Raw genomic sequence first — 110,991 nt, forward strand, 5'->3', positions numbered from 1 at the left:
GGCAAGAGCTGAGCAAACCGCGATTTACCTTTTCAATCCCTGCCACCTTTTTTGCACGTGCCTGCGCTTTTCCCCTCCAGCTCACCTGCTCCGAGCCGAAGGGTCTCCGCTCAGGGGCCAGAGCTCTCCTCTTTGCACAACAAGGGTGGCAGACCTAGAAACGCCCCTTCCCTTCCCCGGGAGCTGGGGGGGGGGGCGGAGGAAAGAAGCCAATGATGGGGAGTCCAAACCCACCGTGCCCATCCGCCCCAGGGGCCTGACGCCGAAGAGAGTCTGTGCATTTCAAACACTTCTGCCTGGTTAGCGCCTGAGGGGGCGTCACGTCCAGGGCAGTTAGCTGTGCCCAGACCACAGCCAGGGGCTGCAAGAATCTATTTAAAACCCCGCCCCTCCCAAGCACCCCCTGGCCAGCTGTGAGCCGCTTGGAGCAGTGGGAGGTGAGGGCGCCGCTCTCATGGAGGAGGCGGCGGCTGTGCTGCGGCTCCCGGACATCTGCTTTACTACGCTCATCACCAGAGCAGGTTCAGTTACAGCGATTTCTCTTCCTTCCCCCCCCCCCCCCCAGCTTAACGCAGTAGCGGAGGCTGAGTCCGCATGGGAAGTGCATTAAGAACCCAGCACGGGTGGGAGGAAGGAAGCAGAATTAGGGCAGGAACAGCAGGTTCGTGCCAAGGTATTCGGCTGCTTTCTTCCCTCTCTCTACTCCCTCCCATCCTCCCCCCTCTTCTCTCGGGCTAGTGGCGTTGGCCGAGTCCCCGCCAGCCCTGGCGCTGCAGAGGTTTACAAGCCTCTACTGCTGCCTCGCCTGCAGTCCTCTGTCCCCAGTGAGGGCAGTAGGTGGCAACCAACGCACATGTTCAGAGCCAGCAGCCACGGACGATCTTAGTGGATCTGACCCCCCCCCGGCAGTGTGTTTCCTCTGCCTATGCCGAGAGGTCTCCCCTGGGGGTAGCGTTGGTGTAGGGAGTGGCTCATCCTAATGCCTGGTGCTGGCGGCCCGGTAGCACACATGTAGCTCCTCTGGCTGGCTGCTACCTCGACAGCTGCGTGTAGCTCCAATAATTCGCCTGTCATGTCAGTGCTCGTTAGAGGAGAGGAAAACACTCCTGTGACAGATCCTACGAGTCCTCCTCTGTGTGATTGCTAAGCGAGAGTCAGGGCATTAATTGAGGTCTCTTACCTCTCTGGAATCAGTCCCCTCTGCTATACTCCAGTGGGAGCTGTCCCCCCACCCCACGGATCTATGTCAGCTCATTCGAGGAGTCTCAGATGAAGCTAAACTCTTTTCCCCCTCCCAGCAGCAGAGAATCTCCAAATGGCCATTGGACTTTTAAACTCCTCTCCCCATACCCCAAGGGTAACTAAACTGCGGCAATGCAACCCCCCCCCTCCCTAAAGTGAGCCGGTGTGGCACTCCAAGTACCCCCCCACACACACACACCCAATACGGTGAATTGAGAGGCGGCTGGGGGAAGCTATTCCCTCAGTAGAAAAGGGCACTGGAGGCTCAAACGAAGCTATTCCTCTCTCCCACCCCTGGTGAGCTCAGCAGCTGGGGCTCAGAGGAAGCTCTGTCTCTTTCCCTCCCCGCCGAACATCCTCCTTTCCCCCGCAGCCGCACAAGGTTAACTCAGCAGAGGAGTTTCAATCCAAATGGCAACTGGGATTGCATTAAAAAAACTGGAAGAAGGGGGGAGAGAAAAAAATCAGAAATAGGGAAAGAAAAGAGAAAAAGCAGCAGGCTGATTACGAGGTGTCAAAACTGCCAGGAGCAAGAAGGTGATAGCAATCAGGGGTGAGAAGAGTGCGCCATTCGTGCGGGGCAGCTAATTATCCGTCTCATTTGAGAAGAGCAGCATTCGAGGCAGCAGCGTTCGCCTGCTGAACGGTGACAGATTGGCGCGGAGGAGAGGGGAGGTGTTAAAACAATGGAGCCGGGCTTGCGAGCGCTTCTGCATGCTAATCAGCCCGGCCTCCTTCCTCCCTCCGCCTGCCTGCCTGCCTGCGGCGAGCCCTCCTTCCCGCCCTCCAACCGCACAACGCGCGCGCCGTGTGCACGGACTGGAACCGGGCCCGGCCCCACCCGGGGGGGGGGCACCCCGCTCCCGCTGGCCCGGCCGTCATCAGACACACCCGCGTGGGGCAGTGCCCGGGCGCGCCCCGAGGGGAGGGGGCCCGGGCAGCGGGCACAACCCCTGGGGGTTCCTCACGCGGCAGTGCCCGCTCCCCGCCCAGCCCCGGGCTAGGCCGGGCTGCCCAGTTCCTGCCAGTGCAGCGGGCCAAGGAGCCAGAGAAGAGGTACCCAGGCGCACGGCCGCGCCCTGTTACTAGGGCTCCAGCCTCTGCCGCTGCCTACCCGGGGGTTCCCTGCTGGCTTTGTGTCTCGCGCTGGTAGGCCCCGGCTCTCCTCCAGCCCAGCCTCGTGCCTTGCAAGCCCGAAGCGCGGCACGTGCTGGTCCAGCGTGCTGGCTGCGAGGAGGCACAAAGGGAGCTGGCCTTCGAGTGCGAGAAAAGGTGCTCCGGAAGGTGCTAGCTTCTACATTGCTTTACATGCGCGCACCGCGTCCCTGCGCGGAGAGCGGCCCACCCCACTCCAGGCGGCGAGGGAAGACTCGCTGTCTGCCCAAGCCCTGCTCGGCCCTTGCTCACTGCCCCCCACTTCCAACACCCCGGAGTTCACCAAGGCAGCTCCTAGTGCGATAGCATCTGCAGCACTAGTACAGCGAAGTGCGCCATATTCCTAGTGTGAGGCAGAAGAATGAGCGTTGGATTGTTTACTGTCAAATGTTTCTCAGTTTCTATTCCATCCTGCCCCTAAAGATTTTGATTACTATACACTTCTCCTTAACATTAAAATATTATTTATTACAGATTTACACAAACTGGATGTTTTTATGTTAAGGGAATAACATATTGATGTTGTATTACTTGCAAGAGTTTATATGAACAATGTAATTTCTACATTAAGAGGGAGACGGTGGTTCCTAATAATACACACCCTTGTTCTCTGGAATAGACAGGAGAAATTCGTACAGGAGGATTTTGTTCAGAATACTAGTTAATCCCAAAGTCAGCCCACCACCCCTTTCGTAAGCATATAGTGGTTTACCGAAATCCACTAGCCACGCGTCTCAGTTTAGTTTAAACCTCTCGTTTACAAGCGATATTTAAAATCATTTTGGTGTGCCTTACCAGGAGAGTTGGAGGTTAAGCAAACAAAGAAAAGTGCTAGTTTTAGGCCTGCGATGAAGACCCTGCTAATCCAGGTTGAACACTACTTTCGATAGCTTTTTGTTTTCAAATATGCATATAGCTAGTTATTGTTTTTTTTTAAATGATGCTAAGCCTTTATTTTAGACTATTTGATGAGAATTTCCATGCGCATACAGATGGTGAGATTTTCATGCGTCTGTGGCTTTCTGACATCCCAGGCTGCAAAAAACAATTCCCCAGATCGCTACAATACCCAGGGTGCGTAGAAGTCTAGTACTTCGCGATGCTCGGCATTGGATTTCTTTACATTTTTTGAAATGTTAAAAACGCTAGGTACACAGTTTTGTAAATGTAAATAGTACTGACCTCTTGGATACACAAATAGGGGGAGACATTCATGTTAACCTTTGTGCCCTTTGCTAAATAGGAGATTGTTCATCTCTACTTCTTAATTTAGAGGTGGGGGGATGAAATGTCGACTCTCTTTATATTTTATCTACATTAGATTTTTTTTTAAATATTTGCACATAAGGAGACAAAGATGAACTGATATTTGATCCCTAGTGGAAACCGGTTACGTTCCCTGAACATATGGCTTATTGGGCTGTTGCTTCCTTTGACATAATTTTCCAAGATTGTTTAACATATACATCATCATATGATGCACATATTGGCCGTGAGCAGGAATGCTGAGACTGTGGGTTCCACCCTGGCTATCATATTAATCACTTCTTTCATAAGAATGTTCAGTGGGGACTAGCCTGTACCTACAGAAGTGCATTGCATCTCCCTCGCTATTTCACTGGGAAAGAAAACCAACGAGCAGTGATTACACTTGTTTGGTTAATATCTGCCCAGAAAATAAAGGCGAGGAGTACTCTGATTTAGAAGGGAATCTGAAAACGGACCGAATTACAGATGTATACAACAGGGTGATATGGTGAAAGTGAACTAAAACGGAAACATTTTGCAGAGACAAGTATATACTTTCATAAAGGTTATAAATGTTCAATTGGTGAAAAGAACCACGTACTTGTAAAAACGTGTGTGTTTCCGTTATGCTTAATTTGCCATTCCGAACAAGTTTTTCTTAATAAGCTCTATTGTTTCTTTCTGTTTTGTGAAATTTAGTATGTGTGAGACAGAAGGCAGACGCCGAATGCGAATGAAGGCTTTTTGTTGGTTTTGGTTTTTTTTTACCACTTTCTTTATAAAGATCTATAGGTAAAGGGGATGTATAGAAGAAAAGTGGCGTGACATTTCTGAGGTCAAGAGCTGAAAACGTTGAATGTGAATCTCACCTGCTAGCTTTTTCTCTGTATCTGATTGCAATACAAAAATCTCGCTAAGCAAAACAGTAGCTGGCTAGCAATTAGGCTTTACTCTTAGCAGGGACACGGAGGCTTTGTTAGGGTTTCATTGTTTTAATGTAGTTCATTAAAATACTTTACTAAAGCTCTCGTTGTTTTAAAATCCCCGCACTATCACCTATATACAAACATCTATATCATTCCATGTCCTGCCGTGTCGAATGAACAGTCTGTTAGGGCAAAAGGTTATGGAACCTTTGTAAAGGCTCCCTATTTGTTAGCAAGCACCACACCAAACTCTCCAGGTGCTGTGAAAGTGATTTTCTCCCGTACACGCCAGCCCAAGATGCCATCCTCTTAATTACAAGCACTAGAGATCAGGAACGCTCTTGTATTCCCTGAGGATTCACAGAAGATACGCAAAAAGAGTCTCTTCCCCTGCTAACTCCGTTTGCCTGCCAGCTGGGACGTGATTCGGTACCTGCCCACAAACTGGAAGAGATGGATGCACCAGGGCAGCCTGTGCTGTTGCACCGCTACCCTTCGGACAGCACTAATGCATTGTCAATACAAGCATCTTTTTTATATTTGAGCATGAACACTGGTACGACAAACCATGTTGTAGTTATTTTGTAACTGATCAAATGCCCTTGTCGCCACCACTAGGCGCATGTCCATCGGCTATTAAAAACAATTACTAATTGGAGAGTGGAATTAAACAAGGCATTGAGATCCTGGACTTAGAAGCTGTCTGTAAAATATGTTGTGTTTACAGCAGGTGCCCTAAAAACCATTTAAAGCTATTTCTAGGGTCAATACACGTGCAATAGGAATGCACATGCAGATTGCGTGTGAGAAGTCGAGTCTGTGAGTGACAATACAGTGCCTCCATAGCATAAACTGAACCGTAGGTAGGATGGGAATCCAATCTAGAAATGTAGTGCATTAGCACTTGTTTCAGAGGTGGCAACCAACTGAAAGGGCATCCGAACCATCAACTTGTGAACAGCACGTTATTTGTGGTGGGTCAAAGGAAACGGCAATATCCACGTCTTCCTTTGGGAATTACCCTAGTCATAGGAGGTCTATAACGATAAAGGAGCAGAAAAACATAATCCCAGTTTTATGCACATTATCAACCAGTACAGCACTAGATCAGTCGAACTAGCTTTTTGGAGAGCTGTGTTTCAGAGCACAAATAGATCTGGTGTATATGCGCCTCAAGAGCCTTTTGTTAGCCTTGCCAGTCTCAGCAGTGCAGACTACATTTTCAGTATGTGGAAATACTGTACATAACTGTGGACATAAGGGTGGGGGCGTAAAAAGCCACGTCCAAGCTCAATAGGAGCACTGAAAAGAAACCTCGGGCTCCATGCCATTCAAGATGTGAAAGCCCACGGAGACTCAGCAGCCAAAAACCACAGAAACTGAATTTCTAATAAAGTTCTCAACCATGTGTCCATTTAACTGCAGTTTATATAGAGTCTACCAAGCACACTTGTTACTTATAGATTCGCAATTGTTTCAAGTGACAACAAAAGAGACTGTGGCAAAAGGAATGTCATCCCCAATTTACTTAATCTGACTTTCTTGATCATGGAGTGTAGTGCCCAGAGGCATCCAAGAAATGGTAAATATTCTTAGAACATTACAGTTCTTGACAGCTTAGTCTGCCAGGTCTAGTAATTTTACAGCACCAGGAATAGGCACAGCAAGTTTTCTTAGTAATCAAAGTGGCTTTGCATTCCTTTGTGCAAATTTTACCCAACACACTAATATCAACATGTTTTCCGAGGCGGTTCCGATTAATGTTTTACTAATATTCTTTCAATCAAAATGAATGTAAAAAGAAAACGGGATGGGAAAGTAATATGAAAATTGCTTCTATTTTGGCCTGAAATATCCTGCAATAATATATTAAGATTTTAAGGATCGAGCATTTTAATGGAACTTGTTTGATTACAACTTTAAAAAAATCACAAATGTTAGGCAGTATAATTTCACTGCAATAATTTATTAGTCCTAGAAACTCATTTATGTAATCACCGCCCCAACCAAGAGCAGTATGGCCCAAATTCAATCAATGGTGAACTTCTTGGACTGTAGAAACATAATTGTTTTACTCTTTAAATATGTATATACGGTTTCTAGAGAAGCCTTGGCAAAACTCCCGTTGATGTCATGGAAGTCACCTGGCCACTAAGCGTGTAGGGGGCATACACGTTACACACACACAGGGCCACGTGTGTATACACTCACCTGGCCCCATTCTGCAGCCCTTGTGCACCCAACATGCCCATTGGAATGAATGGCCTGGATCCTGTTTATTATCCCTGGGAGCTGGAGGTGCATAAAGAACGCTGAGGTTCTTCAGCTGATACTTAAAAAGAGCCTGCAGCCCTTTCTCAAGCGCACAGGCCCAAACGCAAATTTATTTTATTTGTACCACAATAGAGTCCAGAGGCAGCAACCACGCTGGCACTCCGTTGGGCCCGGCCCTCTGCAAACACACAAATGAGCCAATCCTTTCGGCTTTTCTTTGCAGATCTAGAAGAGTAAAGGCCGCGGCACAGGTGCAGTTTTTTCAAAACTCCCATGGGCTTCATAGAAGTCATGTGGCCGCCACCCAGACGGGGGGACATTCTGTGTTTAGCAAAAGCACACAAATCTCGGACAAATGTTTCTTTAACTTGATTTTAAGCTATCTGTTAGGAGAGAAGAGAGTGCTGGAACGGCAGAACAGCAATCCCCCGACTCTTTACCTGAGTGTAAGGGGACCAGAAGGCGGTTAAGACTGCCACAACATTTCAAAAAGGTCCATATTCCTCACTGTGCCTCCCTGGCTTTCCCATGTAAAGTTGAGGAAATGTTACTAACCAAGCGGCTGCGTACACCCTTCCTCTAATGGGTTAGCAGGCACGTGGTTGACTTACTGGGTCGTCTATCTTGAAAATGGTTCACTTTCTGTTTTATTGTTCCAAACAAATATCAGTCCGACTTTTCCCCAAAGGAAGTTAATCTATTGTTGGCTTCCTTTAAAAAGTGGAGGACATTTGTTCCACTTTAAATAATCACGTGGAAAGTTGAGTGGAGTTTGATTTGTAACGTGGGAATCTTAATTAAAGATTAAGGAACGACCTTTCTATTCTTGCGGAGGACGTGGCACGATGTTTGGATCTGATCACTCACAAAGGTAAATATAGTGGTTGCGATTATTCGTATAAGGCCCCAAAACACTGACCAGCTGCATTCAGATCACACTCTACATAAATCTCCCATGCCATGAAGGATTTCAAAACGCTTTTGAAAGAATAAACTCATTTTGCCTTTTACAGCCAGAGTTGCAGTTTCAGAGTTGCAGACCATTGGCACACCCTGGTCAGTGAGTGGGAAAGGCAGGCTAGTTTACTTTCTTAAAGTTGACTTCAGTGGCATTTTCTTAGCTTAACTCTGTTCCCTATGATGAGATGCTGTGAGCAATATTGCAATTCTCAGGGGAAACTGTCCCTCAGAGAGCTGGTCGTTACCTTAGCTGCCATCCCTGGTATATCAGCGGCTGGGATGTACAGTGGACTGACTTTACTATCTTATTTAAATGTGATGATTTTCCCATTTGTTGCATTGTTTGTATTAATAAGAATATCTTGTTCTGTTTGTTTTGTCTCCTGGGAGCCAATAAAGCTGTGAAGTTTTTCTTTACACCAAATGCAGCTCTACGGGCGATCAATCAATGGGTCGTTTTTGGATAATCTGTGAGAGTGAGAAATCTAATAAAGCAAGCAACTAAAAAAGGAAAACAGAGTCTATTTTCTGTTAGGTTAGCTACGTCAGGCCTCGTGCTTTCCAGAGGGCATTTCAATATTTAAAAAAATAAATATATTTAAGTATCTGAAAGATTTAAGGCATCTTGCTGAATTCACTTCCTTGCATAAAAAGGAAAGTTTAGACTGTGACCTCAGAAGCAATGCGGGTGACTTAGTCTTACAATTAAATTTGCTTTGACACTTCCATTTGCCCCCTCTCCTTCTCACAGCTGATTTTCAAAGGAAGCCAACAGGAAATAGGGACCAATCATAAAGTGAGAGAAAAAATAAGTGACTTTTTAAAATTACTATTCCTCTGACACATACCAAACCTTATTTTTTTTAAATGGTCACCCAAAGGTAGACACTGCTGGCTGGTAGGTTCTAGCAGAGTACGAGGATCCTGCCTATTAATTTCAAGGCAGCAGTTCTCTTACCACAGCAAAATGATTTATAAATAGATCAAAATAACAATCCGAATGATCTAACATTAGCAGCTGAACCGAAGAGCCCCAGATTATGCGATGAATTGTTAAATTGCAGTAGCATTGTTTTGGAATTGCTAATTAAAAATAAGTAAACCCCCATGACTCTGGATATGACAACTGAAAATACCCACAAATTATTTAATAAATGAAGCGTCTAACAACTATAACACTTCCTAGTCGCCTTGTTAATAAATGTAATTTGAGGTAGATTTAAAATTTTTCCCATCTAAACAGTGAATTCATTACGCGGCATTCAGATCTCCAGATGCCTATGGACTCCTCCGAATTAGGTGTTAAATAGACAAAAGTGAACCAAACTGCCTTTAAAAGCACAGCATGACCATGTAATTCTTTTTCCAGTTTGTGGTAAAAAATGATGAAACTTCTTTCCAAGTAGCTATCACCCAGATTTAGTGTGAAAAGTAGTGTAATTGTAATTCACGCCATCAGGGTCTATCACTGATAGACTATCAGCTGTTCTGTAGTTAGGGAGGCTTTCTTTTCAAATAGGAAAGCTGCCAAGTGCTCTGTGATACCTCCAGCAAGCTTATCGGATGGGAGATCGGAGCCAAAACAGCAGCTGCACACATATGCAAATTGGCAATTAATAGTATAACATTCTGCTAAAAAAAAATTGAAAAAAGAGAAATCGAGCGGAGCTACCTGAACATTAGCCTTAACAGTGACAGGGGGCTTCTATTCTGAATGGTCAGGAATTAATTACCCTCTGGAGAGGACTTTCACTCTATTACCTTCCCTTCTCATACAAAGATCAAATCTTTGTTGTCCTGCCGAGTTTGGCTGTATCATGAAAGATAACAATAGGATACCAAAGGGGAAAAATACACAAGGCGCCTCGCTTCCAGCGAGTAGGGAATCGCTTCTACCGGTGATCCTGTCCTTTGTTTTTCGGAAATAACTGCTTACCATCTTTCTACAAAGCAGATTAAATGCTTGGGATTGTGCCGTTACAGCCTTCGTACCAGCGCCTTAGGGCGACTTTTCCAATGCTAAAGCAATAGACAAGGATATGGTTTACAAATTTCACCCAGCCTGCCTCAGCAATCCAGGCTAAATTCACTTAGCCAAGCGAATTGGCGCCCAGTTGATGAAGCCTGATTGTTTTATTCAGCGCGTTTCATTTCTCAGCATTCTCACTTGATCCTTTTCTTGTGCTAGGGGGATGAATTTGGAAAGCCCTTCGCAGGACTATTGCATTTCACACCAGACTGTCCCCAGTGCTTTCCCAACGTCTCTCTCTTCCAGCACGGGGATGGGGTGATTAGCTAATGTTTTCCATAATCTGTGAATTCGTAATAGTCATATTTTCACGTTTAAAGCGCTCAGCGTCTCTGGAATTGGGAGCAAAAGGCAGATTATAAAATGCTGCAGCGTGAATGCAGCTCAGAAAATCGCCATTTCTGCTTTCTTTTCTCTGTGCTATCTACGCTCCCACACTTATTAATTGCCATTGCATTGCTAATTAACTGTGTCTTTAGTTGAAAACCCTTCCTGTTCTTACACCCCAAGGATACCTGACTTGCAAGCTGAGACAATTTGGGAACGTGGTGCAGATGAGATGTCACCATCAAGAAGTCTATTTAATCTATCACCAATGCACAAGCAGATCTGTAAAGAGAAACTTCATGCCCAATAGAGGGAAGGCTTTACAAACTATCCACGCTTTCTAATAACAACATCAAATCCCCCTCCAACGCTCACCCAAGTGCCCAAAGTAACTTCCCACTTGTCTTCAAAACAGGGCTTTCCCTTCAGAGCTTCAGACTTCCAGACAGCTCTTTAACTAGACTCAGAGAAGAAAAATAAAGTTAGAAGGAATAACTATCCATTGCTGCATACATTTTTTGAAGAGGCTTTTTCCCAATAGCCCCCAAAGGATAGGTGGAAGCCCCATTACAACAAGTAAAGAAAATATTAATGTAAAGAATGTGAGTCATACATTTTGATTTTCATTTGGAATATGCACTCATTTGGCTTCCACTAATCAGCTCCTTAAAACAATAAGTTCTTTGGGGAATTTTAACAATTAAGGAAACATTTGAGCTACCAGAGTGCGAATTGTGGAATCCTTATATAAATGGAAAATACCAGCTTGGTTTGACTTCTTTAAATATTAATTTAACCAGGGACACATACAGAAATCCATACACTGAAAATTCAATAAACAATAATTCCATACAGATGAGTTTGTCACCTCTGCGCTTGCCTGTGTATTGACGACGCCTGCCAATTCTCCATAAAGTTATGAGTCTTACTGGGGTGTCCATCCAATGTACATACACACACATACACAAGGTGGATTTAATGGCTTTGTCTCCTACATGAAAAATCTATTATTAAACCACTGCCTGCTAGTGCCACTACAGTTAATAGTCTTCTGTCTGCATTTCCATTACAAACCTAATTTTCCAAGTGTGTGTATACCACCTCTTAGCCCAAAGAATTTTTAAGCCTGTATTACAAAGTCTCCACCTCAATATTTTTGTACATTTTTTGTAAAAGTTATTTAAGAGTCTGATTAAGAAGTGAAAAAATAAAACTGTAAATAAGTGAAGTAGTTTAGGCTGCATTTTTGTACTCTATACCAGTGGTTCTCAAACTGTGGGTCTTGACTCCATTTTAATGGGGTCACTGGGGCTGGCTTGGACTTGCTGGGACCCAGGGCTGAAACCTGAGCCCCATCACCCAAGGCCAAAGCCTGAGAGCTTCAGCCCTCTGTGCTGGGACTCAGGTTACAGGACACCCTGCCTGGGTCAGTGGGGCTCAGGTGGGCTCAGGCTTCAGTCTCCCCTCCTGGGGTTGTGTAGTAATTTATATTGTCAGAAGCGGGTTGCAGTGCAATGAAGTTTGAGAACCCCTGCTCTATACTAAAAAATGAAATGTTATGGAATATGAGGGACATTACATAAAAACATTAGAAAGACTAAAATTACTAACATGTGAAGAATAATCTGTTTTTGTCCATATTAAAACCCTGATAGTTTTATAGTCTGTAAGTGCTCTCTCAAGGATTCATAACTATTAAAGGGCCTGATAACTTTCCAATTGAAGGTTTTGTCATTGGCTTCTGTTGGATGGAGCAGGACTGGACCTACCTAATAAATATATATCCTTATGTATTTCAAGTCATATTAATACCAGACAGGATGAGCAAAGGAGCCATTTTAGTCTCTTTAATCAACACACTTCCAGAAAAGCATGTTAATAATACTATTTAAAAAAAACCCTAAAACCTAACTCTACCAAAAAAAAAACAGCTTCAAGAATGTTTAGGATTCATCTTTAACCAACCAAAGAAATTAGGAGTGAAGTTATGGGACCAAAAGCCTGATTAAGGGGAGCAGAATTTGGCCCTCTGCCATTAATTCACTCCAGTATGTGATGATTTTGCAGAACATATTGCATGTTCTGTAACAGGGCATGCCTTCCCTCCTCTCTTCTTGCCCTGCAGAAATTGCACAGATTACTCATTGTTAAGGCTGCAAGTCTGTCATGGAAGTGATGGATGCTATGACTTTCCAGGACCTCTGTGACTTCTGCAGCCGGCAGGTGTGACTGACCCCAGGGCTGCACCAGCAGCCCCGGTGGTCTCCCCAGCATCAGCAGTGCCTACAGAGTCTGCCAAAACACCCAAGATTTAGTTGGGGTATATAGTATAAGTCAGGGACAGGTCATGGGGCTGTAATTTTTTGTTTATTACCCATGACCTGTCCATGACTTTTACTAAAAATACCCGTCACTAAAACGTAGCCTTACTCATTGTGTATTCACAGCACCATTTGGTGAGTTCCCTCCACCAACACTACAGTCCCCATGCAGCAGTATATTTACAATACCCTCTGTGCTTTCGGCCCTCTCCTCAGGAATTGAAAAGAGCAGAGGTTACCTTTCCCTGAAGCCTCTATGAGTATGTCTGTTAGACAGCCATGGCTGGCCCATGCCCTGAATCTGACTGGCGGGGCTCAGGCTAAGCCGCTGTTTAATTGCAATGTAGATGTTCAGAGGGTCCTAGAACTTTGGTTTCAGTGGGAGCCCAAATGTCTACACTGCAATTAAACAGCCGTTAAGCCTAAGCCCCACAAGCCCAAGTCAGCTGGCGCAGGCCAGCCACAGGTTTTTAATTGTAGTGTGGACACACCTTATGAGACTGGGCTCAGCTAGCCCTAGCTCTGATCTCCCCAGCACTTCCTTTCTGTGTCTCTTTATCCTTCTGTGCTGATGGGCTAATTGGCTCTTTATCTTACCCAGCCCACCAGGGATGTCCTATTTTCCTCCTGGCTTGTGTCTTTAGGTCTCAGGTTTTTTGATTTTAGTATGCCAAGCTCCCTTCCCCTATTTCTGATTAGCCCCGCTTCCTGTCACAGGGGACTCCAGACTTCCATTTTTCTCTTATAAGGGAAGGGGTTCCAGTCTGTCCCGATAACAATTGTACAAGCAGTTTATCTCTCTCACCCCTACCTGCTTCCACTTAAATGCCCCCTTGACCTCTAGGGAAATCTCTGACATTAGACAGAGTCTCCTCTCACCTAAAATGGATGTATTCTAGTTTTAAGCTCTCACCTGGCAGCATCCAATGGGGCTTCAATAAATCTCTTTGGATCAGTGAACATCTGAAACAGTGTCCACCAGTCCTCTCTGATACCTTGTTCCCATCTTTACAGGGATGCTATGAGTTTTTCTTTTCTGCCTGTCTCTGCTAGCTACAGTCCACCCAAAAAACTCTCTGAGCTCACATTCCATAACCACTTTATATGTTCCAGGCATCCATATTGGTAGCAAACCATGCCCCAGCTCCCTGAACAAGGTCTCCTCATCACCTCCTTTTTCTTCTTGATTGTCATTGGTGTAGCAAAATTGCCCCCCTTCTTCCCTGAATTTGGTCCCTGAAACAGCTGTAATTCCTTCTTGGGAAAGTCCATGTCCACAAACTCTTTTGCAAGCTTCACTGCTTCTTTTATGGCTGTTGGCTGCTGCCTCCAGGCCCAGATGCATGTGCTTTCAGGGAGGCTCTGGAAAAATTGCTCCAATATTATTTTGTCTATTATTTCCCCTTCACTTTGGGTGTCTGGCTTTAGCCAGTGAGTTGCCCAGTCTGTTAATTTTTATGCAAATGTCCTGGGCTGTCCACCTCCAGTCCATCTAGCAGCGTGAAATTTCAGTGGAGAGGCCTACCCTGTTCAGGATGGCCTCCATTACTCCATAGTAGTCCCAGGCCTGTTCTTTACTCAGGGTCATATAAGCCACATGGGCTTCCTCTGACAAATAGAGTGCCTCTCAGAGAGCCCATGATCTCGTATCCCATCCGGCTTCCATCGCTACCTCCTCAAAAGTTGGTAAAAATGCATCAAGGTCAAATGCTGAACACATCTTACACAGGATAACCCTGTGTCTTACTGCTTTTCCCCATTGTGGGACTCACCACACTCTGTATCCGTTTCTGTTGCACCTGCACCAATTCCTTTATGAACTCTTGCAGGCTCATTTGCTGCTCGGTCTGCCAGGCAAGGAGGGACTGGCGTTCCATCCAGTGGGACTGCTGGAACAAATGCATGGTCCTGTGCATCTTTTATTGTTGTTCCACCAACCATTGTAGAGTCTATTCCATTGCCTGAACACCAACTCCTCGCACCAGCTTCCTACTTCTGGTCCTCTGTCACCACAGATGGGGAAAATCATGATCCTGGACAAGACCCCACATCTAGTCCTGTTTTCTTGCTCCACAGAAACTGCACAGACTCTACAGGAGGTGCATTCACAGTACCATTTATTTAAGTTCCCTCCACCAATACCACTACAGTCCCCATTCAGCATTCTGTTTATAATATCCCCAGTGTTCCATGTTTTCAGTTTTTACTTGTAAAAAAAATACAAGAATTTTTCAGTGTTTATTTTCCAGACATTAAAACTGGGATGAATTTGGGTTAAAAATTAAAAAAGCAGAGAAAAAAAAACAAACAAAAAAAACCCTTTTGTAATATACACATTTTAATATAATATAATTGAAACTTTTTTTAATGTACAAAGTTATATTTTCTCTTTCTCAGAACCAGTAGTTTTTCCAGAAATTCTGGCGTGTGTATGCTCACATAATTTTCTTCAAAGTATCCTCACTCATGTTGAGCCTCTTGCTGTCTTGGAGGTAGTCCAATTTTGAAAATATGCAATCCGCATCAATAGATCTAGTGGCTACACTCAAAGCTCACTGTGCCACTTTGCTGAAGTTGGGAAATACATTTTGATGACTGTTCCAAAAAGCCAAGACATCTAGTTTCACATTGTCAGGATTAGGCAAGTTCATGTAAATAGTAAATTCCCCTTTCAGATTTGAAAATTCATTTTTAGTGGTAAATGGTTGAAACACTCTGGCATAACAGTCATAGTCTGCTGCAAAATTCCCATTTAGGAAGGGCTGCATAACCTGGATGACATTTCAAAAAGAACACTTTGGGGTTGAGATTATGGACAATAGTCATCTCCCATTTCTTGCTGAGCATTGTGTTGAAGGTTTTGGGTTCTCTCGTGTTCCGGGGTGAGAAGAATTTCCATAAACAGCTGGGGGTGGGGGTTGGCTGTTTGTTTCTCCTGTGGCTTTTGTGCTCAGTTCAGCTAAGATTTTGGTTGTCAGGATCTGGTAAACATCTGTACTGGCAAATGTGTTGGCAGTAGTTGGAGAAAACTCCAATATTTTCTGAGTGTCACACAGCAATTCCAAGTTTTCAACAATGAACATTACCTAACTGCACCGAATCTGGTGGTCATTTTGGTTATTTGCCAGTCTCTTCAGAGTTTCTCCTTTAGGACCAACAAACTGAGGATGATCAAGAGACACATTAGCACAGTCCACTCATTATTTACGGTGAAATACAAGCTCATCTACCAATGTGGCACAACAGAGGTAGGTAATCAGCAGTTGGCCCTGCACTCGTCTTGCACTGTGTAAAACAAAGCCTTCAACTTGTTTGCATGCTTGAAAATGGCCACTGAATCCAGTGATGCAAGATTTCATTTTTCATTTTTTCTAAAGCAGTAGCTTCTGACAGTGCAACATTAATCAGATGAGCAGGACAGATAATACATAGCAGCTCCGGTTTCTGATTGAGTTTAATCTCCTGTGTAAACTTAGCCATATAGGAAACAGAATCAGTGTTAGTTGTGACCACGTTTTCCCAAGTTAGTTGGTACATCTCAAACATGTCAAGTTATTGATGCATCGACAAAACAGCTGTCAGCAGACGAGATGAACGTCACATCAGCACAAAACAATGTGGGTTTATTTTCTTTGAAATAAAAATAACCCCAAAAATAAAAGGCCAAGAATCAGATGGTCCAATGCATTGGAAGACTCATCAAAAATCAGATGAGACACCACATTTTCATCAATTTGTTCCACCAGTTTAGATACTAAAGCATTGTCATTGTCTTTCAGGTACTTACAAGTGAGGTTGTCTGCATTAGGAAGGGGTTTTTGCTGCTGGACAGTACTGTCGCACAGTCGCCAGTAGGTCCTTCCACTATTAATAGTGTTTGTCTGGCGAAACAAAAGAGCATGATGCACAAATTCACTGACACAATCGTGCTGTGTCCTCTCTTCCATTAAAGTCCTGCTGAAAGCTTCTGATATTGACTGCTAATCCCAAAGCTCACTGTCTTTTTGACGCTTTTTGTGTCACTTGCTTTCAATATGCTCCTTTATTCTGTCAGCGCGAGCGCTGACCTCAATGCTGCAGTATTTGCAGCGCAATGCATCCTCTTTACTCCTGTCTTCACTTCTCTTGAAAATTTCTAAGCACTGATTTTCTTGTTGGTATTCAGGCACAGATTTGCATTTTTGCCCCGGGTTTACTTTTTACCTTATCTCTATATGTAACCCCAAGGAGTTTACCTAGGTTCCTGGGGCTCTGTGTGCTAGTAGTTCAGGGAGAAGCACACTGTCCCCGGTAGGAAGCGGGAGCCAAGGGAAGACTCAGTCTGCTAGGCAACCCAGAGAGAGAGAGACAGGAGAGACACTATGTAGAACAACAGGGGCCCCGCTGGTTTTGGGAAGAATTGCGGGCGGGCCTGCTCAGAGGGAGGGGCAGAGTCAAATGATTACAAGGGAAAGCCTGGGAAGAAGAGCTAGCCTGGTCAACAGGGAGTGAGATGCCCTCCCTAGGAGCCCTGGAAGAGGGAGAAGCCATTTTGGGGGGTGGTCTGGAGCTAGCCATAGAAAAGGCAGGACTGGCTGTGTGGGGATCCAGAAGAACCCAGGCCAGTCCATCCAAATCTGTAAGGAGACAGGCACTAAAGCAAGTAACCAGGTGGATAGGTGGCATTACATATATTTATCTATGGAAGACTGATTGCTTAAATTCAATGCCACACTACATGGATGCAAAGAAACAGAAAGGCAGTATCTTCTCATGAGCTAATCATAGCGAGATATTAACGTTTTTGATTTTCTGACCTCCACCAGGTGTGTGTTCTGTGTTTTACACTGTGGAACTGCTTCAGTCTCAGAGGTGCAGGACACAACAATCACGTAAAGCTTTAGTGTTTAACAAAAAGTAGTACAGACAAAATACTGAGTGGACTGGTAAGCAGGTGTAAATCAGTAAAAACGGAACTCCTTTAATAAAAAAACCTGGTAATTTATCAGTAAAATGGGTAAAAACAGAAAATGTGGAACAGTAAATATCCCCTGTACTTTAGGCCTTCTCCTCAGGACCTGAGGTCTCCCTTCTCTGAGGACTCTGTGAGACTGGGCTCAGACTGCTAGCTGGCTGGGTTGGACTGCCCATCTTTTCTTGTCTTTTCCCTCTCTCCTTCCTCCACTGGCACTTCCTTCCTGTGTATCTTTATCCTTCTGGGCTGATGGGCTAATAGGCTCTTTATCTCACCCACCCAGCCTGATTATCTGATGACCTCAATCAGCTCTTGGGGTAGGAGGAGGAAGTGAAGGGAATGGGAACTAATGGATCTTGGAGTGATCAGAGTGCAGGCTCACGTGTTCACTCCTTGCACTCTGTCACATGCAGAGGTGAAAATAAGCTGGTAAGATCTGGTACGGCGTATCGGCAAGCCGACCGTACTGGCGGGGGCAGCTTCCCCAGAACGGCAATTTAAAGGGCCTGGGCATCCCAGCAGTGGCTGGAGCCCCGGGCCCAGGGCGGTCCTTACCCATACACAAAGCACGCAGCTGCGTAGGGCACCAGGAAATTTGGGGCACCAAATTTATGGTGCTCAGTGCAGCTGCGTGCTGCTCCAGCTCTGCTGCAGCTCTTCCCTATGGCCCCTGCCCCTGCTCCGCCCCGCTCCTTCCCCGCCCCAGCCCTGCCTCTTCCCGCCCTCACTCCCCTGAGCACTGCAGCAGCCAGCATGGCCGGGCCTGCACTCCCGGCGGTGGGAAGTGCAGACAGTGCTGGGGGGTGGTTCCCCTGTCCCCCAATCCCACCCACCCCTCTGCTCTTCCCCTGCGGCAGCCTGGGGCTTGCTCCTCCCCCTGTTCCCCCGCGTGGAGGCCTCAGGCCTGTTCCTCGCCTGCCCTCCCCGCATGGAGGCCTGGCCCCCCCATGGGGGTGCTGTGTAGGGCCCCAGAATAGCTAGGGATGGTCCTGATGGGGCCCTTTAAATTGCTGCCAGAGCCCTGGGGGTAGCGGTGGCAGCTGGTAGCTCTGGGGCTCAGGCGGCAATTTAAAGGGGCCGAGACTCTGGCTGCCACTACTGTAGCAGAGACCCAGGGCTCCCGGCCGCCACCACAGCTACTGCTACTATGGGGCTCCGGCGGTGATTTAAAGGGCCCGGGGCTCCCAGCCGCCACTACTGTAGCTGGAGCTTTAAAGGTTTAAAGGGCCCGGGGATTTAAAGGCCCTGCCTCTCCCGGTTGAGGCCCCACCCCCTGCTCAGGACTCCAGCATACCGGTAAATCCTTTAAATTACTTTCACCCCTGGTTACATGCCTCATTGCATTCATTGTTTGGAGAGTACTGAAGTACCTAGGGACCAAGGACAGAATGTGCCTGTGACCTTTAGCTGTAGCTTTCTTCTAATTGTGATATATACAGTGATGTTAACTTTTGTGACATACATATGTTTGAATGTACTTTTGCCAATGGTATAAATATCCCATTTTAAAAAATGCTAGATGACATAATCTAACCAAAGACATTTTAAATCAACTTTGCAAAATACATTTTGCTTCTTAGGAACAGGAATGATAATTTTTTGATCTTTTTTTACTTTTGGGTCACCTGATGCTAGACTGTTTATTTTACATGTTTGACTAAGTATCATAGAATCATAGGACTGGAAGGGACCTCAAGAGGTCATCTAGTCCAGTCCCCTGCACTCATGGCAGGACTAAGTATTATCTAGACCATTCCTGACAGGTGTTTGTCTAACCTGCTCTTAAAAATCTCCGATGATGGACACTCCACAACCTCTCTAGGCAATTTATTCCAGTGCTTAACCACCTTGACAGTTAGGAATTTTTTCTTAATGTCCACCCTAAACCTTTCTTGCTGAAATTTAAGCCCATCGCTTTGTGTCCTATCCTCAGAGGTTAAGAAGAACAATTTCCCCCCCTCCTCCTTGTAATTGGCCAACAGCTAAGAACTAAAGTGGTCAGAGGGAAATTATGCTCCTTACTACTGTCCAGGCTTCATGAGCCATGGGAGCAAGGGGTAGGCTGGGGTAGGTGCAACTGAGTGGTGCTGCCGGCTGGGAGAGCAGCCTGACGCAGAAGCCTCCAGCTCGCATGATATTCCAGGCAGGACTGAATCTCCATGAGATGAAACTTAAAGAAGAGAATGACCTGGAGTCTCTGGCTCCCATTCGGTGCTCTAGGAGGAGGATAGCTATATCTGTCCAGGTGCCCCTGATTGACCTCACCGAGGTTTGCCATGAGCACCCAGGAGACATACGACAGCTATCAGTCCTGCTGCACCATCTGCCGTGAAGGCAAGGAGCTGCTGCTGTGTAGCAATGCTGTACCGTGTCTGCCAACAGCACCCAGGACATGTACGGTGACGGTGAACTGAGCGGGCTCCATGCTTGCCATGGTATGGCATCTGCACGGGTAACCCAGGAAAAAAGGCGTGAAACAATTGTCTGCCGTTGCTTTCACAGGGGGGGCGGAGCTGACCACATGTACCCAGAACCACCCGTGACAATGTTTTTGCCCCATCAGGCATTGGGAGCTTAACCCAGAATTCTAATGGGCAGTGGAGACTGCGGGAACTGTGGGATAGCTACCCACAGCGCACCGCTCTGTAAGTCGATGCTAGCCACAGTAGTGAGGACGCACTCTGCTGACTTAATGCGCTTAGTGTGGACGTACACAATCGACTGTATAAAATCGGTTTCTAAAAATCAACTTCTATAAAATTGACCTAATTTCATAGTGTAGACATACCCTAAGTCACAGTTAAATAGCATAGTAACTAGAGAAAAGTCATGGTCTCTGAACACCGTAAGTGAAAAGCTTATTTCCATCCCCTTCCATTTTGAGGAAAAGGAAAAGAGAACAAAAACAGACTTTTCCTCTCCCTCCTTTCATCATCTGTAGGGTATTTCATAATTTTTGTGGATGAGGAGTATAGTATTGGTGTTCCTATCCACCTGCCATGAATGGGTTGGGGTTTTAATCCATATTGTCCATTCTACTATGAGACCATTCAGACATCAGGAGATTTGAGTACGCTCCATTCTGTGGGCCAGATTGTGCCCTCTTAAGCTCCCTATTGCAGGTACTGGGATAAGTAGGGCTAAATCCACCCAAAACTAAAGACTCACCCCCTCAATTAAGGGGGGAATAGCCACTGAAGCCTAATAGCAACTGATTATTGGGGACAACAAATGAACAAACTAGGACAGAAGTAAGGGTCAGAGGGCCAAAACAAGGTATCCAGAGGGGAATTAATTAACTTTTTCAGGGAAGGTCTGCAGGGCCAGAGGATGTACAAATGTGCATCCTCTCTGCTCCTGTCCCACCCAATCTTCCTCCTCTTCATCCATTGTGAACCCCAGACTGCAGGGAGAGGGTGTTGTTGGGGTAGGGTGGAGGGAACTAATGGTGTCACAAAGGTGGTTTAGCCAAAGGTGGAGAGATCACATGTGGAGGAACCTTCTATGTCTGAATCTTGGAGGAAACAATGTGGCCAAATGTACTGGTTAGTACTATCCAAATACTGCTACAAAAACTTCCCTTGCATATTAATTTGGAATTTTAAATTAATTTGCTCTAGCTCTGTTCACACTCCTTTTGGGTTAGCTTGAAGGAATATTCACTGATGCAGCAAATTCTAAGCAAATATTGTAGAATATTCACTGAAAGAGAATTCTGAATGTGTAATCATGAGTATACACACTGGCAACCTGATCCATCCTATCAAGGAATAGAAACATAACACATGGTCTTTTTGTCCGTGGGAATGTGCCATCTCCTCAGGAATAATAAAAGGAAAATGAGGGGAAAAACATAGCAGGAGTTCACAGTATTTACCAGCTGAAAGAGAGAAAAAGGCAGCAGCCAGCTGCAAAAGAACCATTTTAGCATTACAACTGGCTGTCTCTGCCAGATTTAAAGGGCCAGTTCCCAGGATGGCATGCTGGGAAAATAGTCCTTATAAGGAACTACTTAGAGGAAGTTGGTCATCATCAAGGAAGAAGCTTCTGAGGATGAGAGAACTACTGTGTTGTGTGTATCATTATTGTATCTCTGTGCCCGGTTAAGACAGAACACCTTTGAATAACAGATATTCACAGTATACTGTTCGTGAACAAACTGAGACCAATAATTATTCACAGTAATTATTTGGTGAATAATTATAAATAATGAATCCATTTGAGAAAATCACATTCTGTTCACAAACAGTTCCTGGAAAGAAAGAGGTGAATTAATCATGATCAATTATTTGATCAGCTCTAGCAATGGGATTGTAAACCCACCTTCTTACAGATAGACAGATTCATTTGTACCATGGTACCAAGTAAGTCCCTGACCATACCAAGGAATCCTTCTTGGAAGACACTTATACCTATGCAGAGTCCCACTGACCTCAGTTAATAATTCTTAGAAACAGCTCTTCATTTTGAATCTTCCTTGAGCATGTTAAGATGATGTGAACACTGTTAGCATATATTTAATGTAAACTGAGTTTGTTTTGTTTTTGTAAATAATTTTGCAATAAACTAGCTATTATATTCCCAATGTATTGTCTGCTATTTCTGAAATGTTAGAGATCTTGAAACAATGAATGCCCTAGCAAGATCTATTTGCATTGACGAGAACCAGATATACTTTATAGATCTAAAATCTTTAAAATCTGCTAAAGTCTACTTAAATTCTGCATAGAGAGTTGAGTGATCAATCTCTGATAAGGTGCTGGCATGTGAGACTCCTGAGAAATTAGAGAATGTGTCTAATCCTGCTTCTTTTCATGGACTTCAGTGGGAACGTGAGTAGGGCCCTAAGTTTTATATTATAACAATATTTAATAATTAATAATACCTTTTTTCTTACTATTGTCTAACTTATTACAAACTGTTCTAGTGTCCCATCTTACAACAATACTCAGATTACTTACTTAACTCATTACAATAGTATTTGTTTTTAAACACACATTGATATCATTTTATTTTACAAATTACATGTATCAAGCTGACATTATTTTAAATTACAAAAACTTGTTTTAACAAATGAAGAGCACAAAGTAACCCAAGTTCATTGCCTAAGATTCACTGTAATAACACCTATCTCTGAAGGAAAAAATGGGCACAAAACCAAGAGGAACCAAACAAATGAATTACAGTCATTACAACGTCACTAATAGTAATGTATTTCACCAAACATGTCTGTAGCCACTTGACATACTATATGTGTAAGGGTGGGTCTTTTCATTTACTTCAGTGGGGGTTAGATTGGGTCCTAAATCAGTATAAGATGTGAAACATAAAATCTTGTATTTGGAAAAAGGTTTAAAAATCTAATTGTAAATGTAATGGTTTGCATTTTAAAAGGTGCTCATCTGTTGCTTCAATGCTTACAAACACCACATCAGAGTTTTGCTGTTGTAGAAACAACCCCTACTGCCAATCCCACCGCTGAGGTGGCAGCCTATCCACCTTAGGCTGGATGGCCTGACTGTTTGCTGTCTGCCCCAGCCAGAGAGCTGGTATAGACTGCCAGTTGACCTGACTTGACCTAAGGTGCCGGAGGCCTAGACTTTGTGCTGACATTTACTGCGCTAATCCCCTATCAATTGGCTCCCTCTGAGGCTGACAGGGCGGAACCACTCTAAACCACTACAATGGATAATAGTCTATTTAGAAAGGATTCCACCACACTATCTAATATTTTCTGATTTTTGGCTTTTTATTAGTAAGAATATTCCCATAAAACTGGGATCTGTGCTTTTTATGGATTGATCTATTTTTACTGCTTATTTTTAGCCTGAAGTCATAATCCTCTGTGTGATATCACAATCATGTCCACAGTAGTGATGTCACTAAACAGAGGTTTATGGCTTCCAGTGGATAATAGAAGAACTCATGGAAACATCAAATAATAAAACAACACAGCATCATCACTACTGCTAATAATAATATGGAAATGGGAGAAATATAACCAGAACTCACCATCTGTTGTGAAGCTAGAGGCTGTTGAGTAGTTCTCCACTCTCTCCCAGCTCCTGTTAGCTGCTTTTCTGACTGGATCAGAGAGGATTGTTGAGTAGGTCTCAGTTCCTCCTCTTCCCCACAGCCACTTCCCTGACTAGAAGTGAGGGATTTTTGGGTGCCTGTCCGCTGCCCTCCTATCACTCCTCCTCTTCAGAAGTTGTCTTATCTCTGGGACTAGGGAATTCCCTCAGTTTCTCCCACTCTTTTTGCCCCTTTGTGGGTTTCTTTTTCTATACCCTGGAACATGAACAGGGAGTACTGAAAGAGGAGGAGAGGCCCACAAAGCCAGGCAGCAGGCCTAGAAAGAGCAGGTCTCCGCATCCTACCCCCATTGAGGGACCTTGTGCTGCTTACCACACTGGGAGCAGAGGGGAGTTTAGGCACAGAGAGGACTGAGGAAAGAGGCAGGACACAAACCAAAGAGTGGCAACCACAACTCCCGATTGGAATGAGAATTGGGAATGGGCTTTTCATGCCAGCACACCCCACTGGAATTCTTGTACGTCGAGCTTTTAGCAGTGTTGACAACTTTCATAATTTTATTGAGAATCTCACAACACTGATTTGTTCTTAAAGCCCCTGCTCCTGGAATGATGGGATTACATGAGAAACTCAGCTTTCATTTTTTAAACAGTAAGTTTTTGGCTGCATGTTTGTAGAGAAAAGCTTTAAAACATGAATCTAAAGGCTCAAAACCCAGAAAGCAAAGAGCCCCATAAATTTCATTATTTTTAAAATCCCATGACTTTTAAGTTAATTGATTCTGGGGGCCTGACTCATTATAAATGAATGCTTGGTTTGGCAATACTGTCTCAGATTTACTTACAGAAATAGATTCTTTTGATCTCTATTACAATTCCAGAACTGATAATAAGAATAAACAATAGTATGTGGCACTTACAATACATAGTATCTTTCATCCAATAAGCCCAAAGAAACATTAATGTATTAAGCTTCACAGCTCCTGTGAGACAGGCAAATATTAAACTCCTAAAAATGAGTATACAGAGGTACAGGATGTTATATGACTAGCTCTAGGCCACACAGAGTTCATGACCTAGATTCTGGGGGATTCTGGCATTCCTCTTCTTGACATACATCTTTATTCTTGTTTTTTAGGGCCCCTAGCCTATTTCTGCATCATATCGCTGCTCTCTCCGAAAGGAGGAATAGGTCACCTGCAATATTTTGCTTTTGAGAAGTAAAGGGAAATAGGCCACCAATGGCCTCTGCATAAGATCCTGTCATCTTGAAATGGCGGGAAAATGGGCTTTGTTGTGCAGGATCAGTTTTGCATACAAATCAGTGGCAAGATTTGTATGCAAAATCTTCTTACCGAGGCTGTCAAATTTTTGCTTTCTCTAGATAAAATTTAGCCCTGTGCAGTGCATGCACTATCCTCTGTTAAGCTCTTTTTAAAATGTATTTAATATAAACTTAAAATAACAATATTTTATGTGTGAATAAGATAACTTTTTGTTTTACTTTCATTTTAGAATTCAGGGTTTGAGTAATGTTGACATGACTGCTACTTTTATTTAGCAGAAATTACTCCTTACAGAATTTGGAAAAACACTGGTATGGAAAGGAGTCCTTGGATATCATCACAAATAAGTAGCTCTTCTGAGATCATTTCAAAGGCTTGGGCTATGTCTACACTAGAGATCTTACTGCGGCACAGCTGTACTGATGCAGCTGCACCTCTGTAAGATCTCTCATGTAGCCACTCTATGCTGATGGGAAAGAGTTCTCCTGTCAACATAATTAAACCACCCCCAGTGAGTGGCGGTAGCTATGTCGGCGGAAGAAGCTCTTCTGCTGACATAGTGCTGTGCACATTACCACTTATACTGGCAAAATGTATGTTGCTCAGGGCTGTGTCATTTCACACTTCTGAGTGACATAAGTTTTGCCAACATAAGTGGTAGTGTAGACATGGCCTTATATTGTATTATATGATAGAGGAGAGACAATGAGATTTATATACATACTCTCCATGCACCATTGTGAAAATATTGCCCCAATGGGTCCTTAGACCTAAACCTACAGTTTTTGTATTACAGCATTTTGTTTTTATGTACCCATGTATAAGATGTATGCATTGCTTCAGTGACATATATTTAGCTCATCTGATAGGAAACATTACCATTACTCATGATTTTGCTACTCTTTAATTGTCCTTCTCATTAGTAGGTTAAAGTATGCCTGATCACTTCTGAGTGAATAATGCTATTCTATTACAATATTAATTAAATGGAGTGAAAAAACAAATAGAAAGCTTCTTACTCATGCCTGGGTAATGCAACTATAGTTAAATATTTCTCAGCTGTTCAGTTTACCAACCAAGAGGTTTATACCTTGATAGTTTACATTTGCATACAAATCTTAGCCTAGATTTAAATAGTTTGATCAGAGTTTTAAATGTGACAATCCCTTTCTCCAAAATCATAATTTTTAATGCTCTTATTATATTTCCCTTAATTTCGAACAATCAAATTTGTCAGACAGTTGGTCTATCATAGAAGCTAGAAATGGAAAAGACATGTGAGGTCATCCAGTCCATCCCTCTCCCAGTGCAGAATAGCTCCCTATCGTATATTCTACATTACTTTGTGAAAGGCTAGCTTTAAATATTTTAAGTGGTGAGGTTTCCATCAATTTTCTTGGAAGTCTAGATCTCCAATCTAAAATCTAATCTAGGCTTTAAAGCAGATTAATTTTTCAGTTTGAAAAGCAGCTACTGTGTAAGCAGCCTGACTTAAACTGTAAAAAGCAAGGAAATTCTGAATCCATAATTCACCTTCCACCTTCTGACCCCACCAACCGCCATATTAGTGTGCTCCCACCAAAATACCAGCTTGTGTTTACAGTTTCATTTCTCCTGATGGCGTATGGGCGCGTGCACATGAGCACTCGCTCTACGTGCACTCAAAAGGTTCATGATCTGGAGAGCTGAAAATATAAACACAAGCTGGTATTATGGTGTGACTAGCGGTTTGTGGTTCTTTGTTTGAATACTTCAAAAATGGGCACACTGGCCAGAACAAAAGGCAAAAAACAGTGCTGCTACTGTCAATATGGAACTTTAGTGGCTCCTGTAATTCCCACATACACACTTCAGGTAGATCAAAAGTCACCCTACCCAACTGAGACCTGCCCTTCAACCATTTAGTTTGACTTAGTTCACTTTAATGGAAGTTTTGTTTTCAAGTATAGAACATGAATATTTTGCTTTTTGTTTCACGTTTGCAAGCACCATGCTCATCTAGGCCCACATCCCGCAATCACTTAAGCAGAAGAATAATAAGTCTATTGGGACCTTACTCATGCGAATATGATTGTTCATGTGTTTAAGTGTTTGCAGGATTAGACCACTAGTGAGAATTAATTGTCTTCATAACACATATTTAACCTACTGTTCCATGGAACTGGATCTTCTGCTTGCTTTGGATTCCCTTTTATGTTCCCTTGAATCAACTCCTGCCCAGACAGAGCCCCACTGAGCAGAGCTCCGAAGTGGCACGAGGCTGCCTATGGGGATACAATTGATGATTGTGAAATTAAACTGGTGCATGTTTTAGACCAAGTTTTTCCTCTCTCTTTATTACTGGAGATGGCTCCACTTTTCTGAACACTGTTGGAGAAAAAAAGTAAAAGAATTAAATTGAAATACCGTGTTCTATGTGCAGGATCACATCAGGTTATGTTGTCATATTACATATACGAAACAAACTTTTTTTCACAAGCAGGTCTACTGCTGAAATCCAATATCCAATCCAATACTCTGAAATCTTCAGAGTAAAAGTGGGCATTATCTTTTATCAAATCAAGTTGTTGTTTTTTAAACAGAAGTTACAAATTTGTTCTACGACCTACTAAAGCTCCAGTCACCCCTGAAAACTTAATTTAGGCAATAGTTGCCTTTAGAATCTAAAGAAACATCTGACAAAAACAAAGTGATCTTCTCAAAGCAGCAACAACCCCAGCTAATCTAAAGGTACTAACACAACCACTTGACATATTCAAGAGATATGGACAGTTCTATTATTAACGACAATTCTTACCGTAGAGAACATTTGTGCTGTAATTATTGTAATAACCCCCTGATCATGAAAAGAGCAGTTGGTTTACAAATATTATTGGTCACTTTTGATTGAAGGGAATCCATCCTACAAACAGAAGGACATTTTTTTCTTAAAACATTGAATATCTTACACAAAAAATATATCACACAATAACAACATTCTCTCTTTCAGGTCAAAAACTTTCCTTATGTATTTGAGACACGTTTGATCACTTTATACAAACTGCACAACTGCAACTGCCATCATAAGGTAGAACATCTTGCTTCTTTTTAATACATTATTCTATATAAGAATCCTCACAAAGACAGCTTGTGAGCATTTCACAAATTATAATAATGGAACCACCTACATGTATATCAGTGCTGACAGATCTGGATCATCTTATTTTCACCTGCAGTAAGTTCACTCAGCTGAAAACTAAATTATACAATGAACAGCTTTGTTGTAGGAATATGCATGGCCTTATTTTCCACCACCATTTTCAGAACAAATGCATGCAACTTGCACAGATATTTAATATCAATCGTAATAAGTGGTAATGATCTTTTAACTGTAAAGGGCTTTTCATCCAGATGGATTCCAAAGAGCAGAGCTTTATATGCTTTGCAAACGCTATTAATAATACAGATTATATGGGATCATTTTGACTACCATTGAAGTGCATCTGTTCATTAGCCACTCTACACAATAGTTTAGCACAGGAGAAGAAGTATATTGTATCCCATTGAAACTACCAACCTGATTCTTCTCCCATTGAAATTAGTGGCAAAAAACTCCCATTGACTTCTATGGTGCAAAATCTGGACCTAGATGGGGAACGTAGGTAGACAGAATTTGGCCAACATACTGGGGCTAGCACTCCTACTTTTAGAGAGTTGTGGGAATTTTGATGACCATGTCAAATCAGAACCTCTGTTTTAATGTCTTACCTTAAAGACAAACATATTGGGCAATTGGTTCTGTGCAAAAGAAAAAGGGCTATCTACTGATGCAGCAGTGTCACTCTGGAACTCTTGGGCTTATTCACTTAAAGTATTAGTTTGCACAAACTACTTTGTGCATTTTGGCAAGATTGCAATTTATTATGGGATGTCTTCAAGTTTATAAAAATAAGCTATAATGCCCATTCTTCATTACAATGAAAGGACAATACCACTTATGCCATTCATTTGCTCTTGAAGCCTTGTCTTGGCCATAAACATGAAGATAATTAATGTATACACAATGACAGATTAAATACATTTGTATGCAATACCAGTGCTGATAATGCATGCCTTCCCTTTTTTTCAGACATCAATCAATGTAAAAACAAATTAAAAACAGCATTCTTCAATGAGCCTTTTGAATACTCTTGTACCTAGTGGGATCCTTAGCATTCATACAAAGAACTGCTTGTTACACTGGTTAAAATGTCAGAGACTTCCAAACATGAGAGTTTCTGCATGCCTAACATCAAATACAGCAACTTCTTTACCCTTATTTCCTCATTCAAAATACATAAAGATTGCCTGGTCACTTGGCCAAATAAAAGACGACTTCTTATTCAGATTTTCTTCTCATGGTGTAGCAGTTCACAAAGGTAGAGTCAAAGAACAAATTATACATATACATTATTATTCTAACCAAGTATAAACAAGTAAAAACCTATTCTACTTCATTTTCAAAAGTAATATTACATCTGAAGTGTTATCTTAATTAATTTGAAAGTAGCCATGGAAGTATCAAAGCTAGGTAAACTTTTCAGTAGAAAAAAGTATGAATAAAATGTAACAAATGATCCTCAAATGAATATAAAGGAGGAATTGAAATAAATGATATATGAAAATGAAAAGGTCTTAATAGTGCCAAGTTTACTATCTAGATAAACAGCCGATACATTAGAAATCTAAATTCTATCCAAGGAACATTCAAAATAATCAGAATACTATGTGTATATCAAATAGTAAGCAATGTGTTCTGTGTTGCAAAACAAAAATTATATAGTTTTATATTTTCAAAGAGGCTTCAATCTTACTTCTAAAATTGGTCCTACTATCTTTCAAGGCAGTTTTTGTGTGTATAAGGTAATAATTCTTGAGTCATGTAGTGCAAAAGGAGGAAGTATAGAGGCAAGTTGGCTACCATTTGAATTTTACTCCAGATGTAGCACCCTGCTTACTTGAAATAACTTTTACTAAAGTACAAAATTTTACTAAAGTAGAAAACTTGATTTCCTAGGCATTGTGGTCCAGTTGAGAGAGTACAAGACTGGGAATCTAGAAACCTGGATTCTATTACCAGTTGTGCCACTGACTTGCCAAAGCTACTTGCTACTCCACATGCGACTACAGCTATTGGGAATATTCCTTCTTCCACTCTTGCTTAGTTTAAAAACTAACAATGCACTACCATGACTGAGGACAATTTAAATAGACTGGCTTTGATGTTTCTACAGTGACTACTTTGCTAGATGGGGATCTTGAAGATTATTCCTTTTGTAAAGCATTAGTTATCCTACAATTCACTATATTTCACAAAGCCAAACCAAACCACATAGCTAGTTTACTGAAAACTCATTTGTATAATATTATGTTCATATTGCTACCACTGCAAAAACATAGATCCATTACTGAGTGCAAATAAATTAAATGAGTGTAGCTGAGTACAGAATTTGACCTTTAAAAAGATTCCTAAAGTTTTATGTTTTTACAGAAATAGCCATAATAGAAGTAATTTTGCTGAGTGGATAATTAATTCAGAAAGTGAACATTTGACCTGGATTAGCATCTTAAATTGCCTGAAAGATGAGGTAAGGAGGTAAGGTGAGCAAGTAGTTCTACATCAGCACTTTTACAGTTAACAATAATGTTGTTTACAACCAGGCATTAAGAATCATAAGCACCTGTAGCAACAAAAAAACATGCAACAAAGGACTGCAGAACTGGAGATTTAGTTGGTTAGGGACTACCTGCAATTGGTCAATACAATAATAGAAAATATTGAATACAAAATGTAATTGATAAGCAAGGTTAGCAATCTTGGTCATACCTAATTTTCAAATAAATTGTAAATATGGAAAAAAATCTACTTCTGTATTCAAGTCTTGTGGACAAGAAGGCTGCACAATAAATTTTTTTCCAATTCATGAATATATAACAAAATGCAAATGGGCAAGGAAGTATATGAGCTTAGTAGGGTAAGTGATGATAAAAAGGATATTTAAAAAAAGGCTGAAGTTTAAAAAAAGAAAAGAAAAAGAAAAGGAAGATTGTTATGGAAAATTTAACATACTAATTACATACCCAGTAAAATCAACAGAGTACAAATAGAAGCTTAACTATATGGGGACCATTATTATATTCAGACTAAGTGCATTCACCTGTAAAAACACAAGCATACCTGTCCAATTTTTTTGAATATTAACATTTGATAGTTTGCTTTGTTAAATGTGTAATCTGACATGTCGCTCAATTTAATAATTATGAGAATTGACATGTCATGGCATAGTGTAAAGACACTCTTTTATATGGCAGCACCTTGTTAAATAGAGAGATTTGATGATTAAATTACTGCATAACATTTCTCCAAACAAAAGCTCACTGTTGTCATGATTATTGTTTTATCTCTGATTTACATATGGCAAGATTTTGGAAATCTGTTAAAACTTTACAATTTCTTTAAACGGGGCAAGAGACTTTTCTTTAAACGGGGCCAACCGCCATGTGCTGCTCCTGTCCTCTGCCTTGGAGCTGCTCCCAGAGACTCCTGCTTGCTGTGCAGGGGTGTGGGGAAATGGGGCTAATGTCAGTGTGTCCCCCTCCCCCCTGCTCCTGCACCCCACTTACCCCTTCTCCATATAGAGTAGGGAGGGGACACAGACGGAGAGAGACAGAAAGAGCTTGGGGTAGCAGCTGCTGTCTCAACTTCCTGATCCACTTAAAAAGACAATGCACCTAAGAGTGGGTCAGCTTACTTAAAGGGGCAGTGTACATCTCTCTCTCTCTCTCTCTCTCCCACAAACAAGGTGTGCATCTGTCTCTGTCTGCTATGCTGTCTCCCCTCCTTTCATGCTGCCTTGTGTGAGAGGCTACATTAACAACAATGTGTTAACCCTTGAGGGTTCAGTTGACTGCTAGTTCATCATTTAGCAGCAAGGCATTCCCTGAGAAATATCCCTCCCTCTACCACCCTCTCTAACTTCACCACCTCAACCAAGCTTCACAATCATCATAGCTGTGAACAGTATTAAATTGTTTGTTTAAAACATATACTGTGTGTATATCTATATAATGTATATATATATTTTGTCTGGTGAAAAAAATGTCCCTGGAATCTACTCCCCACCCCATTTACATTAATTCTTATGGGGAAATTGGATTCACTTAATATCGTTTCGCTTAAAGTTGCATTTCAGGAACATAACTACAACATTAAGCGAGGAGTTACTGTATTGCTCAAGGACCTGGTTCACTTGTGACCAGAGGAGCTGTTGCTAGTTAAGGTTATGAGCAGTTCAAAGATACTCCAGATTCTTATAGTCAGTATGGACCTAGATCGGGACCTGAGCCAGGGCAATGAAAAGTCCCTAAAAGTAGGGGGCCACCAGCACCCAAACTGTGGCCCCACCCCTGTGCCACCCATTCCCCCCAAGTCCCTTCCCTCACACTGCCCCTTCCCCCACGGTCTCACTTCCACACCTCCTCTTCCCCCAAGGCCCTGCCCCTCGGTTGCTCCTCTCTACCCCATCCCAAATCACTCACCCTTACAGCTGGTAAAAAGTGGGAGGTCTTTTTAAAGTGATGGGGCCACATGGCCCCCTGGTCCCTGCTGTTCTGGTGCCCCTGACCTGAGCTCCTTCTAGGTGTCACCATCCTTCAAAACCTGTCTTTATCACAAGTATCTCTTTGTTCCAGATATAATAATTCTTCTCAGTGCGGGGCTAGTTTTTATGAATAAAAGGCACAGGGCTGGAGTTGGTTATGAGAGCCAGTATGTTGTGACAGAACAGCTCTATTGGCAAAGTTCAAAGCATCTGCCTCTATGGTGAAGAGCTTGGCAGGATCCAGAAGCATGAGAATGGGACCTGAGGTAAAGGATCTTTTGAGCTGATCAAATGCGAACTATGTCTCTGGTGACCAGACGAAATGGACTCCCTTTCAAAGAAGCACAGGTATGGGAGCAACTAGGGGAGAGAATCCTTTGATAAAATGCCTGTAGAAATTGGCAAACTTGAGAAACTGCTATATGCCTCTTATGTCCTTCAGAGCATTCCACCCAGAGATGGGAGATACCTTTCATGAGTCCATTGTTAGCCCTTTGGGGAGGCGCGCAATTGTGTCTTTATAAACTCAAATTACTTCAGTTTGGTGTAAAGATGGTTTTGGCAGAGTCTGTTGAGAATGTGGCACACATATTCCTCGTGCAGTACCTGATTTTCAGAAAAACCAAGAACAACATCAAAAAACAAACAAACTCACAAACTAGTCCAATATGTTCTGGAAGATATTATTGACAAAATGCTAAAACATCACTGGCGAGTTACATAACCCAAAAGGCATAACTAAATATTTAAAATGTCCATATTGGGTGTAAAACAGTCTTCCATTCATCACCTCCCCTAATTTGGACCACGTTATAGACTCTATGAAGATCTAACATAGTAAAATCTCGGATGAGTGGAGCCTCTCAAAGAGTTCATTAATAAATGGCAGGAAGTATGGGGTTCAGACCATCAGTTTGTTCAGAACTCGACAGTCAACACAAGGGCAGAAAGAGCCATCATTCTTTGCCACAAAGAAGATTGAAGCCCCTGCCAGAGAAGTGGATGGGACAAATGAACTCCTTCTCCAGGTTCTCGCAGAGGTACTCCTGCAGCATTTGGAGTTCAGGTTCCAAGAGGGACTATTGTGGCCAAAGGGGAACTCACCTCCACATTGCAGGTGAACTGGACAATCATAAATGTGATGGGTGACTAAGTAGCTGCCCTCTTTTTACTGAAAACATCAGAGTAATCCTGATATTTCACTTGGATTCCTGAAGCTATCAAGGGGATCGCAGGGATGGGAGAAGTCAACTTCAGTGTACCTCCTTTGGTTTCTGAATTCTCAAGTAGGTGGCAAAGATCGCACAAGAACATGTTTTTGGGAGACAAAATTGATGGCAGAGTCTTGATGTGAAGTGTACTGTGCCTGCCCCCCAGCAGATGAGCTGCTCATGGGTGATGAGAAAGGGAATGCTGAGGATGACAGGGAAGTGAGGTGCATGGATCATACCAAACTGTTGAACCTCCCAGTGACCCTGGAGAGTGGTAAGCATCAAGGGTACCATTTGATGAGTAACTGAGCTGGAGGAGAAGAAGGATCCACCAATAGACTCCATCAAATCGGTGATGCTCCTTGGCTGAGTTGGAATGTTGTGACTCCAGGCAAAGACTAAATCCACGAAATTGTCAGAGGCCCATGAGTGCCCTCAGCTTCACCTCTGATACGGGGGGATATTGTAGACGGAGGGAGAGTTGGATAGTGCTGGCACAGTGTCCATTCATAGCTAAGGTGCTGGTTGACAAGAAGCGGTGTAAGGTCCTGGAGTGAAGTGGGGGATACAGGATCAGCCTAGACACCCTTTTGGGGGGTGAGACGAAGCATCTTTCTGGTCAAGACACAGCTTGATTCTTAGCAGGGCATCGCACACTGTAGTCACTACAGTGTAGTATCCAAATTCCCCACAATACAACTTAGGCCCAAAACACCCGCCCTTCTCTGCATCAGAGAGGCAAGGCTGAACTTGGCTGATCTGTGTAGGCCCTTGTGATGAGAATGTGGAAGGGGATTGGGAATTCAACTCTCTCTCCAGCCAGCATTCGGTCAGGATGATCATCAATACTGATATACAACTTGGCCAAGACGCCATGGTCAGGCAGCAGCTCCACCAATGCCAGCTTGTTCTCGATTTCCTCGCTTAGGGCATGCTGGAATGGTAGTGCTGCACCACCTCATTCTATTTAGTGTCTGCTGCCAGACCAACCTGTTTTCCTGATGCAGCTCCTGAAGCATGTTCTCAGCAGATTGTGTGCAATTCGGATCAAATACAATGGCCATAGCATGTACAAACTCTTTGCCCCCAACAAGGGGCTAGAAGTGTCCACAACAGGAGTTTCCCAGGTGAGGTCCTTCTAAGTTAGCAGACTAATAATAAGTCCTACTTGAGTCTGGTCAGTGGAGAACAAGTAGGTACTGAAGCATGAACAGGAGCCGGCACTGGGTCATGAAACCATGGAACTTGTTACCATCCCCATCAGGCAGTTGACTCTCCGGCTCCTTAGAAGCTGGGCTAGCAGCTATGCGTGGGATGGCTTGAGCCTATTGGGCTGCAATTTGTGCCTGCAAGGCCACAATTTGGGCCTATAGAGCCCATAGGGTCTGGCAGGGGCATGGCTGCCTCTGCAGAATCCATCTGAAGGGCAGTCCAGCCACTTACCCATGCTTGTTCAAACTTTTCAGCTGCTCTAACTGTCAGCAACCAAACTGTGGGTGGCCTGGCCTAGTGGTTGAAGCAAGGGTCTGGCCTACTAGTTAGTGCTGAATCCATATGGGGCAGGTCAAGGAGTGAATCCAAGAGTCAGAGACCATAGCCTAAACCAAAGGATTAGCTGGAGTTGCAGTGAGAAGGCGTAGCAGAGGAGGGAATCAGAAGTCAGGAAGGAGCTAGGGGCTGGAGCAGGGTCAGGGCTAGAGACAGCGGAGGCAGGGATAGGATCAAGAACAGTTGCAGGCTAGGAATGCACTGGACTGCTGCTGCTGCTGAGCCTAAGCATCAGCCTGGAGACTCTTGCAGCCAATCAGGTGGTACAGTCAATCAGAGAGCTTCTGTCAGGGCAAGCTGTGCTCACTGGATTGCCAGGGGACTGGCTCTGCCACAGGCTGGCCTCTGACAAAAGGCACTGGGAGTCTGCAAATCAAAATTTCTCCAAGGGCCTGTCTAGATGGCAAAAAAAAGGTGCTTTCTTCAGTCAGGTTAGCTTAATCATGTGAGCTAACATTATTGGAAAAAACCTTTAAACATTCCTGTAGACATAATTGAACATCTTTACAATCATGTTAGCTGGTTTTGTTGTAGCCTAGATTGTAAAGGTGTTTTGTTTATTAGGTTCATCAGACACACAAATTAGGCACCAGCAATATGACTATAAAGCTAATTCATGTACGTTTAAAATTACCTGGTTTCAGCATTTTCATTTGAAGCTGAGAAAGCTTTTTACATTTAATTTCAATTAAGTAAATGATACTTAACTCATCTGGATTTAGCCCTCATTTTTGTAAATGGGACCAGGTTCTCTATAATAGGCTAGAAGATGCTGTGACCACTCACTAATCTTCAATATGTTTCATTTATGCAAAAGGACTAAACAAGGGAGCCCATTTTTTCTCCATTGGTCAGTATAATTGGTCACGACAATAAAATAAAATGTACTTTTAACACAAATTATGCAAGAAATGGAGTAATGGTACTTAAACTATATGACAATGAAGGTTATATTATCACATCATGAGCAAACTAAATTTGCAAATCTTTTATCAAAAATAAATTTACACAAGCATAATATTTGCATCTACATTCCAGGAAGATTAATAAACATGTTTTGTTATTTGATTATCCTAGCAATAAAAATCTGTAGCTGATCAAATTTCTGACAGCCTGCAGTTACAGAGAGAGAGTGGCCTTCCTGAGCCACTCACTTAGTCCATAGACCACACCTTGGACTCCATGGAAGAGTGACCATAAAGTAATGTACTTAGACAGTAACAAACACACACAAAAAGAGAGCTCCTTAAATGCAGAGAGAAATTTGGAGGCATATCAATTTATAAAACTGGTTGAAATTCGAAATCTAGCTAATGTTAAGAGGGTTTCTTTAGCTCTTTCATACAATGGAGTTTCAAACTATCACCACATGGTCCCAAATATTTAGGTCTCCAAATACCAACTGTTACTACATATAATTAAAATCCGTTTGCAAGCATTAATCAACTAAATCAAGCTAACTCGTGAGATGGAATAAATTGCTGCTGTCTTTATTTATGGCAGATAGCCAATATTATTAAAATACCTCACTTGACCAGTGCACTCTATCTACATGCCCAATATTTCCCATTAACATTAATAGATTAATTATTTGTATAGTGAGGACCCACTCCTGAAGCATTAAAATTATATTTTAAGAAAGTTTTTATGAGAAAAATCTTGTGGGTGTAATCAAGAAAATGAAATAATCGTGTTTTAAACATTTACTACAGCTTTTATTGTGATCAACATGGAAAAATGAAACCAAATATGTCAGACAACAATTATACAAACAGGTATAGATATATATAAGTAAAATGTGTCTCATTAAGAAACAATTTTTTTTTTATTCATAGGCAGGTACATTTTACTTGCATATTTCTTCTAGGAGTCTCAGTTCACAACTGACTTTATTAAAGTACAAAGTATTTGTTTATATTACTATGTTAAATAGCTATTTTCAAAGACAGTGGACCTCCCTAGTTGGGTTCTTGAGGAAAAGAAATGTCTACCTTTATCTAGCAAACTGTTCACTATTTGTACTATAGGAGCACCTAGAGAGCCCAACCAAGATTCCATCATGCAAGGACTGTACAAATACATAGTTAAGAGACTCTCCCTTCTTCAGAGAGTTTACAATTGAAATATATAAACCACTAAGGATCTGAAATAGAGGGATGGAGAGATTAATTGACTTGTCCAAAGTCACACAGTAGTCAGGAGCAGAGCAAGGAAGAGGATCATTATCCACTGGACTGCACTGCCTCGCTAATCTAGCCTAGCAATTTAGTAGAAGCAAAAGGTGTCAGAAGCACATAGGGATCAAGCTTCAGATCCCAAGCTCACCCACTAGCTTCATGGAATTGCAGAGGTTAGACAGGGTCAGTAGGATCACATTCAACCTCTCTGCAGTTGGCTTTCTGAATGGTGCTGACAAGTTCTGTGAGGGACCCTGTAACAGAACCTATTTGAATCATTGCATATTGAACTCTGACACACAACTTTGAATCAGTTAACATTTTAGGCCCTTGCTTAATCTCAAAATAGTTCATTATAGGCATTTCTGTGACAAATTCTTTTAAATTCCCCAAAGCTTTTCTCTTGCCAGTGCCTTTCTATACTATCCTCAAGTATCATTCTGAGTGGAGCATAGTCCACATTGGCACTTATGTCAGTGTAACTTATGTTTCTCGGGGGGTTGTTTTTTTGCACCACTGAGTGACATAAGTTTTGCCTATATAGTGGTAGTGTAGACATAGCCTCAGATACACTTCAGAACATTAATCAGTCTCTCATTGTGTTCTTGATAATTTTTACTCCAAATCAGCAGATCATAAACTTCTATTCCATCTAGACCCTCAAAGATCCTCAAATGATCTGATTGTTACACATCAGGTGCTGAGGCCATACTGAAGATAAGTTGATTAAACATATTATTTGAATCAAATCAGAATTGCCATAACCCTTGTCAAAATTGAAAATAGTTTTGGAGTATAGACATATGCTCCTTAACTATTCTCATGGGGTAGTACAACTCTTCTGTGATATCTGTGCTCATGCAGATATGCTGCTGTGGCTTTGCCCATTAGTTTCATTTTGTGCTCACTACATGAAAGAACCTTAGCTTTTGGTTTTAACATTAGGCAGTCATTAATTTTTTTGTATAAGCTGACTGAATTTTGTTGCACATTAGCTCCAGTATCTATTTTAAAATGGAATGTTTATTCATTTATTTCTGAAGTCACGACTAATCTGTTGTAGAACCTTATTTTGTAAATTTATTACAAGACTCTTCGAGAACCTCTTTCTCTGCATCATTTCATCATTTTCATCATTATTGCTTTGTCTTTCAGTATGCTCATGAATATATTACGCTTTTGTATATCTTTTCAATTAGTGCTGAGAACAGAGCCAACACACTTCTGCAGAATGGTTGCTTTTATTGTGCACATAACATTGCGCTCCTTGTGTTCGACCTTTTTGCCATGGGTGATTGCATCTATGCTTATTGAAAACAAATCTAGTCTCTGCCCTTTGTTTACACTTGTATTTTATCTTTATGCCTTGGTATGCATTTTTAATTAGATAGACTTCAGTTCTTTCACTGCTTGCTAACACTTTCAGTTGGGAAGCAGTTTTCATTAGTTCTGCAAATATCCACTATTCTTTTCTCGCCATAACCTTGTTTTGACTTGGTTATCACTTATATCTCAAATAATTTGTCCATCTGTTAACTGGTCAAATTCATATGACTTGGCTTTATTTCTGAAGATCTGTAACAATGGTCTCCTCTGGCAGCTGGTTTATTGTAAAAATGTGCCTTTCCCACAAGTGACATTCTTGTGTGGATCAAAATAGTCTTAAAAGTTTTGAATGACTTCATCTAGCAGTTTGCAGTCCTTCTCATGGAATGTATGTATATCACCAGTGCCTTTGGTCCTGCAGTGTAGAGGACTTTGTCCTCTCCAATTCCACTTTCCTCTCCAGTTTTTGGATAGGTTCCTTTTCAGATTCATTCAGATGGCTTCAATGGCTCAATTTTTGCCATTTTCAGACCCTATGTAAAAATACCCTCATAACACACAGAATGCTGGTAACCATCCAGTCAGGTCTTTATTTCCTAGCCCCAATCAAATGACATGGGTAAGGAGTACAAAAACTTATACCCAGTGACCTAGCAGGAGACAGTATTCAGTGATTCCAGGAAACAACGACCAGAACTTGTTTGTCATCTGTTCAATATCTTCATCAACGACTTAGATATTGGCATAGAAAGTACGCTTATTAAGTTTGCAGATGATACCAAACTGGGAGGGATTGCTACTGCTTTGGAGGATAGGGTCAAAATTCAAAATGATCTGGACAAATTGGAGAAATGGTCTGAGATAAACAGAATGAAGTTTAATAAAGACAAATGCAAAGTGCTCCACTTAGGAAGGAACAATCAGTTTCACACATACAGAATGGGAAGAGACTGTCTAGGAAGGAGTATGGCAGAAAGGGATCTAGGGGTTATAGTGGACCACAAGCTAAATATGAGTCAACAGTGTGATGCTGTTGCAAAAAAAGCAAACGTGAATCTGGGATGCATTAACAGGTGTGTTGTGAGCAAGACACAAGAAGTCATTCTTCCGCTCTACTCTGCGCTGGTCAGGCCTCAGCTGGAGTATTGTGTCCAGTTCTGGGCACCGCATTTCAAGAAAGATGTGGAGAAATTGGAGAGGGTCCAGAGAAGAGCAACAAGAATGATTAAAGGTCTAGAGAACATGACCTATGAAGGAAGGCTAAAAGAATTGGGTTTGTTTAGTTTGGAAAAGAGAAGACTGAGAGGGGACATGATAGCAGTTTTCAGGTATCTAAAAGGGTGTCATAAGGAGGAGGGAGAAAACTTTTTCATCTTAGCCTCTAAGGATAGAACAAGAAGCAATGGGCTTAAACTGCAGCAAGGGCGGTTTAGGTTGGACATTAGGAAAAAGTTCCTAACTGTCAGGGTGATTAAACATTGGAATAAACTGCCTAGGGAGGTTGTGGAATCTCCATCTCTGGAGATATTTAAGAGTAGGTTAGATAAATGTCTATCAGGGATGGTCTAGACAGTATTTGGTCTTGCCATGAGGGCAGGGGACTGGACTTGATGACCTCTCGAGGTCCCTTCCAGTCCTAGAGTCTATGAATCTATGAATCCCTTTAGTACAGGCCACACCTCTCTTCAGTTAGAAGATGAATTACTGCAAAGAAGGGTCTGAAAGAGCTGGGGAATCTAGGGAATCTAGCAGGCCCTTCCAGAAAAGTTTATATAATCAACCATGTTGTACAACCTGCTGATTAACATTTCTTCCGGGGTAAAATTCATATTACAAACATTATTTTGAGCATTTTTACTCCAAGCTGCAGTGAAAGCCTAAACAATAGGTATATTATGATGGAAATCTTCTCCTATGTACTTATGCTAGTTGGATCACAACAGTGAGGGATTTGGTGGCACTACAGAGAGTGCCCTTCATATTAAATGACAATTTGGAAGTGTTTAACAGCATATGGTCTCTTCTCCTTGACATATATGATTAAGAATATATCTTTTGTATATCAAAATATAAAATACCATCTGTCATAAGTAACAACTATGATATTGGCTTTATATAGCCAATTAATTCACTGTACTTTCTAATGTAAATATTTCTCCTATTTTCTCTTTTTTCTTGTTCTGTATCTATATTTATTTATAAAATTTCAATAAATGTATATCTAAAAAAGTCAACACTATGTCTTGAAATGTAATTAAGAATAACAATGAAAGTCTGTTTTCACTTTGTATTTTAAAGATGAAGGGCCAAATCCTGAGCTGGCATAAATCGGCATAGTTCCATGGGCATCAGTGGATTTATATGGATTTACATCAATTAAGGATATAACCCAGCATGTTACTCTTCCCTTTAAAAAAACAGCTATACCCATTAACTCTGATGGCCTTTTTCCTTTCATGAAATGCAGAGTTTCACAGGTCTTTCTCCAAAAATTTGATATTCCTTTGAGATATGAGTTGAAGAGAAGTGAGAGTTTACATATGACATTCATGGCTTGTTAGGGATGGTCGATGCTTGAATTTGAATAGGCTCATGGAGATATAAGAGTTAATATCAAGAACTCAATAAAAATCAAGAAAAAGTATATAAGATTCCAGTTTCACTAATTCAAAGCATACCTGACTCTTGTAATTTTATAGGCAAAAAATAAACCTTTTATCTTTTATTTTAAATGGGCTTTTGACCATGTCAAAACTTGGAAGATTCTCAAGATTCTCATGGCAGGAGCATAGTGATCAACCTTTGCCAGGTTAAATGAGTGAGATTTTAATAGTCTAATTGAAACATGGTGCAAATTCTCTTATTGTCTGAATGTGATACTTAGACATACCTCTGAAATGTATCTCATTATGAGATACAGTGAAGACAGCTAAAATGTGTTAAAATGTCATGCAAGTCCTGTAAAAACCTGCAGGGTGGAGACAATGCATTTTAATGGAGATTTCTGTAGAGATAAGATACTCATATTAGGCACAAATTTACCTCTGTCACATGCACCTGCTGTTATCTGGCTGTTTATTAGTGCAAATTGACATTAGAAATGCTGAACGTTATAGAGGAAGGTCATATATATATATATATAGCATGTTAAATTCCTTCATGATGCTTCTAATTTTGGGTGTGCCCTTATTTTCGGGGCTAGTTATATATTTTAAAGTGCCTGGGAGATTGAAATACGGATGCTGTAGGTATTTAGAAACTACTTGAAAAAACCTAAAATAACATGAGAGAACTAGTTCTGATTAAGTAACAAATTATTTCAACTTTTGCTCAAAATTCAAATCAATCCCTTTTTAGAGTTTGGAAAAAATCATTTTTTTAAAGTATTTTTTTCATATCTCTATGCTTCCTGAATTTGGCTGGGTTTGGAGGTGGAAATACCAAGCAAATGTGAAAAACTAGTTTTGCAATATTTCTGACCCAAATGAAACCAGTCCAGTTTCTTACAGATCATTTGAGGTTTAGGATGCTTATTTGATGCTCCTTCTCCTGTTTGTCTGAAGATAAGGAACTGTGAGAGATAAAAATAAAAGCAACCTTGAAGTCTTAAAGTGCAGTGAGACTTGAATAGCTCTAGCTTGAAGTTCAGAAGAATATATAAGCACACTTCCTCCTTTTTGTTAAAATAGCTACATCAGCTTTAAAACTGTTTCCCCCCCAACTTCCTTGTGCTTGTTTACAGTGATAAATTAATAGAACTGGCCTTAGACACAAGAAATATAAGTGAAACTCACTCAGTCCCCGGAAAAATCATGGAACACGTCCTCAAGGAATCCATTTTGAAACACGTGGAGGAGAGGAAGGTGATCAGGAACAGTCAACATGGATTTACCAAGGGCAAGTCATACTTGACCAACCTGATTGCCTTCTATGATGAGATAACTGGCTCTGTGGATATGCGGAAAGGAGTGGACACGATATACCTTGACTTTAGCAAAGATTTTGATACAGTCTCCCACAGTATTCTTGCCAGCAAGTTAAAGAAGTATGGATTGGATGAATGGACTGTAAGGTGACCAGAAAGCAGGCTAGATCGTTGGGCTTAATGGGTAGTGATCAATGGCTCGATGTCTAGCTGGCAGCCAGTATCAAGCAGAGTGCCCCAGGTTGGTCCTGGGGCTGGTTTTGTTCAACATCTTCATTAATGATCTGGATGATGGGATGGACTGCATCCTCAGCAAGTTTGCAGATGACACTAAGCTAGGGTGACCAGACAGCAAATGTGAAAAATCGGGATGGGAGTGGGGCGGGGGTAATAGGAGCCTATATAAGAAAAAGACCCAAAAATCGGGACTGTCCCTACGAAATCGGGACATCTGGTCACCCTACACTAAGCTGGGGGAGAGGGGAGAGGTAGATATGCTGGAGGATACACATAGGGTCTAGAGTGACTTAGACCAATTGGAGGATTGGGCCAAACGAAATCTGATGACGTTTGACAAGGACAAGTACAGAGTCATGCACTTAGGATGGAAGAATTCCATGCACTGCTACAGGCTGGGGACTGACTGGCTAAGCAGCAGTTCTGCAGAATGGGACCTGGGAATTACAGTGTATGAGAAGTTGGATATGAGTCAACAGTGTGCCCTTGTTGCCAAGAAGGCTAACGGCAAATTGGGCTGCATTAGTAGGAGCATTGCCAGCAGATCGAGGGAAGTGATTATTCCCCTCTATTCAGCACACTGGTGAGGCCACATCTGGAATATTGCATCCAGTTTTTCCCCCCTCCCTCCCCACTACAGAAAAGATGTGGACAAATTGGAGAGAGTCCAGCAGAGGGCAACAAATATGATTAGGGGGCTGGGGCACATGACTTATGAGAAGAGGCTGAGGGAACTGGGTTTATTTAGTCTGGAGAAGACAAGAGTGAGTGGGGATTTGATAGCAGCCTTCAGCCTGAAGGCGGTGAGGGAGGTTCCGAAGAGGATGGAGCTAGGCTATTCTCAGTGGTGGCAGATGACAGAACAAGGAGCAATGGTCTCAAGTTGCAGTGGGGGTGGTCTATGTTGGATATTAGGAAAAACTATTTCACTAAGATGGTGGTGAAGCACTGGAATGAGTTACCTAGGGAGGTGCTGGAATCTCCATCCTTAGAGGTTTTAAAGACCCGGCTTGATAAAGCCCTGGATGAGATGATTTAGTTGGGGTTAGTCCTGCTTTGAGTAAGGGGTTGGACTAGATGACCTCCTGAGGTCTCTTCCAACCCTAATCTTCTATGATTCAGTGATCACTTCAGGATATCAACCAACATTTGAAATCTATATATGAGGACATTTGGAAAAATAAGGACACATTTTAACTCACTGAAATCCTTTGGAGTGGGAAAGATCTGGACAAGCATAGAGTGGAAAACTATAAGAATATTGCTTTAAAATAATTATTATCTCACTAATTAGCATGTGTCTATCTAATTCATGTCTCTTTTCATTTATACCATGCTCATCGCCATACTTTGAGCACTTAGTATCAGAGCTACTGTATCCGCATGGCAGTATAAGATTTCAGATAAGGTTGTTACAAGGCCTTAAAAGGAGAGAATCAGAATGTGTGTTGCTGAGGCTACTTAAGTACAGTTTATAGCATGACTCCTCTTCTCCTGCTTCCCTTTAGTATCCCATCTTGTGAGTTGCTGAACATCCTCAACTACTGTTGCTTCAGGATCTGAAATAGCCTGGGACTCCACAAATCATAATACTAGCCTTGTATGTAAGCACTGCAGAGATCACAGGGACAGCTGTAGGAAAATAGAAACTGCCATACTGGATCAGGCTCAAAATCTGTCTAGTCCAGTATCTGGTCTCTGTCACTGGCCAGTACCAGATGCTTCAGGGGAAGGTGTAAGGTTTAATATCTCTTTCAAAATTTGTTGTAATTAATTATAACTCCGGATATTCTTGATATCTGTGTAAATATCCAATGCCTTTTTGAATCTCGTTAAGTTCTTGGCCTCAACCGCTTTCTGTTGCAGCAAGTTCCAGGTTAATTAGATGTTGTGTGAAAAAAATCCTTTTATCAGTTCTGAATTTCCCACCTTTTAATATCATTGAATGTCCCCTTGTTCTTGTGTTATGAGATACGGAGAACAGAAGTTGCCAATTTACCTTCTCTAGCCTATTCATTATTTTATATAATTTATCATGTCCCCTCTTATTTGTCTCCTTTTAAAGGTAAACAATCTCCATCTCTTCATTATCTCTTCATATGAGAGTTTTTCCAAGCATTTTATCATTTCCATGCTCTTCTCTGAACCCCTGCCAGTTCTGCAATATTCTTTCTGAGATGAAGTGACCAGTACTGTATGCAGTATTTCAGATGAACCTGCACCATTGATTTATATAAAGGCATTAAAATATTATTTGTATTATTTACCATCCCCTTATGCTTCCTAATATCTTGTTAGTTTTTTTTAACTGCAGCTGCATATTAAGCAGATGTTTTCATTGAATTGTTTACAGTAATGCCCACATCTCTTTCTTGTGCTGATACAAAAAAATTATTTAGAACACCACAAAGTGTTTGAGTAGCTTAAATTTTTCCCTCTACCATGCATCACTTTTCATCGATTGACATGGAATTTCACTTTTAATGTGTTGCCCATTCGCCTAGTTTGTGAAGTTCCTTGTGGTTCTGACTAATCTGAATAACTTGGTGCCATGTACACATTTTTACCAGGTGAATTAGGTACTTGTGAAATGCGCCTCTCACTGAGTTTTGGAACTGATTGCTTCCTTTTGCTGTCAGGTGTTTCTAGATGCCCAACAGGACTATGGTTGGCGGGCCTTTTGCTGTGGAGGGCCAACTAACATCTAGGGGAAGGTCATGAAGGGAATGATCAGTGGCCTCCACCCAGAGGTGAAAGTAAGCCGCTACGGCCCGGTATGGTGTACTGGTAAGAAAGTGGCTGCTAGTACACAGCTAACAGGTACCAGCAGGGCCCGGGGCAGGAGGGGAGCCAGGGGATGGACAAAAGCAGAAGCTGCCCTGGGGCTTGATCTAAAAGAGGCCAGAGCCTCAGGCAGCACTGAAGGGCTGGCTGGTGAAGTCTGGCCCCAGCTCAGGGGCGGCTCCAGACCCCAACACGCCAAGCGCGTGCTTGGGGCGGCATGCCGCGGGGGGTGCTCTGCCGGTCCCGGGAGGGCGGCATGCGGCTCCAGTGGAGCATCCGCAGGCACGTCCGCGGGACTGGCGACCGACAGAGCGCCCCCTGCGGCGTGCTGCCGTGCTTGGGGGGGCGAAATGGCTAGAGCCGTCCCCTGCCCCAGCTCCGCCCCTTCTGCCCAAGCCCCACCCCTTCCAGGTGCCCAAAGTCCCCTGCCTTGCCCAAGACCCTGGCCCAGCCACCCTGCATACGGGTAAGTCCTTTAAGTGACTTTCACGGCTGCCCCCAGAACAGAACAGCAGGGAGCCTGCAAAACATCATTACACGGTGCCAGCCACCGCCTGCCCCCATCGAGCGGGAACCAGCGCTGCCTGGACGAGCTCCCTCGCGCCACCTTACGGCAGAGGGAGGAGAAGGCCCCTCCACGGGCAGGGCGCGAGCGGGGCTTGCACTGCGAGCCAGCCGCCTAGCCCCGCCCGCGCCTCAGCTTCTTCCAGGGGCGCGTGGGGGAGGGAAGCGCTGCGCGACTCGGAGGCATGGTGGGGGCGGGGCTACGTTGCCATGGGTCTGACCCCACCAAGCTATTGGTATGGGAACGGGAACCGGGAGGTGCCCTCTGAACCCGGAAGTGTTTTCGGGAGGCCTGGGCGGACTGGGTTTGAATGAAATCCGGCTGATTCATCGCGGCCCTCGGCGGACGTGGAGCGGCGGTGGAAGGGTCTAAGCCCCAGGTAAGGGTAGAGGCCGCTCGGGGGCGTAGGCCGTAGGCCCTCCCGTGGCTTGGCCTGGCTCCTGGGCCTTCCCGCGGCCCCGTCCCCGAGCTGTAGGAGCAGGGCCCGCGCGGCACTGGGCGAGGCGGTGAGGAGCGGGGCCGGGTGCGGCGGTAGAACCGGGCTGCCGGTGAGAGGCCCCAGGGAGCTGGGAAGGGGCTGCGGGACAAGCGCTGGGGAAGTGTCGCGGCTGTTGGTGGCCTTCCCCTTTATGTGGAGAGCGGTAGCCCCTTCCCAGGCCCCGGCCTGTTACCTTCGAGGTGCCTTAGCCAGTCCCAAGGGCCTAGGTGACAGTCTGTTGTGCCTCTTCTTGGGAGTCGCTAACGGGCAATGTTCTGTGCTGATCTTTATTATTTCTAACAACCCAAACGTGCCTTGGGTAGCTCGCAGAAACAAGTGAGTGCGTTGCTACCGCATAGAAGAACTTGCAATCTACATTCAGCCGGACCTAATGACTTTGTTGTGGACAGGAGAGGCGGGACAAGAGCTGCAGTAGTTAATGTGGCTAATCAGTAAAGCATCCGGATTGATAGCATTAAAAACAACAAATTTACAATAACCATGGTGCCTTATTAGCCCTGGTGCAAGGAATGAGAACTGCTGCAAGATACTCAAATGCTCCTATAACACTATCGCTGTCATGTTCTGTTATTGGCTTCCACAGACTATATGGTTTTCAGTGCTAATAGGGACACTGCTACCACAGTAAATAATCACAGGCAACCCTGTTTGCAAGTTCATGTCAACTGGCAGCAGTGACCTTTTCTGATTTTGTAATGTTATATCTATGTAATGGTCATTCTACTGACAGCTGAAATGCAGCTCTTCTGGGGTGAAGCATGCAGTTGCCCAATGGTGCACAGCAGCACTCTTGTATTATATTTAACAAATGTTCCTGGTGAGCCATACCCTTATGGTTTTGTTTTTCTTGTCTTGAAAGAAACGAATCTCTGAAAGTGCCCTTATCCTTGATATTGAACCTTCCAAATACAAGTGGAGCATAAACTGGTCATGTGTTGTCTTTCAGAATCTGCAGCTATCCCAAGTGACTTTACACTTACTCACTGCTTTGTCAAGCAGCAGCAACAGTGAGTGAAAACTGACTTGTCTTGGCAGCTTTCAGGGCAGCTATTTATGTAATGCTGGAGAAGCAAGACAGGGAAAGAAGCAGAACACAGTGTAGGGAATGGGCTAAGGAAGAGAAGGGACAAACAGGAAAAAGACACTTGAGGTAACAGGCAGGTGGGGGATAGTGAGGAAGGAGACAATCTATATAGGAAAGAAAGTGGAATGAAGCTAGGAAAGGCGGTATAATGAGCAAAAGTAATAGTATAGAATAGTATTCGGCTAATTTTATTCAATAGATTTCACCAGCTTTTGTAGATTAAATATTTTTAGTAGTATTTGGCTACTGGTAAAACATCTAGTATATTTGACAAATATGTATCTTTGTTTTTTTGTTCAATCTGTTTATATCAAATATATTTATAGTAAATAGAAACATCAATGGTGAGGCATGCATTTTCAGATTGTGATTTAAATTATTGCTTTTTGAAAAGCTATGTATTTACATTTGGTATGCTATTGGGAAATCTGCCCTAGTTTTGTCAGCATTTTGAAAATGATCTCTTCCCTCTCTAGGGGTGTGAAGTGCTGCATGTCAGCTGTGAATCACATTTCTATCTCTAAAGCTTTTGATTGGGCAGAAGAGTCTACTGACAACAGCATTATTTGTGATCTGTGTAATATGGGAGGATGGGAAGATAATCTCTTGATAGATTTCTAAAACTGTCCAGAAATTGGTTTGCAAACCTATTTAATAGTTAGAACTCTTCCTGAATGGTTTGGAATGGACGGGACCTCAAATGGGTTAATCTTTGCACATAAATAACTTTATTAGATGTTTATGAAAAACTTGTGATCCTTTATCTACTGATGTGGTAGATCCTTGCTGCTCTAACATGCTGACACCTACTTTGACTATGTTATCACTTTAAAAGAATCGCATGGAAATTAGACACAGATTTGTAAAAGTTTTGACATAATCAGTTAGGAGGCACTATTCAGTAGAATATCAAAACACTAGCAATGTCTGATAACTTTAGGTTTCAGAGTAGCAGCCGTGTTAATCTGTATCCGCAAAAAGAACAGGCGTACTTGTGGCACCTTAGAGACTAACAAATTTATTTGAGCATAAGCTTTTGTGGGCTACAGCCCACTTCTTCAGATGCATAGAATGGAACATATAGTAAGGAGATATATATACATACAGAACATAAAAAGGTGGAAGTAGCCTTATCAACTCTAAGAGGCTAATTAATTAAGATGAGCAATTATCAGCAGGAGAAAAAAAACTTTTGTAGTGATAATCAAGATGGCCCATTTCAGGCAGTTGACAAGAGGTGTGAGGATACTTAACATGGGGAAATAGATTCAATCTGTGTAATGACTCAACTATTCCCAGTCTCTGTTCAAGCCTAAATTAATGGTATCTAACTTGCATATTAATTCAAGTTTAGCAGTTTCTCATTGGAGTCTGTTTTTGAAGCTTTTCTGTTGCAAAATTGCCACCTTTAAGAAGTCTGTTACTGAGTGACCAGAAATATTGAAGTGTTCTCCTACGGGTTTTTGAATGTTATGATTCCTGATGTCAGATTTGTGTCCATTTATTCTTTTGTGTAGAGACTGTCCGGTTTGGCCAATATATATGGCAGAGGGGCATTTCTGACACATGATTGCATATATCACATTGGTAGATGTGCAGGTGAACGAGCCCCTGATGGTGTGGCTGATGTGATTAGGTCCTATGATGGTGTCACTCAAATAGATATGTGGGCAGAGTTGGCATCGGGCTTTGTTGCAAGGATAGGTTCCTGGGTTAGTGTTTTTGTTGTGTGGCATGTGGTTGCTGGTGAGTATTTGCTTCAGGTTGGGGGGCTGTCCGTAAGCGAGGACTGGTCTGTCTCCCAAGATCTGTGAGAGTGAGGGATCATCTTTCAGGATAGGTTGTAGATCTTTGATGATGCACTGGAGAGGTTTTAGTTGGGGGCTGAAGGTGACGGCTAGTGGCATTCTGTTATTTTCTTTGTTGGGCCTGTCCTATAGTAGGTGACTTCTGGGTACTCTTCTGGCTCTGTCAATCTGTTTTTCCAATTCAGCAGGTGGGTATTGTAGTTTTAAGAATGCTTGATAGAGATCTTGTAGATGTTTGTCTCTGTCTGAGGGATTGGAGCAAATGTGGTTGGTTGTATCTTAGAGCTTGGCTGTAGACAATGGATTGTGTGGTGTGTTCTGAATGGAAGCTGGAGGTAAGTATAGCGGTCAATAGGTTTCCAGTATAGGGTGGTGTTTGTGACCATTGCTTATTAGCACAGTAGTGTCCAGGAAATGGACCACTTGTGTGGATTGGTCTAGGCTGAGGTTGATGGTGGGATAGAAATTGTTGAAATCATGGTGGAATTCCTCAAGGGCTTCTTTTCCATGTGTCCAGATGATGATGATGTCATCAATGTTGCGCTAGTAGAGTAGGGGCATTAGGGGACGAGAGCTGAGGAAGCGTAGTTCTAAGTCAGCCATAAAAATATTGGCATTCTGTGGGGCCGTGCGGGTACCCATAGCAGTGCCGCTGACTTGAAGGTATATATTGTTCCCAAATGTGAAATAGTTGTGGGTGAGGACAAAGTCACAAAGTTCAGCCACCAGGTTTGCTGTGACATTATTGGGGATACTGTTCCTGATAGCTTGTAGTCCATCTTTGTGTGGAATATTGGTGTAGAGGGCTTCTACATCCATAGTGGACAGGATGGTGTTTTCTGGAAGATCACCGATGGATTGTAGTTTCCTCAGAAGTCAGTGGTGTCTCGAAGATAGCTGGGAGTGCTGGTAGCGTAGGGCCCGAGGAGAGAGTCCACATAGCCAGACAATCCTGCTGTTAGGGTGCCAATGCCTGAGATGATGGGCATCCAGGATTTCCAGGTTTATGGACTTTGGGTAGCAAATAGAATATCCCTGGTCGGGGTTCTAGGCATGTGTCTGTACAGATCTGTTCCTGTGCTTTTTCAGGGAGTTTCTTGAGCAGATGGTGTAGTTTTTTTTGGTAATCCTCAGTGGGATCAGAGGATAATGGCCTATAGAAGGTGGAGTTAGAGAGCTGCCTAGCAGCCTCTTGTTCATATTCCAACTTATTCATGATGACGACAGCACCTCCTTTGTCAGCTGTTTTGATTAGGGTGTCAGAGTTGTTCCTGAGGCTGTTGATGGCATTGTGTTCAGCACGGCTGAGGTTTTGGGGCAAGTGATGCTGTTTTTCCACAATTTCAGCCCAAGCATGTCAATGGAAGCAATCTATGTTTTTAATCTTTCATAGAAACTACATAATGAAATATAAACTACTAGCACAGAACTATTTCTTCTAGGGCTGTCAAACGATTTAAAAAAATTGCAATTGTGAGATAAAAAACTCAATTAATTGCAGTTTTAATCACACTGTTTTTAATAGAATACCAATTTAAATGTATTATAAATATTTTTGAATGTTTTTCTTCATTATTAAATTTATTTCAGTTACAACACAGAATACAAAGTGTGCAGCGCTTACTTTATATTATTATTTTTGAAGCTGTGGGGGTGGGGCTGACTGCCCAAGCTGGAGCCCTGCTGCCACAGTGGGGGGGATGAAACTTAAGGTGGAAGTCCTGGAGACCTGTTAAAGTCATGGAATCCATGACCTCCTTGACAAAATCATATTCTTACTTATAAGTTGCAAATAAACAAGAGTTTAAGTTTCAGCATGGTAATATAGTTAGACACTTGCTGCCACACGTGGAATCTGTGTTCTGCTCTGAGTTTCTTCCTTTTTTTCCATGCTGGGTGTGCTAAGCAATGGGAAACTACCTAGTGACTCCAGTTTTCTCCTGGAGGAATGGTAGATCTCTCCAGTGTGAGACTTCTTAGGCAGTAATAATGTGGAATCTTGTTACCTTGTCCAGAAATTTTTTTTCTGGACTGTATTACAAAGTTTTAGCACCAGTCTTTTGGAAAGATTTTAAAAAATCCTAATGAATTGAAATCAGGTATTAAATAGAAACAGGTGGAAGAATATTAAGAATAAAGTTAGTTGTCTAGAACCCCTTTCATTGTGTTTAATGCAAAATATGAAGTGAGTGTTCCTTTTTGCCACAGTCTTTTCATACTTTTGCATAGTCTAGTTCAGTGGTCCCCAAACTATGGGTTGCATCCCTTTGGGGGGCATGGAAAAAACATCTGGGGTGGGGTGGGATGTAGCACAGCCTGGGCCAGCCCCCACCAGGGGGCAGGGAAGGAGTGCCTCCCAGCTCTGCTTTGCTCCCAGCTCTGCTCTGCCCAGCCCCTGACCGCAGTTGTGGCCCTGGTTTCACTCCTGGCTGCAGCTCAGGTAACAGCCTCCATTCTCAGCTGCTGGGTCCCAGCCACAGCCTGGCCTCACCTCCTCTCCCGGCATGGGGTGTGTCTGAGACACATTCTATTACTGGTAAGGGGGTTGGGCCATGATAGGAAAAGTTAGGGGACCACTTGTCCAGTCCCTATATTTACTCCGAATTGCTATTATGTTTTTTGAATATGTACCTTTTTCCTAAATGTTCTAGGAATCCCAAAGCACTCTGCAAACTGACTTTTCAAACCTGCTAATTACTGACTTAACAAAGTTGAAATTTTGTAGCTAAGATTTTTCTCTTTTCTGTATATAAAAATAATACTAATTCTAACTTTGACGCTCTATCTCAAAAAGTTATCAGTCTTCATAATGAACCCAGCCGCTCATCCCAGGATCCAATGATGAGTCATTTTTTAAAAAGAAATTACTTCAGCATATATAGTGCCCATTATTTCTACTAAGAAACCAGGACTATTGCATGAAATCTCATTCTGAGCTGCAAGTATATAGTAAGACACTGAAATCATAAATTTTTCAAGTTAATTAAAAGATTTGAAATTCACTAAGTCTGAGGGCTGGTCTACACTGGGGGCGGGTATCGATCTAAGATACGCAACTTCAGCTACGTGAATAGCGTAGCTGAAGTCGAAGTATCTTAGATCGATTTACCTCGGGTCCTCACAACGCGGGATCGACGTCCGCGGCTCCCCGTGTTGACTCCGCTACCGCTGCTCGCTCCGGTGGAGTTCCGGAGTCGACGGGAGTGTGTTCGGGGATCGATATATCGCGTCTAGATGAGACGCGATATATCGATCGCTGAAAAATCGATATCGGCGGGTAGTCTGGACGTACCGTTAGGCACAAACACAGTACTCCCATCTTCTTAGAGAGATGATTACTATATATACTTGTTCATAAGCTGAATTTTTTTTTAGTAAAAAAGGGAAGCGCCAGAGAAGGGGGTTGGCTTATGAACGGGTATAGAGAGGGAGAGGTGGGACACAGCCCCTTCCCCACCCCACCCCAACACAGGGAGCAAGGAGAGGCAGCACAGCCAGCAGGGAAGAGACGGGGCCAGTCTCTCAGCTTCTGGCAGGGCTGACCCCCCGCCACCCTCTGAAGCAGCTGAAGCACCGAGGCTGGCAGGCTGCAGCCTTGTTGCTTGGCCCCGCCCCCCAGAGCAGGCTGTGGCCACGCTGCCTGGCCCAGCCTGCTGGAACACGCTGCGGCCGTGACACCCGGTCTGGCCCGCTGGAACAGACTGCAGCCGCACTGCCCAGCCTGCTGGAGCAGCTCCAGCCAGGCCAGAGACATCCTCCCTTGGCCCTCCCCAGCTAAGGTGGGAAGGGATGGTATGGGATGGGGAGAGTGTGGGGGTCGTGGGCTAGGGGTGGGGTCATCACAGGGGTTACTCCACTGACCCCCAGCTTCTCTCTCCCAAAAAATTTCCCCACCAATTACTGTCCTGGCCCGTCAGGGTAAGCAGCTGGCGCACCAGGACACTTTCTTTACTTAGGTTTACCTCCATGCCTGCGGACGCTTGAGGTAAACAAACCATCTCGGCCCGCCAGCGGCTTCTCCTAATGGCCCAGGAGCCAATATTTGCTGACTCCTGAATTATAGGAAAAGTTAGGGGACCACTTGTCCAGTCCCTATATTTACTCCGAATTGCTATTATGTTTTTTGAATATGTACCTTTTTCCTAAATGTTCTAGGAATCCCAAAGCACTCTGCAAACTGACTTTTCAAACCTGCTAATTACTGACTTAACAAAGTTGAAATTTTGTAGCTAAGATTTTTCTCTTTTCTGTATATAAAAATATTACTAATTCTAACTCCTCTCTCAGGTTCGGCAGTGAAAAAACTGCAATAATGGAGGTTACATAAACAATATTTGAACTGCAGTAGTTCAGTCAAGCACACACTCAACTAATGCAGTTAGTAAAAATCAAAGAAATCGCTTGCTAAGTCAGCAGTCACGACCACACTAACCTACTCCTAGACCTTCCCAGGTAAATGGACTGCCCAAACGCACAAGTGCATTCTAATTTCTAACCTGGAATCATTCAGTGTGCTCATCTAGTTCCTCACAATCACTCTCAAATGGAAAACAAATGATTGACATTTTTACTAATCTGTGTAGTGTGCAACTTTTCTTTGACCTCATACTTTTGTATGGGAAAAATTAAGTTTTTTTTTAATTTAGTGTGGTGCTGGGGATAGGTAGGGAACAGCACTTGGGAGGAGGATTAGGCCATATACTATGTACTCTGCCTTGCCTGCCTCCCCAGCATCAGGGACTGACTGGGGAATTCTGAAGAGCAGAGCTGGAAGACAGTGCCAGAACAGAAGTACGTCATGTTCTAACAGACCTGTCCAGAGTGTGTAAAACTCTATTTATTTTAAAAAGCGGATATTTTTATTTAAATTGGATTTTGTTTTAAGTTGAATATATTCTTTTTAAAAATCTGTTTAAAATTAAATTTGAAACTGACAGCCTATGTTACGGCCTAAATTTATTATAATCTATTAAAATAATTTAGATTAATAAAAACATGCTGCATAAATGACCCCTCAACAAATTTTAATTAGTTATAGAGTGCTGCTTTAATTATATACAGTATCATGGGGGAAGCAATCTTTAAATCAGGCTTGGAAAAGTCACAGTGTCATGTACTGCATTAAGTATATTATTTTCACTCTTTTCAGTAAAACAAATGCTGGTATTTACCTTTTTCCAAATGTAAGTTTCTGTGTGCAGAAACGCTTTTGGTTTAATTACTTTTGCTGTCAGTTTAGCTAGCACGTGCAGAGAGAATATTTTCCTTCACTTGGCCTAGTAGTTAGTTCAAAATTCAGAAATGGATTGGTACTTGAATAAGCAGGAAAGCTTGTTTTCCTTTTCTAGTTTATGAATAAAAACCACATGGAAGAGAATGAGATCTACCATTTTGAAAAACTTGAAGGACATGGGGCCAGACTTCCAAAGGAATTTAGGCACCTGAAGACTAAGGTTGCCACCTGTTCAGTTTTCACCCGGCAGCCTGGGTTTTAGCTTGTGTGTCTGGGTACCATTTGACAAGCCTGGATGTCTTTTAAAAAAAAAAAAAAAAAAGGAAGAAAGGAGGTAGTGCAGCAGCCACTGCTGCCTCTGGGGCCATGATGTGCAGGCAGGGTCACATTTAGGGGCAGGCGACCCAGGCAACCTCCTGGGGTGCCACACTTAGGAGTGCTGGAATTGTGATGCTGGAGCATGGAAAACAGAACATTTGAAGTATAATGTTTCAGATACATTTATCTATCTATCAGGTATTCCCAAAGAAGCCTTCAGAAGCTCAGTATAGGAAGCAAAAAGCTCAGTTGCAATCTAGTTTGCAGCAATGGGCTACTTTGATGGGAAAATATCTGAAACAGAACAACATAGACCGGGCCTTAGGCAATAGCAATTGTCCCAGTGCAGAAGAAATTGAGGAAAGAAGTGTAACTGGTGGAAGTCCTATTGCTAAGGAATTAGCAGATTTGCTTGAAGATAAGGAAAAAATAGAGGAAAGTGATGGAGAATTGTCCAGTTTTCCTGATGGCATAAAGGAGAGTGATGATAAAGAAGAATGTGGCTCACATGAAAAGAAGAGTAATGACAAAGAAAAATCTGGTTAACGTGAAAAGGAGAGAAACGATAAAGAAAAGTCTTTCTCAGATAATGACAGAAACAGCAGTGGAAAAAAATTGCACTCCACAGATTGATAAATCAGATACTGCTTTATGGCCAGCGATCCTAAACTCTGCTGATATTGATCATACAAATTTGAATGGGCAGGACAAAATTGAGAATATGCCGTTTCCAGTAAATGAGCAGAAGCGACACTTCTCAAAGTCACACTACGAAAGAGTGCTTGAGAATGATGAAAAGCTGAATTGGCGTTGGCTAATTTACTTGAAATCAACGGACAAAAAACTGTTTTTTAAGTACATCAGAAGCAGGAAGCCTGCTAAACAACCAGTGGGGCCCCTGGACGATCGAGATGCAAAAGGAGCACTTAAAGATGATAAAGTCATTGGGGAGAAACTAAATGACTTCTTTGCTTCAGTCTTCACTGCTGAGGATGTTAGGGAGTTTCCCAAACCTGAGCTGTCCTTTGTAAGTGACAAATCTGAAGAATTGTCATAGATTGAAGTGTCACTGGAGGAGGTTTTGGAATTAATTGATAAACTTAACAGTAACAAGTCACCAGGACCAGATGGCATTCACCCAAGAGTTCTGAAAGAACTCAAATGTGAAATTGCGGAACTATTAACTATGGTTTGTAACCTGTCCTTTAAATCAGCTTCTGTACCCAATGACTGGAAGATAGCTAATGTAACGCCAATATTTAAATAGGGCTCTAGAGGTGATCCTGGCAATTACAGACCGGTAAGTCTTATGTCAATACCAGACAATTAGTGGAAACAATAGTAAAGAATAAAATTGTCAGACACACAGAAGAACATAAATTGTTGGGCAAACGTCAACATGGTTTCTGTAAAGGGAAATCATGTCTTACTAATCTGTTAGAGTTCTTTGAATGGGTCAAGAAACATGTGGACAGGGATCCAGTGGACATGGTGTACTTAGATTTCCAGAAAACCTTTGACAAGGTCCCTCACCAAAGGCTCTTGCGTTAATTAAGTTGTCATGGGATAAGGGGGAAAATCCTTTCATGCATTGAGAACTGGTTAAAAGACAGGGAACAAAGGGTAGGAATAAATGGTAAATTTTCAGAATGGAGAGGGGTAACTAGTGGTGTTCCCCAAGGGTCAGTTCTAGGACAGATCCTATTCAACTTATTCATAAATGATCTGGAGAAAGGGGTAAACAGTGAGGTGGCAAGGTTTGCAGATGATACCAAACTGCTCAAGATAGTTAAGACCAAAGCAGACTGTGAAGAACTTCAAAAAGATCTAAAAAACTAGGTGATTGGGCAACAAAATGGCAAATGAAATGTAATGTGGATAAATGTAAAGTAATGCACATTGGAAAAAATAACCCCAACTGTACATACAATATGATGGGATAATTTAGCTATACTAAGTAGAAAGTATCTAAGCGGACAATGCCCTAAAAAAATTCAGATGCATCTTTTACAACTTTGTTAGACACGGAGACTAAATTTAATCAGTGAAAGGTTTCAGTTCCGCTATAAATTTGAGAAACTTGTTGCAGCATTAACTGCTGATGCCTCTGTAATATTTCCAAGTTTAAGTCAAACAATTAGGGACAAATCTTTTCTTGTTTAAGATGATTATATAACACCTATTTATGGAGTTACATCCAAGGTTAAACCTGTTTGGCTTTCTGGGGCAAAGAGAGGCTATTAAAATGCAAACTTGAATTTTACCTTTCCATGTTACAGCGAGACTCTGGGAAATTCCTAACCATATGATAATTGTGTAGGCTTTATGTAGTACATGGAGTTCTCTAGCTTAGAGATTCCAGATGGCATATTAAAAATTTGAAATAGAGGTTATGTAGTTAAAACTCAGAAAAGTTCAAAACACAATGCTGGGGTAACTCATTTTTGTGTTTGCGTCTCTCCAGTGGCATGGTCCCTTGAAAACCCTAGTAGTGAAACTATTCCTTTCTCTATACTCTTATTTCTAAATTACAACTGTGTTCTTTTGTAGGAAGAAGACATCATAAACTTCATAGACATCCAAAAAGTGGGAGCTACAGTTGGGATAAGGATTACTATCTGACTCTGTTGACAAGAACAGGAAAACTCTAGTTGAGTGCCAGGTGAGAAACTAAAATTTGTTCCACTTCATATACTCATCTCAAACTTTGTTACTTGGTAAGATAATAGATTCTGATCAATAACTTCACAACAAAACAGGTTCACTTTATTTAACTTTGTAAAAGCATTATCCAGGGGGATTACAGCTGTATTAACTCATGGAGTGGGCCTTTTCTCCACTTAATTGAAAGTGACTATCCAGCCCAGATTAGCAGTAAATAAAAATTGTTATCTTTGATATCTGCCTGGCCTACCTGAAATAAATGATGTGGTCATTCTAGGTACCAGTGGACAAGTAGTGTTTTTCTCACAAAAAAACAGCACAGTTGGCGTTAATTGGCACACACTGCAGTTTCATCAGAAGTACCAAACAATGAATGATCATGTGTGGGGAATTATCCTTTCCACACCCACTTTGGGATTGCTTCCCCAGGTCAGGGTTGAGACATTAGTGGTACAGTACAGAGGAGCTTATACCTGTGCTAAATTTCTTTTTGCAGATAGAGACTTTTGGTCTCCATGGCTGTTAGACATTTTTCATGAGCACTAAACTCACACCTGAAAATGAAGACATTAATCTGTGGCTTTTTTATTTCCTGAGTCTTAATTTGATGTAGTCTCTATCCAAGATACCTTTAAAGGGATGTCTTCTGGTAATGTAGGTCCCAAATGTAGGGTTTTATGTGTTGTCTTTAAAAAGAATATTTTAAAAACACCAAAAGGGAATCCAAACACACCACTCTGCTGGTGCACTAGAATTAGAAAGTAGAACTGACTACATAAAAAAGTGATGCTGACCAGACTCTTTTTATCCAAGTTGTTTGAAGTACAAAAAGTAAATGGCATAAATGGTAAAAACTATTATGCTTGAGTTTTATTTTAATCCTCTTACAGGGTGCTAGTAACTCAGGGAAAGACAGTTGAATCTGACTGTGTCCCTTAAGCTAGAAGAAAAATAATTCAAAATAAAACTCTGGGTTTTAGAGACTAAATCAAATTTATAGATCTCCACAGATAGCTAGTTAATAAAAATGTTAACATATTTTGAAAGATGAATAGTGTTGTCTCTAACATCATTCCTACAACTTCAAGATCAAATTGCTTTTGGTTTCAATATACAGACTAAAATTATTTCTCAAGTCTTTAAGATCCTTCACCATTTTTTCCAGTTCTCAAATATACCTTTGCTCAGATCCCTTTTTGTTTGTACTTGTGGCTGCATAAAGTAAGTTCTGGAATTTGTTTTGTTTGTGATCGCTGATGGTGTTTTGTGATTAAATATTGCATGTGGTGGGAACAAACTCATTTGCTATGGAATACGGTCACTTGCTGTTTTCATTCTGTTTTTATAATGTGGGGGTCTGATGGTAAACTTGAACAGGCTTTGTAGTATTGAGCCAAATTGTGCAAGATGGGGTTTGCTCAATAGTCTTGTGGTGTTAAGGAATCCATTTTTGGCCTTGTGCTGTTATCTCTTTCACTTCCAAGGAAGTGAGATAAAGCAGTCAAGACTCATAATTTATGTCTTAAAACTCTAAAATGAAAACCATGTTTCATGTTAAAATTTAAGGCTTAGAACTTGTTGAAAATTGAGCTTTTTCTTAGTTATTCTTGCAAATAAGAACTGTAAGGTAAGGCAACCCATGAAAGTTTCCTGACTGTTGTAACTGGGACAGTACACTTACGTTGAAATTGTGTGTGTGTGTGTGTGTGTGTGTGTGTATGTATATATATATATATATATAATAAATATGGATGTTATTTCTGAACAAGAAAATGATTTGATCAGTGAAATGAATAGTAGCTCAAGTCTTCAACAGTGGCATGGTTTAATGGTCAGTTGAGGCCATATAAAACTACATCAAAGATTTATCTCATTGTCATAGAGATCAGAAAAGAGGGGAAGTTCAGTTATTGAAATACTCTAATGGAAAGAGCTGTTAAGTTTTGTTGCTGGAATAGTCTCATTCTAAGGTATTCTATATGCAACATTTTAAATGCATGAAATGACTGTATTGCCCCATGTAATCAAACTAAATGCATTTGATGTTTACTTTACAGTATTTCTTTAAGTATAATGAGTTCATTAAAAAAAGCTTTGGATGCTAATTCAGAGATCCATAATCTGTTCAGTGTCTTTCACATGCAGTTTTTACAATAACTGACAAGCTGTAAGTTAATTAGCACAGAACTTACTAATGAGGATGTAAAAAATCCTTACTTTTAAATTAAGTTTTATTGATACACGCTGGACAAAATTGAAGGAAACTCAGTCGTACCTGTAATATGTTTCAGGCATTTCCCCCATGCAGGTGCTCTTTCCAGGTAAGTTAAACATTATTGTATGATAAAGTTTTGAAAAGTATGACAAAAATGCTTATCTTTAGATATTGGGATAACCCAAAACCAAAGCAATAAAATAAGGTCTGTTAATTAGCGAGGAAGACAGCTTCTTGAATTAATATGTGGTGTTAATTAACAGGAAGTCTGATGTTGTGTTGTAATTACCACCAATATTTTTGACATACTGAGTGACTGAAGGTGAATTATAAAGATAGCAATTTAGTAAATACTTCAGAGCTTAGGAACGTTTTCCTTTGTTTCTGTTCTCTAGAAATATGGACAGACTTCTGCGACTTGGAGGAGGCATGCCTGGGCTGGGACAGGTTAGTATACAACTTGTAAATATGTTATTCTTACATTAATCATAGTTTATTTTTATAATTACCAAAATACCCAACCTTTTAGCAGCAAACAGCTGACTTCAGTTTTGTAATAATGTAAATATATAGAAAGCATTGCTGTATAGTCTATGCATGAATTTTGATGATGTGAATTGCATTGACACAGAGTATGAACTTTCAAAATTTACAGAATTTTCAAGCATGCCGTGTATAAAAATATAGGATTGTTTCAATATTTCATGTGATGTCTAAACAATGTAGTCCACTGAATGCAGATATATCTGCAAAATTAAACACTGAATAAAACAGAAACTGCAAATTATACTGTTCAGTAAAACTGACTTTGCAGTCTTTGGTTTACTCATTAAGAATACCTTTAAATACCATTCATTTGATGCAGTGAATAAGTAGATTTCATAACGCCTGAGATACCATGGTGATGCGTTCTCGTAGGGATTTGTGGAGGCTATTTGAATTGTTTCTAAAAGAATTAATCACACATATAAGTAGCCTTTGCGTACACATATGTAGTTCTTAAACACAGTATTGTTGCTTTCTTTAGTAATCTTCCTGCTCTGGAGTAAGGGCCTCTCTGGTAGCTTTCAAGTTGCTATCACAAACTTTTCAACTAATGTGTGGCCTCCTCCATTTTCTCTCACCAGATGATACCACCTGTTGTGTTTTTCCCAGCTGATTTGCCCAGATGCCTTAATGTTGTTTGTGTAGATGCATGTGCATCTCTCTCTTATGTCTGTCCCCTTTCTTCAGAGGGGTGAAGGCAGCTTTGTCCTGGGCGTTTAGCACCCTGGATGCAGTGGAACTAGTTAGGGTCTGCCATGGGAGGGTGGACAGGACACCTGGAATCTAAGGAGAATGTATTTGGGGTATGTTGGTGGAACCATTACTATGCAGATACCCACATTGTTTAAGAAGAAGACTGGCGTAAGTAAAGCTTTGTGAGCTACATCATTGTCTCTGTGTCTACTGGAGAGATTACTTCTCTTGTGACTCCAGTGGAGTTTTCCTAGGCCAAGCCCAGGAAACTCAGCTTAGCATGGTGGCCTGGGTTTACTCCCCCTTAATGACTTTTGTAATATATTCCAAACATTAACTTAGTGTGTAATTCCCAACCATAGTTGGCTCCTCAATGTTCACAATAACATACATGCTTTGAAGTCCCAGATTCATTGCTATAATTCCTTTGATAGTTGCAAATCCTTCATTTTCACAGGTTTTTGGTTTTCTGTAATGTGTTCCTAAGTGTCCACCTCTAAATGGGAAAGTATACATCAGTGGTCCCCCAAACTATGGGGTGAGCCCAGGACCAGCCCCCACAGAGTGGGGAGGGAGCGCCACCCAGTCCTACTCTGCCCTCAGTCTTGGCTCCTGGCCCCGCTTGCGGCCTTAGGACCTCCCCCAGCTGCGGCCCCAACCTCGGCCCCCTTACCCCTATCCACACCTCCCCTCCCCTCCCAAGAGCCGCAGCATTGCTCCTGGCCCCAGCTCTGGAGGGGGTGCACAGGCAGGTGTAAAGGGGGCACCATGTGAAAAGTTTGGGGACCACTGGTGTACAACATGTTGAAGCACTCAATGTGCTTTATCTAACATGTAGAACTACATCTGCTAGCTGGGTGGTCAGATCACCTTAATTTTTTTGTACGTTATTCCATTTTCTCTTTTTCAGCTAAAATTCTTTTCATGCTCCTTCAGTGCATCTTCAAGCAGTAGTCAGTTATTTTTAGTTTCGCTTTCTTAAGCAGTTCTGAGATTTCTCTTGTTACTCTGTGCTGCCAGTCTGCTTCATGACTCTTCATTTTTCTAACATATGCATAGTCTAATCACTCAAGCTTTCACTTCTTAGTCCTCTCTGAACTTGATGCACGTTAAAGCTGTTTTTCAGATTTACAGTTAACTCTCTAGCCTAACTCTCTAGAATTTCCCAATTTTAATCTGAAGCCAAATATAAAATGTAGGAGACAATAAAATGATATTCTAAATAAGCCTTACAAACCGCTCCAGCACCTGGCTGCAGAGTTTCTATCCATATTTAAACATGGTTGTGTCTCCTGAAAAAACTTGTGAGAAGAGTGAGGGGATTTAAAAAATAAATAAATCTGTGAATTTCAGGAGAACTACATTTCTGCTATTGCTGGTTGCAGCTTGAGCTGAGTAATGTCATGGCTACTTTTGCAGCTCTCTGGTTGATTAAATCGGTAGGAGAGATGTGCAAAAGAAGATCACTTATGCCCATAGTTTATGTATTAGCATATGCCTGAATTTGAATTGGAGATGGACAAAGTTACCAGTTTTTATCTTGGATATTTTTGGTGGTAGCAGAGAAACTCCAGACTGAATCAGACGGTTGTTAAACTGAGAACAAAGGGAGGTATTCCCCGGAAATACTTAATGCTGTTACAGAACTAGTGATCTCACTGCCAGTAATGCCCCTAAACTGATTAGTCTTGAAACTATTGTACAGTGCTCCATCTAATCATTCTGTTACAAATGACTTCTGTTTTTGCTGGCTTTACTTTAAAAATTAAACCTCATAGTACAAAAGCCTGTCTAGGTCAACTACTCAAGTTTGTTCCTCTGTATAAGGAAGAGCAAACTTAATACATTTTCTGAGGGCAGTATTAAATAGCTGTAGGTAACTCCTTTCTTGAACTATTCTTTGAGATTGATAGCTTGGCAGTTGAAATGAGTGACGGTCTATGACAATAGCCCACTTCCGTTGATATGTAACAGTGGATCAACTCTTAGTCAACAAATTGCCACTCAGTTAATCTTTACCAGCCAAGCACTGCTACATCTTTGTTGCCTCCATCACAAATTTCCCTCTTTCTGACACTACCTCATCTCCTTCAGTATTGCACACTTCTCCCCTCCACCCTGCCCTGCCACCTATTCCTTCCATAACCTTCAATCCATCAACATCCGCAGTTCTGCTCTCAGCCCTTTCCTCTAGTCTTTCTATTTCTTCTACTCCACTCTTTTGATACTTTCTCCCATCACAAGGGTGTTCCCTCAATATGTTTTTATACTCTTGTTCTCCTGCTGCTGAGCAATTCTGGTTAAAGTCTCATGACCATGCTGAGTCCAAACTACAAGTTCACTCTTTCCTCCTTTAACTTTGTCATCTTCTTAGCCAAACAGCCCTACTTCCTATGCTCAACTCCAGTTGCTTCTTCTACCACCTTTTGACTTTCTCCTCAAGCTCTTTCCCTCTCTGTTTTCTCCTCCCTTTCTATGTAGGATCTTACTGGTTTCTTCAAAGAAAAATCATTACCTCCCTCCTCCCCAACATCACTGACAATGAGACTTGTTGCTTGTTGTCCAACTCCAGCCCTTCATGATCAAGTAACCTCCATCTTCTCTCATCTTTTAACTTCTCTTGCTGCTCTGCTCATCCCATTTCTCACACTTCTTCACCTTACAGACATCATCAGATTACTTTCCTTACCAGTATAAGTAGGTGTTGTTCAAAAAACCAAACAGCACAAGTATAAAACTCTTAACCCTACCTTCCACTTCTACTGTCATTCAGTATCTCTTTGAACATGCTGTTTACAACTGCTATTTTGAGTTCCTTTTCTCCAATTCTATTCTTGATGCTTTCTAGTCTGGCTTCGCCGTCATATTCCACTGAAACTGCTTTCATTAAAGTCTCTAATGACCTCTTTTTTTTCTGGCCCAATCTCACAATCTGTACTCCATTATCCTTGACCTTTTGGTGTTCTTTTGATACCTACTTTTTGAAATTTTGTTCTCCATTGTCCTTCTGTCCCCTTATGGTTCTCCTCCGACCTCATTGGTTGCTATGTGTGTCTAATATGGAGGGCAGTTCTTCTCCCCTCTTTCCTTCTCTGTGAGTATCCCTCAAGGGTTTGTCTTTGTCCCCCTCCTCTTTTCCCTCCTACACACTATCTCTACCTCGAGTACCTCACTTATCTAGTAACATGTTGCAGTGTCAACCCCTGCCATCATGCTGCCTACATTCCCTAGTCAGTTTCTGCTTCAAACATCTCTGGGCTTTCTTCCACATTGCACCTTTTGCAGGGGAAGAACTCCCTGATGAAATGAATACTTTCTGTCAGATTTCTCCTTAAGAATCACCTCTGCTGATCATGGGTAGGCAGGTAACTAGCTGTGACTCTTCCTACTCCTTTCCTCTCTGCACTCATTTAAAACAAACTAGGGTACGTGTAATTAACAAAACTGCCTGTTCTTCAATATAGTGCCTGTATGTCCTATCTCTAGTCTCTGCTGTGTGTACATGATTTTAGATTGTAAACTGTTCATGGCAGTGATTGTCTCTTTTGTGTTTGTACAGCACCCAGCACATTGGGGTCTCAGTCCTGGTTGGGCCTTTGGGTGCTACATAATACAAATGGCTACAATTAAATAATCTTACCAGTATTGGGTCTTTGTGCAAACAGGAGATCTGGAATAAATAATTCTCTGTATCAGTTAATAATGAATTGAGACAAAAAATGAGACCAAGAAATGGATTTACAGGAATCCTCTTACGTATTTAAATCTCACTTTTCCCTTCATTTGCCTGTGAGGGCAAAAGAACCACCCTGAAGAATTTTAGTTCAGGTCAATGACAGTTAGTTGTTTGAAAACCAAGGAGATTATTTAGAATTTGAAGATATTCCTAACTTTAGATATGGTAAAAGAATCTATAAGTTGTGTAAAGCTAATATATGGTATGAATCCTTTTTGGAAGCATGATTTCAATCAAAAAAGTGGTATTGGACCCAACAAGAAGCAAAGCCACCTTTGTGGAGTATACTTCTGTGTTCAGGAAGTGGAAAAATTAATGAATAATAATATTAATAATAAAAAGTCTGTCCTAACACCTTGTTCTCCTACCTCTCATGTCCTTATTTTCCTTTCCCTATTCCTTTCTATGCTTATTCCCCCCCCCCCCGCCCCTTCTGTAGTGTTGGAGAGCTGTGCCTGCAGCACAGCTGATTGTACCCCACTTCCCTGTTCTGCCTAGTTTGTGTGCAAAAGACACATTAGGGAGTGCAGCTCAAGCTTTAGGTTTTATTGGGGCAGCAAGAGAATCACTGTCACCAGGATTTGGAGGAATACCCCTTTTCATTTTACATACAATTTTCTGAAATATTGGTTGAATCCATTACACCCGTCTTTACTAGTCATTGTCCTCCATGCCACAGGATGTGTAGTGAAATCAATTCTGCATATGCATGTTTTACATAGTCCTATTGATTACTATCTTCACTATTCTTCCTGTTGTCCCAGAGAGTACACAAGATGACTTTAGTAAAAGCTTTTGTTGGTGTCAGGCTTTCGAAATGGTAACCAAGAGAGCTGTTTTTTACCCATGCTGACACATCCTATCCAGTTATTTTCTCCACCCAAATGTGATCAGTAACACTTAAGAAAGGCATACGTTTCTTGTTGTATGTGCTACACTTAAAGCTCTGATGTAGAGAGCAATGAGATCATTTTAAAAATATACCTTATTGTTCTTAACCAATTTTCACTACTTTAATGTTTTTTTTTAAAACTTCAGTTTTATTTGACTGTTCATTATTTTTTCATGGGTGTAAGTGCTTCACTGCAGTAAACAAAACAATCATTATACTGACTGGATGCTTTAAAGTAACCCATTTGATGGAGGGTAGAGAGTAATCCAATTTTGGGGGGTGACCTGTGTCTTATGCAAAGTGTTTGCACCTTGACTTGAAATAAAGAAAATAGAAGTGCAGATAGCTAGTTTATTTGAATAATGGACTTGCCAATTAGCCATCAAGTGCTTCCATCTGTGAAATTGTTGATCAGATGGGTTAGCTGGGATGTTTCCAGATTAGGGCATTGTAAATGGCACTTGAAAACTGTCACTTTGATTATGAGGTTTCATGCATTGCACTGTTTGATGCTGTGGAACCTTTTTTCCTTATTATTATTATTATTATTTATTATTATTATTATTTTTAAAGAACACAGTGATCCCATTTATGAAATCAGTGGCACCAGGGGAATTTGGGAGACCTGCCACTGATCTAAAATTCTGAATAATCTGCTCATGTAATCAGTGCAAGGATTAAACACAATGGTACTAGTTTCTTTCATGAGCTTCAGAATGAGGGTTAGTGATCTGGCAGGCACAGGTGGGTGAGGTTCAGTGTAGATCCCTTCCAATTTGCAAATTAAATGCAAGTTTCCTTTATACTAATTAGAGCAACTGATTTAGATATTCCTGCATCTCTAAGTAAACGGCATATTGGCTTTGGCATTTCTGCATGCTAATGGATATTTATGCATATGTAATGGAACACCTTGTAGGAAGTTTTGTTGGTTAATAGCACACTTTAGGGACACAACACATTTCAGTTAAATGGGAGGAAGTCTGCAACTTTACTGAGCACCACTGCCTATTTAGATTAATGTCCATCTGCTCAGATTTGGTATCCACAGACACTTAAGCAGCTTCATCTTTTTTCCACCCCTGACTCCCTGGGTCTGTATGCTTCTCATGGCAAGGGTCGTGTTACTCTGTGGCCTTCCAATTTTTTTCCCAGGCTGGGGCTTTGAGCACTCCTGCTAGGGAACATCACATCCACTGCTTCAGTGAGTAGGGTGGGTTGTACCTGTAGTTCAAGAGATCTATTTATTACTAATTCATTAGTACTTATAAACCTTTGATGACAAAGGCAAACAAGTATCTTACAAACATTACTTCTCTCAATATCCTTTATACCTATATTAAAGATGAGGAAACCAAGGTGCATAGCTTTACATGACTTATCTCTTGCAGAACCATCATTGAAACCCATGTCCCCAGATTCCCAATTTTAACAGATTATTCTCCTTGAGTGGAATAGGACTTAATTTTTTCCACCCCTTAAATCCGGTTGCTTTGAAAACATTAGTATTAACTCATTGCAGGAAGTACTGCCAAAGATGCAACCATCACATTGCTTAAATTAGTCTTTTATGCTTTGAAGACTTCAAAACAAGAATAAATATCCAGGTTGTATATACCTGATCCAGCTTCTGTGAGGTGAGCCTGGAGTAGTCAGTAATTGCAGCTTCCCATACTAGTTTGCATCCACAGATTGGATTAAATATTCTTATTTAATGATTAACATTTGTTTTAGCACTATTGAGTTACTAGCTCTCCAGATATGCCAGCAGAGGTGGTTGGGACACGTCAGAAGTGCTTGAGGAAACAGTCATCTTAATGTTATCCAGTCCTACTTCTTCCTTGCTATACATTCCTCAAATACCTACTGACAAATTTCTTTTGTTTGGGAGTTGTAATGAGATGTGGTGCACCTATTTTGTGCTTTGATGTCCTGCCTGAAGTATCTTTTCATTCAGATTCTTCCTGAAGATGCACTTCTTCCACAAGGCATTCAGTCATAACAAATGAAATAAAAACAGAAAAAAAAATTACTAGCTATTCTTGCAAAGTCTCCAAGTGCATCCTGTTCTTTCATACTGTAAACTCTTTGGAGTAGGAATGCTGTATTTTTGTCTTAAATCCCTTTAAATGTGTCACTGCACAGAATATGATTTGGTACCCAATATCAGTACCCGCAGAGCGTTAGATTCCCCTAATTAAGGTGTGATGTCCAGATAGGGTAGAAGAGAACCTGGGTTTACCTACTGAAATTTTGCATGGGTATAAGTTTATACACCCTAAATTCCATTATCTGCCTTGAGGCGCCCTCTTCCCCATACCCACTGAGAATGTGGTCTCTAGCCAAGAAATAAATCCAAAATCCCTTTGGGCAGTGAGGGAGGAATCTTGAAGGCAGGAATACTGGAACTTTGCAAAATGAATTTCTAACACTTGTTAGATTGTTTGTTTGTATTTTCCTTAAGCAGAACTTTAACTCTGAATTTTCCAGGCTTTTTAGCATTTTTGGGTGAGGAATATGATCTTGTTTTTCTGTGTGAGAATTACAGCATTTTCAGGGGCTCTTTCCACCTCCACCCTCCTCTGATATTTACAACCTCATTTCCATCTTAATGAAGTTTTATTATATCCTGAAAATTTGTTTTTCATTTTTGAAAATGAGTAGGAGGCAGTATTGACTGCAAGTACTGTTGTCTGGCCTCACATTCCTTACATGGTTTTAATAACTACTTGAGTTTTTGATTTGAACAAAACAAAAAAACTGGAAATAGCTGCATTCAGGTGGACACTTTATTTTAATACATTTGTTAACATTCTAAAATACCTTTTAAGGATTAAGACTCCTTTAAAGTAATACTGCAGAATTAGTTATACATATGTATAGATATATTTTTAATGATGGAAATAAGATGTTTGTAATAAAACACACTAATTAGGATTTTGGCTGGTCATCTTTAAAATAAATTGTACTGAGATCAAATTTCAAGCTTAACTTTGATCCCATAGGCACAAAGGCATTGCTTGATCTGATTGGATCCTTGGATCCCCTAGTGTTTAGTCTATAGTGAGAAGGGCATGAGGCAGTAATTTAAACTGTGATGAAGAATAAAAAGCACCTGAGTAAAATCATTTTTCAGGAGCTTGAACTTCAGTCTTCTAGATCTTGTCTGTCTAGCAGCTTTAGGAGATATGAACACTATTTTTTGTAAGATAAAATTTTAACATCTATTCAAAAGAAGAAAAATTCTTGGTCACCAGTTGAACAAAACATAATTGAATTCTTAAGGTTTATAGGACATAGAATCTGTACTTAGGCCTTTCTGAATGGGTAGCTCAACCAATTCCTTAAAACTCTCTCATTTAGAAGATATTATTGGCAGAGGCAAAGAAGAATTTTTGTGTGAATTAGTCAAAATTAAAAACTTTGGATCAATCAGCTAGCACCTGATACCAAATAATTTGCATGTTTTTTCTTTGTTGATCATTTTAACCTTTTTATACTTCTGTTATGGAAAAAGTCTGAGCTGATTCTGGTTGTGCAGTTACCCTGTAAAAGAGAGAGGCTGCACACTTGGAAAAATTACTTAATATTCTTAAAGCTGCATTTTTAGACCCAAAGCTTCTATGAGTTTGAGTTACTGTCGCAGGCCAGTTTAACTGCTCGTGTTGTTTTGAAGCCTGCCAAAGCTTCCTGACATAATGTTATGTTCCCCATTCCACAGTCCTTACATGCAAGACTGATGGTGTGAGACACTCTTTTTATTCCTAATACAGCTAGAGTTGCTATTAATTTGAGTTACCTTAGTTTTGCTCTAGGGGTATACCTGAATTATTGAGTTTATCTTTTTGTGGAGGAGATGGGCAATTGGCAAATATACTGAGAGACATTGGATTTTCTTGTGCAGCTTTATCTCATCCCAGCTAGTTTTGGGTTCATCACAGTACATGCTTTAAAACACCAGCAGAGGCCTTGATGTTAGCCCAGATCAGTGCTTCAATTGGAGGATTAATATATGATAAATGACTAACTGCAAACATTTCTATAATTTTCTCTTTCTGATAGTATGTGAACCAGCAAGGGAGACCATGGTTTGTTTATAAATATATAGTGTTTGTAGAAATCTAAGCTATTTTATAGCTATAGTGTGTTTGTTTGCTTGTTTGGTACAAATACGGACCTAATCTTGCAAACCGTTCTAGACATAGTGCTTACTTGCAGAAGTTGTCTGGTAAATTAAGAACTATTTGCAAGAAACTAGAAAGCTAAATAAAATATTCTGACTGGCCACTATGCAGACTGTGCGGGTGGTTCAGCATGAAAATTTTAATTTTACTTCTAAAATTTGTTTTCCCTCTGTAAATTCCTCTGGTATTTCCTGATTTGTTGTTCAGCCCAGAATTCATCATTCTGTGACTTCCCTGGTATTGGAGAGCTATTAATTTGCTATACTGCAGATTCTGCAGTATGTTTGTTTGTTTTTTTTGTTCTGGTGCATGAAATGAAGAGAACTGTTGAAATCTGAAGAAACTTTACTCTTTATCATGGGGACTGAATAAAACATCTATATTAAATTCAAGGATATTTTATTACCTTTTCATATGTAGTAAATATTCTGATTATTTCATGGCAAAAATTGTACCCCTGGGTTCAAGCTCCATTTTTATTTTTCTTGGATTTATATTTTAATTCTAGGAATTACTGTGTAAGTGAGATCACACCATTAAAGGAGTCTTAGCTTTTTTTGTCAATTGGTCATCAGAGTATACAGTGTACATTAGCAGACCTAAAAGGAATTTATGAAGTCCAACAAATCAATTTTATGTAGCTTTTGTACTATCACTAGTACCTCTCTCTGCAGATTGTCATATACGTATGCACTTTTGTCAAGTAATGGTCTACAAATTGTTACATTTTACTCACTTTATGAATCTTAATCTGTTTGATTTACATTTACATTTAGAAAATATAGTCTCTTCAATATGTAAAGCAATATAATTCTTACTCCACAGTAATGGGTGTTGCATTTGTGTCCTGGTGACTTTTCCCTCCTATATAATGCGCACAGTGACTTTTGTCCAGAGGATTTATTTTGGAGCAAGTGGTGAAAATGATTTTTTCCACATTCAGAAGTAACACAAGTTTTAAATTAATCTCCCTCAATTGTCTTTAGGTGTAACAGCTGAAATTATGTACTCAAAGGGTTAAGTCAGCATGAAAGAATTCATTTCCACTTTAATGACCTAGCCTTGCTGGGTTAGGACGATGGGGAACATGCTTCTGACTTGTACTCCTATTGCCAATTAACACCTCCTATAACAGGTGTCCTCAGCTAGTCATTGAAGCAGAGGCAGTAGAAATAGTTTACATGCGGCTTGTTTTTCACACTAGTTGTTTAATACTCACAAAATTAAAGTATTAAAAGGTTTTCTTACCTTGCTGGTTAAGAAATAAACACTATAGCTTTGGATATTTGTGTGTTTGCTTATGTTTGTCTTGTCTTTTGTATTTTAAATGGTGCCAGTTGTAAAAATTTGAGATGTTGGATACATCAGATGTTCTATTTTATGTAAGAATTCATTGTTGTTGGATATCACCACAAAGAAATATATTGTACATCATGATGTTAGCTCATTGCATCTTTTTACAACTGTTCCCATTTCGTCAAATGGGGCTTCTTTGTTGAAATCACTTCTTTTTTGAAATGAGACACATTTAAAATCCATCTTTTATACAATTATTATGACAACAGAGCAGTATTGACGTAGAATTAAACAACAGAAAATGTCTGAAATATTTCTTTCACGGTTGCTATCTATCTCAAGTCCACTTTTATATACATATTTTAAAGAAATGTAAAACAAATAGTACAAGTGACAGGCAGTGCTCGAAAATGACACTTTAGTTCACATTTAATCAGCAGGTATTTTAATAACATAATAAAATTGGCTAAATTGATACCAGTTCACACTAAGAGAAAGGTGGAGTAATATACCTAAAAGTGTTAACAAATTTGCTAAAAGGCCTGAATAGATAACACTTTGAGGCATTAGTTTTCTTGCTGTTATAATGGCAAATGCCTTATGTAACACTTAATCAACAAGGGCTGTCCAAGTAAAAGTCACAGCTTCTTATACTGGATCATAGTTTAAGCATGTGAAAGAAAAATAACCCCTCATTTAGTTTATCCTCACATTCTGTTCATGGATTCTTACTCCTTAGAACACTTATTGAAAACTTACTTTTGCGTCACTTAAATAAGAGACAAAACAAATGCTTGTTCATGATGCAAGTTTACCAGTAATCCTGATTTCTCTAAGTGATAGCTTTTATTAAAATAACCAGTCTTTTTATTTATTTATTTATTTATGCTTATGGGATGAGATGGTTGGCTTGAGAGCAGGTCAGTTCACTGATTCAGTTTAGAGGTAGCAGCATCTATTCCGTTTTTCCCCCCGCAGGGATTGATTTTAATGTTGCTGAATGCTTTGTGCTTGCCGTATATATTGGTTGCTAAGGATTTTTTAAAACGGAGTTTTCCTTTGACTTTTTATAGTTATTATATTGTCCTTATTTATAAGAGAACAAATAAAGGAATTTCTCAGATTTGTCTCCTGTGATGTTATAATTACCATTCACTTTCCTGTTTTCCCAAGAAATTATCCACTAGGAATAGGGGAAGATAATATTTCCTATTTCTCATGTGAAAGACAATAAAGAATTTTTAAGAAGGGACTCTTCTGGCTATCTCTAAATATCAAAATGAAGCAAAAGCACATTTTTTCTTTTGCTGATTATCTGCTTATATAATCGAGATGTATTGAAGATGTAAATATCTAAAAGTTCAGGTTTGATGCACCATTTAATTTAGTAGTAAGTTTCATCAATACAGTGCCCCTTCACTCAAGCTGGCAGGCAGTTAAATTTACTAAGGGTGACGTTTGCACCTGGTATCAAGGGTCATGTAAGGCTCTTAGTCTCTTCTTGGAGCTCACAGAAGGGGTACACAGGCCTCTGGAAGGCTGCAGTGGGAATGGGCCAGAGGAGGGTCCCTTGGAATCTGTACTGTTCACCCAGACACCAGATGCAATGGACTTGAGACCGCTATTCCAGTGCATAGGCTAGAATGGCAGCCACTTGTGGATCATACTCTGGCTTCCGAATTGACTTAATTTTCAGCATATGGAAACATTAAGAGAATTAGCAAACCAGCCTTTTAAACCATAAAGGCTATTTTTCAATAGTCAGTGAACTGAAGAGTTACTTGTTCCAGAGGATTGGTATCTCATTAGTTTATTCCAAATTTTTTTTTAAAGTATTCCTTGCAGTTACCATGTCATAAGCCTTTCCCTTATTAATGCAGTAGTTAAATATGTAGTAATTTAAAAAAAACAAAAAACCTCCCACAACATCTAGTGGATAAAAGAATTGCGTGCAAAAGCAGCATGAGTTAAGAATACATTATGCCAGATTAATTGATAGAATTACAAGATTAGAGGATGAAATTAAAGTAGACGTTACATATTTGTGCTTTATTAAAGTATTTGATGCTCTTTATCACTAATTCCTGCTCCCCAAATTAATTTGAATCACTTGACTCAGAACACTGTCGATTGGTTGAAGAACCACATGTAATAAGTAATACATGGCAATTTGTCATGAAGGGTACCATAGGGATCAGTATTAGGTCCAGTGTTATTTAACATCTTTTTAATGATTTAGAAGAGAGTAAACACCATATTAATGAAATTCACAAATGATAGTACAATTGGGGGAGCTCTGAACACCGGTGAGGACAAAGAAATAGTGCAAAGGGACCATCGCTGATTGGAAACATGATTAGACAGTAATATGAGATTTGTTCTAGGGAAAATGCAAGGTAAAACATCTTTTGCCAAATAAAGCTAAAATACAGATAACTGGAAAATAGCAATAATGCTGAATAGCATTTAGGGATGGTAGGAACCTAATTAGACATGAGTTTGCAATGAAATATATTAGCAAAAAGGCCAATACAGATTTGGGTTATTTACAGAGAGGATTCACATTACAGAGCAAGGATGTAAAAATGGTTCTGGTGAGACTACACTTGGAATCTTGTGCTCGTTTCTGGCCAACTCCTTTCCAAAAGGTTAGACTAATTGGAGAGACATCAGGGAAGAACAGCGAAAATGGATAAGGGGCTGGCAGAATGATTTTTCTTGTTGTGTCCCTAATTCAAGGAAACATCTATACTCAGGGCAACACTTAAGCATGTGTTTAAAGTTAAGCACATGCTGAAGTCCTATTGACTTTAAAGTAGGGCTGTCAAGTGATTAAAAAAATTAATTGTGATTAATTGCGCAATTAAAAATTAATTGAGATTGATCGTGCAGTTAATCGCACTGTTAATAAAATACCATTATTTAAATATTTTGGGATGTTTTCTACATTTTCAAATATATTGATTTCAATTACAACATAGAATACAAAGTATACAGTGCTCACTTTATATTTTTTTATTACAAATATTTGCACAGTAAAAAACAAAAGAAATAGTATTTTTCAATTCACCTAATACAAGTACAGTTGAACCCTGTTATGTCGCCGGCCTAGGGGTTTGCCAAAAAGCGTCGAGATAACCGATGATCGAGATAAACCCCTATCCACCCCCCCACCCCTGAACTCCCCTGCCCTCTCTCCAACATCCCCTCCCTGCCCCCTTACCGCGGTGCCTGCACGTGGCTGGATCCGGCGAAGCGGGACGGGGAAGCGGGGCCGGGCGGCCGTGGACGGGGACCCGGAGCCGGGCAGCCAAAGAAGCGGGACCCGGTAAGCGGGCCGGGCGGCAGGCGAAGCGGGACCGGGTAAGCGGGCCGGGCGGCAGGCGAAGCGGGACCGGGTAAGCGGGGCCGGGCGGCAGGCGAAGCGGGACCGGGTAAGCGGGCCGGGCGGCAGGCGAAGCGGGGCCGGGCGGGCGCGCGTCAGGCGAAGCGGGGACCGGGGAAGCGGGGCCGGGCGGGCGCGCGTCAGGCGAAGCGGGGACCGGGTAAGCGGGGCCGGGCGGGCGCGCGTCAGGCGAAGCGGGGACCGGGGAAGCGGGGCCGCGCGGGCGCGCGTCAGGCGAAGCGGGGACCGGGTATGCGGGGCCGCGCGGGCGGGGACCGGGGAAGCGGGGCCGTGCGGGCGGGCGGCGAAGCGGGTACCGGCGGGGCTGGGGGCGCGGGCGGCAGGCGAAGCTCGGCCCGGGAAACCGGGGCCAGGCGGGCGGGCGGGGACCGGGGAAGCGGGGCCGGGCGGGCGGCGAAGCGGGGACCGGGGAAGCGGGGCCGGGCGGGCGGGTACGCGGGGAACCGCGGGGCTGGGGACGCGGGGCCGGGGAGCCGGGCGGCCAGGGATGCGGGGAGCCGGGCGGCCAGGGATGCGGGGAGCCGGGCGTCTGGGGAACAGCGCGGCTGGGGAGCAGGGGAGTGGGCGGCTGGGGACACGGTGGGTCGGGGACGCGGGGAGCTGGGCGGCTGGGGAACCGCACGGCTGGGGAGCCGGGGCTAGGGCAGGAGTCGCGTGGCCGGGGAGGGATGCGGCAGGAGCCGGGCAGGGCCGCCGCCGGAGTTACAGTTGAACCCATTTATCTCGACCTCGGTTAGTGGCAAATTCGGCGCTCTTCTGTGTTCGAGATATTAGGGTTCGGCGAGATTAAAGAATCGACATAACCGATGAGAAACCGATAAGACAAAGAGGGAGTTTGGCGGTTCCACTTCTAAAACGTCGACTTAATAGGATTGGCAAGTTAACCGAGGTCAAGATAAATGGGTTCGACTGTACTGTAGTGCAATCTCTTTATCATGAAAGTTGAACTTAGAAATATAGAATTATGTACAAAAAACTGTTTTATTTTTTAATGCGGGTAATGTAAAACTTTAGAGCCTACAAGTCCACTCAGTCCTGTTGCTTGTTCAGCCAGTTGCTCAGAGAAACAAGTTTGGCCTGGTCTACACTATGGGGGGATGTATCTAAGATAGGTCGACTTCAGCTATGAGAATAGCGTAGCTGAAGTCGACCTATCTTAGATCGACTTACCTCCCGTCCTCACGGCACAGGATCGATGGCCGCAGCTCCCCCGTCGACTCCGCTTCTGCCTCTCACCCTGGTGGAGTTCCAGAGTCGACGGGAGCGCGTTCAGGGATCGATTTATCACATCTAGACGAGACGCGATAAATTGATTTCCCCAATAGATCGATCGCTACCCGCTGATCCGGAGGGTAGTGTGGACGTACCCTTTGTTTACATTTGCAGGAGATAATGCTGCCTGCTTCTTGTTTACAGTGTCACCTGAAAACGAGAAAAGGCGTTTGCATGGCACTGTTGTAGCTGGCGTTGCAAGATATTTACATGCTAGATGTGCTAAAGATTTATATTCCCTTCATGCTTCAACCACCATTCCAGATGACATGCGTCCATGCTGATGACGGGTTTGCTCAATAATAATCCAAAGCAGTGCAGACCGATGCATGTTCATTTTCATCATCTGAGACAGATGCCATCAACAGAAGATTGATTTTCTTTTTTGATGTTTTCGGTTCTGTAGTTTCTGCATTGGAGTGTTGCTCTTTTAAGACTTCTGCAAGCATGCTCCACACCTTGTCCCTCTCAGATTTTGGAAGGCACTTGAGATTCTTAAACCTTGGGTTGAGTGCTGTAGCTATCTTTAGAAATCTCACATTAGTACCTTCTTTGCATTTTGTCAGATCTGCAGTGAAAGTGCTCTTAAAATGAACAACATGTGCTGGGGCATCCTCTGAGGCTCCTGTAACATGAAATATATGGCAGAATGCAGGTAAAACAGAGCCGAAGATGTACAATTCTCCCCCAAGGAGTTCACTCACAAATGTAATTAACTCATTATTTTTTAACGAGCGTCATCAGCATGGAAGTATGTCCTCTAGAATGGTGGCTAAAACATGAAGGGGCATATGAATGTTTAGCCTATCTGGCATGTTAAATACCTTGCTGTGCTGGTTACAAAAGTGCCGTGCGAATGCCTGTTCTCACTTTCTTGGGACATTGTAAATAAGAAGTGGGAAGCATTGTCTCCTGTACAGTTAAGCAAATTTGGTTGCCTTAGCAATTGGCTGAATGAGAAGTAGGACTGAGTGGGCTTGTAGGCTCTAAAGTTTTACATTGTTTTGGTTTTAAGTGCAGTTACGTAACCAAAAAAAACCCATCTTCATTAGTAGGTTGTACTTCCATGATAGAGAGTGCACAATGGTACTGTATGAGGTGAATTAAAAAATACTATTTCTTTTGTTTCATTTTTACAGTGCAAATATTTGTAATAAAGATAATATAAAATGAGCACCATACACTTTGTATACTGTGTTGTAATTGAAATAAAATGTAGAAAAACATCCAAAAATATTTAATAATTTTAATTGGTATTCTGTTGTTTAACTGTGCAATGAAAATTGCGATTAACTCAAAAATTAATCACGTGAGTTAACTGCAATTAATTGACAGCCTCACTTTAAAGTTAAGCATATGTCTTGCTAATCGGGACCTTCCTGGGGAAAGATTGAATGTTAATTTGCAACTTGGCCAAGCAATGACTGTGAGGGAGAGGGTAAATAATATTTAGGTTTGTACCTGTGGTGTGGCAGATTATTTAGGCTAGTCTTGTGGGAGGGTTGAGACAGAGAAGGTATTATTGGAACAGTTCTTGGGTAAATCACTTTACCTCCCTGTGCTTCAGTTTCATTATCTATAAAATGGGGATAACTATATTGACCTTTGTAAAACACTTTGAGATCTGCTGATGAAAACACTATATAAGAGCTAGATATTTATTATTCCACAGCCTAATAAATCATACTGCAAAAGATTTATTTAAGCTATATTTTCCCTTTCTCAAATTCATCCCACTAATTCCAAATATACCTAATCCCTCACTTTCTGTTGGGGTCCCTGTATTAGTCAACTCCTTTGGTCCCTTAGCACCCCTCTCTGTAAGTGAGATCACCCATTCACATAATTTCAACCATAATTTTTAGACTAAAGATTCACTGGGTGACCTTGGGAAAACCCACTGAAAGATGATGGAATGGCCAGAGAGGTAACAGGCAAAAATAGAGGGGAGAATGGAGTTGTGAAAAACGGAGGACAAAATTTCAAGAATGACACTGTTGACTATGGCCTCTAACAGGCTAGAAGTCAAGAGGGAGGGTTGAGAGTTTTAGGAAGGAGACTTCTTCTGGTGTATGGCTTCTGATGGCACCGCACAAACAGTGAGTTAGATCTTGGGTAAGTGATGCAGCCATTCTATCACAGCAACATCATCCAGAGACGTCAAGTGCATTCATCCGCTGTCAAGGTGATAAAGAGGGCAGTCCATTACCAGGTGGCACACTATTTGTTCTTGAGCTCCAGAAGGGCAAGACAGGGAGGTCAAGAAGTTCAAATGTAAAAATGTAAGTTAAACTGCCCATGACCATTACGTATCCTGTTGTAACGAAGAAGGATCTTTATGCCCTTTGATTGTTCTAAGCGGCATGTGAGAGCTGAGCCAGAGAGAATGGGGAACACTGTCTCTCAAGATATACGTCAGCAATCCAAAATGAAGTCCTGGGCCACCCTTTGCCACTGTTCCTTAGAAAAGTGGTGTCTGATATACTGCCCGAGAAGCTCCACTATTTCAGAAACGGAGAATCTTGACTTTAGCTGTTTTTTCTGATGTGGCTTTGAGATGAAATTGTGAAGTAAGCTGTCTTGATAGTTGACTGCGTGCAGTAATGCGTCCAGGACGCTACCTTCTTTAATCTGGGAAACAATGCCAGCCAGGACTGGAAGGTTGGAAACTGGAGTAAAGAGTCAAAGGTGACAAATAGGTATATAGAATTGTGGATGCAGGAGTCAAGGAGTATAGGACTACTGCTGGTTGAACAGAAAGATGTCGAAAGTAAAGAGGAGAAAATTTAATTTGTAGTGGAGGAAGTCACCTGGATTTATTATTATTATTAAAATGTTACACAGAAAAATATCCATGTTGTATAACTACCTTATATCATGCCTGGGTGGGGGGGGGGTGAGTATGAGTGTGTGTGTGTGTGAGAGAGAGAGAGAGAGAGAGAGAGAGGTGTACATACACAAATGAAAGTAGATACAATAGGTAAATGGTTTTTATACAAATTGAATTTACTAGTAGTTTTAGCTCTTGACTTTATCTTCAGATTTTATGGCCCATAAGGTTGGTCAATAGGTCTCACTTGGATCTGTGTTGGGAGCATATTGTTCCAATTTTACTGTTTCATTACAAGTGAGGAGTTGTATGAAGTTGTCTAAATCTAGTCTTAAACAGCGTTCATCACTGTGGCATTGGAGTGCCTTCCAAAATTATAACGTACATTCTCATATAATTCTTTTCTCTTCACTCATCATGGACTGGACTTTTTTTTCCTCATTGGAATTTTTTCTAGTTATTTCGCATTTACACCGCATTACTAAGAGCAAATGTGTTCTGTCTCCTTTTGTGAAGACTATAATACAAACACACTTGACTAATGAAGTACTATGACTTTGGTGGTAAAGGGATAAAATGAGATGTGGTTGTCTAGAGGTCATCTTGTCCCTCACTTCCCAAGAACAGCATAGTTTTACCTTCAAATAGCCTGCTGTAGTTTTTTCCATTTCAGCAGTAACACAATACCTTCCTCAACCGATCATTCACACCTGGGACAATTGTGCTAATTTTTGAATAACAACTCATAAAGCAAAGAGCAAAGTGTTTTGTTCACAGCTTTTCCACCTAGGGATTGGAGGTCCATTTTATGCTCACTGTACCAGTGTATCTCAAAAGTGCTCCCGTTGCCTTTATCTGCAAGTCTTCTTTAACTGAAAACAGATGAAGCAAAGGGAAACTGCTGTTTGTGTTGGTGCCAGTTAATCATGCTAGCCCAGCAGCATTTACATTCACACCACTGTAAGAAACACATAGTTAATTGGTGAATTGGAGCTATTTTACAGCTGAGGAAGGTTAGCATTGCTGAAAGACTTAACTCTGACTAATGGAAACTCATCACTGATTCTGTATGTTTTGTAACAGGTTTGCACCCAGCACAATATTTACCAGTTTATTTTATTTGATTTCTGGCTAGATATCTAGACTGATTTTAAATTTAACTAGATATCATAGGTACCTTCCACCAAGTTGCAAAAAAGGTTAGTGTAAAAAAAGTGCTGTATGTTTTCATTGTAAACACTGCAACCAATGGATTTACTGTACATAAAAGCACAGTCAGATGCACATTGTTCTTAGTCTTATAATTTTGTGCAAAATAAAATAGAAATAATTGGAAAATTATGCAATAAATGTGGAGTAAATAGTTAATAATTTATTCTGTTTTGTAGGGGCCACCTACAGATGCTCCTGCAGTGGATACGGCAGAACAGGTTTATATCTCTTCCCTTGCACTGCTGAAAGTAAGTATTCTACACTCTTTACTGTATATAGCACTTAAGATACAAAGCATTATATTTGTCCAGTATTCCATAAAGTGAAAGAAGTTTATAGACTTGTATTGTTGACAACTTGAGTTTTGACTGGATTGTTTGTTTAAATCTAGTCATAGAATCTTACTGTAAATGTTCCAGTTATTTTCTTGCCACCGATCTTTATTGCTTGTATTATTCTTAGCACTATTCCAAGGCTTTACATTTTCAAAACACACAACACGCTGTTAACTAATGAGTAAAATAAACATAAGAACAGGGGCACTTTGGTAGAGGTAGAACTATCCCAGATCAAACCCCGAATCTCTTGTAAATCATACCATAGTATGTCATTGTAATGTTGGTCTCACTTCTAGATGTTGAAACATGGTCGTGCTGGTGTTCCTATGGAAGTTATGGGTCTGATGCTTGGAGAATTTGTTGATGATTATACCGTCAGAGTGATTGATGTGTTTGCTATGCCACAATCAGGAACAGTGAGTACTTTTCAGTAGGAACGAAAGTAAATGTTTTCTTTCACATGAAATAATTGTACATCATGTTATGTTTTTCCTTCCCCTCACCCCAACACACATAAGGCATGAGAAACTACTAATGATATAAATGTCTGGATTATGCCCATATTAAATGTCTAAAGTCTGTTAAGATAATGTTTAAGTTGAACTTGGTTAGTGGTTTAAGCTGTGGTTTAAGCTATGGCTCACACTAAGTTCTTAACTAAGGCCATTATGCTGTCCATAGGTATAGTACCACAGTGTTTAAAGTTTGTAAACTGGTGACTTCAAGGCCTTGTATATCCAGTTGCAGTACTGATGGAAGTATTAAGGCCATGTTGCAAACTCTGGAAAGTAAGAGTTTGATGGAAATGATGCCGTGCCCTTAACTGTAGTGGCACTGCTGAAACTGTGAATTTGAATTGCTTCTCTGGGGCAGAATTTGTACTCTAGTGGCATGACTGTGAGATGATATTTCCTTAGTGTGGAAACGTGATTGGTTTTACTTGAGGTTAAGAAATTGAATTTTATTAAAAGAGGGCAATGAACTGGAAGCTAGAATTGGAATTTACAGTGGCGCTGTATGTAGCTCAAATGAAATATTGGTCTTAATTAAAGAGGCAGTTTCCTTAATTACCATCAAGATTACATAGAATTCTCCAGTATTTCAATTATTTCTGTTTATTTTATGCATTTGCTAGCATGTTGTACATAGTCAGTTCACTGCCTTTGTTGATGGTGTATGCCCTTTGCCAGGCTCTGCAAGAGAGTATATACCCCTAACAATGGCAACAGAGCCAAAAGTGGGCTGGCAGTAAGCAGCAGGAAGGAGTGTGCACAAACAAGAAATGGAGAGAAGGACGGATGAATGTTTTTCTGCATGGTTGGTGGTGGTGCTCACCCAAAACACACTTTTAAACAGAAAACTTAGCATTTTTTTCAAGGAACTATAGGAATAGATTGTTGTTGTATTTAAATAATGCTCTATTAGAACTTTGATTTGTTTAAAAATTAGATAATTTCCAAAAAAATTTCAAGTAGACAAACTTAAATAAAACTGTAAAGAGTAATGTCTCTTTATTAGTGAAGCTATTAGATCATTTTATGTCAGAGCAGTAAGAGAGTGTTTGCATGCCTGTTTATCTTTTAAATTACTTTATATGTAAATACACTAATGCTGTCTCTCTTCCAAAATCAGGGTGTCAGTGTAGAGGCAGTTGATCCTGTATTTCAAGCCAAAATGTTGGATATGCTAAAGCAGACAGGAAGGTAACTGTTTCAAAGCAACATCTAAAAGTTTAAGTGGTGTACTGCGTGGGTTTAGGCTGCATGTTCTATAATTGACCCAGTATTATGATGAATATGACATGTTATGCAACCCATTTCTCCCCATGTTTTACAAGAGAGAGAGACTTCAGATCCAGATGAGTATCATAAATTTCCTTCTATTATCATCATAATAGTAAGCTTTGGTTTGAATGCCCCTCTAGTTAGTATATGGAGTTGCTAGAAAATAACTCAGTTTAAAGGAACTAATGTTTGTACTTTATAAAATAGGAAAGCATTATCACTTTGGGTATTTTAGCTTTATTTACAGGCCTAGGGTTACATTTAGTATATAAAAGAAAGGGAAAAAACATTTTGATAAAAAGCATCTTCATGTTTAAACAAATTTTTATTTCACTCTGTACCTCTCAACAGTTGTCATCTGCTTGCTCAAATTCTTTTACTGTGGAAAAAACTTCAAAATTAATGTTAGCAAAAGGCTCAGCAGCTGAGCAGAACAGTGCAAATTGCTTTTTGACTGAGTTCCTAGTTCTACTGCTGGTTTAATTGATATTTAATCCTTTCCCGCCGTTCATTCCCGTCGTCCATGTCTGAAATGGACTTTCTGCCGTGAAAATTCAACTCTTGACTCCAAGGAGTTAAAGAATAGATATTTACTTGAGCTGAGAGGGTAAAAACTGGTTCAGGGAAGGTGTGGTAACAGGGTGAAAAACTGAAAGCTTGATCTACCACTGCTAATGTGCATCCCTTAATGATAACACTCCTTTGTCGCACTTATTCATTTCCATGTTTTCACCATACTATGGTGAGTAATTTAAATGTTTCTAATGGTGCTTTTTTCACACCTGTGTGTCTCTTTTCTCATTCTAATTGATACCCTATTACTTCAATGTTTCTTTCATATCATATGTTTTTATTGCTAGGAATTTCTAAATGCCCTCTTCGTTTCAGGCCTGAGATGGTTGTTGGTTGGTATCATAGTCATCCTGGCTTTGGCTGTTGGCTGTCTGGTGTGGATATCAATACTCAGCAGAGCTTTGAAGCTCTATCGGAAAGAGCTGTAGCTGTGGTGGTGGATCCTATCCAGAGCGTAAAAGGAAAGGTACAGTAGGTTTTTTTATTTTTTTTAATCTACTTAACTAAGATTTGAAATAAAAACACTATAAAATGCATATTAGTTCTAGAATGGTGGACCCACATTTCAAAATATCTCACTGACTCATTTAATATTCTGTCTGGTTATAAATGAATCAAAAAGCTCTACCGAAAGTGTACCATTTTCATTTGTTCCAACACTTGCATCAAAAGTCCCTGAGCAAGCCTGTAGCCTTAAGCCATATTTTATATTTGGAATGATCAGTTCTAACCTAGTCGTCTGTTTGTTATTCAAGAACCGTTCAACACTTCTACCATTTGAGCCTTTTTTTGAATAAACAGATAATCCAGGTCTATAGTGTTTTTAAAAGTTGAGATATTAAATTTTGGACAGATAGTTAAAGCTTACTAATTGCAAATTGGGATGGGTTCAGCCCCCAACATGAGCAGAAATAGTGCTTTATTTTATAAGCATTGCACATGACAGTTTCTGGTGGTATCTGCATTCCAAATGTTTTAGACAATAAAAACTTCCCTAAAGATTTGGTCTCAGCCATTTAGATTTTTGAGTAAAGATGCAGATGAATGATTAAGTATGTTAAATGATTTTGAAAAGATTAACTTGCAAAGCACATTGGGTTATAGTTGTCCTTTGTTGAAATCTCTTTTGTTCTTGTTTAGTTCTTTTTTTTATTTCTTTCTAGCCCCATATGCCATTTTCCTATTTCCTGCCTCATGACAGCAGGGAGCAGCTCTATTATCACCTTCACAGAGCTGTCTGCAAATGTGAGAGGCAATTCGATTTTGCTCAACCACAGGGAGAGTGGATTAGAAAAACTACAGAACGTACAGAAATTGGCTAGGTGGTTACTGCTTTAAAATACTGCTGAGGTGTTTTGTTTGAGCATGCACTTCCATTGTACTGTAGACCAATTATTTAAAATAAATCTTAATATAGATGTATGACATTAGTATAATTTTATAAATAGTTTGAAAATATTTGTTTTCTGTATATGAAATACAGTAGTTGTAGAGCAAGATTACATTAAAGCTACCAGCCAGCTCATCTAAATATTACCATTACCTCAGAATGCTCATCTGTTATAAAATTATATGTGAACTCTTTGCCATCACATCATTACGACAGAGCAAAATCAGAGTCCATTCTAAATTTGGGGTCTATTCTTAGTTTTTTCAAAGCAAAAAGGTTGCCTATATAAGTATTCATCAAACCATAATATAAGTGATTTAAAAACAAATGAGCTTCTGGTGCTTTAGAAAATACTAAAAAGGAATTAAATTGACCTAACTGTCTTAAGTTCCTGATTACATAACTGATGTGTGAAAAGGAAAAGTGAAATATTTTGATAAAATATGTACTCGATTTCCTTAGTCATCATTATGTATTTTCCCTTTTTCTTCCTGTGTTATAAAAATCAGGACAGGTTGCTTTATATTGTATCAAAGTCAAATAACATGCATTCTATTGCTGCATTTTTAAATTAGATCAGAGTTCATATTAAATTAATTGCTAAAAATGTTATCTTCATAGTAAATAACACTTCTGTTCTACAGCACTTATTAAGACAAAGTGTATTACCTACTCTTTGCTGTAACTGTGAATGTCATCTTTGGGGAAAAAACTAGACTTTGACTTTTTCTGCTGTCTTTTTATATTTCCTAATCTTGAATATGAGTAAGTGCAAGTGTAGTCTGGTATCTTTGTAAATATAAAAATAGTTCACAACTTTTCTTATGACATTGTCCGACTGTGCCAGAAGGAGGATAGGAGACACTGGATGTGGTTTATTATGCAACTTTATTCCTAAATGTCAAGAAGTATCTGGCAGGTAAAAGGGTACAGGGCAGGTGGGCAAGCTACTGGCAGCGCTCTCCCTTTACCCATTCTGGTTGCCAGCCAACCAGCAACTGGGACTTCACTCCCCCTTTGAATAAGGATGGATAGGGTTGGCTCCCTGCCATAACAGTCATAGGTGCATGAACCCTCCACCCCCAAATTCCTCTCCTTTGTAGCATAACTCCTTTAAATCCTTTACCAATCTATTTTATCTGATCACTGCATTCTTTCCTCATGGAGTACCTGCACTGGACATTTGCCCCACACTTACATAATGAGTTGTGACATCATACCCTAACCCCTGTTTAATGTTCACACCGGCAAAACTGCCAGTCTGTTGCTGAGGGAAAAATTCCCGCCCCAGATCTCTGAGAAAGGAGTGTGACTAGTGTAATGCCCACAGTGGATCATGACAAACCTGGTATCACAACTTTTCTCCATAACTGTGTACCAGCAATTCTAATGTACTGTCTAAAGGTATCCTGTCTATGAAACAATAATTCCCAGCAGGTTTATCATACCATGACGCACAAGAGTAAAGCTTGAGTTAGCTGGTTAAAGTTCGCTGGTTACTGTTACCAGAGTTCAGAAAGTATTGCATTCATTTCTGGGGTTGAAGTCATTTGAAAATAAATTCATTTTAGTCCACATAGGCACCAGAATAGGATGTGGGAGAAGTCACCTCACGTGGGTTTATTCCTAATTGTTGCCACTGATTTGCTTGTGTGACTGTATATCTGTCACTTAACCTCTCTTTGCCCCAGTTTTCCAATCTGTAAAATGGGGCTAACAATGATTAACCACCTTTGTAGAGCATTCTGTAATACATGGATTAAAAGCTGTGTTAGAATTGCTAAATATTGACATTTTTATTTCAGTTTCTAACATTTTTAAGTCTTTCCAGAGCTCACTATGTCTTTGCCAAAAATTGTCATTAAAAAAACAAAAACAAAATCAGCAGCTGTTCCTCATCCCTAAACCAAAAAATAACAGTACATCCAACATAATCAATTCCTTTCTCCCCCCCCCCCCAATAGTCTTTGATAAAGACAGGTCCCTCTATTTGGTAAATAGACAGTCCTTGCCGTGTATTTTTAAATTACAACCTAAAAGTCATGGCACCACTGAAAACAGTTCAGGTGAGTTTTTTTCCAAAGGCACTTTACTGGTTTTCCATGATTGATACTTTAAGACATTATTCCAGGATATTTTACCAAGTATTTCAGTTATTAGGTTTATATTTGATGTGAGAAATCTGTTTCTCACATCAAAATAGGATTTTTTGTATTCTTCATATACTAAATAGGGGTACATATAAAAATCTCTCTGAAAACAGTGGTTTAAATGTCCAGTGGATTGTAGTAGTCCTTTTAGTAACGACACTCTCAAAGTGAGTTACAAATTATAGTTATTTTCTGTAACAGAAGAGCAATCTGCATTTTCAAAAGGGATCAACTTTTCTTTGGGAGGAAACTTCTTTTGTAAATAAACTGCATGTATCATACAAAACTATTAGGCATCTTGACAGGTAAAGCGATTATTGTAAAGTATCTCGTGCTTGAACCAAGTTCTGTCATTTACCTGAGATAATTCATGAGAGCTTGAAAGATACTGAAATTTTGTTGTTTATTGCTCATTAAAGAGAGCCCGGGGGAAAAAAAAAATCTGGGTTTTGTATTGATACAAAAATAGAATGTTTTAGATGCCTCAGAAGTTGTGCCCAGGATGTTGGGTAGCTTGCCGTTTTCAAAAAGCTCTTCATCCAGCCAGTTTGTTTCTAATGGGAACTCTAAATTGCATAGTCCTTTCATGTTTTTTGGATTATTTTCCTAGAAAAGGGATAATCTATACGAATTAGCTATTAAACAGGCCAGATACATATTCTTTTCAAAGTAGAGTTAAGAGATGCACTATTTATTTTACAGTAGCACCTGGAAGTTTCAACGAGGGCCCCATTGTGCTAGGTTGTGAATAAAGGCATGGTCTCTGCCCTGAATAGCCTTCAATCTCAATGGAGAGAGTTTTCTTTCTCCCAACCTTTCTCATTTTCCAGATGAGAAACTGAGGCACAGAATGTAAGTGACTTGCCAATGGAGGTCTGTGGCAGAGATAGAAATTGAACCTGGATTTCCTGAGTCTTAATCCAGAGCATTAACCACAAAATCGTCATAAGCATATTATTTCCCTCTGTCATTGGTTTGCGTATTCAGGTTTCAGTTTAGAATGATAAAGCATACTGTAGCTATCATAGGAAAACATTGGATTATTAAACTGTGTCCCTTAGAGTTTTGTTGGCTTGCTTTCTCCTGCCTAAATGAGATATAATCTCTTCAAGAATGGTCATGGTTAATTTGAACTAAATGAAATAAAACGCTACACAGAAACTGGCTATGAGATGGCTATGCCATCTCTTTAACCACAACTTCATCTGCTTGTGTGCCAAATGACCTCTCTTTCTTAATGGAGATCTCTCCTAAAAACCAAATTTCTTGCATCAAGTCCTAGAACTCTGATTCTGCCTAAGATATATGCACCATTTCTAGATCTTGATTTGAACCTGTCTGTTATGTATCTGAGCTATATTATTTTGCCTGTTTCTGACTTGGATGTTAAGATCCTTGGAGCACAGGACTGTCTTCCTTTGTTTAGTTCTCAGCACTGAACAGTGCACACTGAAAATAGCAAAATAAAGTTACGCTATTTAAACTTCATATGTTAAGACTAGACTTCCTTAACACATACTTTCCCAAACAAGAAGAAAGAAAGCTGGACTGCTCTCCAGGACAATCCTTTATGCTGCAAATCCACAGCTCAGTGTCTAAATCTTCCATAGTCACATAGAGTCTTACTGAGTTGGAAAAATTATCCAGTGATCTAATGGAGTCAAATGAAGGCCAGTCAAATAATTATCAATTATTCCTTACATAAAATAAGGGCACTGAAGACTGTTCCAACAGAGTTCTCCTTCAGCTGACTGTAAAGGCTTAGTTTTTGTTAGTTTCTTGAAAGGCTGCATTCTTTTAGCCATAGCCATCTGTCTTACAGTTTTCAGTGGGCTCCTCACTATTTTATGTAAGGATGAGCATTTCCTATATATATATTCAGTGTCTTTCCCCTTTCTTGGTCTGTTTGGATTGTCCACACAGCAATGGAAGAGAGAATATTTTTAAGTCAGAATAATATGACTGTAAAATTAGAATTGGTGGAGGGACAGGTGTAGTACTTGAAACTTGAAATTGTGATTGGCCCTTTAAAATCATGTCTTGGAGTTTTTTTGTTTGGGGTTTTTTTTGGTTTTGGTTTTCTTTTTTTTGTTTGGTAAGTGGTCTGGAACCATCTGATAAGTTTTTGGTAGTCTATATGTATACATTTAGAAAATAATAAAATTAAGAATACATCCATGTTATGTTCTTGGTCCCCTTATGGGCCACTAAAAATACAATTTGAAAGTAATAATCTAGCAGTTTGTTTGGTTTTTTCCTCTGCCCATGGCCCTCCAAAGTTTAAAAAAGTAACCAACCAAGTAAAATCAAGACCCAAACACATTACCACTAGCAACTTGGCTGTAATACTTGTACTGTGGCTATTTGTCGTGAATTATTATGCTGATACCACTTTACAGTAAATTACTCTTCTGTTGTTTTTTAAAAATACATGCTTTTGCACCAAGACTACTTTTTCCTGATGCAACATTCATTATTAACGTTTGATTTACTAAAATTGCTGTTTAGAAATTTTCATTTATACCACTCAAGTATTAAGGAGTCCTTATATATAACTTTGGTAGAAACTATTACTAGTAGTAGGGCAGGGATTATGACTTTCAATATGTTTGTACAGTGCCTAACACATTTGGGGCACTATAGGAGTATAAGTATTGTTGACCTTTCCATTGAAGTGTTATCATGCATTGTCAATGACCGTGTGTTAATTCTGTTGATATTGTATTGTCAGACCATTATATCTTCAGTAAAAATTACTTTAAAATGCCACATTGAGTGGGCCTAAGCCATTTTTTTAAGCATCGCCACACAGACTGAAAAAGAGGTGCCTGGATGCAAGGTTATTAAACCAATAGTCCCTTTGAAAAGAAAAGAATCTGCAGGGATCTTGAGTATTTGTAGTCTTATATGTATTATAGCTGCAGAGACTGAAGAGAGAAAAATGGAATGGTTGAGAAATAAACCAGCCAAAGAAGGAAAAACTTGGTATCCTTGAGTTACCTTTGCATTGCTTATTGGATGATCTTTACTATTTTAAATCCTGTAGTAAATAATCACAAGAATGAACAGAGCACAAGATTTTGTCTGCTTTGTAACTGTTATTTTTAGTTCCATAAATGGCCAGATAATGAGAACTTGAAACTGAAGTCATTCATTTACTCTTGGTACCAGCTTCCCCAACAGTGTCACACCAAATGTACTTCAACTCTGATCTAGAGTGACGTCCCTGGAGGTCAGAGTAGTTCAGTCTGCATGCCTGATCAATCATTGACCAAGTCCAGTGAAATTGTCAGCAAGAATGCCGGTTGTGATAGTGTTTTGTGATGTGGACATCCGTCCACTATGAGCTAGAATGGGATCACCAGTTTATTTTACAGATAGCCAAATAACCAACAAAGATCTGTCAAATGATAGCAACTCAGTCACTATTGAGTGAAAGGTGGATTCATTGCAGTGATCTCCAGGTGAAAGGCTAAGGCATCCTAATCTGAACTAAGCAAAATTTCAGCCTTGAACTCTGACTTGCAGAACAGAGAAATGGGAATTTGTCTTGGTTTTGATTTGTAAGAAAAGCAGGAAGCTGATAACTGTTGAATTATTAGAGAACTACATTTTTTTTGACGCATCTTTTTTTTTTGTAGTAGGAGATCCTGCATATTTAATTATGATATAGGTATCTGTGAATATTTGTACTTCCGTTCAGAATAAAATTTTCAAAATTAGACAAAGTACAAATTATATTATTGTTCCAACTTCATCACCGTTTTTCCTTCCTGTTCCATTGTAAAGCCAGCAAAAATATTATAACAATACATTCTCAACATTTTTGTTCGTTAGTGCATCATGTACTCTGCACAAATAATGTAGTTTCTGAACAGAATATTACAAATCAGAAAACTTGCATTTACAGACCTCATTGTTAAAGTGAGTGTCAGTGTTCTGATTATATTTTTTGATATGCTGTGCTCTAAATCAGGTGATAAATGCTTGCTTAGTAAACTGTTTTTATAGGTTATTTCAGTTCAATCCCTTTCCTGAAACACAAAAGTTCCAAGTATACTTTTCATTGAAAAGTATTAAATGTTTAAATACCTTTTACCATGGTGGATGTAGAATAGTCCATTTATCTTCATTAAGGCATATAGCTTTAAAACTTGTGGCTTTGCTACTTGTGAGTTATGGATGCATGCCCTCACTTGTCAAGATAAATGTATTATACTGTAGTTATCTCCCCTCCCAATATGGATATTCAAGTTGTGCAGCAGATTTGACCACAGTAAGCAATTCTCCAAGGATAAAGAAAGAAAATGCACATACTCCTAGGAATCTCTTTTCCACAGATAAAATTGACATTTTATAAATAATTTCCATGTTGCAAACTTCAAACTCACAATCACAGCAATTCAGCTATATGAATTTGGCATGAGTCAGTTTCAGTTCCTAGTGCTTTTCATTGGAAATGGCATAAAAAGTAAGATTTCTCTGAATTTTTTATGCTGTGGGCTTACAAGGGACAGAAGATGTTCTTCACTTGTGGTTGTCTAACAGTGCATGGCAGCATAAATAACGAAATGGTCATAAACCTTAGCTGCACTTCTAAGGTCACATGTTCCATTTAATTTTTAAAGAATCTAGAAACAAACTAAGCAGTTGATAACAGGTCAGTTGCAGGTGATAAAAGATATTTTAGATGGGACATTACTTCTTTTTCCACACCTGGCATAGCCACGTTATATCTTTTGCAGAGTTTTTTCTTATGCACTGGTAGGTTTGTCCACAAACAATAACAATATTCTTGAATTTCAGGGTAACAATGCATTTTTAAAGATAACTTTCATATTGCATAGATTTTTTTTTTTTTTTGCTGCACAAATATTGATGTCAGGAAAGTCTGTTTGAATAACAAGGATAATTTATCTCTGTCTGCAGTTTGTCACTGTGTGTAGAACGGCATGCCAAATACAGGTATGCTTTTGTAAAATGAGTTTCTAGATTTGCTGTTGCAAAAACTTGTAGAATTGAAATATGTCATGCTTTAAAATATTTTATATATAGAACTTTTTGACTAAAAATTCCACCCCAAAAACCAACCCCCCCAAAGCTGTGCTCAAATGGGCCCCACTGTGTTAACTAGATTGTCATTTGCAATACAAAAATGTCTGTTCCTTTAAAAAATGTTCAGTTATGTGACTATGGTTCTTTAATTTACAGAGACAGAATTGATTGAAGTCCTTGTATTAAACATGAAACATCTTAATCAATCTAGTTTTTAAAGTTTATTTTCAAATAAGTATACAGAAGTAAAGTTAAAAACAAAAACCAGATTTTTTTAAACAAACACAATCAAAAATTTGCTCTCTGTAATTCATTGGCCAGGCACAGGATAAAAGCATGAAAAAAGTGAATAACATTGGATCATATTAAGCATAGCTACATACAAACAGCCAAAAAATTACAGATGACATTGAGTTTAGAGATTATTTGAATTTTGACTATATAAAATGTATTACCCAAACTATTGTTGGTCATTGACCCAGCGACATGCTTGCAAAAAGTATGCCATCTTTATTGTTTTTCACATTATTATGGTTCTTGTAGCTAAGACAGATGTACAAAAAGATACAGTTTTTATTTTGTATTGGCAGCTTCCAAATATTTAGTATCTATTTCCAAGAGTTGCAATTAGTAAAGCATCCATGGTACTGAAATCCACACATCCCACAAGCTAATTATATTTGCAAGGTCAGATTGAATACATATTTTCAGAAAAATAAAGGGTTATATAAATGTGTCTTCTACTTGGCTGTTATATCACAGTTTGTTGATCTGGAGTATAATGTGTACAATTCACAAATTTGTCTGATAACAGAAAGTGGTGTGTGATTGTGTTTATTTTACTAACCAGTATATTCACAGCAATCACTTCCAAATATCTCTCCAGTAAAGATGTGTTAATTACAAAACAGACAAGGTCTTCTATTATATTAAAGCTACTAACAAGAAGACAGCAGGAATCACACATGTAAATAGCATCATCAACCCCTATTTTAGTCCTCTGTTTTGATCTGTGAGTTGTGCATAGACCAAAGGTGCTATTAAAGACTCAGTGTATGAAATAGGCAGCATTATATGAACAAAATTTATTCAACAAGAAAACAGACCTTTAACATGAATTTAACAAGCCTGAGAAATTATAAACTATCATATGCCGCAGATTCATGCAGTGATAATAAACAAAAAAGGAAAGTAAGAGGTTTTCTTAAACTAGCCAAACTGCTAATGGTTTTGTTATAAGCTGTCTACTGTTGAAGTGACCTCTGAAAAGTCTTGAGACACTTTGTACCAGAAGAAATTAAATGGTCAGGATGGTGAAAGAGTTTCAGTGTGAAAAAAGCATATTTATAACTGCTACCATCATAATCTGGGAAACATCCTACTACCATAGGCTTGAGTTGGGCTTTCAGAGAGGTAGTCTAAAAGCCTCATGTAAAGGTGTTACTGTTTTTGTTAATACAGTGCATGCTGTCATGAGGTAATAAGTACAATGAAAACTATAAATTTGGAACTACTGTAAATCCTTTAAATTCTTAAAGTAACTCTGAAAATGGAATTTTGCTCTGCTTTAATTAATCCTGGGAGGTTCTCTATTCAGATTACTGTCTCTCTAAAGTTCCATTGTTAAATATGAGGTGACCATGTTGCTGTCATTTGATTGCATCATGCTATACTTCAAAATAAACACAGAAAAAAGACTTTAGTTTGAGCACCTGGAGGTGTGCACACCAGGGCTTTTTCCTTGAATCTTACTGTGGCATAATTAACACCTTGTTCACCCATTGCTCATTAGTGCACTGGACATTAATGAGACTATTTATTTTGATATGATGCTCTAAAGGAGGAACCGATTTGTTCTCACTGTGCAAAAAGCAATTAGAAGATTTCACAGAAATGTAAATGTAGGGTATATTGCTGTATTTATGCTTTTATTGCGTACTAGATCTAAATTTAGATTGCAGGTTGTTGAGCATGTTGGTTTCCTTAAGACAGTTGCTATAGTGATGGCAAAGAATTCCTTTAATCTTGGTGTAGCTAAAGTATTTAGTTTTTTATTGGTTGTCATAATGCTACTAACAAGAAAAAAATGTCATTCAATTCATATTTTCTGTATTCTGTCTAGATACCCTTGTTTTTGGAACAAATAAGAATTGTAAGTTAAGGATTTCACACTGGAGTTTGAACAAGTAGGATGCTAACAGTTTAGCAAATATTTGTGTTTCCTTTCTCCGGAGTTGTGCACAGAGAGCCTGTAACCCTTATTAATGTAAGTGGTGCCATTGAAGTGATGGAAATTACTTGCATGAGTAAGGACTTCAAACTTGAACCCATATTGAGTATAGTTCTTAAATATTTCAGCAGCTAGTTGTCTAATATATTTTGCTATGAAAGTTATCCAAATGTGACATTGTGAACAGTAGTTAAAATATTTGATTTAGTATCAAAGCAGTGTTGCAATGCCTAATATGTTAGGACTTTTAGTTTTCCTTTCAAAAATGTACCTTGAAAAGGAAACATGGAATCCAAGTGTTGGAGCAAATGATTAGTCAAAAATGCCATTACATTTTTGACTAAAGTTCCATGATTTCTAGTGGAGCATTCATTTAAACTGCAGTCTAGGAGTGTAGCCATTAGGAAGTCAAGTTATGATGAAGCACTAAGTTGTGGTATTCTGCCAAGTTAATGCATCTTGCTCCTCAGAGTAAATTTTTATTGGCTTGATTTTCCTATTTAGAAGTCTCTGGAGGAGACTTTATTTGTACTCCTTACTTACTATAGTTGGGCATTTGCAGATGTTTCTAAAATAGAACATCTTGTTAAAATGTAATTTCAGGAGTTGGAAAAATAAGATGTACTTTTATATATACAAACACGAGTCTTAAAACTGTCTGAGTTAAAGTAAAATCTGCTGTGAACATTAAAAAGATAATTGATCTTTTTGTATTACAAGGACGAAACAGTAGATACGTTGAACTCTTTTAGAGAATGGTTGATGTCTTAGAGGTGAATGAAGTTTAATGGCTTACAAAATCATTAAAGGAATTAAACTTTTCTTTAGCAAGATTAAAATTCCATGTGCTAAAATAATTCTGTGTGTGTTAAACCAGTTTATCTATTTAATTAAGAGAAGGAAGGTGTATGTGTGTGTGTCACAGGGAAAGGGATTTTATCTTTAACAAGAATTTATAAGGTATCTGTCACCATGCTATCTGGCATAAATTGGGTCACTGAAATTCTAATAAGAGGTGCAGAATCATGACATATTTGCTGAAGGCAACTTTAAGAGACAAGATGCAGAAGGATCTGGCCAATCAGCTGAGAGTCCAGGATTGTACAAGTCACTAATTTATAACTGCTTAATAGATAGACCATGTGGGAAATTTAATCTTAAAAGTTTATAACTTCCAATCTACGTATAACTGCTTATTTACTGAACATCACTGCTGTACTTGGTGCTGTATGCATTTAGCAGTAGACATGGACTCTTCCTAAATTGGATATGGACCATGTCAACACACATGCACAAGTGAACAAATATGGTCCTTCTGATGGTACAAATTTCTTCCACTACTTTGTATATCATTATCTGTCTTTGATACTTATATCAACCATGGCAATGTTTTGCTTGATGTGACCTTAAGCAGCTTCTTTGACATGTATAGTATGTGAGATAGCTATTAGGCTGCCTTCAGTTTAAAATACTGTAAATAATTATATTTTTTAATTTCCATATTAATCTCTGCCAGTTCATTTCTGTTAGCTCTCTGTGCCCTTTAACATGATATTATAATTGCATTACACTCCCACTTAAGTAGGTTTATGGGTAGTACCCTAATTTGTTTAACTTGAAGGGAAGTCCTGAATTGGTGAGTAGCACTTAAAATAATTTTTAAAATATGGACAGTTCTTCTGTTCTTGCTTACCTAGAATAAGCTATTATAAAACAATGGGATATTTAGCTTCTCAGTATATTAGACCTTGGTGTCTCGGTGCCATGTAGTATTTTGTGAAATACAGATTACAGTACAACGGCAGTGGAAATGTCTCAGGCATTTTAATGTAAGCTCTTAAAACCTATGAAGCATAAATCCAGTTTAAGAACATGACAAAATTAGAATCTTTAAAAATAAGGCTCCAACACTTCAATCAAAACCATGTGAGCAGATGCTTACTTACATCCATGTGGCACCCCATTGACTTCAATGGGGCTCTGCATAGGTGTGAGGTTCTATGTGCACAGGTGTGGTTGTAGGATTAGGGGCTAAATAAATCAAAGTCTTAGCTTGTAGTTATGAATCTCTAATGATGGTTGGAGGTGACAAGGACAGTTTTTGAACTGCAGTGTTCTAAGCTATCTCTCACCTCACCTAGCAGCAGGTTAGGTGATTATTTTATTGTCTGAAGCCACTAACTAGTTCTTTGCAAAGGTTTCTTGAACAATTTGAGCAAAACATAGAAATAGGCTAGATGGAAGCTCTACTTTTTTTTTCATTTGTAATGAAATAACTGGATATACTACTTTCCATGTTCCTTAAATCATAAATGACCTTGGTCGTCTTTTACTCTGTTTCTTACTCCTGAGCATGACACTGACAAGGACTTTTTAATCCATCAGACAGTTTATAGACCCTTTCTTAGTCACAAGAAGCAAAAAGCATCTGACTAGAAGGGAATACATGGGGCAAGTTCCTTGCTGGCTATAATTTTGTTGTCATTTCAAGTATTGTGGTGTTGTAATTGATGTGACAGGACTGGGCTTTAGACACAGTCCCTTAGCTTGTGCTCACTTTCAGTTTTAGTCTCTCTCTGTCATTCATTTTGATTAGATAAGATTTAGGTGACAAACATACATACCTTTGAAGTTTTTAGTATGTATATCTACTGATCTTTTCAATGGTGTATGATAAAAAGTACATAAAAACTTAATCGTTCCATGAAAAATGTAGTAATTGGTGTCACCTTACAGTACAATGTAAAGAATTGTGTGCTGATGGCACAGTCAGCAGGAGGTTCTCTTTTATTAATATTATAATTAAAAGATTTTCTGGAAAAAGGCCAAAACCAGATGAGAGTTGATCATGCCTTGTCCACTGTTGCTTGGCACCATTGCTTGCATTTTCTAAAAAGAATTGACTTGACGTCTTGTTTTTACAGGTTGTTATTGATGCCTTCAGATTGATCAATGCTAATATGATGGTCTTGGGACATGAACCAAGACAAACAACTTCAAATCTGGGTCACTTAAACAAGCCATCTATCCAGGTAGACTCAGTGTTTGATGATGATAAACTCTGTTTTGTATTGAGTGGTGTTTAATCACAACGATGTGACAAGTATCTTAAAATGTTATAACATACAAATTATAGCTGTCCCTCCTTGCAGTATTTTAATGTGCATATAAAATTTAACTTGATATTTGAATAGGTCTACTCCTAATTTATGAGTGTAGGATTGAGCTCTAAATTAGTCAGATTTAAACACAGAATTTAAGTAGATACTGTCAAGATTTAGTACAGATTTATAAAATGAAAAACTTGTGTGTGAATTTGGGAGCACAATATTCTAGCTTTTTTAGCTTTATCATATTAGTGATACAAGAGAGGGCAAATGGTATCCTTTTTCAGTATTGCAGTTTTAAAACTGCTCCTGTTAACATAAGCTTGAGCTTTCCTATAGCCAGGATGAGTAAATGGTGTTTTATTATCTACTGTAAGCATCCCAATTATATGTGTAAAAGAATAAAATACTCTTCAAGCAACCATTGAAAAATGCCTTATCCATTAATCATTATGGTGTCTTTCCACTTGCTTTACTGCTACAGGTTTTTTGCTTAATATATATTCAACTTTTTAATGTGTCCTAAACAAATATTCCATCTCCAACTCTGGTTATTACATTGGTGATCTTGTAATTTGATGAAGTGTGTGCGTGGGGGGCGGAAATGGAATAAATCATTTGAACGTATAATTGACCATTTCAAGCGTAATCCTCTTTACTTGAGTGTAATGTTTTTATATATCTTTGTGAGAATGTATAAAGTTTAAAACATTGAATTTCTCTCTTGAATATTTACTCTGTTTGGTTTCTAGTGTTGACTATTAAGGTCAATACTCTGGTCTTTAGTGAAGCCAAACTTTCATTGCAGGAAGCTTCTTCTGTTCTAAAATAAGAGTATCCTCCTGAGTGATTAATGCCTTATCTGTATTCTTGTGCCTTGACTTTTTTTTTTAAAGAGTTTTTTTTCCCCCCTAAAGAAAAATGTATTTTATTTTTAAATGTATTGTAAAAGGCATGAATAGTTGCGACCAGGAAGCCTAATTACTTCTCTGAAGATTATTTACGTGAACAGTAATACTAATGTATGTTGCTAAATATGGCCTACTGAAAGACATTATTAGTAGCCACAGTAGAACTGAAATTATATGCTTCAACTTTTACTATCAGATAGCTATGTTTGGGGAGATACCAGCTAGCCATTGTTAAACCTCTACCTTCAACACATTGGTAGCTTTTATTATTTTATGCATTAAAACAATTTTTATAGAGGGAAAAAATGAGCAAAAATATTCATACTAGTAAAATAGTTAGTTTTAAAAGGTTGAAGTGTTTTGCTTTTGATTTTTGAGTCTGTGAAAACTGCAAAGTATAATGAGTATGAAATAACCTACTAATGTTTTTGAGTGGATACAGGCAAGCCCATGCTTGCCTGTTTCAAGAGAATATATTACTGGGCTTTTTTAGGCTGTATGTAATGACCTCTCTTGTAAACCCCCATAGTATCATACTGCTTCATTATTTTTTGCAAAAGGTTAAGTAATATCTCCACAGTCTAAGATCATTGTCGTTGCAGCATGGCATATCTCAGACATACTTTTTTTCACTAATTGCAAGGCAGCAATGATCAGTTACATATTTTATTATTACATTAAAATATTGAAGTTTTAAATTAAGTGTATACATATACGAGTTCTTAAGACTTATTCTTTTCACAGAGAACAAATGTAGATACACACATGTTCTAAAGTCCCTGAGTGAAATGCTGACTGCATTGAAGTTGATGGCAAAACTCCCATTGACTTCAGTGGGATTAGGATTTCACATGCCCCCTCCCCCATATTTTATCAGTCATTTTGTGAAGCATAAGGCAAGCTTATTAAAGACTTTAATATTATGGGACTTAAGTACTGCATGACACACATTAATCTTTCAGTGAAACAAAACACTTAAGGAACAATGTCTTTAAAATATAGACTGCAAATAGGTGTACATTTTAGAGATTCCAATTAACCTGTTGTAGTGACTAACAGTACAGTTTCAAGATTGTTGAGAGGAGTAGTGGAGCAGGGTTTTTTAAGTGTTTGCACTTTGCTCAGATAACACCTAAGTTGAATTAACTGTTGCTGTTAGAAGCGCAATGATTTCAGGGGAGAAAGTCAGTCTATTTAAGACTTGTACTCGTAAATCCCTTAGGAGCTCTTAAAAGCCTCCCCTTTTCTACAGTTGAGTTAAAACAAGAGGGTACCGTTTTTTCAATTGGGGGTGGGGAGGGGAGAGAGAATGTTAAATGAAACTACAAAACTTTTCAGTAACTGAAGGCTGAAATTACTCTAACAATAAATAGACAAGTGTTTTGGTTTTGAGATTCTGTTGACTACAGTAAAGCTAAATGTGTATCTTTCTTTGAAAATCAGCAGTTGAACTAACTGTATGTTAACTATAGTTTATGTAAAATGTAACTGTTTAAGTATTTCTTTGTATAGCATACAGATACATGCAAAAAATCTGTTTTCAACTTCGATAACTCGTAAGTTTTAATTGCGGTAGGACTTTGAAGCACTAGAATGAAAAGCTATACTTGCATTTTGTGGAACAAGCGCTAGCCATGGATAGCTTTAAGGAATAGACATCAATAAATAGGTGAAATCATCAAAATATAATTTGGAATATCAAATATTTCTCTACTTCTTAAATGTTGCATGGTGTAATTTTTCATATCTTTTCTTTTTTTACATTGAGGACAAAACAACTGACAAGGACTTGTTATGTTCATACACAAATTGTTTCTAAAAACATCATCTTAATCCAAGCCATGCCTTAAAATGTACATTGTGTTAACATAAGAATCACACCTATGTCTGAAAAATGTTTACCTCCTGTTTTAAGTATGACTTAAGTTTACCAGAAACAAGAAATTGGAGAGAAAATGAAATGTTTGTTTGTTTACTGAACATGTCCGCAGTTTACAAATAGTTGTACTGTTTCCCTGTTTGTGTGAATTTTTCATGTGGAAATGGAGGAGAGAGCAACTTTTTTTTAAAAAATAGGAAAATAAGATTGTTAGGAGCAGGTATAGTGGTTGACGCTACCTATAACATGTTTTCAAAATTATTTCAAGTTGACTGCTTTAAATAGTCACTTTCTTACTAATATTTTTCATATCTATGATAGTAACTTTAGTGTACATATTTTCCCACAAACTTTTATAGGCTCTAATTCATGGACTGAACAGACATTATTACTCCATTACTATCAACTATAGGAAGAATGAACTAGAACAGAAGGTAAGGGGGGGTTGCATATATATTTCTATTTTAAGTAAAAGAAACCACTTTACAAACTGTTTAAACTGACCTGTGGCATGTTGCAGTTTTGTAACTTGAATTTTAAGTTCTGATATCTTGAGTTATGATTCCCTAACACTTTTTTCTCCATGTCATGTTATGGATGTGTTAAAGCACAAAGTGAGCCTAGGCTGAACTCTCTTGAGCAAACTACATCTCCTCCAAAAGGATCTGAAAAGTAGCTAGAAAAAAGTCTATCTCATACACAGATAACTTGATAACGTTTTTTGTCTACAGCAGGGGTGGGCAAACTACGGCCTGTGGGCTGGATCCAGCCAGCCCCTCAGGGTTTTGGATTCGGCCCACGGGATTGCCACCCCCATGGCGCTGCAAGGCTTGCACCACTCCCAGAAGCAGCCGGCACCATGTCCCTGTGGCCCCTGGAGGAGGGGGGGCAGAGGGCTCCGCGCGCTGCCCTCGCCTGTGGGTACCTTCCCCCGAAGCTCCCATTGGCTGGGAACAGGGAACTGCGGCCAATGGGAGCTTGGGGGGAAGGTACCCACAGGCAAAGGCAGCGCGTGGAGCCCTCTTCCCCCTCTCCCCCAAGAGCCGCAGGGATGTGGTGCCAGCTGCTTCCTGGAGCGGCACGAGGCCAGAGTAGGCAGGCAGGGAGGGAGCCTGCCCTGGCCCCAGTGCGCGCCGCTGCCATCCCAGAGCTGCTCCAGGTAAGCGGTGCTGGGCCAGAGCCCACACCCCTCCTGCACCCCCACACCACAACTCCCTGCACTCCAACCCCCTACCTTGAGGCCCCCCGCACTCTGCACCTCTCGTCTGCCCCACCCACTGCCCTGAGCCCCCTCCCACACTGTGCACCTCCTCCCACACCCTGCACTTCCTCTCGCACCCCAACCCCTTGCCCCAGTCTTACATTCATGGCCCTGCATGCAATTTCCCCACCCAAATGTGGCCCTTGGGCCAAAAAGTTTGCCCACCCTGGTCTATAGTATCTACATTTGTCATACTTTAAAGTTGTATTTAATCCTAAAATACCTTCATTTTGTGTTGTGCTTGAGAAAAGTGAACAGGATTACCATAAGTTTCAAGTCTTGGATGGTGAGTCTGGCAGCCATTATACCTTCTATAGATTTGCAGGAGTAATTTGAGGAAACCTACTTCCAAGTTCCAGAGCGATACATCAAAAGTATCTCAAGTGTGCATAGGCTGTAATAGCTTCCAATACAAGGTGCTTTCATTTTGTCTGGATAGAGCTCCTCAAGTCGTCTCCAAATATCTAGTAGTAGTGGCCTGCTTAACTTATTTTGCTCTGGAGCAGTGGCATTGTGCAGTTCCATGCCCATTGAGTGTCAGTGAATTCTATGTCAAATTTGCTCAGTTAAAAAGATTTTTTTTTTCAACTTCCAGTCCCAAAAACTCAGCCTTGGATCTGAGGTTCTTCTTGGCTTATTCATAATCAAAAGTAGTCAAGAGTCTCAAGGCCATATTCCTGCCTCATTTACACCTGTACATGTTTATTGTCTACATTGGAGTTGATTGGGTTTAACTAAAGTCAGAGTTTGACTCTACAGTTGGAACTATATAGTTCTGCTGAAGATGCATAAGTCAAAACAGACTGCAGCTTGACTAGTGGCTCTTTGACTAGTAGAAATAAAATAAATTTTTTTATCACTAAAGAACGATGAAACATGCAGTTCAGAAAGTGTATCTGTTGAGATAGGGGCTGCTAAATTCACATAGGCCCAGAACTGCAAAAGGAAGTAGGCACCTAGACAATCACAGGAACAACAGTGCAGTCCACAAAGCCTGAGTTAGGCACCTAGACTCTCTATACAATGAATGCGGTGAGAGGTGCCTGAGAATGCAGGACACACAAGCCAGCATGCTATGTGAGGAGCCACCTAAGCTAGCCAGTGTGAGATGCTGATGAAAGGGGTGTGTTCTAAGCCCTGCCACTTTGATGGAGATAAGAGCCTAAGTCCAGGTTGCAGGGAGACACCCATCTCAGCTAGCTATCCACAGCCAGGAACTCCTCTCCTGGAAGGAGGTGGCTAGGGCACCTAAGTAGTTTCATGCAAGAATGAGTTAGGCACCTGCATCATTCCACAAAAAACAGGAGAAGGTAGAGGTGACGCCCTCATTATACCTTTTAGCCCAGTCACCTGGGATATGGGGGAGATGGGTTCTATTGCCCCTGCTGCCCCTCCCCCGCTTCCGCCCTCTTCCTGAGAGGAAGAAAGCATTTGCAGAGGAGTCTCCCACCTCTTTGGAGAGTGCTCTAACCAGTGAGCTAAGGAATATTCTGAGGTGGGGCCCCCTCACTCTCTCCTGTTGAAGCTGTTCCAGTGTGTATAAGTAAGTAATCTTTTAATAGAGTGACTAGACTGAGTCTCCCTCCTCCCAGTGAGTGCTATTAGCACCAGGCTAGAGTATGTGCGCGCGCGCATGTTGCACTCTCTCTCTTTACTCGGTGACTAAGTATTTATCCAAAGTGGAACAGATTCAACAGGAGAGAGTGAAGGAGCCCCACCTCAGACTATCCCATAGCTCACTGGTTAGAGCACTCTTCTGAGAGGTGGGAGACTCTCTTGTTCAAGTCTTTTCTTCCTTTCAGGCAGATGGGGGAGTCGAGCTTGAGTTTCGCATACCCTAGATGAGTGCTTTAACCACCAGATAAAAGGCATAAAGTGGGCACCACCAGCTCGTCCAGCAGCCTCTGATTTTGAATGGGACCTGCTCCGGAAGGAGCATCTGAGCACACCAACTGGATCAGGCCCTGTGGGCAAGATAGAGTCTCCTCTGCCTATCTTTCCCACATTCGTGGGTTGCAGTGGGGCATAGGTGGGAGATAGGCATCCAGACACCTAGAGTGAGAGAGCAGTGCGTATGCCAAGAGAGAAATTTAGGCACCATGGATACTTTTACAGCAAAAAATTAGGTGTTGAGTGAGTATAGCTGCCTATAGGATTAGGTGATGGCCTAGTGGCGGTGGTGTTGTGGATTGCAGAGATGCCTAAAACTGGGATTTAGCCCAGATCCACAAAGGTACTTAAGAGCCTAATGTTCCTTTTCAGAGCAGAATCACACTTTCAAGGGCTCAGTGTGTTTGTTTACCTGTATTTGGATGACAGGTCCAGCAGAACCAGATTCCCACAATAGGCCTCTCTCCCTTTTGGGTAGTCTCTAATCTATCTTCATCCTGATGCAAAGGCATACTTTCAGAAACACAATTCTAGATTCTTCAGGGGTGATTATCCTTTTAGCTTTGTGACATGTTTATGGATATTCAAAAGACTTTACAATACAACCATGTAACATGATCAAACGTCCTAAAGTTCAAATATCTTTGATCTAAGGGTTTCCTGTACATAAATGACTTTGTTTGGTGGGCTGAGAATGACATCTCTGCAACCTTGACTAAGTATCAATTACATACTAGAAACTGTCTGTCTGCAAGCATACCTGAACTTGTCTGAGCGAGTAAATAATAATTCTTAGTGCTTTAACTAATCTTCACAGGTCTCTGATAAGGTAGCCACTCATTCCAAAATCCTGCATATGGTTGTCTGTAATGTCCACTTTTGTCTCTTATCAAACCATCTCCCTTTGTAATGAAAGGTGTAAATATTCCAAGCTTGGTTGGGGAGCACGTCTACACAATCTCAGAGTTTAAGATCTGTGGAAGCCCGGTTAATCTAGACTTCACAACAAAGCAATAGTTTTCAGAGTAGTTTGGCTACTATGAAAAGCTTTCTAGTCACTAAGGACTTAATAGTACAAATCCTGACAGACATCCTAGCCAAAGACCTCAATTGTTGTAGGGTTGAGTCTCTTTCCTTTAGCTGTCTTCCAAAGTGAGGGTTCTGTGGGAATGATTCATGACTCATCATGTCTTTCCATGGCCACCTGGCATGGAAAAGCAGCTCTGTTGTAGATATGAATTTCAGGCATTAAAGTTAAAATACAGGGTCTTCAAGACTTCAGCAGTAAACTCCATATTGAAGAAGTGGGGACAAAATGGATCTATTTGCTTAGAACAGCAGATACCTCCTGTACTGACTTGTGATGGGCAGTGGATCCCTGATACAGGCATTGTTTGTGTATTGGAATGCCTTTCCTCCCAATTCCTCTGCTCCATCAGGTTTTCAGAAAAGTGAAACAAGGCTCAGATAATTATCATAGCACCTGCTTAGGCTTGTCAGTTTAAATGCCTGGATCTTCTGGGCATTGCATCAAAACCAGACCCAAACTCACTTAATCTTACACCATGGATCTTGGCAGCCTGTTAAATGTGGAACCTGAATGTTCTTCTAAGGTGCAACAAGTTATCTTGAAACCTAGGAAGACAGCTATATGGAGATATGCTAAGATATGGGAAAATGCAAAGTCCATGTGTTCCTGTCATTCATTTTTTGGGATGATTTGTTTTATAAAAGACATAATCATGACTTGGTTTGGTTGCTAGTAAAGTCCATCTCAACTACAACAGCCTACTGTCCTCCAATACAGGGATTATGAGTGCAGAATACATACCTAATGTGCTTAGTCCGCAACACCAAACTTCCTCCCAAGTGTGCCTAGAGGCCAAAGGCTTCATATGTCCTCTACCTAGCTGTTAAAACAGCCTTCTTTCTCCTGACTACTTCTATCATGCAGTTATGCATTGTCAATAACAAAATCTACCACAAACTGAAAATGAGACCGTGTAAAATAGATTGTATTATAAAAATTAAATAAGACAAGAGCTACTGCACTGATTGAGTATTATTAATTTTCATACTTCATTTTAAAAGATTTTCATTTTAAAAGAACTGCTGTGAAATTCCTAGTCTGCTGCACCAAAATACTACAGAATCCAGTGATGTTGAGTATAGACACCAGCTAGAAGCTGCTCCTGTGTACACATCATATTCTAACTGTTCAAGATCAAAAATGCTTTTGGAACATTTCTAATCTTATTGAATCATTTATATACACCTCTACAAGTACATGTAGTAAATTAACTTTCTGTATCAAGTGGACCTTTATAGAGCTGGAAATTTATGTTCTGTTGTAGATGTTAAACTGTATGACTTTATTTTGCAGATGTTGTTAAATTTGCATAAGAAGAGTTGGATGGAAGGTTTGACACTTCAGGACTATAGTGAACATTGCAAACTCAATGAAACAGTAGTGAAAGAGATGCTGGAGTTAGCTAAGAATTATAACAAGGTATTCACGTCCAACAATAAAGTTGAAATTGCTCTTATGAAATAACTGACAATAGCAAATTTCATTGGATAAGAAGTTGATTACAGATCTCTTTGCATTCACTCATGGTAATGTCCTAGAAAATAAACACTAACTAGAACACTGAATAATTGAAAGCGAATAACTTTTGAGGCTTCAGTGATCACTAATATTTTAACACTCTCTTTTGGGGGCAGTATGGGAATGTACATGTTTTGTAGTCTATATATTTAGTAGAGTAACTTTTAAGGGACTTCAGTGGATTTGGCAAATAAGGTATAACTGGCTATAATTATAGACCAAAGCTTTGTGAGCATGGAGTTCCTGATTGCTAACCAATTAAAGATTCAGAGGGGTAGCTGTGTTAGGTTGGATCTGTAAAAGCAGCAAAGAGTCCTGTGGCACCTTATAGACTAACAGACGTATTGGAGCATGAGCTTTCGTGGGTGAATACATCCGACAAAGTGGGTATTCACCCACGAAAGCTCATGCTCCAATACGTCTGTTAGTCTATAAGGTGCCACAGGACTCTTTGCTGCTTTTACAATTAAAGATTAACCATTGTTCGTACTTTAAGGATGTGTGTAATCTGTCCCATTAACTGTATTTAACTCTTTGAAGTGGATGGTGTCACGGAGTGTGGGGGAGTCAGGGCCCTGTACCCCCCACTTCCTGCGATTCACCGTCACACTCAGCCAGCCAGTAAAACAGAAGGTTTATTAGACAACAGGAACACAGTCCCAAGCAGGGCTTGTAGGTACAACCAGGACCCCTCAGCCAGGTCCCTCTGGCGGGCAAGGATCTTGGACCCCAGACTCGGAGTTCCCTGCCTCTTCCCAGTAAGCCCAAAACTGAAACCAAAAACCCCTCCAGCAGGCTCTCTCCCCCTCTCCCTTTGTCTAGTTTCCCGGGCAAAGATGTCGACTTGTCCCACCCCTCTTCTTGGCTCAAGTCACAGGCTCAGGTACTGTCCCTCACCTAAAGTCATCCCCCCGCTCTCCCATCCCCCAGACACTCCCAGGTCAATACGCCCCTCTCCCTACTGAGTCATAGATGGGTCTTGAGTTCCTATAGTTGAGCCTTAATTCAGAATAATTTGGATTTAATTTGACTTCTCATTTCATTGCTGCGGTCAAAGACTACTAGATCAAAGATTTAAAAAAATACATACTTCCATTATAGTGTGTATTTGGAACTTTTTTTTTAAATATATACAGCCTGATTCTTCACTCACTTTTTATGCCAATGTAATGATCAGGCCCACACTTATCCATAACATGTAATTATGCCATTCCTAAATAAAAGAATGATTGAGACCTGCTCTACTTGTGTAGATGCTTACTAGGAAAATGTATTGTATGTATTAAAAATCCTTTTTTTAAAAGTCTATTTTTAACTTGCTTATTGGTAGTCCCAAAATATTAAACTCTAATATTTTATTTAATAGTTGATCAAGGACATAAACCCTCCATATCAGACATTTTAACATTAAACACCAATAAACAAGGAACTTTACATACAAAAAAAACTATTTAAAGAAATATATAGAAGTTACTTAAACTAGAATACAAAAATTCATAGTAAAAAATCAAACTTCCCTTAGTTAGAAACAACAAGGTTAATGCTGTACTTTGAGCATTATATTTTTAACCTGTTTTATCTAGCTGTTGATGTGATTATTAGGTGCAAAATTCTACCCCTCTGTAACATTTTATAAATTCGAAGTGTATTTTTCTTTAATATAGTTTGGTGAGTAAATCTAAAATATCTGACAACAAAGCTGTACATGAATACTCCCCTTAATCTTTTGCACTGACATTTGAACAGATTTGTGCCACCTTTGCTGAGCAATTGAAGTGCCTTTCCTTATGATTTAATATATGCCTCTGGAACGCTGCTGTCCTTTTTATTTTTAAGAAGGAATTATATTTTTATAATCTTGTGGCTCTAGGAAAAAGTAAACAAAATCTGAAACACTGACCTTTTTTGTATTTTTCACAGGCTGTGGAAGAAGAAGATAAGATGACACCTGAACAGCTGGCAATAAAAAATGTTGGCAAGCAGGTGAGGTGTAATGAATTATTGTGAGGTGAAATAACCTGATTTTTTTAAAATATATTTTAATATTATTTTAGTCACATGAATTGCAAGTGATTTCTGTTCTATAGTCTGGCTATCCTGAATTCCCTACAGGTCTTGAATTTATACCGGATGGACAATATTATTTAGGCCTCTGTCTGTGGGTAATCTGCAAAGTGGTTACAAAATTGTCCTTTGGTTGCAAGGGTCTGCCACAACATTTCTTATAATGAAGTTTAAAGGTATATTCTGGATAAATTGTTATAATCCACTGGGGAATATCCTGTGATTTCTGCATCGTTCTTCTTTTAAAAAGAAACAAACAAAAAAACTAAATACACTATTGCATTTTGGAGAAGACATGCTGTTTTTTAAAGAGACAAGTCAGTCAGTCTGGTGCATTACACTGTGACTGAAGAGCTAGTAGAAGGGCATTAAGTTCACCCACTATTCAGAAACATTGATGCTTGATGCCAATACACACACAAGTACACTAAACACCTTCGAGTTACCTTGTGCTTCATAAGAAAAACAGTTTAGGACCATAACTGAGATTTGGGGTGGCGGAGGGGAGGCTATTAAATTAAGTCCATCTTTCTCTCATGGCAGGATGTACTCTCCTGACAGAGGACTTAACAGATATTAAATTAGTGATATGTTTTATTTTAGCCTAAAAGACAAAGAAAGAAATCTGTTGAAATGGAAAAACATTAAAATTGTTAAGAAAACATTGTTCTCCGAGTTCAGTAGGACTCGGAGAGCAATAGGAACAATGGATAGCTTTTAAAAAAACTATTTTCCCTTAAAGGAGAGGCAGGATTTATTTGTATGGCAGGCTGTAGTAGAACATGAACTGCATTTCAGAGGATTATGGAATATTTTTGTGTCAGCTTCCAACAAACTGATGTTATAACTTATCTGTAATTTTCTTCCACTCATATACTTTTGTAGCATTCAGATCTGTAGCAGGAAACAATCAAAAATAAATATATAGGAAGAACCATTGTTTTCAAAGATCTAGAACAGTTGTAAATATCTCTTCTTGTGAGCCTGAGCCCAGGTGTAATCTACAATCTAAACAATTCTTTAAAAGCAGGTGCAGAATTTTTTTAAGTTAATACAGAGTAAAAAAGTCAGATTTTTTCCTTAAACATCAAACTTTTTTTCTAAAAGAAACTGTCAAAGGTATCTTGTAAAATCATTCAGTGAAATAGTTTTCTCTTCAGTGTTTTTTTTCCCCTCTGTCATTATACACCAAGTTCTATAGACATGGCTGCTGATGTGAATATTTGTCCTCTATTTGGAAAGGTCATTAGTTTGAATGGAGAAATCTTAAAGAATTACAGGACTTTGTAAATAGATTATAAAAAAGAGCAGCTTAGACTTGTGACATCTGTGGCAATCAGAACTATTTTGTATGTGGAATAGGCTCAATAAATATTTTAAATAGATCCTTTACTGTGTACACGTTTTCTTTTTTTAATTTGTCTCCACTATTGTAATATCTGTATAATGGGCTCTGTACAACCAAATGACATAATAGACTGAGGAAATATGCTACTTTATGGTATACTATGAGGATAATGTAGTCAGTCCCCAATCCTGCAAAGTTTTATGTATGTGCTTAATTTTACTACTGAGAGTAAACTTGTGTGAATACATGACATGGATCCATTTTATGTAGGTAATTTAATAATACTTAGCACTTATATGGTACTTAATATTTTCAAAGCACTGTACAGACTTAGGCGCCAATTCTGCGGAGACTTGAGAACATGCTTAACTTTATACACTGAGTCAGTGGCTCTCAAACTTTTTTTTACTAGTGACCCCTTTCACATAGCAAGCCTCTGAGTGCGACCCCCCCACACCTTCCTTATGAATTAAAACACTTTTTTTATATATATATTTAACATCATTATAAATGCTGAATGCAAACCGGGGTTTGGAGTGGAGTGGTCCTGACCCCCAGTTTGAGAACCCCTGCACTAAGTAGTTCCCTTGAAGCCTTGGAACTCAGCAAGAGGTAAACACTGTGTAATATTCTTGAAGCCACTCTCAAGCATAAAATTAAGCATGTGGATAAATCTTTGCAGGATTGGGGACCCAAGATTATATACAGCTTTGAAAATACAGAGCACCATGTTTGTATTGCTAAGGTGAAATTCTGGCCTTGTTGAAGTCTATGAGAAAACACTCCCATTTTTTCATTTTAAATAGTATGAATCTCACCTCCACAAAAATGATTTCAGAAATGGATATTTGAGTGATAGAAATGTCTATTTAAATAATAGGCTAAAATAGCTTCAAAAGAAGTTGTTGTACTCTATCTTAACTTTTACAGACTTCCCTGAGGTTTTTCTTTTTAATACGGGGAGCGAGGATAACCACAAAAATAAATTTGAAGGTCTGTCTTAACCTTACAAAAACAAGAACATTAGAGCCATGACTCAAATTGCATACCTAGCACATTCTGTTTAGCTATAGCTGAGTTTACAGAATAATACCCAAAGGTAATGGGGGGGGGACATGATGGCAGTGCCCCCCCATTTCTACCAGGGTTTATATGCCCTGCCCTGAACGCTGCTGCATGCCGCCAGAACATGCACGCACACTCTCTCTCCCCCCCCCCAAATGTATAGGTTTTGCCGTTAGTTCTAAAATAGTGTTTGTCTACAGTATAGTTTTTATTGGCCTAGTTTCTAAAGTCTGAGTCAATTAAGATACTGTGAGTGAAATCCTGGCCCCGCTGAAATCAAGGAGGAGTTTTGTCATTGACTTCATTAGAGCCAGGATTTCACCCCATGTGTGGAATTGCATAAAAACATTTGCTGTCACTGTATCCATCCAGAATCTGAAGAGACCGATTTGCTTATTAACCTACATATAACATCTTTGAATAATATGAAGAGCTACAGGGTCTTAAAAATTTAGAATCAAAGTTGCATGCAGTATCTTGAAGGAAGGAAACCTTGGGGAATTTAATAGGCTGTCAGTGTCCATTAATTCGCTTTGTTCTCAAATAGTTGAAATCTGTCATCTCTGAAGTGTTCATTTTTTAGTGATTCCTCTAATAGCTTACTTTAATATTTATTTTTCAGGACCCCAAACGTCATTTAGAAGAACATGTGGATGTGCTGATGACCTCGAATATTGTCCAGTGTTTAGCAGCAATGTTGGATACAGTTGTATTTAAATAATGAATTTACTGTTACTGTGGTGCTTTCTGTGTATATTCTTCTATTGTTTCTAACACTCGGAAACCAGAGACTGCGGAAAGTATATTTGGTTAAATGGAAGACATCTGGCATCATTTGCAGTCTAAGAGCAGCACTATAACACCTTTCAGTCTCTGTTGTGCAATTACTTCTGTTTCTTTATGTCAGGGTCTTTGCAGATTCCAAAGCAGTTCAAGAACACAGAGTGGGCAAATTGTATTAAGTTTTCATTTAATATTTGGGGGAAAATCAGTAGTACATATATATTTTGATTGTTGCTACATAATAAAAATACATTTACACTCTATCTGGTTTGTTTAAGGTTTTTTGTCAATATACGGAATGGACAACATTGTAGAAAACCCATGCAGATCTGGTTTCCTTTGCATTTTTAGTGCATATTAAGTGAAACATCGATGAACTAGCAAAACTTCACAAATGAAATATGACTGCCATTAATCACTGAGGTATTCTAGAAAAACATACTTTTTTCATAAATTGTGATGAGTACAAAAGAACATTATTGCCATACAGGTTTTTTTATAATGCAACACAACTCCAT

At 40.2% G+C, this 110,991-nt stretch overlaps 1 protein-coding gene across 2 annotated transcripts; it reads left to right on the forward strand.

Annotated features, from left to right (window-relative positions):
* Nucleotides 1–46,362: 46,362 nt before the first annotated feature.
* On the forward strand, nucleotides 46,363–110,736 carry PSMD14 (proteasome 26S subunit, non-ATPase 14). Of its 2 annotated transcripts, XM_044978368.1 has the most exons (13): nucleotides 46,363–46,528; nucleotides 47,595–47,655; nucleotides 57,642–57,753; nucleotides 60,366–60,417; nucleotides 80,214–80,285; nucleotides 80,672–80,791; nucleotides 82,008–82,078; nucleotides 83,048–83,198; nucleotides 96,482–96,589; nucleotides 99,814–99,888; nucleotides 104,989–105,114; nucleotides 107,134–107,196; nucleotides 110,313–110,736. In XM_044978368.1, exons 4-13 carry the CDS (start codon nucleotides 60,370–60,372, stop codon nucleotides 110,409–110,411), a joined length of 933 nt encoding a protein of 310 aa, XP_044834303.1. In that variant the 5' UTR covers nucleotides 46,363–46,528; nucleotides 47,595–47,655; nucleotides 57,642–57,753; nucleotides 60,366–60,369; the 3' UTR covers nucleotides 110,412–110,736. The 2 variants fall into 2 exon arrangements, with proteins under 2 accessions (XP_044834303.1, XP_044834302.1); XM_044978367.1 differs by lacking the exon at nucleotides 47,595–47,655.
* The last annotated feature ends 255 nt before the right edge of the window (nucleotides 110,737–110,991 follow it).

Source organism: Mauremys mutica, chromosome 10 (genome assembly GCF_020497125.1).
Source record: "Mauremys mutica isolate MM-2020 ecotype Southern chromosome 10, ASM2049712v1, whole genome shotgun sequence".
NCBI lineage: Eukaryota > Metazoa > Chordata > Testudines > Geoemydidae > Mauremys > Mauremys mutica.

What these genes read in the sequence shown, in the direction of transcription:
- PSMD14 (XM_044978368.1), top strand. Translation starts at nt 60,370, where the DNA reads ATGGACAGACTTCTGCGACTTGGAGGAGGCATGCCTGGGCTGGGACAG. An exon ending in CTTCCCTTGCACTGCTGAAA is followed by an intron (nt 80,286 to 80,671) that starts GTAAGTATTCTA and finishes TCTCACTTCTAG; the next exon opens with ATGTTGAAACATGGTCGTGC. An exon ending in ATGCTAAAGCAGACAGGAAG is followed by an intron (nt 82,079 to 83,047) that starts GTAACTGTTTCA and finishes TCTTCGTTTCAG; the next exon opens with GCCTGAGATGGTTGTTGGTT.